This window comes from Suncus etruscus, chromosome 10 (assembly GCF_024139225.1).
Source record: "Suncus etruscus isolate mSunEtr1 chromosome 10, mSunEtr1.pri.cur, whole genome shotgun sequence".
NCBI lineage: Eukaryota > Metazoa > Chordata > Mammalia > Eulipotyphla > Soricidae > Suncus > Suncus etruscus.
This window is the reverse complement of record NC_064857.1, coordinates 24,197,262-24,341,440: the sequence shown is the minus strand read 5'-3', so window position 1 is coordinate 24,341,440 and position 144,179 is coordinate 24,197,262. Positions and strand designations below refer to the sequence as shown.

General features: G+C 35.1%; 1 protein-coding gene, 1 non-coding gene and 1 pseudogene across 2 annotated transcripts; 1 reads left to right on the top strand and 2 right to left on the bottom strand.

Moving 5' to 3' along the window:
* Positions 1 to 22,472: 22,472 nt before the first annotated feature.
* Positions 22,473 to 22,557, bottom strand: LOC126021357 (uncharacterized; annotated as a pseudogene).
* Positions 22,558 to 63,240: 40,683 nt separating this feature from the next.
* TRPA1 (transient receptor potential cation channel subfamily A member 1) lies at positions 63,241 to 118,450 on the bottom strand. The gene is made up of 27 exons (XM_049782432.1): positions 118,340 to 118,450; positions 111,785 to 111,944; positions 109,913 to 110,088; positions 104,498 to 104,605; positions 100,738 to 100,846; positions 100,438 to 100,583; positions 99,628 to 99,764; positions 97,237 to 97,285; positions 94,690 to 94,789; positions 93,807 to 93,907; positions 91,622 to 91,791; positions 91,375 to 91,539; positions 89,511 to 89,625; positions 87,385 to 87,551; positions 85,935 to 86,028; positions 85,331 to 85,390; positions 84,791 to 84,889; positions 80,797 to 80,867; positions 79,497 to 79,659; positions 78,528 to 78,617; positions 76,480 to 76,649; positions 74,020 to 74,149; positions 72,464 to 72,646; positions 68,137 to 68,205; positions 66,034 to 66,147; positions 64,540 to 64,637; positions 63,241 to 63,460 (listed from the first exon to the last, which is right to left on the bottom strand). The coding sequence occupies exons 1-27, from the start codon at positions 118,448 to 118,450 to the stop codon at positions 63,241 to 63,243; spliced, it is 3,375 nt and encodes a 1,124-aa protein (XP_049638389.1).
* On the top strand, positions 77,450 to 77,640 carry LOC126021333 (U2 spliceosomal RNA). The gene has a single exon (XR_007499879.1). It is a non-coding gene; the product is annotated as a U2 spliceosomal RNA (small nuclear RNA).
* Positions 118,451 to 144,179: the final 25,729 nt, after the last annotated feature.

Here is a 144,179-nt window from a genome sequence, read left to right as displayed (position 1 = left end):
TATCCCTACATACCTTCATCCCACCACCATTTATAGAGATATTTGCCAGTATATCAAGTGGCCATTGGCACAAACCCATCCCAGGCTTTTCCCTCTTGGTTGAATAGCCTCAGTAGTGTACATCTAGATCTATATATCTTTCTGTTTTTTTTTTTCCTCACTCTGTTGTGGATTAAAGTCTGCACTCACAACTCCCTCCAAAAGTTGAAGGATATTTGATCCTTCAGTATTTATCCATTATTGGCTCTGTTTACCCGAGGGAAAATTAAGTTCAGGGCCTTAAAACAGTGAGAACATTAATACGCGGATGCATACTCTGATCTCTGACAGATGTGGGTCTTTGGAAACAACAGAAGGGAGCTACGTCATTCACTTGGGAAGCTGCTTTTTGCAAACTGACAGATCCTGCAGGTGCCTGGGCAGTGTGGCATGAACAGCCCACAATGCTGAGAAAAATGTCTGGTGCAGCGGCTATTCCCAAAACGTTATGTTTTTTTCACACACGTACCCCAGCCAGCTGGCAGAAGACTGAACAGTGTAGCAAAGAGTGTTTCTAAGAGGTATTGATTTGAAGAATATTTTGTTGGGCTTTATAAACTTTATCTGCTGTTTTATATAAAACTAAAACTCTTATTTGTATATTATGAAATTATTTGATTTTTTTGGAGTATCTAAGCAGTTAGGCTAAAGTATTAGGGAAAGTGAATTTTTTTGTATCATAGATAAGTTATGAGTACATGTTCATGTATGATCTGTTAATATATGGTGTATAAAAAATGCTATATAGGTTGGTAAAAGTCACTTATTTTATTTGTTTTTCCACTATTGCCATTTTAAGAGCCTCTTAACCACAAGCTAATTTCTTTGTGAACAAATTTCTATTACCTGTGTGGGCCCAGCTACCTGTACACATTCTAGAGGACTGGTTATCAGAGGTCTTGCTCATCAGGTTGATCCCTAGACCTAGACTGACTCCTGTTATACAGTGGTTACTTGCAATTCCATAAAGATATATTCCTATCCTGGGGAAGTATCCCAAGCACACAGTGTGTGTGCTTCTATCCCACTTATTCCAAAAAGGAGGAATAACTCTATACAGCAGATTTTACTCAGAGACTTGGGCTAATTTAGGGAAATTTAATTTTCTATATGTGAGATTGTATTGGTCTAAATGCCATCAACATATTAGCTCATTCAGGATAGATCCATTGCTCTCTAGAGTTCTATCTCCTTTATAAGAATGAGAACCTGGGGTGAAAATACTGACTCTACCATATCCTGGTTAACCTTGGTTACGTAGCCTTTTTCTAAACAGTTGTGAGGAATAAATGAGTAAATAACTGTGAAATAGTTAGATCGATGTCTTGTATACTATATAACTAGACTGTACCAATGACTATTTCATTGCTGGATTCTCCAGTAGTCTCTATCCTTCTATTCACACTCAGGGAATGAGGTACATTCCAAAGGAAATCTAAAAACTTTCCTTTCCTGCAGTGACTCAGAATACAGCACAATCCTGGGTGTGGGGGTTTTCTGGGGTCTCCTCTGCTGCCCTTCCAGGCTAGCCTTCATGCCCATACGCCACCCACACTGTCCTTCTCTCCTCCCCTCTTCTGGCTCTCAGTCTACACACTTGCATCTTCACTCATACTTCTCTTTGTACCAGTCACTTGCCTCTATTCTGGGTGAGTAGAATGTTAAATGGTAAAAGATACCTTTTAGAATTTTATTTGGCAGTATCCCCACAGGTATTATGGAGCCACTAATGCTGCATTTGTTGGTGCCAGAGAGGTTGTGCAGCACTGGAAATGGAATCAAGCCATATATTTGTCACACTTGCATGACCCAGTAACATATAATTAGGGTGACTGTGCTTATTACATGTGCTCAGGCAATTTTAATTTAAGGGATTTGAGTCAAGTTTTTCATCTTTCACAGATCTTTCACAGGAACTCAAGAATTCCCTCTTTTGAAGGGAAAATTTTTCAGTATATGGTTCTGGTCTTGGTGCATGGCACAGAACACCGAAATAGAACTTTGTTTATAAAATTCACATTCCAGTGAAGGAGCTAGACATTATGCAAATAAAGTTTTAATTGAGTGTTAGATTTTTTGGTGCACACAGTGCTTTTATTTTTTTTGGGGGGGAGAGACAAATCACTATGTTGTGCCACAATTATTTTCTTAAAAATATATTTGGTCTTTATGGGCTTTCTGAGATAAATAGTCAAGGTCAGGACTGCCTTAGTAGCTTCAAAGCTCTTTTTTTTTTTCTTTCTTTTTTTGAGGGTCATATCCAGCAGCACTCAGGGATTACTCCTGGCTCTGTGCTCGGATATCACTCCTGGCAGGCTAGGGAGACAATATTGTATTCCGGGATTCAAACCACAGTCTGTCCTGGATTGGGTGAATGCAAGGCAAATGCCTTACCACTGTGCATCTCTCTGGCCCCTCAAAACTCCTTTTAATGAGAGTTGTCACCTGGCAAGTTATTTACAGAAAAATATGTGTGGGGCATGGCATTTGGCAGTAGTAAGTTGAGTGAGAGCCTACAGGAGACTGCACTATTCTTATTAGAATGGGATGGAATTTTATAGGCAGTGGAAATCAAAGGACCAGCCGAAGGACAGTTAACTACCAGGATTATATAACCCCAGGCTTTGGAGTTAGACGGGTTGATTTCAATGTTTAATCTTATCAGCACCAGTATATTAACCCACTGTTGTTTAAATTAATTAATAAGGCCCTTTGGATGGAGCTGGATGGTGGTGGATGGTGATGGAGGCCTTTTCCCCTCCAGCTCAGGACCACGTGGCTTCAGACCTCCTCCAGCCAGTGAGTACATGGGTTCAGGAGAGCGGCAGGTATAAAACTTACATACAATCAGGCTTCCAGAGAGACGACATCTTTATTTGCCCTGGCCAACATGTGTGGCCTATAATAACCATTTACGCATGCTATTCTCAGCTTGCCCTGCGCCTAGCCTCTTCCAGCCATTTCTCCTCCTGCTTGTTACTTCTCCATCCAGGCAAATTCCCCTTTGGCCCCTCAGGCCAAACCTTTTTATAACCTCCCCAAGACCCCTCCCAGAAATGGGAGGGTCTTTCTTGTTGGTAAGCTTACACAAAGAATAGGGGTAGGGTTACAACCCACAAATTATGTAACCTCCGGAGAGATAGCATGGAGGTAAGGTGTTTGCCTTTCATGCAGAAGGTCATCGTCGAATCCCGGCATCCCATATGGTCCCCTGTGCCTGCCAGGAGCAATTTCTGAGCATGGAGCCAGGAGTAACCCCTGAGCACTGCCGGGTGTGACCTAAAAAAACCACAAAAAAAATTATGTAGCCTCTCTGCACCTCAATTTTCTAATTTTTATAATAGAGTGACTATAAGCATTTAGGTCATCATAAAGCTTTGTATGATTAAATGATATTATGCATGTAAAATTTGGCTTGCTGCAAAGTAAACTGAGGTAATGCTTTAAGTTGAAAATAACTACTGCTTCAAGATTCAAAGTACCCTCCATAGATCTCAAATTGAGTTTGATTTTTTTTTTAATAGATAAAGACTATTGGCAGGTGGGACATACCAGAGGTGTGAAAGGATCAATCTGTGCTCAGGGAAGCATCTGTCCATTGGGGACCAAATCTGTGAAACACATTCAAGGCAAGCACATTAACTCCTGATGATCTCTCTGTTCACATTAACTCCTGATGATCTCTCTGTTCCCAAGAAGGAATACTGTGATATAATACTTGGAGGAATTACCAGATAGGAGTTCTTTGACTCCTTTTGGCTCTTCTCTGCATGGCAACAGCATAATTGGTAAATCTTCGTTGTAACACTTTACAGTAACACTCACCATGATGTCACAGCCAGATAGAAGTTCTTTTCAGATCCAGACTACCTTTGGTATTTTCCCTTTTACCAAATGTATCCAGAGACTTTCATATCCAGCTCACCCATGCTAGGTACAAAATTCCATTCTGCCCATATAAGATCTTTCCTGCCTATTGCACCAAAATTAATATTTCAGAGTCCAATGTAAAATGTAAAAATGATTTTATTACTGAAATAAACTTGAAGACCCTCAATTTAATTAGAGAAAGCAATTCCTAGACTTTATGTGTTACCAATAATAAGTCAAAATACAGTTCACAAATGATTTGTTATTTATTTATTTATTTATTTATTTATTTATTTATTTATTTATTTATTTATTTATTTATTTATTGGTTTTTGGGCCACACCTGTTTGATGCTCAGGAGTTACTCCTGGCTATGCGCTCAGAAATCGCCCCTGGCTTGGGGGGACCATATGGGATGCCGGGAGATCGAACCACGGTCCTACGCTATTGCTTGCAAGGCAGACACCTTACCTCTAGCGCCACCTTCCCTGCCCCGATTTGTTATTTATTAAGTTTTATAAAATTGTTATTCACCGACCACTTCTAGATTGAGGAAAATCAAAATAAATCTTCAATATTAAACAGAACAACATTCTGGGCTTTGAGTGAAATAAATACTCAACTCTGGTCCATTTTCTTGCCCCTAAAATATTAATTCAATTAATTTATTTTACAATATTTGTTTAATACTGCCAACTTATGTAGTAGTCAAAAAAAAGTCATAGGTGCTGAACAAGCAACAATTATTGATTCTCGGTAAGTACTTATGCAGTGCCAAGATCTAGTCTAGGCACTTAGCATGTTAATATATTTCATTTTCATAGCAACCTAAGCATTTACTATATTACTGAGCCACTTAAAAGATAAAAAGATAAATAGAAAAACTTGGATGTGATCTCAGTCCTCCAAATTGGAGAAGTTTTGTCCTTAATTGTTTACATATAGTACCTCCCCAAAGGCAGAGAAGACTGGGTACCCTGGGTAAATAGTTTAGTTAGAAAATAAAATCAGTGATAATCTTGTAGGGTGGTTAGACTAACAGAGATATATTTAAGAGACTTTTAGGAGACACAGTTAATTAAATTTGATAATTCATTAGATGTTGCATGGAATCTAGGTATGTAGACCTTTGGGGTGAGTACTGGTAATTGAAGTCATTTGCCTACAATGAAGAGAGCAAATACTCTATTGAATATGACACAGAAACATGCAGCATTGAAAAGAATGCAGCATGTTAACATCATCATATAAACATTGTGGCAGGATGAAATAGCTAGAATTCTGAACACAGATGAGGAAGTGATTCAGCTGAAAAGATTCAAAAAAATCAGCTGCAATTTGAAACTTAAACTTTTTCTGATACAGAGGAAAGAAAGAGTATTGTAGGCATAGGGAACAAATGTGCAATTGGTGAGGTCATTGGAAATCAGAGTTCCAGGACAAACCCCAGGGCCAATCAATTCACTTAAGTGAATGTGCCTTTAGATATAGAAACTGCCCCAAGGCAACAAAATGTAATGGGGAAAGCTGACATCAGACAAAGATTTTACGTTTCCAGAGGCTATCCTTTTCAGTTTTTAAAAGCCAGTAAAGCTATTGTTCAATTTCCCTCCAAGTCATTGTCTCTCATAGCCCTCAACCTACCCTCCCTGCTCAGGCTGCTGAGGACATGTCAAGGTAAAAGCAGGTTATTATGGTCACCTTTTACAGTTACACCTTTTACATTCTAGAGCTCATTCCCGCTGCAGCCCTGTCCTTTTTTTCCTTAACTTTGCTTTATTTATGTTTTTAAATAATGTAGCAAGTAAACTGTCTATTAGTATCTTAACATTTATCACTCTGATTGATTTTATTTAATTGTCTCCTTTCCTTAACATTATGTAAAGTTTTATAGGACACAATCACCTCTTGTACTGAATAGGATCTTTCAATTAAATAAAGAAGAACCGCCCCCCCCCCCAAATCTAATAAGACACAGACAAATACCAAGATTAACACAACTAGTTCTGTAATCATTCAGTGTTAAGTATTGGTTCATAGACATATATTTTGCTATAGAAATGAGTACTTTGGTAGAGATCATTTCATTGAAGAATCTAACATATTTGATGAGAAAGTGGATATAAACTGGACTTTGAAGGATGGTTATGGTCAGGTAGGTGAGTTCCCAGGGGACTGAACAAAACAAATTCACAGATCACCCGCATGAGTTGAGTCTGGAGGTATAGAAGTATAGAAGTTTTCAACTACATAGTAAAGTGTATACAAATCCAGACTTGAAGAAAATGTCAAAGTGAGTTACGGCCACCCTGGAAAACTTAGGAATCTGGACTAGAGTTAAGAAAAGATGTGATACTTCAAATTATTTTAAGAGATGACAACCAGATTCTATATTTCATATAATTTATCCTTTCCAACAAAAATTAGAAGTAGATTTCCTTCATTTGTTTATAATGGCCAGACCACAAATAAAATAGGTCAATACTTTTACAGCTCTTTACTTAGAAAGGGAAGCTGGTGTAAATTATTGTTGGATAGGAGCAAAGTAAATAAATAATAAAGTTTTGCTCTTGGTGATCTGAAGTCTGCAGATAAAAGTGGATTGCTTATTCTTACCCCAACCTCTCCATGTTGATTGAGATATACTGGCACAGTGAAATAAAAAAAAAAGAATTTATTCAAATAACAGACTACTCATGCTAGAGCAGATAAATTTTTATCATATTATTAGTTTTTTCTGATAATTTTCACTCTCTCAAATCCTTATTTTTCCAAGATCAAATTTCTTTGATTTTCCTGTTTTAAGAAAATCAAAAATTCACAGCATTTAGTTCTATGAATAAAATACCACACTGAGTTAACAGATGTCATAACAACATATAATTGGAATCAGATTGAAAAATCTAACAAGTTCAAGAGAAACTCAATATTGACACCACAGAAAGTCATAATTTTTTTTAGCTACGAAATAGGGAGGGGATGAAATTTAGGAAGCCTACATCTCATTGTCTCTTTGGAAGTCCTTGTGATTGTTGCTAATTTGAGGTACCCAGAGGTTGTCATTGATTAATTAGTAAATGATTGAGTTTCAAGGTATTGCAGTATAATTTTCTGCCAAAATCACCTAATTTATAGTTCCTTGAAAATCTTGATATTAATAATAATGTGTATTTGGATATCTGCCCTTTGTTCCTTCTCTATCTGGTTGCCTTAGAGCAGTTTTAACTTCAAATCAAAAAATTGTGTGTATGTGAGAGCAAGCTCCTAGTTTTATTTTTTAAATATTTGAATTAAAACACTTGAGTGCTAAAAACTTGAGTGCTAAGAGGAAGATTAAATGAAGTGTTCAATTTAAGATGCTTTCCTGTAGATTATAATCCATAACTTTTTTTCATGTAAAGAACTACTTTTTCTTTCTTTTGTGCCACGCATGGCATGCTCGAGATTTATTCATGAATCTGCTCTCAGAAATTATTCCTGTCCATGCTCAGGGAACCATATATAATTCTGAGGATCAAACATGGGTTGACCACTTGGTAGGCAAACTCCCAATTCACTATACTATCATTCAGTCCCCAAGATCAGTTATGTTCTGCTTCCAGACAAATTGTTTTTATTTTTTTTTTAGAAAATTCACTTTTTTATAAAAGAATAGCCAATATTAAAGTATCCTATTATTTATTGGGAGAGACTTTCATATCTAGCTAGAGAGAATGTCTGAGAAAAATGTTTATTTAAAGTGGTGTCAGAGAGATAGTACAGTGGGTAGTGGCTTGCCTTGCAAGCAGTTTACACAGGTTTTAATCCGGGTATCCCATGTTGACCCCTGAATACAGCCATGTGTATTTGCTGAGTGTAGAACCAGACATAACTAACCTCTGAGCATTTACCATTGTGTTCCCAAAATAAAAGCAAAATATGTTAATCTCATTTTTTTCTAAATATGTTGACATATTTCGATGCAACAGCATTTTATCACTGGAAATAAAAGAAAAAATTTTCCCGAGAATGGTTAAGAATTTAAGAAGGTGTATTCGCTTGTATTCCCAATAAGTAGCATTTTTTGGAAGGGGATGAATTTGCAAAATTAGGTAGAGCTAATGTGCACAAAAGCACCCTCTAGTGACTTGAATGAGTGACTGCATGCAGTAAAAAATAGAAAATTTAGAACTGACTTCTAAGCTCAACTCTTCTAACAACCTCAAAATTATCACCCAGTGCAAGGGAAAAATAATAGTCAATGATTAGTTATAAGAATGCTTACAGGTAAGGATAAATTTAATACTATGTAATTGAAATCAAATATGTTGACTGTAATCTTACTCAGATCTACTTTCAGTAAATGTTTAGGGTTTAATAATTTTTTTTTTACTTTATTTAAATTTAAAGAAAATACATCATATATTTGATATAGTTGACAATAATACATTTGTTTTTAAATAAGTGAACTCAAACTTACTGAAATAATAGAAAAAATAAATAGGAAGAATAAAAGTTTTTATAAAAATAATGAACTAAAAAGTAGCAAGCACATTTGTAAAAAATGATTGCATCTCCAAAAGAGTCATTAAGAGAGAGAAGATGCTGCATATGATCTAGAAATAAATTTTCAAAGAGTACATGTCGACAAGTGTAGTACACTAAGGACAAGATTTTATTTTATCAACTATCATCCAGCCTGTTTTCACGTGCTCAGAGAAATATTATATTTATACTCAGAATTCAAACTCTTTTTTGTTGGTACATTTGTGCCATAGAGGTACATTGTAATTGTTTGATTATTTCACTATTGTTGGAAATATTTTGCTGATAACTTTGAATCCAGAAGCAAAATATTTTCAACAATGAAACGATCAAATGAGTGTACCTCTGCTGAGGTATATACCAACAAAAATTTAAAATATAATATGTATGATATTTAATTTATAAATTAAATTTAATGATATAGAAGAATGCTTCCAATAAACTTCAATGCAATATTTTAAAACTCTGGTAATTACATCTTTAATTTAATATTCTTAGAAAAAATTAATTTATGTACCTAAAAATAATACTGAAGCCACAAGGTACTTTAACTCATCACTATTTGTACTTTGGAAATATGCTTTTATGTCCTTTTCTATTTATTCTCCCATCCTTTAAAATTTTTGTTATTCTTTATGACTTTATTATTGTTCTTAATCACTGTATTCATATTCTAATATTTCTCTGTGAAAATTCGTAACTCCTCTAAGTAGGGATAATTTCATCACCATATATTTTGGTCCACCTTGACTTAATTTGGTACATGGAATACTAGCAAATATATCTGGAGTAAAGACTCGAGCAGAACTTTTGTAGTTGGGTTTGCACTCTTGTTCCTCTGTCATTTCCACGAGAAGGCCACCCTAGTCTAGCCTGCTGGTCCTCGAGGAAATTGAAATGTGCAAATATGAACCAACTTGGCCCCTGATATCCAATGTGTTTTTGCCTGTGGCTGAGATATCTGGTAATTGTTTTATAGCATTTTTGCAGCAATAGTGATCCAATGTACTCTTATTATAAAAAAAAGGTTAAATGGATAATTTAAAATAGAGTCAGTATAGCTATGGCATAAAAAAGTTAACATGAAACAGATTGTTTTCAGTATAAGACAAGTGCAGTGATGAGAAAAGATGTTTCTCCCTCTTTTACTCATTTTCTGAGATAGGGAGCTCATAATACTTTAAAATCCTTAACCTAAAGATATGGAGATTATCAAGACCCTGGGTTAATTCAACTTCCAAACTTTCCTGGGATTTTTTCTTTTAAACCCTTAGAAAGGACATTAATTGATAACAAATTATTTGTAAAATAAACCATTGTAAAATAAATTCTTTGTGAAATAAATCCTAAGTAAGTATCTAGTTCTATTCTTCTTTTTTCTGTCGTCTCTTCTCTTTGCCATCCCACTGTAATTTTCTTTATAACATCAATGAAACATCATCTAATGGTAGCGATTCTAGGGAGCAATTTCCAAAGATACTTCTTAGGAATACTATTTCCTTACATTTTATTTTCATTCAGAGGTGCTCATGATACACCTTCTAGCTATGGAGTCATTAAGGTACTTATAAACAATGTTTGATTAAACTAATCTGAATGCAACAGATCCAATCACTTACCTCCAGTCTTATGCCTAAATGCAGGCAGTTGCTTTAGAGATAGAAGACTCAGAACTTAGGCCATCCATCTAGTGTAGGTTTTGAGGGCCTACTTCTTTCAGACAGCAGAGATTTAGAGCTGGCCATGACTTTTAGAAATACTGAGTAATCATCTGTGTATTCTCATGTCCTCAAATTGATAGTTGGACACTTGATACCCAGATGAAAACATAAATCCTCAGATAGCACAGAGAAGATTGATGAATAACTGAAGAAAATGGTAAACATGTCTTGGGCCTTGGAGAAGGCTGACACTGACAGAGAAAATGTGAGTGTGAGATCAGATAGTTAAAACCACCAATCAGTCACTTATTTACATATATTGCTTTATTGGTCATCTCACAAACCTTCTTGAAAGGTACATAAAACCTGATTCATCAGTTCCACAAACTTATTTACACTCTCATTTACATGTAGTCTATATAAGCTCTGTGTGGAGAGGTGATAAATTGGATGCAGATTTTTGTTGTTGTTTCACTCCTATTGTTGCTGTTACCAAAGATTACATCAAAGGAACTTATATGATCTAAAAAAATAAAGAGCTTCAACACTGAAGGCATCTGATGGTCAGTCTGCTAATCTTACATGCCCAGTACAAGAAACCAAGTTAGATATATTGCAATACAATATTGTAATACATTATTGGCATTGCTTTTTCTCCTCCCAAATTGCTTCAAAGATGTAGATAAGAAAAAAAATCCTAATCCCTCAACCTTGGTTCTTTTCTTCTATGCTGAGTAGGGAATGAGAAAAAAATGTTAGTGAACATGAAGTTAAGTTTAAAACAATTTTAATTCACTTTAAATAACTAAATAAATAATAAACTTCATTTTTATTAACTAAATAAAGAATATTATTTTATTTATATTATTGATAAAAATAAATAATTCACTTTAAATAACTTAATAAAGGAGATGGGGATGGCTTCATGATTAGGGGTATACCTACCTTGTAGGCATGAGGCTGTACATGGCCTTAGTACTGCTCTGGGACTCAAATCACTACAATGAAGTATGTGATCTGTGGTGTATGGAGCCACAAATGTGCAAGTCGTGTATCTATTCTGATTCCTATAAATATTTCAATAAATTGAATTTTCTTAAAAAGGAAGACTCAGGTCCATACATTAGGAACAATTTAAAACTAATTAGAATGGAGAGTTTGATAGAGCATAGTTAAAACCCAAGACCTTTTAATATGTAAACCCCTTTCCAGTTTTAATTTTGTGTACTTCAATAAGTACAAATTAATTAGGCCAAAGAGATATTACTGTTAGTAAAAGGAATAGGGCACTTGCATTGTACACAGCCCACCTGGGTTCCATTCGTGGCACCCTATATGGTCCCCTGGAGCCCAAATAGGAGTATCATTCCTGAGTCAGAGCTGGTAGTAAGCCCTGAGTAGTGGTAGGACCCCACCTACCCCCAAACAAAACAAAACGAAAAATACATATTGAGTTCAGATGAAATATACTTTATTTTAGATTAGTAGGAAAAGGGGCCTGGGAAGAAAGTGATACCGCACATGCTCTGTCACCTTCAGAAGTCTTCTCTTTGTTTTTGATACTCCTCTTGGGTTTATTATGTCTGTTGATTGTCCCAATTTTTCTGTGATGGAGATTAAGAATCCTTGAAACCTGGTATGAAGTTCTTATCACTTGGGTCTTCACCTATGGGCTGTATTAATTACTTCCAAACAACAACATCATAACCAAAACCATCTTGAAATCAAAGAAACATGTTCTTCATACCTTTTACTTTAACCTGTTCAAAACTTTAACTTAGTAAATATAGCTCAGTGGCAGGAGAGATAGCACAGAGAATAGGGCGCTTGCTTTGCATGCAACTGATCTGGATTTAATCCTCAACACCTCACATAGTCTCCCGAACCCTCCAGGAGTGATTCTTGAGTGCAGAGCCAGGAGTAAATCCTGGACATCACTAAATTATGACTGAAAAGAAAAAACAGCAAAATATAATTATTGCTCACTGTTAGGCCCAAAGCAGTAGAAACTGGTGAAGAACTGATAAACAGTTCCCCAGCACTTCTGCAACCACCATTTAGCAGGAGCAATCTGGCAGGGGCAGTAGTGGTATTCTATTACCCCCCTCCTCAGCACCTCAACCCAAGGCTAGCTATACTATCACCACCCTCTCATCCAGTTACAAGGGACAGGCATCTGGTAACAGACTTCTTCACCCTTAAAAGGACAATTGCCGCTTGTTGGCCAAGGACCATAAGAGTCTCTGGTTCATTATAACACACCCTTACTGTTTCTCCATTGCCCAAGTTTAAAATCACCATTATTTACTGCAATTATTACAATAAGAAAACCATTTTTAATATCTAAATTTAAATATTGAAATTTTGTAATATTTATCATTGTTCACTCTTCATCAGGTGCCTTATCATTTTAGACATACAAGTATATTAAGTTTTATCATATCAAAGCTTCATCATTTTCCCAAGTCAGAGGTTCTCTATTTGATGGATGAGACTTTGACCTCCTTCGACCAAGGTCAAAGTTTTTATACTTCCTCTATGACTAATGCCTCTTGAGACAAGCTAGAGACAATAGTGGTTATTTTCTGTCCAGAAACCCAAGACTACTCCAATTTTTATCTGTTTTTTTTTTTCCTCTCTCAGAGAAGATAGGAGAGGATTCTAGAACTACTACAGGAATTTACAACAGTGGCCTCTGGATATTTTGTTGCCAACTCTATGTAAACTATATTTTTAAAACATAGTAAATTGAATTTCCATCTATATGGTTAAGATATATCACTTTTCACTGGACTTTTCTTCCTACTTCTACAACATAGAACCACTTTGATGAAGCCCTTTCTTTACATAGCACCCCATGCCTCTTCCTGAGTTCTTGCCAGGATTTCACTATTCTGTTCGGACTCCACTTCAGGTAACACTCAGATAGTTATTAGAACCGCTAAATTGAAATTTTATGAATTAATCAATTTTATAAAGTAAAAAGTCAAATATCTGTATGTTTGTATGCTTTAACCCTTATACCTCCCTTATACCAAACTGAAAGAGAGTGGACTGGAATGTTTATGCTGTGTGAAGGCAACCACCATATGCTTTATTTTTAGAACTGTCTTCAAAGATTTTATGTTTCAATATACTCAACAAAATCTTTTCCACTACTGATTTTCCTATTTTTCCTTAGGCAGACAAGAGTTTTTTTACTAAAATTCAGCAACCACTAAAAAACAGTGTCTATTTATTGAGTGCATATAAACAGGCATTTTCAATTAAATGTCAAGTATAAGCAAACAAAATAGCATTGTGTTTTAAGTATTGCTAATCCCTGACAAACTAATTAAAAAATATTAATGTATTTGCTCATTTGAAGAAACGTAGAAAAACTGTTTAAAAATTACTTTTATTTGTTTCAGTTGTCCTAATAATTATGCAACTGATACTTTAGCTGAGAGAAAATATATTTGATCCTTTCAAGGGAAAACAGTTTTCCGAAATCAGTGGTTCTCTAAACGATGTTCAGCTTCATATTCTTTTTTTTTTTCTTTCGGTTTTTGGGTCACACCCAGCAGTGCTCAGGGGTTACTCCTGGCTCTATACTCAGAAATCGCTTCTTGCAGGCTCGGGGACCATATGGGATGCCAGGATTGAACCCCCGTCCATCTGCATGCAAGGCAAATGCCCTGCCTCCATGCTATCTCTCAGCCCCTCAGCTTAATATTCTAAGGTAACTTGTATGGTGCTCATTTCTCTCTTACTTGCAGCACACAGAAAATCCTTATTTCTCATTGTTCAGGCCACACATCCTTTAAACCTACATCTGCATACCAAAGATTGCCAACAAAATAACTCAAGGTGCAAATTTTTACACATTTTTGAAATCAGAGTTTATCAAAATTATTCTGCATCTTTTTCTGCTTCCCAAGAGTCTTTGCTTTGTGGATTTCATGGATAAGAGACAGAACTCTGCAGAACAGTAGAACTTATCATACATCTTGGTTTCTTTAGTATCTACCATTGTCCAGCAATGATTCACTTTAGAAACTCTATGTCTCAAAGGACCAGACACAAAAAACTTTGTTGAAGAGAGTGGATACAGATCATCCATTTGCTTTTGCCAGAGAACAAAAAAAATAGACAAATAGCTTAGGCTAATACACTGTGTAAAACTAAATATAGAATACTTTTGTTAAAATCAGATTAGACTAATTCTATATGAAGTGCTTTAATGAAAAATGTTTAATGGTTGAAATAGTATAACTCTGGAGTTAAAGTGCAGGTGCAAGTACGATATTCTATACTCCCTCGAGAGCAAACTAGTACATACTGTGAAATAGCAATTAAAGTTTATAGTTGCCTGAGTTAACTCAATGTCTTTTTCATGGGAAATTTTCATTCTCTTATGAAATAATCATTTGGGGTTAAAATATGTGCCGAATTATGTGGGCATTCCAAGTTATTAAAAAATGGATTTCTTTTACAAGGGAACTGCGAGCATTCTTTGCTGTTTTTATGAGGTCATCGACATGACTCTTAAATGGGGCTGGAGGCCAACTCTGATTCTCACATCAGTCCATTAATTCACACAGCTGTCTCTGAACACTACAAGAATAATATATACTGCAGACAGAGGGCCACAGAGGGGGCGGGGTGAGATTTCAAGGTTGTATTTCAGTCGCGAGATCCTGCTGACATCATAAACTATGAGAAGACAGCTTAAGCTGTTTGGGGAACAGCAGTAGCCCCCCTGATGGAAATATGCTTGGTTTAATTGATTCTTTTTCGTTGCAGAATATACAGAGTGGGGACACCCAGTCGTTTTTATTCCAAGCAAAGTTAGAACATGAAAGGCAGGCACTGCAGGAATGCATTAGCAGGGAAACCCAAGCAGCAAACTGAAGTGTGGGGATGGATTTGATTGTGTTAATGATATATGAGCAGCCACAGTGACATATGAAGTGCACTGGTTAAATTTACAGCTCAATGATTTTGTTTTATAGGCGATTGTGAACTCACCGCCTCTATGAAGAGTTTTACCAAATGAGATGTGACAAGGATGATATGATTGTAGTGTGGGTAAGGGGTGGGGAGAACCAGATTCTCTGTCCCAGGCCCTCTCTCTGCTTCTGTTTGTAGTAAACTTCGAAGAAAAAGAACTGAAGAATAAGTCAGCTAACAGGTTTTCCTACTTGGTGAGAAAGAAGTCTTACTACTATTTTATCACATAATATTTAGAACAAGAGTCAAATCAGAGAATAGATAGAGAGGTGAACAATAACAAATCCTTGACATTGGAATATGGAACCTAAAACCAAACAGTAGGTAGAGGTGAAGGATTGGAGAAAAGGCCAGAATTGAAATAATCTATGGATCATTGTGGAGGGTCTGGGATATTTTGGATATAAATACATTTTGGATATATATATATATATATATGTATATATACTTTTGTATATAAATACTGTAAACTTTAACACTATTGTTACTTTATAAACTATAATAATATAGAACAACTCAATCTGCTATCAGTCCACAATTGGAAAGGTTTGATATTAAACTGAATTGGGGAGCAATTTATGCAAATCCATTATATGAATCAAGGAAATACCTGATGCTTCCTATAAAATGCATATTATTAAAAAAACCCATCAATATGTAATTGCATGTTCTTTAAATTCCAACCTTACTTAGTGGTCATGGGAAAATAAGCTAAACTTCTCTAAGAATAATTTCATTTTACAAATAAATCTGGCAAGATTTTATGTCTTGAACCAGGGGAAGATTTATGCAATGTAACATTTTCTGCGTGTTCCTTAGTGACTCTCCATTAAAACATTGACACCTGTGTACATGTGGATATGGAAGATTTAGTTGCCCTTATCTCGTTTGTATACAAATGTCTTTTTGTACTTGTGAATTGAAGCTTTGCATGAAAAACAGATGTGTCCTTAAAGAGTGTGAGGCTGTTAAGGCATGAGAAAGAGTGGGGAAAAATTCAAATTCCACAAAGGGATCAGGGCCGAATCTCCTAAGCATACAACTTTTTCTTTTGTTCCCCTCCTAAATTTCATGACTCTCTGGAGGAAAAAAATTCTATGAACTTTTAGAATCTCAAGGTAGATATAAATTAAAAATATTAAATGTAATTGTTTTACAGTAATCAAGAATCATATTAAAAGAGCATAAACGAGTTGGCTTATAAACAATAAGCATTTATTTCTCATATTTGTAGAGACTGGGTAAGCTGATGCTATTATTTCAACAGATTCTATATCCACAGGGAACTTCCTCATACATAGCTTTCTTTCTTTGTCTTCCCTTGTGGAAAAGGCCAGAAAAATACTCTGGTGTCTCTTAAACATAAGCACTAATTGCATTCTAAAGACCTTGCCTTCTTCCAAGCACCTGGCTTATCAAACTATCAATTGAAAGGTTAGGTTTTCAATGTTTAAATCTCTGAAGAGACCAACTCATTCTATAATCTACACACAAACTTTCTCAAATCATGTGCTTCTTAGTCAACAACTTGAAAGTCTAAGTCTATAAGTTTATCTAAATATGTAAATATCTTCTACATCAGGTATTAGGTTTGATGTACAATTCAATTCATCCTGAGGTAATCTTTCTAAGTCTATAAGTTTATCTAAATATGTAAATATCTTCTATATCAGGTATTAGGTTTGATGTACAATTCAATTCATCCTGAGGTAATCTTTTCTCCAGTGCTGAACCTAAAAAACCATTCCTTTTGTTTCACGTTTACGTCACACTCAGCGATGCTTAAGGCTTATTCTTTCTTGGCTCTGCACTCAGGAATCACACCTGGTGGTACTTAGGAGACCAGATGGGAAGTAAGGTACTGAACCTTACTGCTGCATGTAAGAGAAGCTTCTTACTATCTCTCCAGCCTCAAACCTAAAAAATCAACACTGAACATATTATATGCTTCCAAAAAATTAAATAAGCATAATGATGCCGGTGACTTACGTTGAGTGGAGGAGTGAGATGGCAACCTCAAGAGCTACAACTTTCTGTCCATTCTGCAAACAGCTGGGGAAACCTGGACTGGTAAGAATATGTGAACTTTGATTTCTGCAGGAAACCTAGGCCTTTGGTTGTCGCTTTCCCACTCAGAAAATAATTTCAGAAGGTCTCAAGCACTGAGTAATATAATTTATTTCGAAGTTGAGAGAAAGGAGAGAGACAGAGACAGAGAGATAGAGACAGACAGAGACAGAGAGACACAGACAGAGACAGAAACACAAAGAGAGACAGAGAGAGAGTAATGTGCTCAATGGAAAGCTCCATTACATATCCCAGCATGAAAATACAAATCTCAAGAGGCAAGACTTGGGCAAGTGTGCTCAGGCAACACATGCTCATAGGCTGGCAATACATATATGTGCATGTGTCCTCTGTTCCAAGTTAACTTTTATAGTGTTTTCTCCAAGTTGCCCCAAATGGAGTTTTAGTTACCTTACTAGGTACAAGGTACATATACATTGGGGTATTGCTAAAAGCAGAATTAAGAGCAGTTGATAGACTTTGACATTTTTTTTTCTTAGTCTTTGTTTCTACTGGAGTTTCTCTTAGAGAGAGTTCATTCTTCTCCTGGTATGTTGTGAAGCCAGTTGAAGGTTTTATCAGACCTTAGCTCCTGTGTCTTGCAGCCTTATAGTTAGTTGGTTCCATTATTCCCCAATACTTTTACCATGGCGACAGAGGCCCTTCCTTTAGCTGCCCACCAGTGTCCTGCTTCAATATGGTAAGATACTCTCTTTCCCCAAAGGAAAATAGCAAAGAAGAAAGAAGTCCTTAGCAAGACCAAAATATTACTTTTCAAGAATAAACTTCTTGTGCTGGGGAGAGTGATGAAAGAGCTAGAGTGTATGCTTGCTAGCTCAAGTAGTTGGACTCCAAATTTGACCCTCAGAACCACATTTATGCCTAACTCCATTCCAAAGACACATAGTCCTGGCAGCTAATAGGTGCCTTGTAAGCCATCCTGAGCTAAGAAGAAAGGGTAGAATTCAGACTCAAGTGGAAATAAGATAAATTATAAGTATATAAGAACAGTGAATATTTGATAAATATTGTTTGTCTTATGGGGCATATAAACTTTTCTAATATAGAAATTAAATCTGGTTGGGCCAGAGAGGTAGCACAGCGGTAGGGCTTTTGCCTTGCACATGGCCAACCCATGATGGATGGTGGTTCAATTTCCGGAATTCCATATGGTCCCCTGAGCATGCTGGAAGTGATTTCTGAGAGCATTACCAAGAAAAATACCTGAGCACTGCCAGTGTGACCCAAACAAACAAAAAACAAAAATTATATATGGTAATAGTTGACTTGATACTTAAAATTATTTTGTGAGTAGAGAGGGAGGTAAGAAACCTTTCCTGAATCTTCTTGGTTCTAACTGACTTAAGTTAAAAATAATATACATGCCAAAATGCCATATAGTTTGAAAGTATATTCTGCCTCTAAAAGGGAGTTTTATTATTCACAAAATACTAGAACATAAACTTAATCTAACCAAGTTCTTTGCCACACATAATAAAGATGATCTTTCCTCCATTGTCCAATAAGATATTCCTATTTACCCCTAAGACTTTATCAGAATGACCTAAATCATCCATATTCCTATACAATTGGAGGGACACCTTGTATTCCAAAAGAATCTACTATTTACACTAATTTTCTTTTCTACCTTTTCCAAATTCTTGCTAGGATTTCTATTAATCATTCGTTTTGGAGAAGTAGGCTACCTTTTTTTAGTGAACACATCAAAACCCTGCCAGTCTCTGATCATTATGTTACTAAAGATACCTCTACATTTTAAGTTTTGGCATAGCAGCATCCCTACTGATCAGTGCCAATTCCTCTTTTTATTTGATTCATGTTGTGATAATAAAATAGCAAAGACTGAGTAGTACATATAAATGGTCAACATTTCTATCAGTTTTGAAGATTTTGATTTAATAAATTAAAATGATTTTCAATAATGTCTACTAGATGATAGAGTAAAAGACAGATCTTATAGATTAAAAGACTATCATTCGACAAAATTATCATTTGACAAAATTAGGCCATTTTATTTAAGAAGTAAATGAATATATTAGATTAGAAAGCAGAAACGAAGATTAAATTTAGCTCAGGCAAAAAAATCTAAATGTTCAGAAAGTTGAGTAAGGCCAAAATGGTCTTATTAGTTTTTGAGGAATTAAAAATTATCTAGAATTAAAGCTGGCATGTTGTAATTAAACTCTCAATGTTTCTGTGTCAAAAAATATTATGTTACAGTTCTAATCAGCAATATGATGAAACTAGGGGTGAAATCTCTAGGAGATAATTAGGTTTACATAAATTCATAGAGAGATACGGGTACTTACATGCAGAGGATGAAACTCTAGTGCTTCCTCTTTTTCTCTGCCATCAAATGATGTCACAAAATAGAAGAAAGCTATCTAAAAATCAAGACGATGGATTGCATGGAGAACAAAATTAGTGACACCTTGATCTTGAATTTCCCAGGCTTCTAACTCTGAGACTAAATGTTTGCTTTCAGCCTCTCAGATTATAAATTTTTGTTTGTTTATTTGATTGGAGGTCATATCCAACAGGGCTTTCTGCTGGCTCTGCTCTCAAGGATTACTGCTGGTGGAGCTCAGGGTATCAAATAGGATCCTAGGGACCAAATCCAGGTCTGCTGTACATAAAGTAAATGCCCTCCCTGGTTTACTATTTCTCCAACCCTTTAATTTGTAATATTTTTACAAAGCAACCCAAGCCCACAAGACAGCTGCTATATTATGCATTTTATTAATTTGTTCCATGAATGAAATTTTTTTGGCTAGGAACTGATTTTTCTTTTTTTGTATTACTTTTTTTTTTTTTTTTTTTTGGTTTTTGGGCCACACCCAGTAACGCTCAGGGGTTACTCCTGGCTATGTGCTCAGAAGTTGCTCCTGGCTTGGGGGACCATATGGGACACCGGGGGATCGAACCACGGTCCATCCAAGGCTAGCGCAGGCAAGGCAGGCACCTTACCTTTAGCGCCACCGCCCGGCCCCGTATTACTTATTTTTTTAAATGTACAGATTACAGGAATCAATGTTAGGGAAAAATAGAGGGAAGAGTTGCCAAGTAATCTAGTTCAATACAAACATTTTTTTTTTCAATTGTTATTTTAAATCTTGCCTACTAGAAGTTTGTAGCCTGTCAGATAAATGATGGAAATGTCTAAGGAGCAGAGAAAGTAACATTTGAAAAAGGAACACAGGTTAGGCAACATTTGTTCAACTCTGCTCATGCCTGGTTAGATGGCAGCTTCTCTTAGAAACGCCCTACTTGTTAAGGATAAGGGTAGGGAGCTTTGGGAGGTGGGTGCCAGGAGAAGCAGCCATTCTCACCTACATCCTCATAGGGAAGAGAAACAAAGAAAGTTAAAGGACAACTAGCAAGCTAGCACCAGCAATAGGAGGCAGACCACAGAGAAGAGATAAATGGCCATCAAGAATAGCAGGCATCCAGGAACCGGACCAGTGGGAAACAATGGACAGAACTATTGAGTCAGGAGTGACCTTTGAAGGACAGATCAGAATAGCACAGAACCCAAAAGTCTTTTCTTCAAGTTACTAAATAAATTATTAACACTTCAGAAACATCTGGATTTTGTATGCCAGTTTTGCATACAATAACTCAAAGACACTCAAGAGTTAGCAAGTTTCATGTTAACATTTGGGATTTTAGTTTAATCGCAACTAAGTCTTCCAATTTAACAACTTTAGGTCATTGTTGGTATTATATAGTTCCAACTGTGCCAATAACTTGTAAGAGTAAAACTGAATGTCAGGATGCCAAGATGGACAAGTTATCAGACAAATTCCTTTAAAGAGAGAAATATTTGAAAGTTATGAATATTTAGTCAATACTTTTTCATTTTCACCTATTAAATAAATGGAATATTCTCCTTGGTGCATAAGATTTGCATATATAGAAAATGCTATTTTTTAAAGAATATGTGATGATGACTCTAGAATGATTAAAATCCTGTTTTGTCCCTTGGAATATATATTCTTGTTATCAAATAAAAAACCTGACCTAAGAAAGGGGACACTACATATTGAACAAAGTCATTGCAAATAGTTTTATTTCCCCTAAATCAAATAAAGTAAATCATGTTAAATCTAACTTAGAATGCTTTTTATATAAACATTAGAGTAAAGCTCTTTTGAGATTATTATTTCCCAATAGCACATCATTCTTTTTAAGATTTGATCATAGTTTTCAGGATACATCCCTCTGACTTTTTCTTAGGAAAGCAGGTATTTCTTAGGTAATTTAATTTTAAGTACTTTATTATGATATTCATTGTTATATTTATAATTATTAATGATTTTACTAATGCTCAGGATCACCCAGAAACTATTCTTCAACCATGGAGGGTAAATTCTGCTGATCTGTTGTCAGGCATCAAGCTTTTCTTCCTTTCCCTACAGAGGTTCCCAGTTCCCTTTGTTATTTACTTTTTTTTTATGTGTTATCTCGTTGTTTACTGAGCCCTATGAGCAATGCTGTGTAGTTTAGCTAAAACTCTGAATTATTAATTTAGACAGAACTCAGTTCAGATATTCACTTTTCTATTTAAATATTCACTGGGAATGATTGTTTCTTCGTGGATAACATGACATTTCTTTCTGTATAACATGGTAGGTAGGCATACTATGCATCTTATTTAATCATTGGAGAAGTTAAAATGAGACTATGTATAGTACCTGCACATAGTATGATTTAGATACTATTAATTCCTTTCATTACTTCACACTGAATTCACTTCTTCTATTTTCCTTTCTTTAGTGGCATAGGAAGCTAGTAGGTGAATTTAAATTTTGGGAAGTATGCAGTTCTCCTAAGATGCTGTAAAGCATTATCAGATCAGGTGGTCTGATTGATCATGTGTGCCCTTGTCAACAATATATTGCCACTCTGGGCCTTACTAAAGATTTAAAATATTATTTTCTCCTAAATATGACATTCATTTGTCCAAACAGAGTAAATGGTACCAAATATTCTTCTTAAATTTTTTTTTAAATTTCCACATCCAGTGAGTATTCAGGACTTACTACTAGCTCTACCCTCAAGGATCACTCCTGGTGGTACTTCAGGGGCCATATGATGTACCACGGATCAAATCCCAAGTAAGCCATATGTAAAACAATGCTTCATCCATTGTACTATCTCTTTGGCTCCTGATAGTAAATATTCTTGACAACATTGCTTTTGACTTTCTGATGAATGAAAATAATCATTTTGCTTGTTAATTGTATTTCTTATTTCTAATTGTAAATTAGACTTCTTTAAAATAATTTTAGTATCCTTTATTAGTATTATAAAAATAATTTTAGTATTCTTTTATTCAAAGATATTTCTACACTTGATCTTAGCCAAAAGGCCGAGAAGCGATCAAAGATATTTCTAAAGGAAAAGTTTATTTTCTGATGAAAAAGGTAAAATAATATTTAGATGTTTTAACAATGGAATCTTGAAATGATACTATTATTCAGGAGATTATATATATAAGCTAATATTGATTGATGGATTTAAATCAACATAAAGTATTTATGAATTCAATGAGTCTGTTTCCTATTTTGTTTAATACAATATAAATAGGTGCCAGAGTGGTGGCACAGAGTGGTAAGACATCTGCCTTGCCAGCACTAGCCTAGGACCAACTGGGGTTCAATCCCCTGGCATCCCATATGGTCTTCCAAGCCAGGAGTGATTTCTGAGCACATAGCAGGGAGTAACCCCAGAGCATCACCACCGGGTGTGGCCAAAAAACAAAACAAAACAAAAAAAATAGAAATAAAGAGAGATATAGAAAAAAATCTAAGAGTCTGAGAATATATTCAACATAAATAATTACACACCAGCTCTTAGTCTCAGGTCATTGTTCAATGTATTTTTATTAGTTATTTTCTTCATTGTTACATTTCTTAATGTAATGCATTGTTAGCAGAAAGTCCTAAATATCTAGACAAAGTAATATATTTTAGGAATTTTCTTTTTAATAATTGACATATAGAACTTACGAGTAAAAAATTTTCCTATGAAGACTGAGCAATAGCACAGTGGTATGGCTTTTGCTTTGCATGTGGCTGGCCAGAGTGTGACCCTGGTTTGATCTCCAACATCCCACATGGTCCCTCAAGCTTGCCAAGAACAATTTCTGAGCACAGAGCCAGAAGTAACCCCTGAGTGCCACAGGGTGTGGACCACCTCCCAAAATATGACCCCCATGATTTAAGACCTCATTTAAAAACATGCATATGCATGTTCATACTAGTGCAGATATGTACATATTTACACAAACCATTACAAGTAGGATTTTAGTTTTTTAACTCTTTGCAAAAAATATTTTAAACATGAGAGCAACAAATAAAGTTCAAAAAATTTATCAAAGAATTTTTGCATACATAAACAGTATAAGTAAATTAAATCAAAATTATCAAAAATAACATGAAAGTAGGTATGGACTATTAAACTGATTAGACATAAATTATGAGGCAATGAAAATATTATAATAGATATCTTAGTTTTTAATACAGTTATTTCAAGTAAATATTTTATAAATCAAAGCCAGTAATGTTTTGGAAAATGTATCAGAGCAATTATTAACATTCCAAATAATTTAAGGTATTCTCTTCTTTTTTTTTCTACTTAAACTTCCTGATTACAAATATGATTGTGATTAGGTTTCAGTTATGTAAAGAACACCCTCCTTCACCAGAGCAACATTCATACCACCAATGTCCCAAATCTCCCTCCATTCCACCACAGCCCCACCTGTACTCTAGACAGGCTTTCCATTTCCCTCATTCATTCACATGATTAAGGTAGTTCTCAGTGTAGTTCACCACTCTTTGTGGTGAGCTTCATGAAGTGAGCTGGAAGTTCCAGCCCTCCTCTCATTGTCTCTAAGGATTGTTGCAAAAATGACTTTTATTTTTCTTAAAAACCCATAGATGAGTGAGACCATTCTGTGTGTGTCTCTCTCTCTCCCTCTGACTTATTTCACTCAGCATGATAGATTCCATGTACATCCATGTATAGGAAAATTTTATGACTTAATCTCTCCTGACGGCTGCATAATATTCCATTCTGTATATGTACTGCAGTTTCATAGCCATTCATCTGTTGAAGGGCATCTTGGTTGTTTCCAGAGCCTGGCTTTTGTGAATAGTGCTGCAATAAAAATAGGTTTGAGGAAGGGGTTTTTGTGTTGTATTTTTGTGTTCCTAGGGTATATCCCTAGGAGTGGAATAGCTGGGTCAAATGGGAGCTCAATTTCCATTTTTTGGAGGAATCTCTATATCGCTTTCCATAGAGGTTGGAATAGACAGCATTCCCACCAGCAGTGGTTAAGAGTTCCTTTCTCTCCACATCCCCACAAGCACTGATTGTTCTCATTCTTTGTGATGTATGTCTGAGAACTCAAGTCTATTCCACTGATCTGAGGGTCTGTCTTTATTCCAATACCATGCTGTTTTGATAACTATTGCTTTGTAGTACAGTTTAAAGTTGGGGGAAGTAATGCCTCCCATTTTCCTTTTCCCTAGGAGTGCTTTAGCTATTAGAGGGTGTTTATTGTTCGAATGAACTTCACAAGTGTTTGATCCACTTCTTTGAAGAATGTCATGGGTATCTTTAGAGGGAACACATTAAATCTGTACAATGCTTAGGGGAGAATTGCCATTTTAATGATGTTAATCCCGCCAATCCATGAGCAAGGCATGTGTTTTCATTTCCGTATGTCCTCTCTTATTTCTTGGAGTAGGGCTTTATAGTTTTCTTTGTATAGGTCCTTCACGTCTTTGGTCAAGTTGACTTCAAGATATTTGAGTTTGTGTGGCACTAATGTGAATGGGATTGCCTTCTTGACATCCATCTCTTCCCTATCATTATTGGTGTATAAAAAGGCCATTGATTTCTGTGTGTTAATTTTGTAGCCTGCCACCTTGCTATATGAGTCTATTGTTTCTAGAAGCTTTTTGGTAGAGTCTTTAGGGTTTTCTGAGTAGAGTATCATGTCATCTGCAAACAGCAAGAGCTTGGTTTCTTCCTTTCCTGTTTGGATTCCCTTGATATCTTTTTCTTGCCTGATCACTAAAGCAAGCAATTCCAGTAGTATGTTGAAGAGGAGTGGTGAGATTGGACAGCCTTGTCTTGTACCAGGATTTAGAGGAAAGGCTTTTAGTTTTTCTCCATTGAGGATAATATTTTCCATTGGCTTGTGGTAGATGACTTTAACTAGATTGAGAAAGGTTCCTTTCATTCACATCTTGCTGAGAGTTTTTATCAAAATGGGTGTTGGACCTTATCAAATGCTTTATAAACTGCGTCTATTGATATGATCGTGTGATTTTTATTTTACTTGTTTTTGATGTTGTGTATGATGTTGATAGACTTATGGATGTTAAACCATCCTTGCATTCCTGGGATGAAACCTACTTGGTCGTAGTGTATGATCTTCTTGATAATGATTGGATCCTATTTGCCAGGATTTTGTTGAAGATCTTTGCATCTGCATTCATCAGGGATATTGGTCTGTAATTTTCTTTTCTGGCAAAATCTCTGTCTGGTTTTGGTATCAAGGTGATGTTGGCTTCATAAAAGCTGTTTGAAAGTGTACCCATTTTTTTCAATTTCATGGAAGAGCCTGGCTAGGATTAGTAGTAGCTCCTCTTGAAAGGTTCAAAAGAATTCATTATTAAATCCATCTGGGCCTGGTCTTTTATTTTTGGGCAGATGTTTGATTACAGTTTCAATTTCCTCAATAGTGATGGGGGTGTCTATATATGCTACATCCTCCTTACTTAACATTGGAAGGTTATAAGTGTCCAAGAATTTATCCATTTCTTCTAGGTTCACATGTTTAGTAGCATAAAGTTTCTCAAAGTTGTTTCTGATTAACCTTTGGATCTCTGCAATATATGTCGTGATCTCCCCCTTTTCATTTCTAATACAGGTTATCAGGTTTCTCTCTTTGTGTGTTTTGTCAATGGTCTATCCATCTTGTTTACTTTTTCAAAGAACCAACTTTTTCTTTCATTGATCTTTCGGATTGTTTTTTGGGTTTTCACTTCATTGATTTCTGCTCTCAGCTTTGTTATTTTCTTCTGTCTCCCTGTTTTTGGGTCCTTTTGTTAAGCACTTTCTAATTCTATGACTGCGTCATTAAGCTATTCAGGTAGGTCCCTTCTTCTTTCCTGATGTGTGCTTGCAAAGCTATAAATTTTCTTCTCAGAACTGCTTTTGCTGTGTCCCATAGATTCTGGCAGTTTGTGTCTTCATTATCATTTGTTTCCAGAAAAGTTTTGATTTCCTCTTTGATTTCATCTCGGAAATCAGTAGAAGGCTGATTCAGTAGAAGGCTGTTCAGTAGAAGGCTGTTTATTTTCCAATTGTTAAAGTTTTCTTCTGTGTGCCTTTGTAGTTCACATCTAATTTCACTGGCTGTTCAGTAGAAGGCTGTTTAGTAGAAGGCTGTTTATTTTCCAATTGTTAAAGTTTTCTTCTGTGTGCCTTTGTAGTTCACATCTAATTTCAGAGCTTTGTGGTCAGCAAAGGTAGCCTGCAAGGTTTCTATCCTCTTGATTTTGTAAAGGTATGTTTTATGTAGTCTATTCTGGAGAATAACCAATGTACACTGGAGAATAATGTGTATCCAGGTTTTGTGGAGTGGAGTGTCCTATATATATCTACTAGTCCTCTTCCTTCCATTACTCTTTTCAGGGCTGGTAGTTTTCAGACTGGTTGACCTATCAAGTGTTGACAGGGCCGTGTTGAGGTCTCCCATAATTATTGTGTTATTATTGATGTCTTCTTTCAGATTAGTCAGTAATTGTATTAGATAATTTGCTGGTCTCTCTTTGGGTGCATATATGTTTAATAGTCTGATTTCTTCCTGTTGCACATATCCCTTGATTAGTATATAGTGTCTATCCTTACAACTTTTCTGAGTATAAATTTGATGTCATCAGATATTAATATGGCCACCCCAGCTTTTTTAAGGGTGTTGTTTGATTGGATGATTTTCCTCTAGCCTTTGATTTTGAGTCTATGTATGTTCTGATTATTCAGGTGTGTTTCTTGTTTCAGAAGAAGGTTGGATTCATCTTTTTGACCCATTTTGCCACTCTGTGTCTTTTAGTTGGTGAATTTAGTCCATTGACATTGAGGGAGATGATTGTCATAGGATTTAATGTCATCTTTGCAGATAATTTTGCTGTGTTTGTTGGTCTCTCTTGTCTTAGAGTAGACTTGTCAGTTTTTCCTTTAAGGCTGTTTTTTTATCTGTGAAGTTTCTGAGCTGTTGTTTATCCATGAAGCTATGTATTCTTTCTTCAAACCTGAACATGAGTCGGTCTGGGTGCAGTATTCTCGGTGAGGCATTCATTTCATTCAGTCTTGTCATGATATCCCACCACTGTCTTCTGTCCTTGAGAGTTTCTTGTGACATGTCTGCTGTAAGTCTTAGGGATGCTCCTTTGAATGTAATTTCCTTTTAGAATCTTGCTGCTTTCAGTATTCTATTTCTATCTGTTTGATTTGTCATCGTAATGAGGATGTGTCTTGGGGTGTTTTTCTTTGGGTCTCTTTTAGCTGGTACTCTTTGGGCATGCAGGATTTGATTGCATGTAGTCTTTAACTTTGGGAGTATCTCTTTTATGATGTCTTTGACAGTTGATTTTTCCTGGAGATCTCCTACTTGGGCCTCTTGGACTCCAATAATTCTTATGCTGTTTCTGTTGAGTTTTCAAAGACTTCTATTTTCATCTGTTCACATTCCTTGAGTACTTTTTCCATTGCCTGATTGTTTGTCTTAAGGTTCTTTTCCAATTTCTTCTGCTGTGTTGAGGTTTTCTGCATCTCATCTTCCAGCACGCCAATTCTGTCCTCAGTTGCTGTTACCCTGCTGGCCAGGCCATCCACTGAGGTTTTCAGTTGAGCTACTGTGTTTTTCAGATCTGTTATTTCAGTTTGGAGTTTTTTGATTTCTGTCTTTGTGTTCTGTTCAGATCGATCTATGCTTTCTTTGAGTTCTACAAATATCTTCCATATTTCTATTCTAAACTCCTTATCTGATAAGTTAATCAGATGGTTGGAATTTTTTTAGGTCATCCAAACGATCATCTTCATTCTCTTTGCATGGTGTTTGCATGCAAGGTTTCCCTATTGTCATGCTTGTAGTGTGATGTTTTTCTGAGTGTTGTGTTGGGGTTCATTGGTTAGAAAGAGTGTGTGGCTGCAAAGCAAAGCAGAGTGGCCATGCTCTTCTGGAGCTTCTGGGAGAGCTATTTTTCTGGGCCCTTTATGGGCCACTCCCAAGAGGTTCAGGAGACAGGACAGTGGAAAAACATGCACAGGCAACACTTACAGTTTCTCACAGTCAGGAACCACTGGACGGGCATAGATATTTCCAGCCTGACATCATAAACAGGGGACTTGCCTTTGTGCAGAATACTGCGAATAGCTGGTTTTCATGGTCGGACACAATTAAGGTATTCTCTTTTTAAGAAATTATATTTGAGGTTAGAGAGTTGGTAAATCGTGTTGAATACTTGCTCTATAGACAGTAAAATTGGGTTCTATTCTCATACCATCTATGATTCCTTGAACCACTTCAGGAATCATTCCTGAGTGAAAAGGGCCTGAGTGCCTCTGTGTGGTCCAAAATAAAACAAACAGGAAGAACAACAAAAAAATAAAATCAAGAATAAGACATTTAATTAATTAATATTAATTTTATTTATAACAGAATAAAAGATTTTGTGAATACTGTAATAAAAGTAAAACTAAATTACTTTTTATAAATTTATTACTTTTTAAACTATTTAAATAAAATTATCACACTAAAAAAAGCAAGTAACACTTGGAGAAAATATGAAAATGTAATTAAGAGAAAAAAAAGAATTCGTATATGAGATTCATCCTTTGAAAGTACCACAATCAAATGATTTGGTCAAAGCTTTGATGTCATGATCAAACAACACATTAACTAAAACTCAACTACAAACATGCTTGTAATCATAGTGCTTAAATAAAGATATAAAATAAATATATAAAAAATAAATATAAATAATAGAATTATATAATAATAATATAACATAACATAATATAATACAATACAATAATATAATATATTATAAATAATATAATATAAAATATAATATAATATATTTACAAAATAAATAAATAAATAAATGAAATATGTTGCCTTCTCTAGTAATAAGGAAACTTAAAAATTTGTTACATATTTCAATGAGTTCTCCTTTTGGTAAGTGTGAAACCAAAAGACTAAATCAAGGAAGTAAGTGGTAAGAGATATTATAGAAATTAATGGAGTAAGATCACTAGTATTTTAAAGCACTACCTCCCTGGAATTGAAGAGAGAGTACAGTAAGGCTCTTGCTTACTCAACTCACAGCACTGCCTATGGTATCCTGAGCACCACCAGGAACCACCTCTGAGGACAAAGCTAAGTGCAAGCCCTGAGCACAGTTGAGGTGAGGCCCCCAAAACAAAATAAAGTACTACTTTTCTGAACTTGCTGAGAATTTTAAACTTTAGAAGTTTTAAATGTTTAGGAAGCAATTTAAAAGTGTAGTTTGCTCCTGGGGAGTTGTTTTGCTTCTATAGATAGATAGATGATAGATAGATAGATGATAGATAGATAGATAGATAAATAGATAGATAGATAGATAGATAGATAGATAGATAGATAGATAGATAGATAGATGAGGCAAATTGCTAACTTCTTCAGAAAATGGTGGATACATTTTTCTCTAGTCGTAAAGACAGTATTCGTTGCTTATTTCCCCACTCAGCTTCATTGGATTCTTCACATACTCTGGGTATGGGGCTTGGTTTACAACAATCTGCTAGTTTTTGCTCTGGACCATCAATAGTGAGGAAGCTCTGAGACAACAGCAGGGAAGAAAAGTTAACCAAAAACCCAACAACCACTGAGAAAGAGTTGTAATTGCAGGTACAAGAATTAATCTGGAGGCATCACTGGGCTAACAAAATATGTCCCATAATAATTCTTCTCATTTATTCTCTTCATTTAAAATTTATATTTTATTAAGATATTGTTGCTTTACAGGCATGTCCATGTTAATGTACTTTAGGGATGCAATGTCACCATATCATGACATCACCAAAATGCTAATGTCTCTCTACCACAGTACCTCATAATTTTGTGGGTGTATGTGTGCTCATATAACCATTTTCAGGGCCTACTCATGACTCTGAACATGAAAATTACTTAGGGAACCATATAGGATGCTGGAAATTGAACCCAGATAGGCTACATCCAAGGCATCTTAGCAAGTACCCTACTTGCTACCCTATTGCTCTAGCCCCAGCATCTCATTTCTGGGAAAAGATGAGGGTATGCTTATGTAACTACTTCCTTCTGACCAGTAGCAATGAGAAAGATTGGTTAGAGGCAGAGTACTTATAATGAACTAGTTTTAGATAAGTTTTAAGATTGCCAGATTATAGATACTGCTAGAGCCCAGACTCAAAGGATGAAACCAAAAAACTGGAATAAAGTTTAATACTTAAACCTGTCTGCCAACAAGACCTCCACACTGACCAGCCAGGGTCATCTTCCAAAATAAATGAACCCCACTTAAGGTCATGAGAAGATTATATAGGGAAGAGATATAGAAAGGTTCCAGCTTTTTGATAATCGTTGAGATGATTGCCTATTTTCAAGGGGTATCTTTTTTACTGCTTCCTTATGTCCTTCCCTGATAGGTTACCTAATATGGCCAGGTATCTTGGGGCAAACTAATGGGCATAAGCTTGTGGAGACCTAGCATATGGGACACCTTGGGATGAACCGTGGTCCATCCTAGGCTAGCGTGGGCAAGGCAGATTCCTTACCCCTTGCACCACCACTCTGGCCCCCCAAACAATGAGTTCTTGAGATATAATAAAACCAAGTGACAGAATTCAAAGGAGTTATACTGTATCAGAGATATCAAGGAAGACCATTAACTAACCCCTGGCAATAACTTTAGTAACAGGACTCTTAACTGGGTGAAAAGCCACACAAAGAACATGTTGGGAAATTCTAGAAAGGTCAATTTAAAACAAAGGAGCAGTGCACGTGTGTTGCATGGTTAGAAGATACCTGAGCACATGTGACCCACAACTCCGGCCTCTTGAGATGTGTACTTTCAGCTTTTATGCTGGACAGTGTATAGGCCCCTTCCCCCTTTGGAGAAGCCTATCCTCTCTCTCATGCACTCTCTTGAATTATCCTTCCCTTTCCCTCTTTATATTTTCCTTTTCCCATTATCCTTTCCGGCCCTTTCTTCAGTAACTCCTGATTATATCTCTATTTTTTACTGGCTGTTTGTCTCCTCCTGAAATACTTTTCTGTGAGGGAAGGTGATAAAGACCAGAGGAAGGTCTAAGAGTGACTTTGCTTTTTTTTTTTTTGCCAGAAGGTAGGCCCACAGCCCTAGATCTCCACAGCTGTTCCCAGAGTGGCCACAACTGGAGAGAGAGAAGCAGCAGATTCCCTTCACAAGGCTACACTGCCTAGCAAGGACCTCAACCTGCATCACTAAGATTGTGAGAAACCAATTGAAACAACTCTACTCAGGAGAACTCAGAAGGCTCTTAAGAAGAAAGACCATTCTAACTCTAAGAAATATGGGACTGCTAATATTTCTGATTTTATTTTATTTTATTCTGATTTTATTTCCCATAAAGACCCAGAACTAGTACCATATGGTAATTTTATCTTTAAGTTTTGAATGAACCTTCATTCTGTTATCTATAGTGACAAAAAACCCACTATGTAAAAGACCAACTCATGAACATTTCCTCTTTTGCCCTCTCTTCTCTTTTCTCCTTATTTTTTCTCCTCTCCCCTTCTCTTCTCCTTTCTTCTCTTCTCTCATTACCTTCCTCTTCTCTCCTTTCCCCTTCCCTGTGCTCTTCCTCTCTTTCCTTTCTTTTTCTTTTCTTTTCAAATAATTCTCCTTGGTAAATTTAGATAATGAGGGGCGGCAATCTTGCTAAAGCTTAGCAGGACGTTATTATAACATTAAAGCTATACACTAAAGACATGATAATTGTTTATTAGCCTATAGCCACGGCTATGTAAATATCAGCCTTTGTTCTTAAAAGTACATATTAACTCACAATGGCCAATGTATCTGGAGCTGGGAGAAAGCAGAGATGGTGATAAATAAAAAACCCATATAGCTCTACTAGACCATAATTAAAACACACACAAATAATAATATAAATAAATACAAACTAAGCTAAACAAACAGAAAATACTTTATTTCTGGAACAGTCACTGTATCCAAGCAGTGAGACAAACTCATTCTCTGAAAGTAGATGGATTGAGATAAAATGGTTCCACATGTTTTCCAGAAACAAATCTTTTGTTCAATTGTTTTGGGGCCACCCCATTCCGTCCTCAGGGGGCATTCATGCCTGTCTGTGCTCTGTGGACCATATGGAATGCCTGGATTGAACGTAGGTGGATAGCAGGCAAAGAAAATTCCCAACCCCTACCTGCTGTACTATGACCTTGGCCCCATCATCATATCTCTACAATGAGGTGATACTGCATCATGGGTTGGAGCTTGATTTGCATTTCCTTGGTGAAAGTTGGTAAGCTTCATTTTTCACTTACCATTTTGGCAACTTACATAACTTGTCAGAAAATATTTGTTAAAGATTGTAGCTACTGGCTTCTGGTGCCTTGATCCTGGAAGCCAGCTCTTCCCAGGTATGGGGTTAGGGGACACCCCATGCAGGAGGCATTCCCCCTAGCTTGGGGGTTCTGGCAGGCTTGGCAGGTCTCCAGCCATTCCTCTATTTCCCACCGGACTCTAGGACTAGCCTGAGTGCCACCTCGGGTGGCCTGCTGTGGGTTCCAGGTTGACTCTATTAGGAGTCTCCAGGCTTCCCCCCTTCCTACTCTAGGGGGGAGAAGCAGAGGGAGGGGCTGGGCAGATAGCTGGCTTTCGGTGCCTTGATCCTGGAGGCCAGCTCTTCCCAGGTATGGAGTTAGGGGACACCCCATGCCGGAGGCATTCTCCCTAGCTAGGGGGGTGCTGGGAGGCTTGGCAGGCCTCCAGCAGTTCCCCTATTTTCCCCTACTCCAGGTCTTTCCTGGTTGCCAGCCCAGGTGGACTCTATCATGGTCCTCAGGCTTTCCCCCTTTCTCTCCCGACACTAGGGGGTGGACACATGTGGTGGATGGCAGGCCGATGCAGCACTGGAGTATGCCAGGACATTATGTCGTGACATTCACTGGTATTATTTTTTTCTCATTGGTCTCCATTTTAAAAACCGCACAGGTACCATATATATTTAAAATAAAAATGGGAGGATGGACTCTCAGGTTGGGAAGAGACCAGTTAGGGTGGGGGTACCATATATTTTCAAAATAAAAATGAGAGGATGACTCTCAGGCTGGGAAGGAGCCAGTACTCTTTACCTACTTGTTTACTCTCAGCGGCCTCTTGGCCTCTTCCTTCTTTCATTGTGTAACTGTGGTTGCTGCCATACTAGGTATCCTATTAGTTCCCATAAACGGTGATAATTGAGTGCACTGTCTTAAGTTAGATTGTTTATTTTCCCTACTTTTTATAGTTTCTCCTCTTTGTGAACTGTTCAATAAGGTATTTTGGTGAAAGAGTCCCTCTCTATCTTTCCTTCCCTTTGTTATGTGTTAAATAAGGAAGTTTGTAGAAGTTTGCATTTAATGTTTATATAAGAACCAAGTCAATTGGATTGTTGGACTTGTTCTAACATCCCCATAGGCACCAATCTCGCCATGTGATACTGTTAGTCTTTTGCATAGGCACATTAAAATGGGAAATTATATATAAACATGTTCTTATCTTATAGATTTGAGAACACACAAATTTTCTTAAACGGTGACAATTGTGTCCACTTTCTTAAGTTAGATTGTTTATTTTCTCCACTTTTTATCTTTTTTTCTCTTTGTGAACTGTTCAATAAGGAATTTTGGTGAAAGAGTCCCTCAGTTCAATGCTTATGTTTGAACCAGGTCACAGGGATTGTTGGACTTGCTCTTGTGGTCCCCTTATATGCTGATAATGTCAGGTGGCATTATTCCTTGTTTGCATGGGCACATTAAAATGGAAAATACTGTACATACAAATAAGTTCTTATCTAATAGAGATAGGAACACACAAATCTTGTGGTGCAATGGAACCTTACACCCTGAACATTGACATGATGACCTGGCACAGGCCTCAGAGGTTTGGGCATTTTCCAGTCACCCCTGAACCAGGGAAACCATCTATGAAACATCCAAAATTGCATATGACATCACCTGGAAGCAATCTTCTACCAGGGAAGACCCTACTGCTGCTCTGACATTGAGTTACTCAAGAGTCTTCTCTTAACACTGAGAAGATTTAAACAACAACAATGACCTGTGTACTGGACAGGGCTTTCTGAATTGTCCTTTAATTGTGAGTTTAAATTAGATGCCACTCTGCACCATCCTGACTTCAATGTTGGATATACAGATTCCAGGACCTTCAATACAGAAACATGAGACCAACAACAGAGACTGTGAAAAATATAACTGTATGGGCACTACAGACAATGACCAGGATTGGACAAACTAGTTTGCCTGGAGCCTAGAAATGGTCTATGTCAGGAAACTTCAGGAGTAGGGTCTCCTTGTACTTAGACCAAAGTTTTTCCTTTCCATAACCCCCATACTTTGGTGGGCCCATGCAAACGATAATTGCCATGCTAACATTGTTTTTACAGTGCTCCTTTGACTCTAAACCTTTAACAAACCACTAGTAAAAATATCTGGAACTGCAAAAAAATGGTTTACATTAGTGTTAACATATATGCTTTTAGTTACACTAGCATTCTGGGGGATAAAGGAGGGAGATAAGGGATATGTGCTTGGGAACAGGGATGAAGGGAGGACAACATTGGTGGTGGAAAGGCCCTCATTTATTGTCACTGTGTACCTAAAATATCACTGTAAAAATAAAAGAAAAAGATTGTAGCTACTTTAAAATCATAGTGTAGGGCTGGAATGATAGCACAGCAGATAAGATTATTATCTTGCAAATGGCTGGATCTGATTTGATCAATAGCAGCCATTAAGCCTTGAGCCTTGAGCCTGCCAATAGTCAAACCTGAGCATTGCTGTGTGTGGCCCAAAATCCAACCATCAAAACACCAGTTTTGAGATTTTATTGTAATCAAATCACACCAATTCCTTTCATATTTTAGAAATTAACCCCTTATTGGATATAGGACGAATTACTTTCTCCCATACTGTAGGTGTTTCAGTCAGTCTACTATTTCAAAGCTGTTCAGCAACTTTTACATTTGGTGAGGTCCTCTTTTTTGCTTTGAATGCCAATAACTTTGGTTTATATCTATCATCGCCAAGATTAATATAATGATTTTTTTCTAAAATTTTTTTGGTTTTCTTTAGTTCTAGGAGTTTTATAGTTTTAAATCATACTTAAGTCTTAAATTTGTTTCTGGTAGGACTTTGTGCATGATGTATGCAAAGTTGCAACTTAAATCTTTCATTTGTGGGAATCTATTTTTTTTCTGACATTATTTAATTGTTTCTATTTTTATTTTTGTTCCTATTTGTTTCTATTTTGTATTTTTGCACCTTTATTAAAAAACAACTGTGTTACTCTGTATATGCTTATTTTAAGGTTCTATTCTATTCCATAGTTCTCTTTAATTGATGTAACTTGAAATCAGAAGCATGTTGCCTTCAGTTCTGTCTTTTCCAAACATAGATATTACTATTTCTTTCCAGGGGAGACTGTGAATGCAGTCCCTATTTGTATTACTTTGTGATTTCATGTGGACTAAGAATTATTCTTTTATCCTTTTAAAAATAGTCACTTTATTTTTCAAAAAATAAAAAACCCACCTAGAAATTGAGCTTCTATATGACCCAGTAATAATGTGAAAATATACTAAAACCAAAAAACAATGTATCAAAAGTGTCTGCACTCCTATTTTCATTACAAAAACTTTAATAATAGCCTGAATCTGGTAACAAACCTAGTGTCCAAGAACAGATGATAGAATAAAGAGACTGTGGTATATGTATACAATGGAATACTATGAAGCCACAAGAAAAAAATGACCCTGACATTTGCTTATATGGATGAATATGAAGAGTATTATGCTGAGCAAAAGGAGTCAGAAAGATAGAGATAGACATAAAAAGATCACATTCATGTATGTTATATAAAATAGTATGGTAAAAGACAAATACAATACAATAGAGATGAAAGTCAAGAAGACTAGTTCATGGTAAAAAGTGTCCCTACACACAGAGTGTGGTGTGTAGTTAGGGCAGAAAAGACATCATGAAGACAATAATAGTTAGGAATGATTGCTCTGGATAAGAACTGGTTGCTGAAAGGATGTAAAGTCATGTGCATCATGCCCCTTCAGTAATCATATTGAAAAACCACAGTGTTTAAAAGGGAAAAATGAGAGAGAGAGAGAGATAAAGACAGACAGATAGAAACAGAGAGAAAATATTCTTCAATAGAGGCAGGAAGTGGGGAGAACAGAAGTTGAGTGGGAAGCAAACTGGGAGCATTGGTGGCAGGAAATGTGCATAGGTTAAGGGATGGGTGTTGGACATTCTTTGACTTAAATCCATCATAAACAACTTTGTATCTGCATCTCATGGTAATTTAATTAAAAGTTTTTAAATAACACTTGAGATTTTAATAGTAATTGCATTTAATTTGTAGATTATTACATTGCAAAACAGATCACTTTAGCAATATAATGCCTTTCAGTTCATGATGATATTTTTATATTTGCTTATATCTTTACTTATTTTATCAATGTCAGTTCAAAATTCTTTCACGGACTTAGCAAAATTTACTTGCAAGTTTTTATTCTATTACAAATGGAATAGCTTTTCTTAGTTTATCCTTCAAACAATACTCTGTATGTAGAAATTTCTATATGTTTAAAGTGTAACTGGTATACTTCCAAATCAAATCAAATGGGTTTAATTTGATAGACAAAACAAGTTAGTTTTGTTTAGTATAAATTTATTATGACAATGTTTTATAGGACTTTAGGACTTTTTATAAGATCATATCCTTATATAAGGCACACATTGGAAATTGTACTTCTATCTTTTTTATTTGATCCTTTTATTTATTTTTCTTGTTTAATTGCTCTGGCTACAAATGTAGGTCACTTTATAACACTTGTAAACTTAATGATAATAAAATTTATGAGACTGGCAATATATCAGGTGTTGACTGTGGAGAAGTCTGAAAGGATGGGTAGATTCAAAGGTCAGTATAAACACATATGGAGTGAGTGTAATTCAATATGAATAGAATTTCACAATAAAAATGAAATTCATTGTATATTTGACCCATAGATATGATATAGAAAAAATACATTCCAGAAAAATTTAATAACTACTATATAATATTTTAGATGAATATTCTGTGTTATTCTGACTCTGAACAGAATGTGTTTTTCTTAGGTATTTGTCTAATAAAATAGGTATTTGTTCATCTAACTAAAATAAAGTATCATATTTTAAGGTTTAATTGGAGCAAACTACCTTTGGGTTGATAACTAAAGTTTAGTTTGAAATTTCAATGCAGATCATATGGATGAATATAGAAAATATATGTAGTTTATCACAATTCTCTTGCAAAATTAACTCAGATTCTTGAGGTTGAGGCGTATTTGCCTCCATATTTTTGAAGGTTTTTTTTTATTTTTGAGTTAGCATCATTATCATTTATTTGAAAGATTTTTTTGATAGTCTCAAAGAAAACTTTCCACCACAGCCTCTCTCCTATTTGTATCACTACAACAGCTCACATCTGCTATTGAAGACTTGCCCAGTCCTCTAAGCAATAGCAGACCAACAGGGAGACCTCCCCTTCAGTCTAACTTCTCTCATTTAAATTGTGTTTATCTTCAACCAATGCCCCTTTTACAAACCTACACTAAAGCTACTCCAAATACACTCCAAATTGTACCCTTCTCTACTCCTATATCTGTCTCCTGGTTGTTACTATTATATTGATATTGAAGCAAATGGTAGCCTACATGTGAGAAATAGTTCCAAGAGTCTGAAAGAGCAGAACTCCACCTGGTATGATTCTCTTATAATTGTGTGATTCTAACACAGCTAGGAAGAGTAGATGAGCGATACTGGACCTAGATGGAAATGCATGTATCTGTTCTGAAGTTTGGAGTGAAAATGAATTTATTGTGACTCTTTTGTGTTTGATTTTAGAAGAAAGAGAACACATAAGGAGATGTTCTGATTCAAGGGAGCAGCAGTGAACTAGTACCATGTTAGTAGCATATTATAGAGCCAGAGTAGAGGTGCAGCAGTAGAGCATTTGCCTTGCACGTGGCTGACCTAGGATGGACCGTGGTTCAATCCCCTAGCATCCCATATGGTCCCCCAATCCAGGAGCTGAGTGCTGCTGAGTGTGACCCCAAAACCAAAACAAAACAAAACAAAACAAAACAAATCAGAAAGATAAGATTCTCTCCATACTGGGCACAAATACTTGGTCTATTAAAATTACAAGTGCCACCACAAATGTACACAGCACTCACTGCAATAGAACTAATAGACTGTTAGAATCGTTTTGATACTCAGTATGTGGCCTTTCTTGATTGATTTTTGGTATGCTCATTTTTAAAGCATTACTGAACCAAAAGACTGAAGCCACATCACATTTTATATCTTCATCAAGAATTTGGTGCTCCTGAGTATTGGCTCTGTTTTCTTAGTAACATCAATTATGTTTAGCATTTCCATTTAAGATTTTTTATATTTTAACTCAATTCTAAGTTTATCATGAGCAGAGCTTTTGATAAAATAATTTTAAATATTAAACAAACCCTTTACATTTTAGTAGCATAATCTAGTATGTTCCCCTCTGCGTCATATGACTTGTTTTTAAAAACAAATATTAGAGCCATAGATAAATATAAGGAAAAGAAGCAGTTGTGAGTGAGTGAAATTGGGGGCAGATGAAAACTCCAGAGCTCTGGTGAAATGTATCTGATTGCTCTGTGTACCAACTTTCAATCTTCCAACTTCCTCTCTTTTCTACCCTTTTACTCCCCCACCTGCAAGGTCAGTTACTCCAAGGAGCAATTTATAACTTACAGTTCATATTGTGGTTGCAGTTCCAGGACTGACATGAAATTAAATCAGTCTTGAGTGCTGTAGGATACAAAAGCTACCTTCCGAGTTTACTGAGCCCTCCGCGACTCCTAATAAATCTTGAAAGGTAGCATTCCCCCAGTCTCTCTAAGTTTCTCTCCTCACAAAAAGGACCTTGAATGAAAAACAATGAAGTCTTCTTTGAGGCTATATTTCATAGTGCAGGGAGAAAGATGTATGGAAAGTCACATTCTTAATCAACCTTTTCCAACTCTGGGCCAACCACTTTGTTAGACAATGTTAAAGGAGCCCTTAACATACACTCCTACTTTTCAAGTTGCTGGGGACACATGTTTCCATGACATGAAAACATTCCCCCAAAGTTAACTCTACCCGTGAAGAGTACAGAATTTCAATTATAGAACACATATTAATTATGATATTTTAAAAGATCTGTGAGGTTATTATATTTATATGTCTTTTATATGTCTTTGATCTAAGTTGTGTCACCTCGACTATCTGAGGACATAGAAAACTTATAGCCAAAGGCGTTCAGGGTGATGAAGAAGACATCTTAATCAGATTCTCCAGTATTTTACAGTAGATGATTTGGCAAAGGTGGATCAAAGCATTCAGTTAGTTAAAAACCTTAGAGAAAAATAAACTGAAGTTCTTGGAGGAAGAGAAAAAATTTCTGCTTTCAGCCTGCTTTGGAATTCAAATCGCAAAGTCAGCTCTACCCTGGATTACCTCCTTTCAGCCAAAACTGCCTGTGGATTTCAGTTTCCTTTCCTGACAGCCCACACACTAATTCCTTACTGCATATCTCTGTGTGAGTACATGCATTGCAAATGTACACACATTTACATGGAAATACATATTTAGAAGTACATATATACTTAAAAGTTTTACATGTTTAGACACACACAGATATATATTTAGAATTAAAAATGTTTTGCTGAAGAAACCTGGCCTAATATATCTCCCTTTTAAAAATATGAAATAAAAACTGAAAATAAAACAAGTTGCCTTTGGCCACACAGCTAATGGGCAGCAGAACCATCATCCAACCTGAACTAGAGTCTGTGTCGTCCCCCCCCCCCAGTCTGTGACCAACATCCACATGAGGGGCAGGTGAAGAGTTGGTGTATTTAATCCTGTCACCGGTTCATTGGAAAACTTTTCACCATAGCCCATGTGAGGGAGAATGATTTGCTCAGGATGAATGTGGCCACCAGTGCTTTATTTCTCTTAACCTAAACAGTGTCTCATGCACACTTCATTGATCATGCCTCTAAGCTGAAAGGTCGCCTTCATGCTGGTCAGCAAATATTATGTTTCTCAAGCAGCCCCATGCTGTCAACCACATTTCCTGATCTACTCTGATTAGATATATAAACAGCTGCAGTAAAACAGAGTCCTAGCTTTGTTGTTAAAAATATAAGATAAGGCTTCCATAAAGATTCATCAACAAAAATTCTGTTTAAGCTAGGCCTGTGCTTTCAGTGTTCACAGATTTCTTTTTTTCTTTTCTTTTTTTTTTTAATGTTGGAAGAAGGGTCAGTGGGTAAAATCTATGATTTATAATCAGAGTTTAATAGCGGCTAGTACTTTGGCTAAGAGACACCTTAGGGAGAAGAAATGGTTGCAGTAATTGAGCACGGGTCACCAAGCCATCTTGCAGTAAACACCTAGCACGAATCATATTACTGAAAGTTACTTAGTCATTTGTATCTGCTAGAAAGTGTTCTAAGTCTTTCCCAGCTCAGAACAGAGAGTAAGTGGGTTGATACTGCAGGGTGCAAAAACTCATAAAGCAAGAATAAAGGTCTCCCTGGAAATACACGTGAATTAGGTTAAAGAAAGGAAGCAATCAAAACCAAACATTTTACACATTTAAGCCATCAGACCCGCTTCAGAGATATCTTGTACCAAAAATGTGCAAGGCAGGGAAATTTCACTGATTTTTTTTATTATAGATGTGTGTGTAGTTGGTATGTATTTCAAAACATTCTTTGAAGTTATGAGTCATTAATAGATTGGATTATCTAAAGAAATTTTCCAGATCTAAGTTCCTTGAATGAGAACATGTGTCTTTGCTTCAGATAATTTTTGGTATCTGTTTTTGAGAAGACTATAAGGATGAATGCTATAGGATATAAAAGTTAAATGTTTTAATTAGGAAAAAGGAAAATATGGTGAGAGTAAATAGAGAAGACAGAAAATTTTCTTGATAGGAAAATACATGAAATTAACATTCTAGATGAAATTTTAATGGACTTTCATATTAATATGCAACTTATTTTGCTCCCATTAGATTATTACTGTCTACTTTAGTAATCTCTTGCAATTTTCTTAAAGTAACCCATATAAATTCTATTCAGTACTGAAAATAATTGTTAATATTGTTTGAGCATTTACTAGACAGCTATGAAATTTTTGTGTTTCACACAAGATAGGGACAAAAATTCTGTCAACAGGGGCCGGAGAGATAGCATGGAGGTAAGGCTTTTTCCCTTGTATGCATAAGGATGGTGGTTCAAATCCCGGTATCCTATATAGTCCCCCTGCCAGGGGCAATTTCTGAGCATAGAGCCAGGAGTAGACCTAGAGCGCTGTCGGGTGTGACCCAAAAATAAAAAAAAAAAAATTCTGTCAACAGGCAAAGAACTTGCTGTCTTATAGCCTCTTAATCTTGACCTCACACATTATACATTATGATACCTAAATTTAAACTTTCTTTAACTTAAAGTATTTTGGGGGGCTGGATTAATAGTACAGTGGGTAGGGAGCTTGCACAAGCCAATAGAGATTTGCTGCCCAATATCCCAGAGCCTCTCCAGGAGTGATCCCTGAATACAGTCAGGAGTAAACTCTGAGCACTGCTGGGTGCAGCCTCAAACCAAATAAAAGTAAAGGTATTTCCTCAAATTCCAACGAGTAAAGTGCATTTTTTTCTCTTTTCACAGTAGAAGTATTGAATGTTGTGAAAATGTGACTAAGTGGCTGAAGTAAATCTAACAGTAAATGCAAGAGCTAAATGCACACATAGAATAATGTGCAGGGTTTTTGTGAGTTGTACTCAAATTATCTGTGCTTCTATAGTAAAAAATATCTTTTCTTTAGCATGAAACACTCAATATAAGACACTCAAAAGAAGAGATGAAGTGGTCTGAGGCTGCTATGACAACCTCTCCAAAACTTTCAGAGCATGAGCATAAGAGAACCAGCATTTTTTTCCTTTAGATTTGAATAGTCACACAAGCAAATGAGTCCCGTATTTTAGATCATCTGGGGAGAAACGCTCAATTGTGTCTCAAAGCACAGCTACAGAGATACTTGGTCATCTGCATTTCAAAAGGAGCAGAAATGAATGGACTCAGAAATGCAGGGTCCAGAACTGTTCCTGTCATTTTCTCAAGTCCTCTTTGTTTTGGGATCACATTTAACTTCCGAAGTTTCAGTGGCTTTGTAGGATAGTGTCCCAGGCAGTCTCTAAGGAGAGGAGCTTTAGCTAACTCTGAACATTGACTCAGAACTAAGGCACAGTGCAAGCAGTGAAATAAGTCAGAGGGAAAGAGATAGACATAGAATAGTCTCACTCATCTCTGGGTTTTAAGAAACATAAAAGACATTATTGTGATAATGCCCAAAGACAATAGAGATGAGGCTGGAAGGACTGGCTTATGATATGAAGCTCACCACAAAGAGTGGTGATTATAGTTAGAGAAATAATTACACTAACAACTAACATGACAATATTAATGAGTGAGAGACATAGAATACAGACGGGGGTGGGGGAGGAGTAAGTTGGGGGTATTGGGGGTGGGAGTGTTGCACTGGTTAAGGAGGGGGTGTTCTTGTTATGACTGAAACCCAACTACAAACATGTTTGTATTCATGCTGTTAAATAAAAATATTATTAAAAATAATATATAATACACCCATTTTGGAGAAAAGTAAATTTTTTCCACAAACGACAAAAAGTAAACCTCAAATAAAATCTATGAAGGGAATTTTAGAGAAGTTTTTTTACCTTCAGTTTAAACTGACTTGCTTGACACAATACTATTGCTCTAAGCCAAAGGCAGTAGAGAGTCTGGGCTGCCACAGTTTTTCATCTTTGGGATGAAAGTTCTGCTCTGTATGTTATTTTAAAAGTTCCCACACCATAGCCCGCCACATTTTCTAAGGAAAGGAATTTTGTATTATAAATATTACATTCAAAGACTTTTCTGTAAAGTAAGATATTTTCTTAATTTTGTCTTAATTCCTAAGTACACAATGTGGAGATAAACAGATCTAGCTTTTTTGCTATTTAAAGCTCTGAAGTATTTATATATAAATCCAGGAGCACTGTAAGCCTTGATGCAGGGTAGTACAGATCAGGTTACTCTGCCTTAAAGTGTGTTCTTTGCTCATAATTTCCTCTTTATTCAAGGTAAAAAAGAATCTTGCTGCCATAGAGTAGAATCAATTATAAGCCTTTTGAACCCACATGAGCTATAAGAAATTACAAGAATCACCTCTGTTTTTTAAACAAGCTGAAGGGACTTTAACCTTTACAGGGTTTAGTTCTGCCCATTTTCTCATAGTGTTTATGCTCCCTCGCTCTATTTAGATATTTCTTTCCAAATCCTTCAATTGCAGCTGTGCAAGTTGTTATTTCTGTTCACTATATCATCGCTTTCTTCTATGTCACACTAAAAATGCTACCTATTGCCAAATCCATTCTCCTCCTTTGTCTTTGTCTGTTGATGAGTTAGTCATATTTGAAATATACAAGATGATTTACATTAAAATTTTAAATTAATAGGACAATTATCATCACCCCTACTTTATAAATAACATTCATTTCCCTCCTACCAGTTTAGTTAATTTGAAAGAAATGGCCATGTCCCCACCTGAAAAGTGAACAATTTGGCTAATGCCTTTAACATCGTTAGCAAAATGACCCAACCTCAAACCCACAAGCCCATTGCTTACCGACTCTCTGAGAGTTCCTTTGTGCCTCTACTTCTGACTGGAATGACTCTCAAAACACAATTGTGATTGGTGCTTGTGTCTGTATCTCCAGACTCAGTAATCAAGAAACACATTTTTGGCTGCTGATTAATCTTATATTTTCAGATGCAATGCTGACTAATCTTCCTATTTTCAGATTTAAAGTTGAGTGAATTTAGAGAAGGATAAAGTGGGGAGGCAGTTGAAAAATTAGCAATAGACCCTTAATGAGAAATTTATCTCGCGTAACAGGATATTCATGTAGGAGGCTAAAGCACATCTTGAGAACATCTTGAAATCTTATGACTAACTCCAACAATGCATTCATGTTTAGTGACCAAAGAGATACACAACCTATTAAGAAAGTCATGGTTATCTGTAACCCTTTTCAGTTAATGTGTCTGTTCTGATAAAAGCTTAAATTCTTGTAGGGTTTAAAAGAGTTTTAAAAAGAGTTTTATGCTTACATATTTATGTAGAATCATAGATATTGTTCCTGCATGTAATTTTTGTGCATCTTAGAGTAGTAATATTTGGAGTAAAATTTTTCATTGTGAGAAATATTCTGTACATTTTAGAATTATTAGCATCTCACTAATGAAATGCAGCTAGCATTCCCTTCATCACATTATGCCAACCAAAATGCCCCATTTCCAATACTCTGAGTATATTATGTCTTACTGCTTTAAACCTGTACTTTACAACTATACAAGTCAGATTAGGGAACAAACTTCATCTCCACCAAGAAAATAAACATGAATATTTTTTTTGGGGGGGGGTCACACCCAGTAGAGCTCAGGAACTATTCCTGGCTCTATACTCAGAAATTGCCCCTGGCAGGCTTGGGGGACTATATGGAATGCCAGGATTGAACCACCGTCCTTCTACATGCAAGGCAAATGCCCTACTGCTGTGCTATCTCTTTAGCCCCAATATAAGTATTTTTAATGAACCACCTGCAGGCCCTGTCACTGTCATTTTGTAAAATAATCCTTTTTTTTTTTACCAGATACAAAAAATTATCTAGATAAAGGCGATTCTTGCTACCTGTAAGTCAATATTTCTAAGCTAAGGGTTAGTTTTGAATTTTATTTTTATGTGCAAAAATTTAAGTACTCCCAAAACACCAAATAACCTTTGCAAATCATAACAAAGAATAGATTTCTACTCGCATTTTTTGATGGGAGTAGTGCCATAATTTATAATATTATCAAATTTCAGGAATATAGTTTACAATTTTTGTGGGTGTAGTAGAATCTACTATATCCACCACCAAAATCCTACTACCAGTTCATCACCTAAAGATCCCTCGATATATTCATCCTTCCAACCCCTTTTCACCCTGGGAGCCACTATAATATTTATTATTACTAGGAATCATTTTTGTTGGACTTTTGCCTATAGGTTTGTTTTCTTTATTTCATCCTAAATAATTTGGATACTACCCAAAAGTTGGACATTCTTCAATTGGGAACACTACCCAAATAAAATGGCAAATAGAATCAAATAAATTAAAGAAAAAAAAACAACAGAAATATAAAGCAATTTTTATAAAGCAAAAAAAAAAAAAAGAGGACAGAATGGCAGGTGGTAAGTCTCTATATCAGTAATCACCCTAAATAGAAATGATCTGAACTCATCAATGAAGAGCATAGATGTGAATAGATAAATAATAAAGCAGGAGCTTTCATAGTGTGTGTACAAGATTGATCTCAACTCAAAGACAAATAAAAGCTCAGATTGAATGGCTAGAATAAGTTTTCCTATTTAGTGATGCAGAAAAGAGGGAAGGAAGTGTTTTACACATCCTTATAAAATATATTTCAGCCAAAGAATGTAACAAATGACAAAGATGTGTATTAGATATTCAGTACTTAAAGGCTCATTATTATACCATACAAAAGATGAATTTGGGTCATTAATGACAAAATGATCAAAACTTTCTTCAGGTGATTATTTATTAACAATGGAAATAAAAGATTATTCTCCAATTACTTAACTAATATGTATTCATATATTACCCATTTTTAGTTAAATGTCTATATTAGGAAAAGGGGATACTGAGCCACATAGGTGGTATGCAGGGCTTACCCTTGTCTCTATTCTCATAGACCCTTCCTAGCAAAGCTCAGTGTTGACAATGCCAAGAATGGATTGCCCCAGGCAAGGCTAGCAAATAGCCCCTGTACTATCTCTTCAGCCCTAAAAGTCCATTTTTAACAGATATCAGAGTGGCAGTTTCTTTTTGTTAGGATACTAGAAAATTATATATTCATTATTTTGGAAAAAATTCCAACATCATATATATATAAATTATAAAACAATAAATAACCATCTATGTGTATACTTTTATATTATTTTTTCTTTTATAATATCTTTATTTTATCACCATGATACCATGATTACAAACATGACTGTAGTTAGGTTTCAGTCAGTTTCTGCCCTCCTTTTAGGATCATTAGATTGGGACGCATTGATCCAGCCTTTCACCAAGAGCCTATGCTTGTCTTTGAGTCTAATGAGACTCTTGTATTACACAGTGTTGAACTATCCTGCTTTGTTCTTTATTCACTCTGTTTCCTCTTCATTGATTTGTTCAGACTGTTCCTATTTTTGGTGACTGTCTGTCCAGAAACTTTTCATTTTTGAATATTTTATATTTATGTTGTTTCTTATTTATTTCTTTCTTTCTTTATTTCTAGATATATTTTCCTTTGGCTAATTGTCCTCATTGGGGATATTCTACTTTAAAAAATTTTTTTCCCAACCTCTCCCCCTATATTTAAATTTTGGGTGGGGTTCAGGCCACACCATTTGATGCTCAGGGGTTACTCCTGGATAAGCACTCAGAATTTGCCCCTGGCTTGGGGGAACCATATGGGATGATGGGGGATTGAACCGCGGTCCTTCCTTGGCTAGCACTTGCAAGGCAGACACCTTACCTCTAGTGCCACCTCACCAGCTCCTACTTTTTAAATTTTTAATAAAAATTTAAATAATATTTTTATTTAAGCACCATGATTACAAGAGGAAAATTTTTGACTCTGTTCACAGATTGCTCTAACTTCAGCCCAATTTTGTCTTTTTCTCATACATATATGGTATGTGTTAATAGGAAATACATTCTGGTTTCTTGCATTTCCATTAGTCACTTTAACCCAGGGCTTAGTTTTGATGAGATCCATCACTGTCCACTCTTTGCTCTAGGTGTTTGGAGGAAATAACCAGAAAACCCTGCAGAACTCAGCCTTTATAAAGACATTGAAAAGTGAGAATAAAATAAAGAATAATGTGAAGAGATCTAGATAGAATAGTTCACTTAAAATATTGATGTAAGTGAAACAATAGTATAAGGAAAAGAGTTAAATAATTGAATAAATACTTATAATATTTTAGTTTATAAAATAAAATATAAAAAGAAATATGTCATATTAGCCATAGCACTAGGAGGCACTAGTAAAAGTCTAACAATACTATATAGGTTTTTCATCTTTCAAAGATTTTAATTGTGTCAGTTATTAGTTGACTGAATGTTTATTTGAACAGCAGTGGAAAAGATCTCTCACTTGGTAAAAGTAGAATGAACAGTGAATGAAATGGTCCTTTTTATAATCAGTGCATTTATTGCTAGTATCTGCTGTCCTCATTGTTCTGAATTAGGGCTTCTTTTCATTGCCAATCTTAGCTTTCTTACTCTGACACAAGAGAGATCTGCTGTTCTCTCAGACTATTTTCTATCAATTACCTCCCAGCCTAAGTTTATAGAAGAAGACTGAGCAGGGGCTTTGAGCTTAAATGATAAATACTTGATAAATAAATGTTCCTGTGAATTGTTAAAAAAATATTGTGCCTTTTTTATGTGTTGAATTACCAAATAAGAAGAAAGTTCATTGAGAATAGAAACCACATCTACTTTGGGGTTAGCTCCTCTGTCAACCATGGTTAGAACATCCAGAATATGCTGTTCCTGCAAGTACTTAATTGTCTATGGAAGAAGCAGACAATGTGAAGTTAAAGGAAATTCCCTCAGGGACCCAATTTCTTCAATCTTTGATACTTCTTCAACTCAGAAAAGTGTGGGATATACTTTTTCTATACTTTTTTCTTTGAGGAGAAAACAAGCTTGACTCCATAATTTTAAATAACAAGTGTATTTTTGCATAAGCCCTTGAGTAATGCTGGGGTTAGAAGAAATTATAAGGCAGATTGACTAAACCAAATTCCCTGATTCAAGTTTTTCTAATTTTATTAAAATAGAACTGACATAAAATGCTGTGCGGGGATACCATGCACAGCATGTTGATTTGATACATTTTCTTTCATTTTTTTTTGTTTGTTTTTTCGGGCAACACCCGTTTGATGCTCAGGGGTTATTCCTGGCTAGGCGCTCAGAAATTGCCCCTGGCTTGGGGGGACCATATGGGACGCCGGGGGATCGAACCGTGGTCCTTTCCTTGGCTAGCGCTTGCAAGGCAGACACCTTGCCTCTAGCGCCACCTTGCCGGCCCCTTGATACATTTTCAAGTAGTGGAATACCACCATTAAATCTACTACTTTTATCAGTCACATTTTTTCTTTTGTGTGCATGTGGATATTTATGATTTACAGGAACCAGAACGGTGGCACAAGCGGTAAAACATTTGCCTTGTGCGCCCTAGCCTACGAGGGACCGCGGTTAGATTTCCCAGCATCCCATATTGTCCCCCAAGTTAGACAAGTCAGAGTGCAGAGCCAAGAGTGGTCCTTAAGCGTCACTGGGTGTGCCAACCCCCCCAAAAAAAAGAATACACTCTTAGCAGCATTCAGTCTATGATATAATGTTATCAGTGATATAATCACTAAAGTGTGCCTCCTTTATTTATAAATAAATGCCCCCTCTTCATAAGCCTGACTTCTCAATGATAAACCTCAAGTCATGACCCGGCTTTAGATTATTGACAGAGTCTTGAAGATAACTAATGAAATCAACATTACTGATGGCATTTTTGTTTGGGACATATGACCTCAGGTCTATAACTTGAATATCAGCTAAGGAAGATAGTCATATGTCCATCTGTTGCACTTTATAGCAGTTGTTAAATAAATCTTTTTAGCAAAAGAGTAGCCAAGGAAATAATTTTATTTGTATTTATATATATATATATATGTAGATATATATGCACGTATTTTAAAGTAATATCTGTTGATTAGAATGATGTGTGCTTATTAGATAATAATTATCACAGTAGTGAAATGGCCTTTAGAAATAAATTGTGCTTGCCTTAGTTAAAATAAAATCTGTTCAATCATTATGAGAACCCCTTAAGTTCAATTATAGTATAGGAAATTGGATGCTACCTAGTACTTGTGATAAGTCTATATAAAATAATTTTTAGATAGAATCTTCATCATCATTACCACCATTCAATTCCCTGTAGAACAAAATAATTTAAAGAAACATTCAGATAATGCATTGAAAAATGTCAAAATGTCTGCATGAGGCAGACCCAACTTTAAATTTCAATACTGCAATATTGTTTCTCAAGTACTGCCAGGTCAACCCTGAGCAGAGTCAGGAATAGGCCCTAAGTACCTTGTCCTGTTGCTCAAAACAATTTAAAAAAAAGAAATCTGCAAGCTTTAAAAGACTAGTGAAAATCCCTTTAGCCCTCAGATCATCAATAATCTTAAATTTATTTAGTAGTCAGTACCTTTTTTGTAGAATCATAGATATAGAGTGACCATGGTGAAAAAAAAAACAGATGTACTTTCTTCTCCCAAATGGAGTCACAAACTGCCCTGCCCTTTTGTATGTAGGACTGATGGCACCTCTTTTCTTCTGCATCAAGACAGAACCCAACTTGGAACCCAACTAAACCTTTTAAAGCTGCTGCTTCAGTGGTTTCAAGGGAGCCTGGTCTTTATCCCACCTGTCTGAGGATGTAGGCACTAATTTTCTCATGCAGAACATTGTGTGTATGTTTGTGTGTGTGCATGTTTATGTGTGCTTCTTTTTTTCACTTGAAGAAATTGCCCAGGAGAAAATACACCTTCTCCCCCCAAATAGGGAATGCTTCCTTCAGCCCCATACTTCATCTTGAAGCAAAATAATTTCTTTCATTTATATCTTTGATTGGGGAACTGGAAAAATATTGATGAAGCTCTGTATGGCCAGAAGGCCAATAAACTTTGGTTTTCCTATCCTATTACCATAACTAATGGCCTGTGTGATCTCAGGCTACTAAACTTCTCTGAAACATCTTTCTTCAACTGAAAATAAAGTTGGCTCATGTGATTGACTACTAAGTTCTTTTTGAATTGTGAAGTTCCAAAATATAAAATTTTACTTCCTAGAGATTTAAAATGATAATAATATAATTAATATAATATTATATGATATGATATAATACAATATAATATTTTCCATATGAGTAAATATGTTTTAATGAATATTATTAGAGATTAGAAAATAAATAGAGGGATCAGTAAGATAGTTCATAAGCATATGCATGCAGCCAAACTGGACTCTAACCCTGTCATCCCATATGTTTCCCGAAGTACTACCAGGAATGAACCCTGAATACAGAATCAGGAGTAGCATCTGCACATTACCAGATGCAGCCCTAAAAACCATAAAAACTAAACACCACATAGGAAAAAATAAATACAATGCCCGTCAAATTTCTATTTGCATTTTTCAGAATATATATAATATTAAGTCTATAGATATAATTCATTTTATAGAATTAATATAAGATCAAAAAATAAGAACATAAATCACTCCATATAGTTTAAGCAATCTTAAGGGCAAAAAGCAAAAAAAAAAAAATAAGAACAAAAGTCTCAATTTCAAATTATATTGGTAAAACTAAAGTCATCCCAAAACTGTACTGTTAGAATAATAAAACATATACTGATTAGTAAAAATAAGAGTCCAGAATTTAATCCTTATATATATGGCTGATAACTTAAGATAGAGGAGCAAAGAGCTGATGTACAGTGTCCAATGACAAACAAATAGTTTGTTGTATATATAAGTATATATGTATATAAACTACATATGCTTATAGTCAAAGGCTATTATGTAGCTATAAAAATAATATAATCTTGCAGTTTGTTGCAATATCTATGAAACTGCAGAGTATTACTTTAAACGAAGTCAGAGAAATAAGGAGGACAAATACTGGATGGTCTCACTTATCTGTGGTATACAGAAAAACAAAGCAAAAGAATAGATATCAAATCATTACAAATGGTTGGCCTTTGATCACAAGACTGAGATTAACCAGAAAGTTTGGGGCTGGGGGGTAGTGAGGAGTAGGGATAATAAGCAGATTAGAGATGACAGGGAGAATAATATAGGGTTCTGGGCACTATGGTGATGGTGACTATTTCATGTAACAGTTTTATACATGAAATCCATACATGTTAATAGTATTGTAATCACAATTCTGACCAACAATCAAAATTAAAAATTATATATAAATATTCTATATGTGTTTAAGAGATGTAAATGAAAATTATTTAAATCATTAGCCTGAGAATTGATGACAATGGCAAACAAATAAAAGAATGACTTGGGCCCCTAAAAGCATATCATCATAGGGAGAATGGGCATTGTATGGAGGGGAAACTGAGACAATGGGAGGGAAAACTTGATACTTTGATGGTATGTGTAATGATGCAACTTTTTAGGCAAGAATCCCTGAAATTAGCAATATTGTAGATCATAGTGTCTAAAATAAAACATTTAAGTGTATTTACATAAAGACATAGAAATATGAATTATCACAACACTAGCAAGCATCATGCTAGAGATAGATTTGGTATAATGTTAAAAATCTGATAAATGTATAATAATTCTAAGAGATAAGATGATGATTCTTTTTGGATTAATTGGATTATAGCTAAAAAAAAATCCAGCAGGCAATAGAAAATTAAGTCAGTTATGTTGCTATTGTTGTTATATGTGTAGACAGTCTAATCATTTCTATAATGATAGAATTTATAACATGCAAGCACTATTTCTTGATAACTGCTGTCATTCTCTGCCCTCTAGTGTTAATCAAACACATTTAAGATCTAATATTTTTACTATTTTTTTCCCAATCCCAATATACTTAGAATAAATTGGAGTATGCAAACCATCTCTATTGAACATCTAGCTCTGTGTAGTGACATCTGAGTTCTGAAAAGACCTGGTTGTGTTTCCTGCACACTCAGGCTGTTTTTCAGCTTCTTTTGTTATTCCCTGGATCTCTGTCATTGGTACTAGCCATCTTTTCCTGAAATTTTTTAGAGTCCATAATCTGGGTAATTTAGCTGCCAGAAAGTATGTAGACTAAAGGGAAAATCTATTATTTACAAATAAACTTAGAAAATGACAAGGAAAACATTCATCATTGCATATTTATTGTTTACCTAAATATTTCACTTTAATAAAACTCCAAATCAAGAGAAATTTCAAATTTTATGTGAAATACTTAAGTTTCAGCAGGTCTGAAAGATATTTTCAAAACCAATTAAAACATTTATGTAAACAGTGAATTTTATTTTGTATTTGCCTTGTAATTATATTAATGATAGCACTTAAAATATATATAAAGTATATCTATAATAATTAAACATGTATACATCTATTTATCGACCTTTACTTCAGATGAATCCATATATTTTGTTTATGTCTCCACTTATTTATATAAAATTCTGATTGTCATTGTCTTTGTAAATTTGTTAAACATCAATCTAAAATATTCAACAAAATACTAAACATGCTATTTAGAAATCAAATACAAATAAATGAGTAATAATTTATATCATATTTATTTATGAAAGACCACATTCAAGGATTCTAATTTGAGCTTAGTTTGAGTAATTTGTGCAACACTTAACACTATTGAAATGGAGCTAAAACAAGTCTGAAATCACAGTTAACAAGAGATAAAAACTATTGATGTGTTCTTGGATCTTCAAAGGTAAGTTGCCAAAGGTCAAATTAACTTCTGGATGTAGTGATAGGAAAAAGGAATTCAGTCAGTATTTTGTAAAGATGTGTCCAAATCACTAGTGGAAAAAATGTATATCAGCACAGATAAATCCTGCTCTGGTCACTTTGTCCAATCTTTCTTTAATTCCCTTTTCAGTTTCCTGTTTAAACTTATTTCTTCTTTGCATCCAAACTCTCTTTAATGGAATTGTAGTTTTTCTTTGGGCTTTTGATACACTTGAGAATCTATTTTAACTATAACTTCTTAAAAGACTAATATTTTTATTTTGTTTTCCTTTATTTTTTTATAAAATTTTTATTTAACACCATCATTACAAGCATGATTATCGTTGGGTTTCAGTCATAAACAGAACAACCCTCTTCACCAGTGCAACCTTCCCACCACCAATGCCCCCTACTCCTCCACCCCTGCCTGTATTCAGGACAGACATTCTACCTCTCTCACTCATTAAGATTGTTATGATAGTTGTTAGTGCAGTTATTGCCCTAATTGCACTTGTCACTCTTTGTGGTGAGTTTCATATTGTGAGCCAGTCCTTCCAGCCCTCATCTCTATTGTCTCTGAGGATTATTAAAATAATGTCCCCAATTTGTCTTAAACCCCATAAATGAGTGAGAATATTCTCTCTGTGTGTCTATCTTCCTCTAACTTGCTTCGCTCAGCATAATAGATTCCATGTACATCTATCTATAGGAAAATTTCATGACTTTATCTCTCCTGATGGATGCATAATATTTCATTGTGTATATGTACCACAGTTTCTTTAGCCATTCATCAGTTGAAGGGCATCTTGGTTGTTTTCAGAGTCTGGCTATTGTAAATAGCGCTGCAATGAATATAGGTGTGAGGAAGGGATTTTTGAATTGTATTTTTGTGTTCCTAGGGTATATCCCTAGAAGTGGTATAGCTGGATCATATGGGAGCTCAATTTCCCGTTTTATTTTATTTTTTTTTTTTGAGGAATCTTCATACTGTTTTCCTTAAAGGCTGGACTAGATGGCATTCCCACCAGCAGTGAATGAGAGTTCCTTTCTTTCCACATTCCTGCCAACACTGATTGTTCTTGTTCTTTGTGATGTGAATCAATCTCTCTGGTGTGAAATGGTACCTAATAGTTGTTTTGCATCTCCCTGATGATTAGTGATGTGGAGCATTTTTCAAATGTCTTTTTGTCATTTGTATTTCTTCTTTTAGAAAGTGTCTGTTCATTTCTTCTCCCCATTTTATGATGGGGTTAGATTTTTTTTCTTGTTAAGTTCTGTCAGTAACTTGTCTATTTTCAATATTAGCCCTTTATCTGATGGGAATTGGGTGAATAGTTTCTTCCATTCTGTGGGTGGCTTTTGTAACACTCCAGGATATTGAGACTAAAGGCATCTTCAAGGAGGAAACAGCACTCTCCAAACAAGTAGAAGCAGAGGTAAACAAAGAAGAATTTATTAAGCTGCAAAGCTTCTGCACCTCAAAGGAAATAGTGCCTAGGATACAAAAGGAATTTTTTGAACACTAATGTTAATATTAGGTTTTATTTTTGCGGGGGGGGGGAGGGTAACACACTGGACAGTGCTCAGGTCTTACTCTGTGCTTCGGATCACTCCTGGTGGTGCTCTGGGAACTATAAACAATGAGGGAGGTGAACTTGAATTGCAGTATGGAAGGCAAGCACTCTACTCATTGTGCTATCTCTCCTGAACATTAACAATATTTTTTATGAAAATTTTTATGAATGAAGAACCTAGACCACCAAAAATAATGATTGAAATCTAGTGACAAAATATATGTTTTGAAGTAAACAAGATGCACACTTTTGGGAAAATTTTAATCATAAGAATATACAAAATAGTGGTTGAAGAGACAGCACAGTGGTAGGGCATTTTCCTTGAATGTGGCCGACCCAGCAGGGACCTGGTTCAATTGCCGGCATCCCATATGTTCCCCCAGCCTGCCAGGGGTGATTTCTGTGTGCAGTCAGAAGTAAACCCTGAGTGCTGCTGGGTGTTTCTCAGAAACCAATCAATAAATAAAGTTTAAAAACATATATAAAAACTAGAGGTGGGGATAAAAAGGAACATAAAGAATAACAAAAATATTAAAATAACATATTAAAAAAGAAACACCCTTAACAAGTTCCCTAGGACTAATTCTCATACTCTGAATGTGGATGATGGTCAGGCCTGCTTAATTGTAGTGTTTGTTTTGTTTCCAGGGATTATACATTATATGGAGCTGAGAATCCTAAATGTCAATTCACAAGGACCCAACTTGGCATGTGAGGTGGTTGTAGGATCTCATCACTGTTAATAATAATTCCTACAACGTGAAACTCAAATACTGAATCATCTCCATATTAAAATATAATTTTACAAGGCTAGAATGGTAGTACAACATGAAAGGCTCTTTCATTGCACGGGGCTGACTGAGGTTCAATCACCGCATCCCACAATGTTCCACTAGCCTTTCAGGTGTGATCTCTGAGCATAATGCTAGGTGTAAGCCCTGAGCATGATAATATGTGGCCCCAAAATAAAACAAAGCAAAACAGACAAACCCATCAAAACCAACCAACCAACCAAAGAAACAAAAAAACATGGTTTAGACAAATAGGTCTATGCACTTACAAGTAAGATTTCATCTACTTCAATTTGTACTTTGGAAAATTCAAGTTTTTTTCTACTGAGAAAATTGGAAAGGACTAGTTTTCCTATCACACCACCCATTAATTTTTGATTTCACTAGGAAGAGCTGTGTCTGTTTTTCTCCTTGGTGTAACTTCAATACCCAATACAGGTATAGAACAGAGTAGACACTCATAAATCTGTAGTTAAATGAATATGGAATAGATGAATATATCCCAAACATGTGTTATCCTTTTCTCCAGGCTATCCTTGACACAGATAGGTCAAATTTTATTCCCATTAACTACATAGGTGAGAAAACAGAAATCTAAAAAAGTACTTCACTGAGGATTTGCTTTTTTCCTAATGGTTTGAAATGCCTATCAGCCCAGCATTTCCCAAAATGTGTCTCCTAGATGGTAAATTCCAAACTATGTTAATATTTATCATGTGGCAAAGAAATCTATTGAAAAATGTGTCAAAAGTAGTAAAGTTTTTTTTAAGTGGATTGGTTTATTCATCATAGGATAGGTTATATCAGTCTTGATTAAGCTAATATGCAGTGTGAACCTGGATAAAGTGTTTGCAGTTTCCTATAATTGACCATAATACCCTAAACAATATATTTGGGGGTAAAGTCAGTGCAAACTGAATGCTTGAACCATGAGAGGTCCTCTGCAGACTGTTAAACTATGTATGAATCACTAACTGATCTTGTTAAAATATAGATTTTGCTTCAGTCGAGTCTAAGATGAGGTCTTAAATTCTGTGATTCTAATGAGTTCTCAGGGGATACTTTACCATACCTTAACTAGAAATATCCTAGATCATACTGGAATCAAGAAGAAAAAGTTGGCATCGAAGCTAAAGAGCACCGAAATGAAAGCACTGAAGCTTAGCTTACTCACCATCAGTTTCAACTGTTAAAACCATTTAAAATATGATGCTTGGAAGGTGTTTGGTAAAGTGTGTTAAAGTAGTTTTAACAGAGAATGACTATTTTTGTAAAACAGTAAATGGCAAGTTAATTGAAAGAAAAAAAAGACACAGGAATTGTTCAATAGCTACTTTAGCTTTGGATAAAAGCAACTTCATTTTGTTATTAGGCTCCCGAAAATGAGGAAGAATGTCAGGCCAACCATTCATTTCAATTAATTTATTTTCTCCCTCCACCTCATCAACTCAAATTCTATGGGCTAGAAATTTGTAAAAGCTCTTTTATTCATTACAGATGGAATAGAAAGATCAGAAATTGAATGGAAGAAAAGTAAACTGATTTTTTTTTAAAAAATAGAGCTTAGCCAGGTGCCAGGTGAGGAAGTTACACTTCAAATATATCAATCAGCTTTTATAAAGCCTTCATAATCCCCTCAGTCTCATAAAGACTGTTTCTGATCGAGTTTATATTCTATTTGGGAACTTTTCTTTGGCACCTGCGAGATGCACACAGCTGCTATCTCCACTACCTGCCCTGGCCTATAGTCTCTTCTCTCCCGGCAACTGTGTTTTAATGACCTTTGTGGGTCCTGAGGTTAATAAATATAGAGCTGGGATTAGGCTAATGGAGGTGTGATAAGATTCTCCGGCAACATTTCTGACAATAATTCATTTATATCATTTATGGCTTGACACCGTTTGTTAACTTGTTTGAAACAAAAAGGTTTGTAACACAATGCCTTCCTGGTAGATCAAAACCTTATCAGGGCAAGGCAATAGTTTTATTTACTTTTGTATTTTTCCTTTGGAACTTTTCTGTGTATTTTGTCAATGTTTATATTTTTAGATTGATCTGTGCTCATCTTTTTTAGTTTAGACTCCCAAGCAATAACTTTTTAAACACAAATGAAATAAACTTGTCTTTTATGGGTATTTGATTTTTTTTTGTTTACTTTATTTTATTTAGTTCCTTTCTTATAATTGCCTTTTTTTTTTTTTAAGTTTTTGGCCACCCTTGATAGTGCTCAGGGGTTACTTTTGGCTCTGTGCTCAGAAATCACAATTGTGGGGCCATATGGGGTGCAGTCCCAGGTTGGCCATGTGCAAGGCAAATGCCCTATTAGTGCAAGGCAAATGCCCTACCACTTAGCTATCACTTCGGCCTCTATTCTTTCCCTTTTTAATTTTCCTTTTTTGGTTGTTAGGCCACATCCGGTGATGCTCAGGGGTTACTCCTGGCTGTGCTCTCAGAAATTGTTCCTGACTTGGGGGGCCATATGGGATGCATGGAAATTGAACCGCGGTCCATCCTAAGTCAGTCACAAGCAAGGCATGTGCCTTATCTCTGAGCAACCACTCAGGCCCCTAGAAGATTCTATTTTAAATATAAAATATGACAAACTGTAGACTTGAGTGAAATTGTTTCTGATAGGCTTTCCTTTTTAAAGGGTATAGACATTACTCATTTTCTTTAAATTGTGGCTGGTTTTTATTTATTTATTTTAAATTTAATTAAAGCATTTTTTGTTTGTTTGTTTTATTTGGGATGGGCACACCCAGTGATGCTCAGGGCTTACTTCTTACTCCTGCTGTCTGCTCAGATATTTGTCCTGGTTGGCTCAAGGGGCCATATGTAGTAAGTACCTGGGATCAAACCCACGTCAGACATTAATCTTTTTGCTGTACTATCTTCTCAGCCCCAACTGTAGTTAACTTTTGTGTGTGTGTGTGTGTGTGTGTGTGTGTGTGAGTTTTGTTTTGTTTTGAGGCCATGTCCAGTCATACTTAGGGATTTTTCCTGGCACTGTTCTCATTCCTGACTGTACTCAGGAGACAATAAGTGTTGCCAGGGATCTAACCTGAGTTGTTGCATGCAAGGCAAATGACTTAAACACTGTTCTATTGCTCTGGCCTAATAAAATAATTTTTAATAATTTTATTTGAATAGAGTTGACTCATTTATCATATAAATAATTTCTTTACTAAACTCAATCCTCCATGTGAAATTCAAATATTTTCCTCTTTATTCTGTATGCATTGGTTCAGTTGTCACCATTCAATAGTGAAGATAACATATAGTCAACAGCATTGGTTTCATCTTTTTATGTAGTCAGAAAAATTTCGCAAATGAGTTAGCTGTTTTTCTCATGAACATCTGTGTTCATGTGCTACAGCATTTCTCAACTTTTGGAGAGTTTGCCAATGAATGAAAATCCACAGGTTTCTAATGTATCAATGTTTACATGTGGATATGTATGTCTATTAAAAATAAGTTTTAGAAAAAAATAAGTTTTAGAATGTCATAACAAAATTATTTGCATTCAAGCAGACTTTAGGAAACATCTTTTTCCTCATCCCTGTGAATTTTTTCTCTTTTTTTTTTTCTAGGAACAATTTCAGAGGTGTCAGTACTTTTTATTATGGAGAAAAAGGAAGAAGATTTTTCTCCCTAGCTCTGAGTCTCTCTAAACACACACACAAACACACACACACACACGTACACGTACAGTATTAGAAGAAATGAGTTAGTCTTTTGCTAACTTGTCTTTAAAATGTGGTGCAGATAAGTGGAATCTTGTCACAACAGTGACTTGAAAAGCTGCTGTCCGGAGTCAACTTTTTAGAATAGAACAGAAAGGTTAAGCTGAAATTGTATTTTAGCTTGTATTGCCTTGCATACTCTCCTTCGAAAGTAATGTTTGCTGCTGAGTGATGAAGAAATCACACTCGTTTTAGATCAGTGATACATGCCCAATTTCAAAGCATCTAACACTTGTGTAAATAAAACTTTGAATTAAACTGCTATTTTCACATTTTATTTGTGTTACTTAAAATATACTGCTTGCTTTTATCCTGTTGCTTCAGCATTGGTATCCAATGCTACAGCCTGTCAGAAACAATTGCACTCAAATATATAGCTTGTCATACATAGATCACATTTAAAATGTGATCTTCTAGGGCTGAAGATCTAGTACAGGGATACTTGATTCAGTCCCTAAAATGAAGTGTTTTCTGAGCACAGGTGTTTTATGAGTCCTAAAGAATCACTGGCAAATACAGTTCGAAATATAAAAAGCACTCACAAAATGCAACAGAAAATTAAAGAGAAATAAAACTAAAAGGCAAATCTAGGGAAATTATATAAATTGGACACTTGGAAAATTTAGCCATAATTATTTAATCAGTTACCTGTTTAATCTTGCTGCTGTATTCTTATTTATTTAAATTAGAGAATGTAATAAATATTAAATTGATAAAATATGAAGATAATGAGTTTAACTTTGTTGGTGATCTATAATAAAATTTCTTGCTATACGTGAAAAAATAGGGAGAGGAAATTAACATATTTCCTCAAAAAGACACAGATACTGTATAAGCATATGAAAAACTGGGCTTTAATTATCTGGGAATTATCTGTTAATCAAGTGTAAATCAATATGAGGTAACAAAGTGAGATAATACCTCACACTATTAAAATGGCCTATGTTAAAAATAAATAAATAAATAAAGCTTATTTATTTATTTACAAATAAAATTTGTAGGGTGTGGTGAAAAGGAGCTTTCATTCGTTTTTGGTGGGCCTGCTACATAGGTCAGCCTCAGTGACAAACAGTTTGGAGAGGTCTCAAAAATAAATAGAACTTCCATATGAGTAAGCACTTCTGCTACTTGGCATCAATTCCAAGAATAAACAAAATGTATTAAAAAGATATATTGCATACCAATGTTTATCATAGCACTATTCTCTATAATAGAAACTAGCTAGAAAAAACACAAATACTTAGCAGTTGAGTAAATAAAGTAATAATAAACGTGCACAATGGGATACTATTCAGCTATTGGGACAGATGAAGTCTGGAAGTTTTTCAAAACTTGTAGTGAACTGTAGGCTACCATGTTAAGTAGAGGAAAAAGGATAAGTGCTGGATGATCTCATCCACATGTGGCATATGGAGAAACAAAGCTAGGGCATGGATAGTGTCCAATAAAAACAAACATTTGGACTTTGACAACAGAACTGAGGTTATCAAGTAGAAGATTAGAGGAGATAGAGGAAGTAGCAGTCTATAAATGATGTAAGAAATTGTTAAAGGAAAAAACAAGAAATTGTTGAAGGATTTGTTTTTTTGGTGATGTTAGAAGTCCAGTAACTTTGTACCCCAAAATACCTAATATTAACACTATCATAAACTATGTTACCACAATAAAAAGAAAAGATATTCTTGAAAAGGAAAGCAATTTTTGCTGACCTAGGATAGACCGAGGTTTGATCTCCCGGCTTCCCATAGGATCTTCCAAGCCAGCAGTGATTTCTGAGTGCATAGCCAGGAGTAAACCCTCAGACCTCAGCGTCACCGGGTGTGCCCCCAAAAAACAGTAAATCATTTTTTGTAGTCAACAATGGTTTTATGGTTTTAGAAAGAATAATCGCTTAAATCTCGTTTCCTTTAAACAAATGAACAAACCAGTCTTTAGACCTATGTTTGATACCTAGTACTACATATGGTCCACTGAGCATTATCCAGAATGATTCAGAAGCCCAGTCATGCATAAGCCCTGAACACCACTTAAGTACAGTTCAAAAAACAAACCAACAAAACAAATAAAAATAAAATAAATCTTTAAAATTTATTTTAAATAGATTTTTAAAAATACTTATTTTATAAATACCTCTATATAAAATATATAGTCTATATATTTATCTTATACATTATTTTATATAACTATAAAATTCATCTTCTTTAATTAAAATAAATCTATGGCTTAAACATAATTAGCAGTTAGAGATCCCCCGATATATTTTAAATTTTCAATCTTTCATTGAAAGTTGTATTTTCACCATCTTTTTTCATTTGTTTTGGTATTGGGTCATACCTGGTGGTGCTCAGTACCTATTCCTTGCTCTATGCTCAGGGGTCAATCTTGGCAGTACTCAAGAAACTATAAGTGTTGTTTGCCAGAGATTTATTGAACCTGGATTAGTTACATGCCAGGTATACACTTTACCCATTCTATTATCTCAATGTTCCAGTTTGTCATTATCTTTAATAAATCAGCATCATTTGAAATCACATATATGATTAATAAGATAATTCTTTATATTCTATTTATTATAACTTATTCATATATATTTTGAGGACAGTACCTAGCAATCTTCAGGGACTACTCCCAAATCTGATGGTCTTCATGGTACTCAGTCCCTGGTGTGGTGTGGTTCTAGAAACTAAGGCTGGACACTTGTAAACAAAGCATGCCCTCCAGAGTTAGTTATCTCTCTGGCCCTGTCTGACTATCCTTAGTAATATTAAAAGAGCAGTTTGCTTATTTGAGGTTTTGCAAGGATAAATTTCCTAATGAATGATTTTAAATGATATCTCCTAGAGGTTCAAATAAACATGAGAATGATTATGAAAAGGGAAATTAAAAAAAAAAGAGAGAGAAGCATCTTGAAAAGCTAGATGAGAGACAGATCATTAGTACATTAGATAGGGAACTTTCCCTTACACCCCAAGCACTCCATAGGGTCCTCCAAGCACGACTGGACTTCAAAACCAGAAATAAGACCTATGTATTACCAGCTGTGACCCAAAACATAACAAAAAGCTAAATAATTGTTTTGTACTGGCTAGCAAAATTTTAAAAGACCTATGTGATAGAGATAGTTCTGCAAATATCAACAAGCCAAATGCAAAAAGGATCACACAATAATCACTGGGATGGATTTATAGGTTTTTTAATTTATTATGATCATTGGCAAAAAAAAATACATAAGTAATATGCTATTTATAGTAAATTTATAAACAATAGTAAATTCATAAATAAGGTCTATTAAATTGGGCCTCGATTCAAAGAGTCACCACTTGTGTTGGGAACAGGAAGTGGGAGGAGGGACACTTTTTTTTATGGTCAGAACAGAGTACACAGCGTTCCACCCACAGGCTTTTCCTCACACTACTGCTAACAAATTGTGAAACCTAAGCTAATGCTTCATTGCCTAATGCATCATATATGACATAAATATTAAGGATGAATCTAGAATTGATATTTGTACTTTAGCTTACAGTTACATTTATCACTCCTTATCAGTAAAAGTGTATTCTAGCAAATTAGTTTCTATCAGGTAAATAATGAGAGGTAAAGTCCAACAAGCATATAGGCAGTGTTTTTTGTTTTTTAATTCATAGTAACTGGCAGAAAATATGAATGGAGTCAGTTTTCTTTTAGAGAGGATTCAAATCATTTACATGCAGCTGAATCAGCATTAGATATTTGGGTTGTTTTCTTACTCTTTTCAAATGGGAATTTCGACCTACTAAGTCATGCTAACTCCCATTAGGTTAGCCGATCAGTTAAGGCACCTCATGCTTCGGCAGTTGCGTTTTCTCCTTTACCGCTTTCAATACTGAACACCACTTGCTAGTTCTTTGTTCCAATTGTTCCTTTTTAAACCTGTCTTGAAAAGAATTATGGTTATCATCATCCTCTGCCTCTGAAATGATTTCCATCTTCTGAATGATGAGCTTTATAAGATCATGCTGCTTTTCCATCAGAGATGTAAGATCTTTCAGCCTAGCAAGACATAAAGTATTTATTAAATTATTTTTAGTGAGCCATTTAGCATTTCCAAGAGCAAAAAGATCTAGGTACTAGGCGAACTGAGCTCAGGTTCACCAGGCTAAAATCCTCCTAAGTAAGACATATTTTTAAAGATCAAGTAATTCCCCTATGGATTTACTATTAATTGATGACAAATTTTCTTGTTTTAAACATTACAATACAATTCCCAGAAAGATAAGTAGTCTCTCTGGATCATATTTATAGATTCAATAGTTGAGTAGTTCAGAAAAGCATAATAAGTAGTTGAGGGGGCCGGAGCGGTGGTGCAAGCAGTAAGGCTAGCCTAGGACAGACCGCGGTTAGATCCCCCATATGGTCCCCTAAGCCAGAAGCGATTTCTGAGCACATAACCTGGAGTGGCCCCTGAGCATCACCGAGTGTGGCTCAAAACCAAAATGAAAAAAAAAGTTGTTGAAGAATTTAAATGCTGACAATTACCCTAAAGTCCCCATGCATAACTATTGTACCTTATATGGCTTCTCCAAGGATTCCTTAGAAACCTACAAACCTTTTATGCATTCTTAAGGCTTGTGAGGAGCACAATGTAAGATACTGACTAGCAAACTGATTGATGAATACAAGTAATAGTTTAGGGCCTGAGAGATAGCACAGCGGTATGGGGTTTGCCTTGCACACAGCCAACCCAGGATGGACCCTGGTTCGAATCCCACTATACCATATGGTTCTTTGAGCCTATCAGGAGTGACTTCTGAGTGCTTAGGGTGTGAACCAAAAACAAACAAAAAATAGTAATAGTTTATCTCCAAAATCTCATAATTTACAACATATCATAATTAAATTAAAACTTAATAAGTAATATCAATGAACACAATATGATAGTAAACTATATAATTTATACGTCTTAGAACTAGCACTATAGCTCAAGGGCTGATGTACATACTTTGCCTCCCAGAGTTCTGTATATGTTCCCAGGATATGCATGGTAGCCTAAGCACTGATTGAAGTGACTCCCCAAAAAATAAAAGTCTAAACTTTATTAAATATAGATAAATAAATGAAAGAGTACCTACCGGTATTTTTGCTTCAATATTTCTGTTTCTAAAGATGTGTCAACATTTGGTATTTCTTGTCTTGTTTCAGGGGCACAAAAGAAAAAGTGAAATAAACACTGTAGGATAAAAGATGAATAGTTACTCAAGTTGAACTTAACATAGAATTATACATAAATATATCATATTAAAGCTGTCTAGCAAGACAAAATAACATCGATATACTAAGACAATGGCTTTCAACTTCTGACCCATGGACCAGTGCCAGTCCATTAGTGTAAAAAGGTTGAAAACTTCTGTTCTAATATGTATCCTGACCTCAAAGAGGTCAGTCTGTGAGAGAAATAAAACATAAAAAGTTATAAAAAAGATACATAATATAATAAAGTACAAATTGTATAATTAACATAGGAGACACTGTAAACTGATGCTGATGTACCTAGTTTGATCCCCAGAACATCAACAGAAGTTAGTCCTGATCACAAAGCCAGGTGTAAGTTCTTTTATAATTTTGTAAATTTTTTTGAAATTTTAGCCACATCTGGTGATTCTAAGGGGTTAGTTACTCCTGGTGATGCTAAGGGGTTAGTTACTCCTGGCTCTGACTTAGGAATTATTCCTTGCAGTGCTTGGAGGACCTTATTGGATGCTAGTGATTTAATTCAGGTTGGCTACATGTAAGGCAAGTGTCCTACCCACTGTACTATGCTCAGGCTCAGGAGTAAATTCTTAGTACTGCTAGATGTGATCATTCTCTCCCAACAAAATACATACATACATACATACATACATACATACATACATATGTACATACATAAACAAAACAAAAAACCTTACTAATTTGAAGCAGTATATTAGTTAAAAAGGTTTAATATTTTATATATTTCTAGTGAAAATGTTTCACTATAATGGTGGGACCCACATCTATTACTAAGTCTTGTTAATTCTCTAAAATTAATTGGGATCATTCTCTATTATGATTTAATTTACATTGAAAGAATAGTCTAAAATGCTAATTTAAGTATCTTTTAACTTTTTTCTTTTTTAAACCACTGGTGAACTATTAAAAGCTTATGAGTGGGTGGTAAATTTTAGAGTAGATTCAGTGGTCACTTTAACAGATTATCCAAATTACATGAGATTGATTGAATGTGAGGGAAGAGGAAAAAGGAGAGGTTTCAAGGATGACCTCTTGCACAGCCAGTGAATGATGCTGAAATTATTTGAAATAAAATGTGGAGAAAAATAGTTTCCACTCTTCCTAAAGGGGAAACTAGGAAGAAGAAAGTATCTTTCTCCCTACTGCTTATTCTTTTCGTTCAATGAGTTAATTATATGCTTTGTAGACATACACAATTATCTCTAACTTAAATTATTAATTTAATTATTAAATTAATCATTAAAATCGTATTAAATTAAATTATCTCATACTTAAAGTCTATGAAAGATGTAATACAATGATTAAAGCTGAACAGTATCACATTATGTATGTTGAAATGTGTTGCATACACTTACAAAGAGCCCTCTGCCGTATCTGGATCTGTTGGGGTACACAATGGTGGATTTCTGATCTACCTTGCGTAGGAACCAGAGTGGCAGCTTCTTCTCTAAGTTGGTATGAAGTTCCACCTAAAGTGTATTTTAGATTTATTGATTAGCACTTGTAATATTCATTTTACTCAACCAAAGTAATCATAAGTCCAATAAACTAAACTGACTCAAGTTCATGCAGAAAACTTCCTTAGTTCATATTCTTGGGTTTTATCAAACTACAGAGTGCACTTCACTGGGAAATGTGGATGAAATGAATGGTTACTTAGCACAATAAAAAAAAGGAGTACTGCTTCCATGGAGGAAGACAATGCCAAACAGTGAAAGAACAGAACTAATATGTCTATGTGTTTTTGATAAATTTTCATGCTGTGAGGCCATATATGAAATGGTTTATCTATAGCTTCTGTAGTTAGAAATATAATTTGTCTCATTAAATATTTTTACCTTGGGGGCCGGAGAGATAGCATGGAGGTGGGGCGTTTGCCTTTCATGCAGAAGGACATTGGTTCAAATCCCAGCATCCCATATGGTCCCCCGTGCCTGCCAGGAGCAGTTTCTGAGCATAGAGCAAGGAGTAACTCCTGAGCGATGCTGGGTGTGACCCAAAGACAAACAAACAAAAAAACAAAAAACAAAAAAAAAATTCTGCCACGAGGGAGTCCTAGGTTCATTTCCCGGCCATTAAAAAAAAAAAAAAAAAAAAGAAGAAGAAGAAGAAGAAAAAATATATTTTTACCTTGAGTTTCTTAGTGTTGTAAAAAAAAAAAAACCTTGGAAAAATAGAATAACTTTCTAGTGTATTTTAATTAAATTTTCTCTTCCATTACCAGGATCAATTATTTTTATTCTTTAATGTGGTGCTTGGGATGCCAAAGGTCAAATCCAGGTTAACGGTATGAAAGGCAAGCCCTTTCTCTGCTGTACTATCTTTCTGGACTTTTATTTTTACTTATTAAAGAAAAAATATCCCATTCATTTTATTCTTCTTAGTTCTCACACTAGATTGTACAAAAATTTGAGAATTCTGTAGACTTAAACAGTTTAAAGAAATAGATCTGAATGTACAGCTGAATGAATAAATAAGTTGTGACTAAAAGTTAAGAGTGAAAAGACGGTTATATATTAACATGGCTGAGGTTTCTAATTATATATTAAGTTTATCATAGGATATCTCTTGTTTGTTTTGGGGGGCACACCCAGTTACACTCAGGGCTTACTCCTGGCTATGCACTCAGAAATAGCTCCTGGCTTGGGGGACCATCTGGGAAGCTGAGGGATTGAACCTTGGTCCTTCCTAGGCTAGTGCGGCAAGGCAGATGCCTTACTGCTTGTGCCACTGCTTTGGCCCCTCATAGGATATTTTTGATGGATCAAATACTCCCATTCAAATTTGAAATTTAAAAATAGGTTTAAAAAAAGAATGTAGAAATAGCTTTGCATTATATAATAGGAAACAAACAGTACCTGATTTTGTTCCCTACACCACATTTGGTCCCCTGAATGCTGCCAGGAGTGAATTCTGATCACAGAGCCAGGAATAAGTCCTGAGCACTGGCATATGTGGTTCAAAAACCAAAAATAGAAACAATAACAACAAAGAAAACCTACCATAGATCTTTAAATTTAGCTATTTTTGCATCGAATTGTGTAGAAAAAAATAGAATAAATATCCCAAAGAATAAATTTCATGAATGTATTCAGCTATTCAGTATAACGCATACTGTGAGGAATTTGTAATTTTATCCCCAGGCTAGTGTAAATTCCTTCCAGAAATTTGATTGTGACACAAAATCCCAGACCTATGATGATCCAACAAGTGCACTGGATAACCATATATTGCCATAAAAAGATAATTAGAAAATTCTTCTATTTTTCTTCCGACTATCTACAGACAAGTTTTTCATTATTTTTGATTCTCTGACTATAGCAGATAAACTGAAGAATAGACGCACAGACATCGAAGGGGTTATCGCAGTAAAATAGTCTCAAAAATCAGAGATTCTCCTCTGTGAATGATTATGATGCTGCTAATATCAATCAGCTTCCAATAAATAGAATCATTACCTGCATGGCAATCCTCTTCAACAAAGCATGCTTCTGGACTTCAGCAATGTCACCAACTGCCAAACCAATCTGAAGTTTAACAACACATTATTAAATTAAACTACTCAAATGGTTCTCTCAAAAAAAAAATACTTGAGCACTTCCTCTGACTCCAATAGGGGAGTGGGCATGTGATTTACTAGTTGTGACCTCTGAATACCTTGCTAATATACTGTATAGAAAGCTGCAAAATCATGGGGCAGAGCAGTGGCTCAGGCAATAGGGTGTTTGCCTTGCACGCGGCAGATTCAGGACAGACCTGGGTCGATCCCCGATGTTCCATATGTTCCCCAATCCAGGAGCGATTTCTGAGAGCCTAATTTCTGTGTTTAACCAGGTGTGGTCCCAAAACCAAAACTAAAACAAAACAAAAAAAAAAGCTGCAAACTTTTTTTTCTTTTACACCTGCACCTTTGTAACAATGATGGCTACAATGTGGGTCTAGTAATTTTAAAGGTGGATCAAAGGATTTAAAAAAATCCTTTTTAACTGAAAGTACATTAAGTTCTGGACAGAACAGTGGGCTGTTCCATCATACAAAAGCGGGGTAGTCAATCATGACATGTTGCAAACTTTGAAAATTTTATGTCTGTGGTAAATGGGAGTCATTTGACAATATGGAAAAGTTAAAACCCTCAAGTTAAAAAACTTCTGGAATGAAGAAATTTTTTCTTTTTGTATGGTTGGCAAGATAATGGTTGCTTTGAGGTGAGTGAAGCTCTGAGAAACAGATCTAAATGGGATCAGTTTTAGTCCTGCTCTTTCATTCCCCGACTCTGGCTGAGTCCACCTTTTTAATGCCACAACAGAAAGTTAAAGCTTGTCTGTGTTCTTAAGGACCACAAAGCCCAGAAATCTCCATCGGAAAAAGGCTCTATTTTGGAAAGCACTGCATGACTAGTGCAGAACACTTATACGTCATCAAAATAGCTGATGAATGAATGAATTAATGAATGAACAATGAGAAATTACATTCGGCCATGCAAACACTGAGAGCCACATAGAATAAGCAGTTTTTCTTTGACCAGAGAATATTTATTTATTTATTTATTTTTGGTTTTAGGTCACACCCAGCGGCACTTAGGGGTCACTCTTGATTCTGTACTCAGAAAACGCTCCTGGAAAGCATGGGGTACCATATGAGATGTTGGGATTCAAACCATCATCTTTCCTGGATTGGCTGCATGCAAGGCAAATGCTCTACCACTGTGCTATTTCTCAGCCCCAAGAGTGTTTTTTTATATTTAAATTTCATTATTTTGCCCACATATGGTGATGCACAGGGGTTACTCCTGACTCTGCACTTAAGAATCAGTCCTGGAGGTGCTAGATTACCACACAGGATGCCAGAGTTAGAACCCGGGTTTACTGTGTGCAAGGAAAGCTCCTTACACATGGTACAATCATTCTGGCCATAGTACTTGATTTTTATTCTACCAACCTTGAGCTGAACATTTTTATCTTGCTTATATCATCAGTATCAGCATCAAGTGCTACCTGCTGCTTCAGACATTTCATATAACTACTGATGATTCTGATGCTCAAATTGTTACTGACAAAATTAATGAGTGACTAACAATTGTGAGAAAACTTAATGAGTGCTTATGATATGTTAAGTAGAGTTTAAAGTGCTATAGTACCTGAGTTCATGCAGCAAACTAGGAAGTAAGTTTTCTTTTTCTTTTTTTGGATTTGTGCATTCAAAATTATGATAATGTAGGAAGGAACAAGCAGTTCAGATCATGGTCATAGTGGTGAGGATAGTTAAGAACCTGAGTCAAAAAGGGATGACGTTCAAGTTGAATTAACTTGGTAGATTATTAGTTCACGCTCGCCATGAAATGGAATGCTTGTAAAGAATACACAGGGTATATACAGCGTGTCTGTGTATATCCTGCCAATACTGGGAAGCTGGGTAAGGACTGGATAAGATCAAGGTCTTAAAAACCTTTTGATTTTCCCTAAAAACTTTATATTAGGCATAAGCCTTTGAAGATTCTTTTATTTTTTTATTTTTTTATTTTTTGTTTTGTTTTTTCAGGCCACACCCATTTGATGCTCAGGAGTTTCTCCTGGCTAAGCGCTCAAAAAATTGCCCCTGGCTTGGGGGGACCATATGGGACGCCAGGGCATCAAACCACGGCCCTTCTTTGGCTAGCGTTTGCAAGGCAGATATCTTACTTCTAGAGCCACCTCGCCGGCCCCTGAAGATTCTTATATATTTAGTCACTGTGGCAGACACTCAGTTTTTCATTAGTAGGACATTATTTTGATGAGTTTTTTTTTTCCAGGAAGGAATAGACTTCTCATCTCTCTAGAGATGAAAACGATATTGTATATATAAATGAATAAAGAACTATGAGGATACAGCCAACTAGAAGTTTAAGATAAGAAATTTTCTTGATTTATGGGAAGGATTTAGGAAAAGGGAGGGAACAGATCTAGAATAGCTTCCAATGATCTGAAGGGATGACTAAGAGAGGTTGCTAAAAAACAGTGGCACTTAGGGATAGACAACATTGCAAAACTTGGCACAGCAGATATAGTATTTGCCTTAAGTGAAACTGACTTGGGGTCCATCCTCAGCACCAAATCTAATATCCACTGCAGCACCAGGAATGAACTATGAGTACACAGTCAAGATTAAGCCCCAAGCACATCCAGATGTATCCCTCAATAATGAAAGAAATAGGAGCATGAGTGGTAGTAGTGAGGTATGAACTCACTACAGAACTATTATTCTGGCCATAGTATTTGATTTTTACCAGGGTTTAATCCCTGGTATCCATGTGGTTCCCCGAGTCTTCCAGGAACAATTTCTGAGCCTAAGAGCTAGGTATAATGTCACCATTGTGGCCCCTAAACAAAAACAAAACGAACAACAAAAAAATAGAAAATGATCCAAAACAAAACCAAAATAACCTTCTAAGTCTTAAGTGATCCTAAGTGTGAGATCATTTTGTGGGCTGGTGGAAGTCACACCAGCAGTGCTTAGGGGAATCATACGGGATATCAGGAATCGAACCCAGGTCAGTTTTGTACAAGGCAAGCTCCCTAACCAACGTAACTGTATTATCATGCCAGCCCTGTCAATCTGAATTATAATTATTTGGGGGGAGTTATTTTTGTTTTGGTTTTTGAGTCACACTCGGTGGTGCTCAGAGATTACTTCTGGCTCTGCTCTCAGAAGTCACTCCAAGTTAAACTTGGGGAACCATATGGGTTGCCAGGGTTCATACCAGGGTCTGTCCTATGTCGGCTGCATGCAAGGCAAATGCCTATAACTTTGCTATCGCTATAACTGTGGCCAGAGTGATATTATTCTTAATGTATTATTCTTAATGTCATCCTTTATTTTTCTAAGTCACTAAAATAAAGCTTAAAATTTGCCTCAAGTTAATTGAATAAAAATTAAGTATTATTGAAAATTAAGTATTATCCATAGACACATATATGTATGTTTTTATTAACCCCAGAAATGATCCCTAATACGTAGTTTCTGGTGCACAGCTTTAGCAAATTTGTGCATATTTTTAAGGCACAGGGACTAGAACGATAATACCAGGAGTAAGGCACTTATCAACTCGTCATGCTGTAGCTGGCACCAATTCAATCTCCAGCATAGAAGTACCACCAAGAGTGACTCCTGAGAGAACATTTTGTACTGCCGGTATTCTCCTCATACCACCCAGTCCACCCCTCCACAAATCTCAAAATATACAATGTAATCATACAATCGTAAGTTAATAAGAAAACATTTTTATCACTTTCATGACATTATACTATGTATTTGTTTGTTTAGAATTTAACTTCCTTTAGAATTTAACTTCAGGAATTGGGCACTGCTTGTTTTCTTTCACCACTGTTTCCTAGTACTTGTATCAATTTCTAGTGCAATGGATTCTTTTTGTTTGTTAGTTTGTTTTTGTTTGTTTTTTTCAGTCACACACAGTGACGCTCAGGGGTTACTCCTGACTATATGCTCAGATATAACTCCTGGCTTGGGGCATCATATGGGATGCCAGGGGATTGAACCACGGACCATACTAGACTAGCGTGCACAAGGCAGATGCCATACAGATTATGCCACCCCTCCAGCCCCATAGTTTAATGGATTCTTAATAAGCATTAGCTAAGTGAATGCACTCTTGTGTTTCCCTTACGGTGTGCCTTGTACACGCTAGGAGTAATATTGAATGGGTGGATATCTTAGAAGTGTCTTTTATTTCCTTCATGGAGGGAAATGAAGAAGTTAAGAATAATTCCCTTAAAAATCCAAATTACTTACAAGTAAATTCATGAGGACAATTGGGACAAACATTGTAAAGACGATAAGTTGTGTAAAGGACAGAACTGGATATACTAATTCATTTCTCAAATATGGCTCTAGAAAAGAATCACGATAACTGATATCTCCGAGCATCATGCTAAAGGTTTGGAGTATAGAAAGCAGGGGAGAGCTGAATGCATCCTGAAAAAGAAAGTAAGACACAAATAAAATGAAAAATAGATACAAGCAATACATATATATTCTCAAAAGTCAAATTACAAATAATATATTATTTTGAAATATATAGAACTAGGGGGCAGGGAGATGGCATTCATGTTCCAATTACAGCACTCAAGATGTCACCAGAATAGTCGTAGGGGTCTCGTGGCAACATGGAACACAAGCAACTCTGCATACCCTAGTCCCTACATTAAATCTGCTGACTAGTTTAATATATTACTATGAATCATTGGCCTCTAGGTACCCTGAGTGCTGATGGGGAGCATGCCTAACTTAAACTTATAGTATGGCTACTTCTATAGTGATAAGAAATACAAATAAAGTTTTGGCAGGGTCATAAAAATCTTTTATGCACATATAACAAACCATCATCAAAGTTTAACCTATTAACTTTTGGAAAAATATAGACATTTATTAAGAAATGGCATTATTATTAAATGTAGGAATTTTTAACAATAAAAATAATTTGATTATCACTGTAACAAATAAAAATAAATTTGGGACTGTAGTGATAGTACAGCAGGTAGGGTACTTGTGTTGCATAAGGCCAATGTGGACTGGATCCCTAGCACCAAATATAGTCACCTGGGCTTTGCCAGAAGTGAGTGCTGTGTGCGGAACCAGGAATAAGCCCTGAACACTACCAGGTATGGCATAAGAAAGAAGAAAGAAAAAAAGAAAGAAGAAAGAAAAGAAAGAGAGAGAAAGAAAGAGAAGAAAAGAGAAAGAAAGAAGAAAATAGATGAAAGAAAGAAAAGGAAAGAAAGAAGAAAGAAAGAAAGAAAGAAAGAAAGAAAGAAAGAAAGAAAGAAAGAAAGAAAGAAAGAAAGAAAGAAAGAAAGAAAGAAAGAAAGAAAGAAAGAAAGAAAGAAAGAAAGAAAGAAAGAGAGGGAGGGAGGGAGGGAGGGAGAAAGAAAGAAAGAAAGAAAGAAAGAAAGAAAGAAAGAAAGAAAGAAAGAAAGAAAGAAAGAAAGAAAGAGAGAGAGAGAGAGAGAGAGAGAGAAAGAAAGAAAGAAAGAAAGAAAGAAAGAAATAAAGAAAGAAAGAAGAAAGGAAGAAGAAAGGAAGGAAAGGAAGGAAGAAGAAAGGGAAGAAGGAAAGAAAGAAGATAAATAAAAAAGAAAGGAAAAAGGAAGGAAGGAAAGGGAGGAAGAAGAAAGGTAAGGAAGGAAGAAGAAAGGAAAATAGGAAGAAAGGGAGGGAGGGAGAGAGGGAGGGAAGGGGGAAAAAGAAATCTTTTAACATTGCTATTTTAATAACATTTAGATTTACATATAAATATATTTTCTCAATATTCAAAGCAATGAAATCATCTACTGAAGCAACAGACTCACCTGTAAATTTAGGAGCACATAAAAGCTGAGTCCAAAAGCCAAAAGAAGGAAGACAAATACGACTGTAGACCTCAGCAAAGTTTTCATAATTACTTCCAACATGACAATAAAAATTCCACAATTTTCAAACCTAGGAAAGTTTTTAAAATGGAAATAATTATTTACCATTCTCATTAAGTTGCACTCACTCAATTTGCAATTTGTCAGACAGTAGGTATTCTTGATTCCACAGATGACATCATGAGGACTTTCAACAAGAAAATTATTTTACAAAAAAAAATTTAACAACAGTCATGTCTTGGTTTTTCAAATTGTTTCGTTTCTTTCTGCTTGACCATGTCCAACTTCAATTGTTTTGCTTCTTTACTATTGACTCATATCAAGTTAGAAGTAAAAACTGAGTCTCCCAACATTAATGATAATATTCCCTAATGGATGCTAAAGTGTTGGAGAGATGAGTTATGCGATTCACTTTATGGAAGCTAATTCAATGAAATTGTGTCCCCCAAAGGCTCCTATTTGGGATCATAAGGCTATAATTTACATTCATCAATCTCACAGCCTCCCGAGACATTTTTCTTTGCTCCTCCCATAACTTATATTGTAAAAGGTTTGGGTATTTAACTTCATTGGCTACTAACATTACTTCATCTGGATACTACATTTTCTTTGGAAAGCCAGATTCTTAAAGGTTAGAAACACAGCTATCAACGATTTTGAACTCTATTACATGTTTATTTGATAAACTATTTAAATGTTGCATTCATCTTTTAATATTGAAACTTCAGAGGTTTCAAAACTAACTTCCTTAGCTAGTTCAGTAACTAGCATTGCACAGCTGTAGGGCATTTGCCTTGCCTGCAGCAAACCTAGGATGGACCTCGGTTCGATCCCCTGGCATCCCAGATAGTCCCCCAAGCCAGGAGCGATTTCTGAGTGCAGAGCCAGAAGTAACCCCTGAATGTCACCAGGTGTGGCCCCCAAACAAAACAAAACATAAAACAAACAAACAAAAAGCAATTATGATGAAACCAAAGTAATGCAGAGTTTGTATCTGCCAAATAGTTTAGAAAAGTCGAGTCTACTGTTCTTCCCTTCCTGCCATTTCCTTGCTTGGTACTGGGCTCAATCCTATAGACTTTATTCTAGCACAACACTGACGACATAAAGTCGAAAAAGTAAGGTCCTTGGAGTCAAAAAGACTTTGGAAATTGTAACAACTTGACTGTATTCTTGGACAATTACTTCATGAAAGAACTCATTCTTTGCTTTAAAGACTATTAGCACAAACATCTGCATCTCTTTTGTTTTAACGATAATGTAAAATAACATTTGTCTCAATGTGAGCAACTATGAAAAGGATTTTAGTGTCCTCTTTCTCCATGCAGATTTGAGATATTTTGACTTATTTTTCTCTCTAATGCTATACTTTCTCTACCTATCACTTCATTTGATTGTTCTAAAGGATTGCTAAATAACACTGGGTAGAATAAGAATATTTAATACATTGTTTTGCCATTTAATTCCCATCTTTAATCTAGATTTGTCTGAATTTAGATTTGTCGAGTTTTAAATCTGGGTCATTTTTACCACCCAAAAGCAACTTGGCAATATATGGAGAAATCTTTGGTTACCATATCTGGCAAAAGTCAAGGATGTTGCTCAAATTTTACAATGCACAGTAGAGTACACAAAAGTCAATAGTAATCCTGATCTGTATCTTAAACCTCTCATTTCTCTCCCTTTACTTTTATGGGATATAAAATACTTCTTCATTGGGCCAAAGATATAAGTCTGAGCAAATGCTTTGCATGTGTGAGGGTCTAATTAGATTCTGGTATGGTACCACAAGGTTCTTTGAGCACTGGGTGGAGCAACCCTAAGCATAGAAATGGAAGTAGTCTCTAGGGACTCTCAGTGTGACCCAAAACTCCCTTTCCACATCCACAAAAAAGAATTTTCACAGCCTAAATCAGTTGGAAAAGTTATAAACCTATAAAAGTTTTGTACTTAGAGTATTTGTTTATTTTTAAAACACATACAGCAAGCCTTAGCTTAGTTCTGACCCTGCACTCAGAAGAATCACTCCCAGAAAGGCCTAGAAGACCAAATGGGGTGATGGGATCAAATCTAGGTCAGCTGTGTACAATACAAATAAATGCCCAACCCACTATACTATCAGTCAGGTCCCTAGGTTTTTTGTTTTTTGTTTTGTTTTGTTTTGTTTTGGGGCCACACCTGGTGACGCTCAGGGGTTACCCCCTGCTCTGTGCTCAGAAATCGCTCCTGGTTTGGGGGACCATATGGGAAGCCGGAGGATCAAATGTGGTCCATACTAGGCTAGCGCAGGCAACGCAGATGCCTTATAATATATCTTGCGCCACCACTTCGGCCTCCCTATTAGTTCTTATTCACATTAAAATGCATAAATGATACAGAAGTCACTGACGCTGGCTTTACCTTTGAAGATACAACAAGAAGTTCATCCAATATAAGTATATAGCAATTGCTCCACACTGCCACTGCATATATGCTGGTATACCAATAAACAAGGGAGACACAAAAATGATGCTTGTTGTGTAGATGACCCATTCAAGTGCATTATTGATATCTGAAAAGTAGATTTTTTTCTGAAATGAAAATATTACTATATTAGAATCTGAGAGCTGATATTTTTGTCTAATATTATATGTATGTTACCAGTGACATTTTTTTCTGACACTGCAATTGAAAAAGTAAAGAAAAATTTCCTGCCATCCTGGACTAAACCAAGAGCCAAGACTATGAATGGGTTTTCCTTTGACCTGGAAGTCTGGAAGTCTAATGATGAAGGAAAATCCACATATTTCTGAGATATTCCTGTGAAATTTGTCCCATATTAAATAATGTCTTGAGAGTTGCAAAATGGTTAAAGTTGATCAAAAACATCTTTATAAAAGTTCAGTTTTCACTCCTTTAAAACTTAATAATGAATGACTTGACCAGGAATCTTATATAAACAGCTAATCAGAATACTTAACATAATTTTAATTAACATAAAATTATCCTATTTGTAGATATAGTTAAGCAATAATGCTAGAGAAATAAAAATGTTAAGGGAATCATAAAATGTATTTACAGCATTTTAAGTTTAACCATCTAGGAAAATATGTATATTATTACATTTTTAGATAAATATAATCTATACTGTTCAAAAAGCAATTGTAATTTCTTTCTGCTCTCAAAAAGGACATACAATCTTGAGCTCCCAAGATAAAATTAAATAAAGTTACTTCTAAGTGTATTTGTGATCTGTGTCAAGAACTAGTTATCATAATCATTTTAATTCATCTGCTATTTTAGATTGGGTGGCTTAAATATCGACTTACTTGTAGGGTATTTAAATATCAATAAAATGTGGATACTTTATCTTACACAGAAATTATAATTAATTGCTTCTCGGCCTTTTGGCTAAGATCAAGTGTAGTATCTGTTCTTATCAGTTTAATATCTGATATGTCCTCTATCCGAGGACAATATATTAAATGGACTTTTGGAGCTGGGAGTCAGAAGAGGAGCTTGCTTCTTCCGCTCCTCGCATTGACCTGGTATTGTAGTATCTCTGGGAACGGTGCACCCACTCTTGGGGGATTTAAGTCAAGGTAATGAAGAAAGAAAAAAATTATAATTAGAGTTCAATTTAGCTATGAAATTACCATCAATAAAAATAATGAGAGGAGAGATGAAATAACAGTCCTTATTAAATCATTCATATTATAATGGGGTAATACATTTCTGCAGAATAGAAATGATTAATTAGAAGTAAATAGTTATATATATATTTTGCCTATATTATATATATATTTTTTAATATGTCAAAGAAAGGAAAAACATTGTTATCAATATTTTTTGGGGGGGTCACACCCAGCAATACTCAAGGGTTATTCCTGGCTCCACGCTCAGAAATCACTGCTGGCATGCACAGGGGACCATGTGGGATGCCAGGATTTGAACCTATGACCTTCTGCATGACAGGCAAAACGCCTTACCTCTATGTTATTTTTCTGGCCCCCATGTTACCAATATTTTTGAATGTTAAGTAAAAATGTTAAGTAAAATTTCCAATTATTTTATAAATTGAAATGGTATTCAAAAAATATAACACTAATATTAAGAAATAAAATCAGAAAGATTAGTTTGAAATGGAATTCAGGCCAAGTAAGGTGTTTACAAGCATTTACATTCAGATATTATGAGAAAACCCCAAAATATCATTCATAGCTTTATTTCTTGCCAAACAGAGCTTGTGGATTTAAAAGGATAAAAAACATTTCTCCTTTAAATATAGAACATTATCAACATTCAGTAGTGTTAATGAAAGAAATTTTATTTATTTTCATGAGATTTATACACTCTAACCTATACATTTCAAAAGCTATGTAATTTCATCTTTACATTTTAATAGTTTTTAGTATTTATAGGTCTATTAAAATATATCAACTATAGAAGTTTAAAAATGCATATTTTACCTGTTGAATAATTTGTACCACTTCTTTGCAAAATCCAAATATACTTGATAGAAAAACTAAAATCATACAAACTTTTATAGGATATGAGTTCTGAAATAAAAAGTATGACAGGCAATTATAAGAGTATTAAAATAGCATTTTATCTAATATTTTTCACTATTAAATATTTGTTTTTACTTTGCCTCATTTCTATATATTATCCATACCTGATTTTAAAAATAAATAATGCCAATATAATAACTATATACTAATTTCATTTGTCATTAAGTTTTAAAACCTGCAGACTCTTAGAAATATGAAAATCTAAACCTAAGTAAATTTTACTATGGTAAAATCATATCACATTGATATTATCATTTGAAAAGTCTCATGTGCAAATTACATTTTAAACTTTCTAAATTGTGTCACAAATAACTACAAAATACTATATAATTATCACCATTATCTCGACCAAGTGTGGAAAATTTATTTTTCACAAACCATATTTGGATATTTATAACTATAAACAGGCAGTATAAGGTCAGACAATATAAGAAGACAGGTCAGATGGGCAACTGTAGAAGCATATATTTTACCAGACTCACAAGTTTCTCTTGGTCCTTACATGCTAGATATTTATCATACCTGACCCTATAACTTTTTCATGACCCTAAATGAAGACTCTGAGCATTCTAACTATCACTGTACACTCTTACCACTAACCTTATCACTAGCTCTATTGTAAGGTAGTCCTCCAAGAAATCTACCATAATATACATGTCACTTCTTTATAAAATACAAACTTATTTAGCTGCTTCTTTATTTCAATTCCTTCTCATCCTATAAATGGTTTTCTAGAAATTCTTATTATTTATGCATTCTATAAGCGAGAATAAAATCTTAATTTTAAGATTACTCACAAGATCAGTGTTACTATAAAAATGTTAACCCATTTTTAAAATGTTAAATATGAATATAAATTTGAAATACCTTGGTGTCTAATATTTCCGAATGATCACTAGTTTCATTAATGATTCCAGTTGAGTTGAAAGCCATACCAGGCTTTATATTGACAACCAGAAAGGTCATAGGTAATAGGCCAAGACAATAAAACCCTAAGTTCATAATATGGGCTCTAAATCCATAAGCCAACCTGTAAAACGTAAAAAAACAATAATTAAGTAGCTTTAAATAAAAGCACTTACTTAAGGTACCTATGGAAACAGAATTATACCCCCTTGAGTTATGAAATATAGCATTTTAACTTCTTATAATTTTCACCATTAAATATTTATTTTTACTTTACCTCATTTTTATAGCTTATTCACATTTGATTTTAATATAACTAATGGCAATATAATGACTATATATTAATTGCATTTGTCATTAAGAATTTTATAACTTGGGCCGGTGAGGTGGCGCTAGAGGTAAGGTGCCTGCCTTGCAAGCACTAGCCAAGAAAGGACTACGGTTCGATCCCCCGGCATCCCATATGGTCCCCCCAAGCCAGGGGCGATTTCTGAGAGCTTAGCCATGAGTAACCCCTGAGCATCAAATGGGTGTGGCCCAAAAAAACACAAAAAAAGAATTTTAAAACTTACAGGCTTATAGAAATATGAATCTATAAACTATGTACTAAATTTTTGCTATGGTAAGTCAGCAAACAGGCTAAATTTTAGAACATTGTTTAAATGTTATGTTTTTTGATTTTTAGAAAAGGAGTTCCAACTTCCAAACAAATCATGACTAAAAAATTTTTTATCAGTTTTTGTAAGAACAGAGTTAAGCTTTCATGTTCTCCAAATTCAGTGCTACCCAAACACCGTTACATTTCATTTTTAACTAAACAGTAATGCTTCTCATAATTCATATAATGAATCACATCCATTATAGATTTCATTTAATGTGAGAGATTTTAAAAGCTGACAATTTTCTATATAGACATTGTCTATATAGATATTTACCTCCAACAAATTTTATTTTCAAAAACAAAATAATAAAATGATAAAACTTGGAAAAGCAAAATGGTACTAAAGAAACTATTTAGGTGATGGAGCAGTAGCTCAGCTGTAGGGCATTTGCCTTGCACGTGGCTGACCCAGGACCACAGTTTAATCGGACCTCAGTTTGATCCCTGGCGTCTCATATGGTCCCCGAAGCCTGGAGTGATTTCTGAGCCAGATTTACCCCTGAGTGTCACCGGATGTGGCCCCACCCTCCCAAAATAAAGGAACTATTTAAACGACTTTTATGGAGGTATCATTAAAAAGAAATATAATTTTACACCTACCATTTCATAAGTAAATATTCTTTGCACACTGGATGATTGAGAAGCTCTATGCGGTTATGCTGTACCATAGCCTAAAAAGTAAGAAACAAATAAAGAAAATACAGTCATTAAAATTTTAAAAGTAAACTAAGTTTTGTAACAATTTTGATTATTAAAGTAACATAAATTATCAAGAATATCTATGAGAATATAAGACAATATATTATATTTATTTTGGGCCACATGAGTAAGGGTTTACTCATGACTCTGAGGTTAGGGGTCACTTCTGGCAGAGTTTGAGGAATCATATATGCTGCTGGGGATCACGGTAAGAACCTTACTCAATGTACTATTTTTCTGACCCGTGATAAAACATAAAATACAAGTGAGAGTTAACTATTGATTAAAAGTGTGAACACTTGATTCAGTTTGCTTTAAAGGCACTAGCTGAATTCTGGTCTCATACAAAGGTTTATGTGGAAAGGACATAAAGGCAAATATGCAAGAGCTAGTTTCACTCTCTATCTCTCTCTATATCTTTCTCATAGTCGCACTCATTCAAAACAAGAGTTTTGCTCTTGAGTATATTCTGGCCCCCAACCTTTGTTATTCCCTTGAAGAAATCCCAACTTTTTTTCTATAAATATTAACCTGAAGGAGATCTTTAGGAATGAGATTTTCCAAATAAATAGATCCATTATATTTATTTCTAATATAACTCAGGCAAATTTTTTCCATATTATTAGGCTTTAATTGGACATTCCTGATGTTATTCACACATTCACTTGAGCCAGCTTCATGTGTATTTTGTTTTATTTTAGGGACATACCCAGTAGTCTGCAGGGATTACTCCTGGCTCTGCTTTCAGGGGTCACTCCTTGCAGTTCTTGGAGGACCAGATGAGATGCTGTGTATTGAACCTGAGTTGGCCATATGCATGGCAAATGCCCTATCTACTGACTATTGTTCTGGTCCTATTGACGATTATTATAGTGGTTATTTTTTTTGTAGAATCCACCAACATTTTATTTACTATTTTTCTGGAGGTGAAGACAAACTGTAACAGAAATTAAATCAATACTTTTTAAAAGAATCCACACTCAATGTCATGGAGAGAACTCAGAGATTAGGGTGCTTACCTTTCATGCAATAGGCCACAGTTCAATGCCTACCAGACTCACATAACTTCCCATGTAGTACTGATGGCCAACCAAATGTCTGGATCTGAGCATTTACCCTTCTGAATGGTTTGACTTGAAAATCATTGGGAGTAGCTCATAGGTACCCTGAACATTACTTAGGAGTCTTTTATTTTATATTTTTATTTTTATATTATATCATATAAATATATAAATTATTATTATAAACATGCTATTATATTATATTTTTATACAAATAATAATTAATAAACCTAGACTTCTATACAAAAATTTCTTCAAGGTAAAACTGAACAGTAATTCCTTTTAAGTCACTTGGTTACTGAGTTTGAACTATAAAAACAACTACAAAATACCATATACTACAACAGAGCTAAAATGCTGTACATTGAGCTAATTGTTAAAGCTAGCTTCTGTGATAAGACTAAAATCCACACTAAGGGAGCCAGAATGATAATACAAAGTGGTAGTAGAGTGCTTGCTTTGTATCTGTCAGGCCTGGTTTCAATCCCCTAAAGTGAATTATGTTCCCTTAGTTTTCCCAGTAGCACAGAGAGAGGAGAAAAGTCTGAGTTCCACAGGGTGTGATAAAAAGAAATAATTAAAATAAAGTCCACCTGGCTGCCTACTTAACATTCCAAGTGTTTAGTAAGCCTTCTAGATTTAAGTCCTGATCTATAACCAAATACCTCTATATATAAAAATGATTTTAATTTCTTTGAATGAAAATTTCTAACAGGTCAAGACCAATGTTGTCCTGAACTTTCTGTGATAAAGGAAATGTCCTGTACCTGTGTTATTCATTACAAAGTCAAGAGATATGTGGGTGACTGAGCATTTGACTTATGGCAATATAGTAAAGTAGCTTTTTAAAACTTTGTTTAATTTTAATTTAAATAGATCTAGAACCTTGCCCACAATGTACAAATCCTTAATTGTGTGTATATTTCTGCTGATTGTTTTTGCATGCACACAAAGTTTTATTTGATGGGATCTTTATAATCCTGGGCTGCTATCTAACATGACAAACACAATTTATTTAAGCTATTAGTTTCTTTCTTTTTAGATACATATTAATATTACCCAGTTTTTCTGCAGTTATTCAAATTTGAGTATAATTGTGATAGATTATTTGCACTGGATCATCTGTTAAAACATAAATGCACTCTTGTTTGTTTAGGTGCCATATCCAGTGTTTAGGGCTTACTCCTTGTACTAGATGCACAAATGCTCGTGATGGGACTTGGGGAATATATTCCAGGTTAGCCATATGACAGACTCATTATACTACCACTTCATTCCCTTTTAAAGCATTCTTTGGAATAAAAGCTCATGTGAAATTTGGGCACATACTGTCAATGCAAAACTGCTTTCAAATTGGGTTCAAGAACGTTTAGGACTTCTTAAGGGTCATATTTAGCCTAGTTGTTGACTGGAGTCTATCTATAAATTGCCACTTACTGAGTTTCTGGTGACTAATATGACAGGAGATTCTTAAATAGCTATGTTTATATGTAGGGATGAAAGTGAATAGCCAGTACTGATTTTCAGCATGTGTTGAGTATAGATTATTGACATCTATATTGAGGCAGACTAATTATTATTAATACCAAATAAGGCTAATGATTATAATTACTATTATTAAGACTATTGTGAACAAGAGTGTGGAACGTTGAACACAATCAAATTAGAAATTTGTGGAACAATTTTACTCTTCCTTCCTCCCTCCCTCCCTCCCTCCCTCCCTCCCTCCCTCCCTCCCTCCCTCCCTCCCTCCCTCCCTCCCTTCATCCCTCCCTCCCTCCCTCCCTCTCTCCCTCTATTATACTCAGTGGTGATCAGAGATTACCCCCCTTGGTACTGTGTGCTTCATGAATACTCCTTGTGATGATTACAAGATCATGCAATACTAGAGATCAAACTGGGCATGTAAAGTATATACTCCATATCCTAGGTTCATACATTTTTCTTTATTAAAATAAAAAATATTTACAGTATTCATTAAATATTTGTTAAGTATTATTGAGTACATTACATATGTATTAAATATATTACTTATTAAAAATTGAGAATCTTTACAGTAGCCACAATTTGGAAAAAACATGTTCCTGAGAATAGATGATTTGATAAATATACCATGGTTATATACAGAAAGGAACACTTCTTGATTGTTAAAAGATAAATTTGCTGATATATGGATGGGTCTGATATGTAGCATGAAAATTAAAATAAGACGTAGAAGGATAAACACAGAACGATGTCACTCATAAGTCTGGTTGAAAGAAACATAATAGAATAACTAGCACCCAAAGGCAAAGGAAGCCAAGAGCAGGAGAACTAGTCTTTAATGGGAATCTTGCACTAGGGGGGTTGGCAGGGGAATAAGTGATCGAAGTACCAGTTCTACAATGATAAAGCAAAGTGGTCACTGTTCCAGTGCTAGGTGCTGAAAAGAGGTAATATCTCATGTATGATACCAGTAACAGTAGGTTAAATCACAGTGACCAATAGGGGAAATAAGGAGAAAAAATAAAAATAGTGCCTGCCAGAGGCAGGGTAGGGGGTTGGTAGGGTAACTGAGGACATTGTTGGAAGTAAGTGGACAGAGTGAAGGAACTGCTGTTGGAACACTGTTTGCCTGAAACTCAATCGTGAATACATTTATAACTGTAATTCATAGTGATTCAATTAAAAAAGCATTTAAAATAAAATAAGCTTGAGTCACATAACGTAGATATATAACTTTAAACCTGAAATTGTTTCACAACTTTTTCTACAACTTTTATGGAGACATGATTTTGGAACTATTGCCAAAAACCATGGAGAAATTAATCAAGTAATGAAGTTTCTAGACTTACATTGAGGGTTGTGAGAGGCTCATATGTAACATTCTCTAGAGATGATTCCTTTTTTGTGAATTCTAATGGACACTGCAGATATGTGAAGTTATATTCAATCTGAAGAAAATATAATTTAAAAGATTTACTAAGAGAGACCCCAGAGGTAGTACTTGATGAATCAAATACACAAGAGATAATATTGATGAAAGTTAAATGATCCTAATAAAGTTAAGACATCTCATCTAGCAAAAATAAAATTAGCTCCTGTATATGTATCGTAAGTACATAAATTTTTCAGCAGACTTTTATTTGATTGCTTTATACTATCATGGAAAAAGATACATTATTAAATATTAGTTAGCTGTTTTAGAGAAAAAAAACAAAAACAAACCTAAACAGTGCTATTATAAAAAATTAAAATGTTATAGAATGTTAGGTTCTAAAGGTAAGACTGTCTTGTCACTAGATAATACATTAATAGAACAAATAAAGACAGTAATTACTATCTGTAGGAATTACAAAAATTATCTTCAAATTATTATAATGAAATAAGCTTACATAGTAGTCTTTGCAGGATTTGTCTTCTGTGGATGGCGTCATACATACATCTAAAAGTACCTATAAAAAAGAAAAAATACTGATATTTAGTAGGAGGCTACAAATGTTGAAAATCATCACAGTTAAAAGATTTATTAAGTAAGAAACTACCATTAGTGATTTCTTCTCTAGATGTGATTGTTTGAGTTAAAACAAAATATACTTTGTTATGGCCATAGCAATAGCACAGCAGGTAGGATGCTTGCTTTGCACATAGCGATCCACGTTTAATTTCTGGATTCCCATTTGGTCCCTCAACCCCACCAGGAGTGATTTCTGAATGTAAATACAGGAGTAACCTCTGTAGATCTCAGAGTGTGTGACCCCCAAACCAAAGAAAAAGCTGTTATTTAACATATTTTCTATATTGCACATACCAACTAAAAATATTTTAAAATAATTCTTGTTAAATACTTGTTGCTAATTGTCCTTATAGTTATGAATAAATACAAATTTAGTTTTAAATATTGAAATAAAATTATTAGGGTGCTGTTATCACAATAAATCCTCATATTTAACTTATATCAAGTATATACCAAAAGGGATTTTTATCTTGAGTACTTACTTTCATGCATTCTGGGAGGTATTCTACCATTTCTGTTACTGGGCATCTGTTGTATGGAGAATTATGACTAAAGACCTGTAGACACTGCTCCCACCTGCAAAATAGCAATAATACAAAAATAATAGCAACCATGAATTTTATTCCCACTTAATTGCACAACAACAAAGTAATCAGTTAAAACTCAAAGCAATCAGTTAAAACTTGGGATTGTATCTTTATGAGAAATAAATTTATTTTCCTTGATACCAATATGTGAACCAACAATCAATTCACTTATTAGGTCCTTATTCAAAATTAGAAATATAGGGAAATTCTCAAATAACTATTGTGATTACTGTTCTTTCTTTTGTTCTGAATTGATATGCCTTGAACATGAAATGTTTTATCTGTGTCCATTTCTGAGACATATGGGGCCTTTGTTCATATTTATCTGTTATATGGAACAGTTAATGCCCCACATGTCCCACAATGAGGGAAAACCACATCAAACTTCATCAATAAAACTCTTTAAAGAGTTTAGCTTTAAAAGACCACAATCTGCATTAGATACATAGAGTAGAGGTTAATGTGTTAAAGGTAATTTGGGTTTGATCCCTGGCTTTAAATATGCTCCGCCAAGCCTGGAGTGATTTCTGACAGCTTAGCCAGACCCAAAAAACCAAAAACAAACAAACATACAAAGAAAGAAAGAAAGAAAGAAAGAAAGAAAGAAAGAAAGAAAGAAAGAAAGAAAGAAAGAAAGAAAGAAAGAAAGGAAGGAAGGAAGGAAGGAAGGAAGGAAGGAAGGAAGGAAGGAAGGAAGGAAGGAAGAAAGAAAGAAAGAAAGAAAGAAAGAAAGAAAGAAAGAAAGAAAGAAAGAAAGAAAGAAAGAAAGAAAGAAAGAAAGAAAGAAAGAAAGAAAGAAAGAAAGAAAGAAAGAAAGAAAGAAGAAAGAAAGAAGAGAGAGAGAAAGAAAGAAAGAAGAAAGAAAGAAGAGAGAGAGAAAGAAGAGAAAGAAGAAAGAAAGAAAGAAGAAGAAAGAAAGAAAGAAAGAAAGAAAGAAAGAAAGAAAGAAAGAAAGAAACAAAGAAAGAAACAAAGAAAGAAAGAAAGAAAAGGAAGGAAGGAAGGAAGGAGGAGGGAAGGTAGGAAGGAAGGAGGAAGGAAGGTAGGAGGGAAGAAAAGAGAAAAAAGAAATTACTGAATTCAGTGAGTTTCACACAAGTGCTACAAATGAGTTCTATGGACCTGTGATTTAGAAATAGAAATTGAACATGAGAATGGATAGAATATGTAGTACAGAATATGTATTGCCATCCAAATAATTCATTAAAAATATTGTGTAAGCAACTGGTATTTAAACATGTTAATTTGAAGGTGAAATGTACTTATCTTCTTTTGTTTCCTATAGTTGTACATGATTCTTGATGCCAAAAGCCATCAAAAGATAGTAAACAAGAAAATAGCATACCTTCTGCTTTTGATGGTTGTTAAAACCACGTCCTTTCTCTTATTATGAATCGCAACATGCAAGAAGGAGGCCTGTTGCTTGTTCAGGATTATATCAGCCTCATAGCTCAGGAGAAGTAGAACAGCTTTGGCATGGCCTGCCCTAGCAGCAAAGTGCAGTGCAGTGTTCTTTCAGAGAAAAAAACAGGGAAAATACAGTGACAATAGTTATTTGCTGTTGGCTATTTTACAGCATTGTTTCATTGTTAAACTTCTTAAAAACTAATCAACAAAACTACATATTAAAATATGCAAAATTTAAAACTGCTATTCAGAATTGAGCTTCAAACATGGAAAATGTATGTATGAGATGTTGTGTGTGTGTGGTGTGTGTATGTGTATGTGTGTGTGTTTGTGTGTTTGTGTGTGTGTGTGTGTGTGTGTGTGTGTCTGTGAAATTCCAAGTAGCTTGGCTTCCCTTTGTAGCTAGAAAACAAAGAACAAGATTTCAGCTTTCACTGATAGAACTTTACAAGAAAACACATTATTTTCAATTGAAAGAAATTTCACAAGAAAACAAATGGCTAAAAAGCACATAAAATTTACCTCATTGCAAATAAAAACAACAATGAAGTATCATCTCACACTACAGATACTAGCATATATCAAAAAGAACAAGAACAACCAGTGCTGGTGTGGATGTGAGGAGAAAGGGACTCTCATTCTCTGATGATGGGAATGTCAACTGGTTTTGCCTTGCTGGAAAACTAAATGAACAATTTAGTAAACAATCCTAAAATATCTAGTAATTGAATTTCTATTTTATCTAATAAGTCCAATTGGTCTAATTTAGCACTTGGGCCCCCAAATAAAAGAGAAAATAGATGATGAAAACAAAGAATATAAAAATGAAAATATGGTAATTGCCACCTGAGGAAACTAAGGCTAAGAGCAGGTTAGGGACACCTCTGATGGAAAGAATTATTCAACTAGGAAGAGGGAGTAGAGAAAGATGCTAATGCTTTCCATATAAAACCCTATCAACAGTAGTACTGTAAACCACAAGGCAAAAAATATACATATAAAAATGCACCCAGTAGAGGCAGATTGATGTGTGGAAGGCAAACAGAGTGAGGACAAATGATGGAGGTGAGTGGATGCTGGTGAAGGCACAGGTGTTGATGCAATGTATGTCTGAAACTCAATTATGACTTTGTAATTTCATGGGAACTAATTTTTTTTACAAACAGGTATTAGCTTTAAGGTTAAGGATATTGGAATGAATACCAAAAAATACTTCTGCAGACATTTGCTTCCTAGTAATGAATATAAAAGAAAATACTTTTAGGGATACTTGCAATTGAATAGAGCAAAATTACAGATTGGGGGCTTTCATATTTTTATTTTTATTAAAAGATGATTTATAAGGATAGAATTTTTTTTTTTTTTTTTTATTTATTATTATTTTTTTTTTTTTTTTTGGTTTTTGGGCCACACCCGGCAGTGCTCAGGGGTTACTCCTGGCTGTCTGCTCAGAAATAGCTCCTGGCAGGCACGGGGGACCATATGGGACACCGGGATTCGAACCAACCACCTTTTGGTCCTGGATCGGCTGCTTGCAAGGCAAACGCCGCTGTGCTATCTCTCCGGGCCCAAGGATAGAATTTTTAAGTTTTGTGAAGTACAGGCTTTAGAAACTCAATGGCAATTGCTATATGGTCATAATTTCATAAAAGAATATACATTTCATCATTTTCTCTCCAAAAAGAACACTATCAGCAGAATTAAGATTTTACTATCAAACATAGTTATATTTTATAGAACCTTATCCCAAACCTTTTCATTTTTTGCAGTTCACTAGTGAATGGTGAAATTTTTATCATGTGTGTCACCAGATGAGCTGTATATGGACTGGTCTCTGTGAAATTAAAGTGTTCTCTTACAAACTATGTGTTGGAGTGTATTATCCTATTTGTGTTCTATTCCACATACTATTTTCTTCCATTTTTGATATATATATATTTTAATAAATCATAAAAGACTAGGAATGGGGCAAGAAAAGAAAAAGGGTGGCGAAGAAGCTATTCATGCAATTTTGGCACATTTTACTATGTTGAGAGGGAGAAGGTATAAAAACATAGTACATACCCCTTCTTCATCTATCCGATCTGTACACTTCAAATTTGTGTCAAGAATGACCTTCATGGTCTGAGTGTAGCCTCCCAAGGATGCATGATGTAAAGCAGTCCAGCCATTGTGGTCACTGATAAAGAGATAAGAAAAAATGTTCATATTCTCTTTCCACACATGTGGGAGGAGACGGCCACATGGTTCACTCACCTTTTTTTGCGTCTAGTCACAAGATGACGAATATCTGAGTTTTAGCATGTATTTATCAGATACATTATATATACTTATTATTAGATTATATTTATTAGATACTCATTTTATTATATGCTTATCACAAATAAGAAAACTTCAAGCCTAATTATCTTCAGTGCTATGATTTACATAAATCAGCAGGTTAACATATAAATATCTATAAACATGTTATAAAACCTTAGGATCATGAAACTACAACACATATGTCATATATTATTAAAGGCTCTAATTTACATACTGTTAAAAACTTAAGAATTCTTTCACTGAACATTTGTATGGAAATATCTCATGATATAAATTAATATCAGACTTTCTGATATTTGTTTCTATTTGAAGAAGTAATAATTATAGCAATATTATTATTATTGTTATTGAACCCAGCTATAAGACAATTGAGTTGAGTTCCCCTTATTCTTACAGAAGTTCAATCTTAAATGATCCTGCCACTTACACTGATAGAGACTTGATTACTTTGGAAAATGTTCTTTCTCTCAAACACTCAATATGTGAATAAAATTATGCCCCTTTATTTTTTAAAATTAAATTAAGAGAAAGGAATGAGAGAGACTGTTTCAATTTAATTTCAGTGGCTGCCAGCAACTTTTCTTGGACAATAAAATCACTTCACTACTTTAGTTATGATGTAATTAAGCCACAACTCTCTGGCCTCTGTCTAATCAGAACCCCCCCCCCACCTTGCTGGTTTGTTGCCTACTTGCCCTTGAAAGGAGAAAGGGACTTAGTAAAGTCATTCATTTTATAGCATCATGGCTTCTTTATTGGAATTGGTACTTTGATAAATAGGTTTTGTATGTTGCCTAAAGAGCTTCACTACCATATTACTATAAATGGAAAGATTGTTCAATAGACTTCTATATTTTTTTCTAACATTTTCTTTCATAGTCACAAAGGTTTTATTTAATATGATTTTTTAATCTTCTGGTCTCCCAAGTCATACTCTTGATACCTGTAGAAAACTTCCATTTATATCTAGAATGACTATACAGGCCAGACAGGTCACTAGTTATTTGTGTATGATGTTATTCAGATCCAGTGATGCTAGATATGAATGGGCAGAGTCTTACACTGTCCTTGGAGCTATCGTCCAAGTCTAATGATGCAACCATATATGTTGCTTATATATTTTAATTTGATTTTGTTTATTCTATGGGATTTGGTCACAATACAATTCAGAACTTTTAGTACATTCCATGTAGCCTAAAAGAAATAATTTTATGTCCATCATACAATAGGCTGAATGAAAAGCACTCTGAAACTGTAGGCGTACATGAGCACAGCTTTTGTAACTGCCTAAACAGATAATGAAAGCATGATAAAGTAAATTTTGAATTGCATTAAAAGATTCCAGTGACTATCTGGCATGGAGCCATTTACTTTATTTTGTGACTTTAAATGTCTCAAGTTACATAAACCTATATACTTTCATTCATCAGTTGAGAATACTAATGATTTAGCCTTAACTAGTTGCAAAGATGCAATACATTCTAAGAATTGTTAAGATAAATAAAAGAATACATTGTGAGAGAAATTTAAACATCATACTTTAAAGTAAACAGACCGAGTCGTTAATCCAGAAGAACAACAAACCATTCCAATCCTATGTACTCACCTGAGAAACAAGGCACCTTTTTTCAGAAGAAGTTGAACTACTTTATCATGCCCATTTTTGGCAGCTAGATGGAGAGGAGTCATTCCATGCAGGTCACCTTCATTCAAAAGTCTGGTATCACTAATATCTTGCAGGAGCCTCTGACAGGTATTAATACGTCCATAGCTTAAAAAAAATAGTTTCCAGATTTCAAATTAAATAGAAATAGAAGGAAGACATTTTCAGATCTTACACAACTAAACCTTACCTGGCTGCAAAATGCAGAGGTGATTTCCTATCTTTGCTTTTGGAATAAATGGACACATTATAGCAAAGTAGATTGTTTACAGAGCAAGGTATACCCTGTCTGCAAGCATAATGCAGAGGAGTGCAACCTTCAAAATCTTCATCCATTACCAGCTCCTTAATATGTTGCATCTAAGAAAAATTAACATTTAATTATAACTCTGTTAGCATGGTTTTACAGGGTGCTTCAAAAAAAAAAAACTCTGTAGAATAGCGTTTTTCCACAAGGTTTAATATAAATTGAAAGTAAAATAATAAATAACCTAAAGTATAAGTATAAAATAATGTTGTATAATGGCCTAGTCCCTATTTCTCTACAATATACATTACACTATATATATTGGTTTTGGGGCCACACCCTAAGACATTCTGGGGCTACTCCTGGCTATACACTCAGAAATTGCTTCTGGCTTGGGGGACTATTTGGGATGCCGGGGGATCGAACTGTGGTCTGTCCTAGGTCTGCTGCATGCAAGGCAAACACCCTACTGCTACGCCACTGCTCTGGCCTCACATTACAATATTTTTTAGGAGAAATTCTGCAAGCAGAAAAAGTACTGAATATTTTCACCCAGTCTTTTACATATTTATCAGAGACAAGTATTTTACTCTCCTCTTTTTTTCTCAAATGACTTAAAGGCTGATAAGATGAAATGCTAAAATTGGATTCAGTTTATGTTTTATATGTATCTTATCCCACTGATATTATGTTAATATGTACCTAAAATATTATTGTCAACAATATGTAAGCCACTATAATCAAAATAAAAATTATATTTAAAAAATGGAAAAATTTAAATCTAACAATACAAGCATTTTTAGTTTTAAATAATCAAATACATATACATTTTGTTCTTTATGACATATTCTGATAATAGTAAAATTTACTATAGAATATACATTGTACTTCAAATATACCTCTTATTCAATAAAAACCATTAAGTATAAATATGGAAAGGATGTATTCCAAACTTTAACAAGCATTTTAAGTAACATTTTTTTTCTTTATTTCCTTTTTTTAATTTGAGATGCACCTCACAGTACTGTGATGTTATTACTATTTTTGCACTCAGAAATGAGTTCTTGGGAGCTTAGAGGCTAATATGGAAAGTGCTATATTGATTTGGGGGGGAGGGTTTGGGTCACACCTGGCACCACTCGGGTTACTCCTGGCACTACACTCAGAAGTCACTCCCAACAGGCTTGTGGGACCATATGGGATGCCGGGATTTGAACCACTGTCCTTCAGTGTCTAAGGCCCTACTGATGTGCTATCACTCCAATGGAAAGTGCTATATTGAATCCAAGAAGGCTGCATCAAGGCAAGTACCTTACCCACAATACTATCTTTTTGGCCCAAGTAGCATTTTCTGAATTATCAAGTTACTCATGTTCTTGGCTTTTACTATGATATGCAATTATAGTCAAGGAGAGATGAAGTCATGAATGTACATGGATGTACATGGAAACTATTATGCTGAGTGAAATAAGTCAGAGGGACAGAAATAGACATAGACTAGTCTCAATTTTCTATGGGATTTAATAAGAATAAAAGACATTATTATAATAATACTCAGAGACAGTAGAGATGAGGGCTGGAAGAATGGGTTCACAATATGAAGCTTACCACAAAGAGTGGTGAGTGCAGTTAGAGAAATAACTACTCAAACAACCATCATGACAATGTTACTGAGTGAGAGAAGTATAATGTCTATTTCTAAACAGGCAGGAGAGAGGGGATGAGGGATATGGGGGCATTAGTGGTGGGAATGTTGCTCTGGTGCAGGGAGGTGTTCTTTTTATGACTGAAACCTAAATACAGACATGTTTGTAGTCATGATGATTAAATAAAGATATTATTTAAAACATAGTAAAGAAAAGATAACTTATAGATAAGAATATAAAGCTATTTGTTCATTTGAAAAGCTCAGCCCATAAAATTTATTGCTATCATGATTGTAACATGGCCATAAAGCTGAAAATAAAAAATATATACCAATAATATTTACATTCTAGATTCAGCCTCTATTATGGTAAAAGTATAATTACCAAAATTAATTTACTCATTGGAAGCCAATCAATTTATAGATTTTCATCCATGTATGTATCTATTCTATATATAAAAGGGAGATCTATGTATATGTTACCTGCATAAATTCAGGCTCCAAATTTTTTAATCCATGTGATTGCTGTACAGTCAAATGCAAAAAGTTACGTCCAAGATTGTCTTTTATATCCACTTGAGCACCTGAAACATAAAAATAAATAAAATGACATTTATTATTAAAATATGGCTTATAGGATCTTCTTTTTTAATTAAGCATTAACTACTGACATGGGCTAAAGAGATTCAATATAGTTTAGTTAACTATCATTTATACCTGTTCAAATATGTGTACCCAACACTATGCTCACCATTCAAGAATTAGACTCATTCAACATAATCTGTTGAATCCTTTTCATTAGGATGGTCATTTTATTTAAAAAAGAAATTAACTAAAAATTGTTACCTAAACTCTATCAATCTGCAACATAAACTTTATGTAGATAAGAAAATGAAAAAAATTAAAAATGAATTTAACTTATAGTATGTGTTTGTAAAGAGATGCATCCAGGTGTGCGTTTTGTTATGCTAATATGTAAAATTTACCTTTAAAGAATAGCATACAAATATGTGGATATTTAGAGTAAGAAAGAAAACAACAGTATCACTGTCCTCTTTGTTATAATAATGCCAGTTTAGCATCTAAAGTAGAAATAATCAGAAAACTTTTATCTCATAGGATTGATTTATTGAGAGAATATATAATAAATATATTCATAATTATAATTTATTACAGTTTCTTTAATCTTACCTACTATAGTTTGAAAATTATCTAGGTATTGCTCATTTACTGGGAAAATTAATCTAGATATGAAAAATATTCTATTTATCTTCGTACACACGACAAATGGTCCAATAAGTAATTAGTGTTTTAGCAACCAAATTGAGTTCCTGTTAAAAAAGTTTAACTAAAACTTTCTTGGTACCTTTAGAGAGTAGCAAATTGACAATATTCCAAGACGCAGAAGCAGTTGCTAACAAAAGTGGAGAACGTCCTTCACAATCAGTGGCATTTATATCTGCTCCCTAAAATAAAACAAGTCATTTAATGCAGAGTTTACAAACTTTATCAATTGATATTGTGAATTATAAATTGTGGGAAGTTATTGAACTAATATGTTCAAAAATAAGTCTAGCACTAAAATATAACTATAAAATAACTTGAAATTTTCCTGTAATTCATATAACATCCCAAGTCAAAACATTCTTTTGTCATTTCAATAGCAAAATATTATCTTCATAATCAGTGTAGATAGCTCAAAGAACAAAGAAGCCATGAGTTTTATCCCTAGCCTTACTGATCCTGAAGCACTGGTAGAAATAGTCCTGCTAGCCACCAAACACCACTACATGTGGCCTTAGTGGACCCCAACAACTCTAGGCTGCACAGAGCCACAACACTAGACCCAAGCACTGATCCATCCAGATCAGACAGCAGCTCAGGTGCAACTGGGATTATTTTCCAAGCTCTCTGAACACTGCTTGGGAGGCTACCACACAAATTGCCCTGGCATGTTACTTTTTCATCATTGCTATTGTTGTTGTTTAAGTCATACCCGGTAGTGCTCAAGGTTTACTCCTGGCTCTACGCTCAGAAATCGCTCCTGGCAGGCACGGGGGACCATATGGGATGCTGGGATTCGAACCACTGTCCTTCTGCACGCAAGGTAAACTGCTTACCTCCACGCTATCTCTCAGACCCCCACACATGTTACTGTTTTGACTGACAACAATAAATATACCTTAGACCAAACGTTTTCAACTTCTTGTCTAAACGCTATTTTTCTGTATAAATTTTCTACCAGTTCTTAAAGTTAGCACCAGTTAACACAGGGTATGCCTGGATCATGTGGTTGTACAATTATAAATTTAAAAAAAATAAACTTTATTTCTGTCCTAGTGGTTCACAAAAATTTCTTCAATTTTCACAAGTCAACATATGTAAAATGTTAAAAACCATTAGTGTAATAATGATATAATAATAAAATAATATCCTAGTTTCTACCTTTATAATAGTTAATTTCCCTCTATAAGAAAAATCAATATTCATTAAAATTACCTTTGTATTTATTATATATATATAAATTAAACAGCATTCAAATGGAATTGTTGCCTTTTTCACAATATCTACTTTACTTGAGAGCATTATGCTCAATGGGAGAGCATATTTATGAGGCTCTATCTCCAGAGTTAGATTCAAGCACAGAAAATCACTAACTTTGAAACAGAAATTTAAAATAACTTTATTGAAATCATTAAAATGCTGAAATTTAGTCAAGTGTTTAAGAGAAATTAAATGTAAATGTTACATACTATGTGTTAATGAGTACCTAAATATTCACATAGACCTCATATCATCATGGAAATAAATTGCGATATTAATAATAAGAAAAATAATGATTTTTAAATCTTAGAGGAAGAATGAAATCTTTTGGATAGGCAATGCCATTAAGTAAAATTCAGATGGGTTATTTTGTTTCTTTAGGACCCTGTGATTACAGTTGACCCTGGAAGCTATATCCAATTTTGAAAGTCTGAAGTAGTCAGTGAGGTCTAGCCTTCATTCTCTTTCCAAGTGAACAGACAGCTACATTTGCAGAAAATCTTGCAGGAAAAGACTACAGTATATAATAATAATAATTTACAGAGTTCTTTGATGTAAATAGTCAAATTTTAAATATCTTATTGACATCAAAAATAAATACTACAATTTGAACTACATTTATTGCTATATATATTATAAGGATAGTACATCAATTTATTTATACATCTAAATAGGGAAACAACTCATAAGCCACTCTGTAGAATACAAAAGATATCTAGACTATGGAGAGGTAGTTCAGAGGATATGACCCTTACATTGTACACAGCTGACCTGACTTTCATCCCTGTCATTTGGGTCAGCAGATCTCTATCAGGAGTAATTACTGAGCACTACAAAAATGTGTCCTCACTCCAAAATAAAAAAAAAAAATACATGAAAGATTTCTAGACACTCCAGTGGAGGGCACTGGTGCTAAAATGTTTTATGCAAAAGTTTACCATTAATAGTATCATAAGTCATGGTTGCCTAAAATAAAACTTAAACAAATATTTCAACCTTTGATGATATTCCTTATTCCTCAATTCTTCACTGAAAGCTGGCACTGAACAACTGGAAATGAGACTTAAAGTGAAAGGGAAGGTAACAGGAGCTGTCAGTTCAGCCTCCACCTCAAAGGCCTAGGGTTGAAGAAGGAAGGAAACTGCAAGTCTCCTCAGGCAGATTCACAGAAGACCTTCCTTTAAAATGGACCCACTAGATCCCCCACCCTCACAAAAAGAGTTGATATCAAAATTCTCATTTGTAAGTAATCCCTTTGTGCAAATATTTTAACTTGTCAGCAAGCAATTAAGTTTTGATTAATTTTAAAAAATACATATAATTCATTTTCCACTCAAATAGTAATAAAAATTGTCTATGAGATAGTTACCACTGAAATTAAATATTCTGCTAGTTCATGGTGATCAAATAAGGAGGCTCTGCAATAAAAAATTAGAAACATATTAAAGGGCTATACATATGTTTAAATAATGTAAGCAACCATTTTTAAAAAGTCAATGTAAATGATAATTTAATTACATTATAAATGCTAAAGAATTAGAAACCTTAGAAAATATATAATTTCTATTAGAATTTTTTTTTTGTTTTTTTGGGCCACACTCAGTGGTATTCAGGGGTTACTTCTGGTTCTGCACTCAGAAAATGTTCCTGGCAGGTTCAAGGGATCATATGGGAGCCAGGGGTAGAACCCAGCTTAGCCAGATGAAAGGCAAATGCCCTACCTGCCATGTTATCACTCCAGACCCTCTATTAGTATATTTTAAAAATGGGAAAATATCAAATACATCACAAAGTTTCTTCCTCATATTTTAGAAAATCCATTTTATCCATGTAAAATTAATATAAAGATGTTCTGATATGAGCAGTAATATCTTCCTTACAAGTTTACAAAAGAAAAAGAAAATGATTTTAATTACTATAATCATGGCAAATAATTCTAGTTTTATGCAATATGTGTCTTAAATTATCAACAAGGCTTAGAATGGCCTTTCTCTGGCAAAAGTAATCTAGAATGTATTAGCTCTCTTAAGGTCTTTCAAAGAAAAAAAAATGGGGTGGGAGAAGTGAAGTAATTTCTATTTCACAATCTATCATAAAAACAATCTAATTAAGATGCAAATGAAAGATTTTATAGCTACATTAAAGTTGTGAGATATCAAATGTTAATGTCAATGATTGAAAAACTTGTATCTAATTGTAAATCTTATTTCTTATTCTATATTAGATTATTCTATGCTTATTCTATTTTGAATAAAATTATATCAACTATATATCTGTTTGTAAAAAAAACTTGGAATCAGTTTGCTAGTTTTCACTACGTCCACATGATATTGCATTATATTGAAATTATATTAAATACATTTATCAATCTTATGACATAAATACCAACATCAAGACCCCATTTAATTTGTTCTTATTTCTCCCAAATCTACATGGTATACTTCAGGCCAGCAACATTAGCATTGTTAGAAATATATTAGAAACACAAATCACAGGAGATCTGTATATGAAGGTTTAGAAATGTTAAATGATTTGCCAAGAACTACATAGCCAGATAGGGTTAGGAAGCCAGTCTCCTCACTCTAAATCTGTTCTTTCAGCCAGGACAGAGTACTGAGGTCTTCACACAATTTTTAAGTTCTACTGTAAGGACCAAAATGTCCCTGAAAGTTCAGGATAAGTTCCAAACATCACTGGTTATATTTTTTAATTCAGGGTGTGTGTGTGTGTGTGTGTGTGTGTGTGTGTGTGTGTGTGTGTGTGTGTGTGTGTGTGTGTGTGTGTGTGTGTGTGAAGTGCAGGCCCGATCATAGTTTTTCTATACTTTTTAGGAGTGAAATATATCTTCCTAGAGCAGATGTGCACAAGTAGATAAGCAGGTTCACAATACTCGAAACTGTGTTTACATTGCAAAGCTATTTTGTATTGTTTTCAGAAGAGTCTCAGCAGTTAGTCATTTTTAGAAGGAGGTCCCTGTCTCAGGACTTGGCTGATCAATGTTATGGAGCTTGTTCTCATAAAACTAGGAAACAGCTAAACAGTAGTCTGATGACAAGATGGCTGTCCTTGTGCTAAGCCATTGCAATGGACACTTTCCTACTTTCATGCTGGGTTGTGTACTGCGTCTCTCTCTACTCATTACACTATCTCATTCTTATTTTCTTCCTCCCCTTTCTCAGTATCTCCAAATAAAACTTGTTTTTTAACATAAAAACAAACAAATAAACTGCCTGTTTCCTGTTTTTGAAGTCTAGTAAGATTATAGACTCATATAATTTTTTCCTTAAGTGCATTTATGTTAAATATACATTGACACATTTATCTTGTTTGTAATGCATTTCACATAATTATAACTTATGAATATATGTACCTGTATTGTGAAGATGGACAGAAAGGGGAACATATTAGGGAAAATGCAACACCCAAATGCACCTACCCCATTTTATATTGTCACTAAAATAGGAGGAAAGATAAACATGTGGAATTGTTAGAAAGGGCTTGGCAACCACACATGAAAAGCTGAGCAAAACATAGTTAATCCTATGCCTGCATCCACTAGAATTGATCCAGTAGATAGATAGATAGATAGATAGATAGATAGATAGATAGATAGAGAGAGAGAGAGAGAGAGAGAGAGAGAGAGAGATCTAATTCTAAACTAATCCATCTAACAATCAACTTTTCCTTAACAGGAGCATGAGATTATTTTGCTATGTGAAAATTAGAAATGTGTAGACATAATAGTAAGGAGGACACTTGCCTGTGAAGAAGCGTCTCCTGATTTCCATCGACTGCATTAACAATATCACTGCTGCCGGTGTAGGAAGAGATCATCAACTTCACAATCTCAGTGGCTCCCTGGGTGGCAGCAAAATGAAGGGCCGTGCACTTGCCATTCTGAAAAGTGTTTTGATAGAAGAATCAATGTGCATGTCCCAATTTCAGGATATACCTAAATCCAACTTTGAGCTTTATTTTCTCCAGGGCCCACAAAATCAAAGAACATAGATTTTTAAATAATGAATTTCATTTAAATTTAAACGATGGAAGCCGAAGGATAACACAGTGGCAGGGTGTTTGCCTTGTATGCGGCCGACCTGGGACAGACCAGGGTTCAATACCTGGCATCTCATATGTTCCCTGAAGACTGCCAGGAATGATATCTGAATGCAGAACTAGGAGTGATCCCCGACCATTGCCAGATGTGAACCAAAAAACAAGCAAACAAAATTTAAACGATGAATTTCTTTATTAAAAAGGCATCAGTATTAAAATCTTAGCTAGCAATTTTGCCTCCTTAAGTCTGCCAGTTCTTGACCATATTTATCGTACTTCTGCTCCCTCAGCAGCAGCATTATCTTCACTGTCTCTGTACTTGGGATTATAATTGTACATAACCCTCAAAATTATTTATGTATAACTAAATTAGATATTATTTTATTCAAATTTTTCTTAAACAGTTGGAAAAAACTCAATTTCCATCCATTTAATTATACAAGAGCTATACAGTATTTTTTGGAGAAAAAATACTCTAACAATGCTAAATTTGGCATAGTCTAAGGGCAATTACCTCCATCATGTCCAGCTTTGCCCCATTGTCCAGACACATTTTAATCATTTCTAAATCACCACCTTGAACAGCCATGTGCAGAGGACTGGACTTCCCATTATTTACAAAATTAATATGATCTTGTCTTTCATAGCCATGTTCTTCACCTTTCAAGGAGAATAAATTCAATAAATGATTACTTTAATCACTTGTAGACTTACTTAAAAATCTCATTTATAGACTCTATTAAATATTTGCCAAATGAATAGAAATTACTAGGAAAAAAATTTTAATATAGAATACAGGGATTCCTCTACTCACCATACTTTAATATTATTTCCATGCATCTTTTGGCACCTGAAAATGCAGCCTGGTGAACAGGATAACATCCCCACTTATTTGATATGCAAGGCTTAGCCCCTTTGTTTAACTAAAGGGAAAGAAAGCATTTTAAAAAGTCAAATGACACAAGCTAAACAAAAAATTGGATTTAATATGATTTTATACGCTTCTGCTTGGCCATTTTACTAGTCTTCATTTGTGTAAAATATGTAGCAAATATGTCTTCTTTTGATTATTAGAGCAATTAAATTATAGATGTCTTTGGTCAATTTTCATTGGAGTACTGTTTTCATTATATATTTGTCAGGAAGTTTTATGGATAAATATATGCTCATTTTGAACAATAAATGAATATAGCCATATGCGTTGTCAATTGGACCATTGATGTGCTAACTCAAACTAATACTGTGCACTCATTTTCACTGGAAAGACCAATGTGGTTCTTTGCATATTCCCTTTAAACCATTTCAACAACTTAATGTTCTAGCAAAAAATTTTGGCTTATCTTATTTTGGAGCATACCTAGCTGCTCTCAGTGTTTACTCTGGCTCTGGGCTCAGCCATCACTCCTGGCAGGGTTTGTGGAACCAAATGTATATGGGGCTTAAACCTAGGTTGGTTGCATGCAAGACAAGAGCCCACCTGCTGTGCTGTGCAATGCTCTGGCAACCCACTGGCCCTTTATAGATCTTAATCTATATTGCTTGTTTTGTATGTAAAAATGCTCTACATTTTTGAAACTTAAGGCAAGGGGCCTAAGAGATAGAAAAGCAGTAAGTCCTTTGCTTTGCATGTGGCCCAGGATAGACCAGGGTCTGAATCCTGGCATCCGTTATAGTCCCCCGAGCTTGCCAGGAGTAATTTCTGAGCACCGAGTATAAGTAACCCCTGAGCACAACTGGGCGTAGTCAAAAAAACAAACAAACAAACAAAAATACAAGAAAAAGAAAAGAAAGAAAAAAAAACAAAGTAAATAAAAAGAAAAAATCAAGAAAAAGAAATTTAAGGCATATTACATTGGTTTCATAATATAATTCTGAATGATTTAATATTTTTAGTGGTATGAAAACATTGTCTGGTGACTTATTTTATGTCTTTCAAAGTCTTATTTTGAAGTCTAAAAAACTTGGAACTTGTAAAATCTATAGAAACACTTAATATCAGCTAGTACCAATTTTAGTAAAACTTTTTAGTTTCTTTTTTGTTTGCTTGTTTATTTGTTTGTTTGTTTTGGACCACACTTGGATATGCTAAGACTTAATTCCTAGTTCTATGATTCCTGACAATGCCCAGAGGTCTATATGTGATGCAGGTCAAATCTTGATCAGCTCTATGCACTGACTCTTTAACTGCCCCTTATTTTATTGTTTCTTACAGAATTTTACATTTTTCATTAATTTTAATAACTTTCAGGTAATTGAAATCAAAATTTTAGAAGGGCATACTGATTGTTTTATTTTAAAATTTTCTATTATATACAGAAAAATTTCTGTGTTATTTCTATTTATAGTCATTTTTATGCTTAATATTTTTACTTCTAGGCAACTTCCAATTTTATGTCTACATTTTTTTCTTTTTCCAAAGAAAATACACAATCTATCAAATATCTAAAATTATTTTTTGTTTTCAACTTTATATTTTTTTCAAATTTTAGTGTGGTTTATCTGAGGTTCTTCTAAATTTTTAACTTCAGTAATATTTATTTTTATTTTCTTTTATGTCCAATAACAATAACCAAGAAGAATACATGTTGTGGGGCTCTATAATGCATCAGATAGGGCACTTGCCTTGCATACAGTTAATCCTGATTGGGTCCAAGAATGTTATAAGGTTCCCAACTCTACCATGAATAATTCCTGAGTACAGAGACAGAAATAACTCCTTAGTATCCATGGCTGTGACCCCAAAACCAGACCAAAAAAAGGAATACATGTTTTTTCTCCAATACACCAGATAAATATATAAGATGCAATTTAACATTTTAAATAGTAGGCAGATAATTTGTTATATTTTTATTTTTTAATAATTTCTTTTTTTAAACACAGTCATTACAAACATAATTGTAGTTGGGTTTCAGTCACAACAAGAATAGTTTTTTAATTTGTTAGTTTTCTGACTCTGAGACAGTAGAGAGGCAAATAAAAAGATAAAAATGTACAACTAACATAATAGCATATAAATTATTTTGAGGGGTTTTTTGGGTCACACCCAGAAGCTCAGGGGTTACTCCTGGTTCTATGTTCAGAAATCGCTCCTGGCAGGCTCAGTGGACCATATAGTATGACGCGATTCAAACCACCGTCCTTCTGCATGCAAGCCAAATGCTTTACCTTCATGCTACCTTTCCAGCCCCAAATGACTATGTTTTTTAAAGGAAGCTATTTACTGATTTTCTTATGCTACATTTGGAAGGGTGAAAAAAGAATTAGTCACCTCAAAATATCTTTTTAGAACTAGATACCTAGAAGGGGAATATTTTTTTTTTTACCAATCTTCCCCCAATAGAAAAATATCACCAGTAGAAAGATTGATTCTACTTTAAGGTTGGCTAATGACTTAGTCATGATATCATATAGGGCTCAGTTTTTGAAAACCCAATAAATCAATTTCCTTTTGTCTTTGGAACATAAATGGCTATATTCACTTTCCTTTTATTTTGTGGTCACAATTTATCTTTTATTGACTAATAGTTGTCTATCTTTTGATCATATAAAAGCTCAGAAATAAAAGGATGATCCAAGGCTAAGAACAAGGTTCATTGGAGTAGAACACATGCCTTACATGTACTGAGACCCAACTTCAATTTTCAGTACTCCATTATAACCAGAGTACTGCTGCATGTAGCCACTATATCAGGGTGGCCCTCAGAACCCCTAGCACTGACAGGTCTGTGCACTCAACCATCAGATTCACACCAAAGAGGATCAAAAGTCCCCAGGAGTAGCGCTTTAGGCACCCCAAATTGAGAGGTCCCTTTAATAATTACTGTTACACAAGCTATTATATTTTGTTTTCCAGCCTGAACAGTTTTAACTTAATTTTTTCCTGAACTTTCTTTCTTTTCATTTTAACCTTTAATCGTGTTTCTTTAATATTAGTTTCTTGTGTGTGTGTGTGTGTGTATGTGTGTGTGTATGTGTATCTCCCCCCCCCCCCCCATGGAGTGAGGCCACACAGAATGATGCTCAGGGCTTACTCCTGACTCTGCAATAGGAATTACTTTTTTTTTTTTAATTTGGTTTTTGGATAACACCTGGCGTACTCAGGGATTACTCTTGGCTCTATGCTCAGAAATCGCTCCTGGAAGGCTCAGGGGACCATATGGGATGCTGAATTTGAACCATCATCCTTCTGCATGCTAGGCAAACACCCTACCTCCATGCCATCTCTCTGGCCCCCAGGAATTACTCTTAATGTTGTTCAGGAAAGCATATGGGATGCCAAGGATCAACCACAAGTTAGCCACATAAGGCAAACTTCTTATCTGTTGTACAAACGTTCTAGCGCATTAGTGTTTTTTCTTAATGTTTTATGTCCAGCTAGTCTTAGATCATTTCTGGCAATCTCTATTCATTTAAAATTAAAGTGGTTTGAATATACCAACAAAATATCAAGCTAATTTTATGACATTTTCTATATCGTAAATTTTTGCTAATAAGAAATGTACTGTAATAACACAATGATAATTACAATCCATGTCCTATCAATGAAATTATAAAAAAATAAATAAAATACAAACCAGAATCTGTAGTGCCTCACTATTATCTTTTGAACATGCAATGAGTACAGCTGTATTTCCATTTTCTCCTTCCAAATTAAGATTCGTACTGCTGTGTTGTGTCAGAACCTATACACATGAGAAATAATAATCAAATAATCAAAAAATTAAGCTGCAGGCTTCAAAATAGGCATTAGTCTGCCAAAAGGACAACTATGCCATTCTTGCATTACAGCTACCATGCCCTTATGCTTCTATTTTCATTATTTTCCCTCAAGAATTTAGCACAAAACCTTGCAGAGAATATTTTGACCCATAAAATCGAAAGTAGAATAAGGATTTTAAATACTAGCTAGCATAGTTCAGTTGAATCTTTATCATTTGTAGTAAGTGACTTATGTTAAGTAAAATCTTCAAGAAGATCAATTTGTAGGGCAACTGGGATGATAGATTAAAAAGAGAGAAGGGAGGGAATAAGGACATAGTTTCTTTCCCCCTTTGCCATTCTTCTAGTTTGTTTGCAAGAACTCCATAAAATATAAACTCAAACACTGCCCTCTTTAGAAAACAAAAGAGTTTTATATAACACTGATGTACTTTAATTCTATGGTTCCCCAAATCATTTGATATATTGTTCCTTTTTCAGAAAAAAAATTTACAGAACTTTTGGAGAAATCTGTCTTCTTTAAGTGAACAAATTGGAAGTTCCCTCATCCCCAAATTTCAACCAACTCTACTAATACTCTCCTACATGATTCAAGAGCCTGCCAAGGGGGTTGCCACTCACTTTAGGAAAGACTGGTTAAACAGAATATTTTTTATTATTTAAGAATTAGTTTTTCAGATGAAATGGCTAAGCAATTGTTTCCAATGTAATTTAATTAAAAACCAGTTTACTACTCCCCGAGTAATTTCCATCTGATGACTTGCCAAGCATTGATATATCTTTAAACAGTTCTTACTTTAAATTCAATCTAAAAAATGCAATCTCACATACTATTCTCAAAAAAGAAATCTTTGAATATCCATAGAGGTTAATTTTTCTCATATTATTCTTTGGGCAATATTTTGTATCTCCACAATTGGTCTTCATCACAATTCCTCGATTATTCCTTCCCCAAGACTTTGGAATTCTATTATTGTTGAAATATTTAATATGTCTCTTATTATTTTAAATAAGGAAAGTTTGGGAAAGCACCCAAAGATGAGGGCTAAATGCCAGAAGTATCAGCCAAGTGATTACAATTGCAAATTCTAGTTAGTTCCTCTGTGACCTCAAGGTAAGGGGGCAGATTCATTGGTTGAGTTGAATTACCAAAGGCCTATGAGTTTTCATTTACTTATTGGAATATACTCCAAGGGTCCCTCTACAAAAAATGGACAAGACATTTGAATCCCCATGTTTCTTTTAACATTATCCACAATAGTCAAAATCTGGAAAAATAAGTATTTAAGAGGAAATGACTGGATATAGACACTGTGTATATATGCGTATATATATATATATGTAGTGTATATACACAAAGGATTATTACTTGGCCATGAGAAGAGATAAATTCATGAAGATTCACTGGAGGCATCTACACATAATGCTTTACCACCTTTGAACACCATCTCCTCCTCCAGTTAAATTTGAACACTTTCTTCCAACCTTCCTGTTCATATATCTCAGCCCTTTCAAGTGACATATTTTCTACTGAATACAAGTTTTTATTTCTTTGTTTCCATTGTCTTGAGGTAGTCATCATTCCACAACTAGACTTCTTTATATCTTAATATGAGAGAGAGCTTTCTGTGTCTGTCTCTCCCTCTATCACTCAGCATGACACTCTTTAGATACCTTCATGTAGCAGAAAATTTCATGAATTTGAGGAGTAAGGTGTAGCTTGAGAGGGCATGGAACCTCAGTGTCTTTTCCCCATACCTTATCCTCCCCATCATTTATGTGGCTGATTCTGAGTTATATTATCTCTGGGTAGCCTTCCATACAGTTCTTAGAGGAATATGCATTACTGATAATCAAACTCAGGGCTCAAAATTGGGGCTTCCACGCAGCAGCATGTATTTCACCCTTTAAGATATTTCTTAGTCACTGAGTTAAATTCTTTGACAAAAATCAGCAGTATGATGAGTGAATATAAAACTCCTGAGTTTTGTAAGCCATTTTAGAAAATAAGCAAACCCATAAAAGGCATTCTGGGCCCTTCTACTTGCTAGCTAGTTGCTCAGAAATCTGAACAGGATATCTAAAAATCTGAGATGAATTCAGGGATTCATCTCCTCTCAGTCTCTGGCTATTGGTCAGAAACTCGGGGTGAAGCCTGTTTTCTGTGGTGAGAAGAATTTGAGGAGATTTATTTCTTTACAGAGAAATTATTTCTGTTAAAGCATTTATTTATTTGAATTATGAGATATTTGCTAAATACAGGACTGAAGGGCACAAACAAAAACCCTACAATTAAGCTGTAATATGTCTATAATTAAAATGTCTCAAGAGAATTTATTAAGCAAATTATTTTTTAAATAATTTTGTAACTTCTCTTTCAGAAAACATATAGCCTCTCACTCAAGCTCCTTCAAAATAGAATATACCTAGAGGAGAGAGTACTTTTGACTAGAGGACCTTCAATTCATCACTAAACTGAATGTTCTCAAGTGTCAATACTTTAAGATGTAAAGTAACCCACCAAAATCAATAAGACAAAATATTTTCTATTTGAATAATATATATATATATATATATGTTTTCTATATAGAATCATAGATTTATAGGCCAGGATTTAGCAGATGCTATTATTACACTGCCACAGGCATTTCAAGAAGCTGTGGCAAACTTTATGTGGCAAGGGTTCCCAGAGAGAGTAACTAAGTCAAATTTAGTCATGACTGAGCAAGTCTGGAAGGTCTTCAGATGAAGCATCTAGAGATCTCATTGATGAGAATCTGGGAAGTGTAAGTAGGGTCAAACCACTAGATACTTGGAGGTGAAGCCCTAAGGATTAAAGTGTTTAGACTTACTGAGGCACGTAGCTTCTTCGGAAGTTCCTGGTAGATGTGCCCAGGTTCTCTGGCATGACATGGAGTTGATTTTTTTTTTTTTGTATTTTTCAACATTTTAAATGTTGCAGAGAACGATGACAGTCACAGATGGAGAAGCTGTGTGTGTGTGTGTGTATGTGTGTGTGTGTGTGTGTGTGTGTGTTAAATCAACACAAGGAGAATAGGCAAGGTAAGATCAGTCATCTGATATGTAGAAGGAATAAGATTGGCCTAACTGGGGCTGGAGAGATAGCACACAAGTAAGAAGGTGGTTCAAATCCCAGCATCCCATATGACCCCCCATTCCTGCCAGGAGTGATTTCTGAGTGCAGAACCAGGACTAACCCCTGAGCGCTGCTGGGTGTGACCCAAAAACAAACAAATAAAAACAACCAAACAAACAAAAAGAGTGGCCTAAATCAGCTTCCTCTCATTTCTTTCAGTGTTTTTGAAACATAATAAAGTAATACCCACCATCAAAGGGCTAAGACTTCTGCATGTCTCTGAAATCCTTCTTTTGGAGACCCCTTCCATACTCTAAGAGCTTCCTTGATATTTTTTCTATTTCTCTCATTTTTCTAATAATTCTTTCCTTAATGTGGCCATTTGGTCACCATTCCTTTGCTTTTAGTATTGGCTGTTTGAGGACAAGACCTGAGCATCAGTGCCCACTACAACATGTGTATAGGTCTCCTAGAAATGGAGTTTGCAGGGCCGGTGAGGTGGCACTACAGGTAAGGTGTCTGCCTTGCAAGCGCTAGCCAAGGAAAGAACGCGGTTCGATCCCCTGGCATCCCATATGGTCCCCCCAAGCCAGGGGCGATTTCTGAGCTCTTAGCCAGGAGTAACCCCTGAGCACCAAATGGGTGTGATTAAAAAAAAAAAGAAAAAGAAAAAGAAAAAAAAAAAGAAATGGAGCTTGCAAAAGCACTTCGGGAGAATTGCTGCCTCCCAGCACATAGAGAAAATCTAAAAACGTTTTCTCTTGTTTTCACCTCTGGTGAATCACTGGGATTTGAAATATTTTTAGAGAAGTCTTTAATGGTAAGATTAAAGTGAGACAGTCTGACATCTCTTAGAACAGCATTTCTCAACTGAGGACCAGATGGTCTTCTTTGGACACACACCAAAAAAAATTCCAAGGAAGACATAAAAAATTGCATGGATGATAGAGGGGTCACAGAAAGAGAGTGGGAATTGTCCAGTAAGAAGAGAACCCTAAGTACTAAGCAAAGTTTGAATAGAATCAGATGGTAAAGGCTGTGAAACATTGTCTTCAAACACTATTTTTCTACGTAGTCAATATTCAATGATTATGTTCAAAATCTTTGTAATATGTAATATAATTTATATATCATATATGGTCTAGATAATTTCTCTTTTTTATTTCAATGTGATGTCTATTTTTCTGTTTGTATGACTCTCGAGAGTCTGATTCCTAATTACAATAACCCTTTCAACCATTACCTGTCTTGAATTCTCGGATGAAGCTTTTACAGCCAAGATTAATCAAGCTAATGGGCATTTCTTTCTGAAAGAGACCAGAAGAATCTCAAGAGACCATTGTGGGAAATATGTGGGATGGTGGCCTCTGTAGTCACTAGGGGACCAATTCAGATTATATAAAAGTAATTATTTCCTTGTGAATAATGCAAACATATAAGCATTGTGTTTTCAATGGCTTTGCTGCCTGGGACTTTTCCTAGGTGCTACAACCTAAATCCTCTCCTCCTTCAGTTAGAATTTTTACTTACATACTCATTCATTCAACAGCCACCATTTCCCAGAAGTGTTATGGTTTGAAAACATCTAAATTACTACATCTTCCTTTCCTTCAAAGACAGTCAAGCAGGCAGAGAGAGTGAAAAGCATTAGACATTTTATTACATTACTAAGAATTAGGAAAGAGCTCTATATGAAACAATAAGAAAACAGAAAGAGGGTTCCCATATTAGCCTTCATGGCTGACTTAAATGAGAAGAAAACTCAGGAGCTGAGGTAAAGATGTATAGAGTAATAGTATAGGAAAATATCAAAGATATCTCTGAAATCTCTTTTGGGGAATTATAGACAGAGCACTTTTTGGTTTGATATGATAAACTGAATGAGTACAACAAAATTCATACACTGAAAATGTTAGAAGAAAAAAGCTGAGCACTTATCCAAAGGAAACTGACAGATTACCACCTTAAACAGAAATAAGTTTTCATCATCACTGATTATTAGGGTAATGCAAATCACATCACTAGTTGGCAAGAAGGAAAGCCAATGTTTTAACTTTTTTTTTTTTTTTTTGGTCTTGAAAACTTTGGCTGATCATTTATTTGGTCAGGAAGAAACAGTGAGATATGGATCTCTGACCTTACAGCAAAGATCAGAACTGAACAACTCTCTTACCTTAACCACTTCATTGTGTAAGCTCTGGACAGAAATGTGGAGAGGTGCCATCATGCTGCTATTTCGAAGGTTAGGGTTGGCCCCTTTGGTAAGAAGAAACTTAACACTTCCAGCCTGATTTTTGCCTGCAGCCCAGTGCAGAGGGGTATTTCCAAAATTGTCCATCATATTAACCACTAGAAACAGACACCCAAATATGTGTTAGGGGTTGGAGTGATAGTATAAATACCAAGAGTTTTGTCTAAAAAGTTGCCAACCCAAATTCAAATCCTGACAGAGTACAGGTCCAGAAGCACTGCAGAGAACAACCATTGAGCACAGAGCAGGAATAGCCCCCAAGCTATTCCACCAACTGGTGCTTAACCTCTCTGTCTCTGTCTCTGTCTCTCTGTCTCTCTCTCTTTCTCTGTGTCTCTCTCACTCTGCCTCAAGCACATATAAAAGTGTATACTAGGTTTTAGTTGGATTTTTTAATAACTATTTTATGCCTATCCATTTCAAAGTTCAATGCCAAGTGCTCCTTTCCTTTATGAAAAATGAAAATATAGATCTAGTTCTCAAACATCTAATAGACACTTGTAAAAGATGAAAAGAAGTTTAACATGGACTTTGTCAAGTGACTGGTCTGACTCTAGAGCATCTATCAGAAGATGAAACTTCAATGGCATAAGTTTTTGTTCATGGTATAAATTGTTATTGAATACTGAGATTAAATAAAATCAATAATTATTTAGCAGGTACTGTATGGAATTCCATGTAATGATTATTAAAATATATTTCCAATACCCCAGCAAGAACTATAATCTTTTTCTGATGTTTAAGGAACATGAATCTAGACTTACTCCATTGTGTGTTTTTGTGTGTGTTTGTGTGTGAGTGCATGTGAACTGACTTTATTTGACTTTATTTTTGCAAATGACTTTTAATGCATCTCTCACAATAATGTCTCTCTTAACTCATAGTCATATAATGTTCATCAGTTTTCTATAAATGCTTCTTATGTCTTCCTTTTGTTGGCTTTCATATAAATATTCTCAGCTTTTTCTGTTAGCAAATTTATGAACTTTTAAATAATATTCATGCATTTCTATAGTCTTAACTACTGCTCATACAATATTCTATTTTTTGTTTTCTTTTTTATTTCTAGTTTTCTACTGGATTATTTTCATCTGGATGTAACTTGAGTCTTTTATATTTGGAAAAGCACAAATTAGACTCATGACAATCATACATCTTCAAATTGAATAGTCCCTGCTTTCTTATATAACTTTATTTCTGGATAATTATACTATTTGCCTTACCTCTTAATTAAATATTCCAAAAGAGCTTTTGAATTTTTTTCTCTCATTTCTAACCTCAAAGGCCTGATGGGCTTCTATCTTCTATTTATTACTAAAATAGTATTTTAAAAGCAGACTTGACTTCCAATACACTTCCCAATATTATCAGTTAAATCACAAATATAATTTGATATTACTCTTTAAATCTCTGTGGCTTTCACACTCTATTTTTCTATATTGGATTTCTCAAATAAAGCTGTGCGTACAAAGCTGAGATTGGAGAAGAGTGCTGAGTTTATTCAAAAAGAATATAATAACTGATGTGAAAATGTATTATTAATTTTTATAAAAATTCAAATAAAATTTCTATTTCTATATGAAGTTCCAGGTATCTTTACTACCTTTAGAATATTTCATTGGGAAAATATGAGAAGTACAATGGGAAAACTCATAAGCCTATCTCAGATATCCAGACTCTAATCTGAAACCAATCTTTCCTTTGGTTTGGAGTAAATTTGAACTACTTTTCCAATGAATATAATGAGATAATCCAATATATATTTTTGCTCTTCTTGTTGCAACATACACTTACATTCACAAGATGAGTCATTGATGATCATTTCCATCAGTTGAATTTGACCTGCTTCTGCAGCATAATGCAAAGGGGGAGCATCTGCATCTTCATATTTGCTACATTTTCTTCGTTTCTTCATAAAGTTTTGTAATGCACATGCACTTCCTTCAAAGACCATCTATAAATGTGTGGGGAAAAAAAGTTACCACAAACAAACACAAGTCAAGTGACACAAAGCAGCATAATTTAATAGTCAAAAGGTTGCTGTTATGGGAGCCAGAGAAATAGTCCAGTAGATAGAAAGTTTGCCTTGTACACAGCAGGCTCAAGTTCAATCCCCATCACCTCATGTGGCCACCTAAGCCCATAGTAATCCATAGAATTACACCAGGAATGAATCCTCTGTATGTGATAAATCAATTTTTAATAGAGAAGCAAGAAATATGAAGTGGAGCAAGAAGAATCTGCTCAATAAATGATGTTTGTGAAAAAACTAGTTAGTCAATAACATGCAAAAAGGTTAACTCATACATCTAATGCTGTGCACAAAAGTCAAATCAAAATGGATTAAAGACCTGAACCATAAGATAAATTGAGGAACACCTATGTATAAATCTTCATGACACTGTATCTAAAGGCATCCTCAAGGATGAAACACCACTGGCAAAGCAAATGGAAACAAAGATAAACAAATGGGACTAGATTAAACTGAGATGCTTCTGTACTTCAAAGGAAACAGTTACTAGGATAAAAAGAGTACCCACAGAGTGGGAGAAACTACTCATCCAATATGCACCTGGTAAGGGCTTAATATCTAAATTATATAGGAAATTGATAAAGCTTAACAAGGAAGAAAATCTAACCAAATCCATAAAAGGGGAGAAGAAATAAACAGACATTTCCTCAAAGAAGAAATACAGATGGCCAAATGATACATGAAAAAAAAATGCTCCACATCATTAATCATCAGGGAGATGCAAATCAAAAACAACAATGAGGTATAAACTCACACCACAGACACTGGCACACATCACAAAGAACAGGAACAATAAGTGCTGGTATAGATGCAGGGAGAAAGGGACTCTAATTTACTGCTGGTGGGAATGTTGACCGTTCTAATCATTTGGGAAAACAATATGGATATTCCTCAAAAAAATAGAAATTGAGCTTCCATATGACCCAGCAATAGAAATCTAAGGGATATGTCCAAGAACAAAAAACACAATGTAAAAAAGACCTCTACATGCCCTACTACTCCGGCCCCTACAGTTATACATTCTTGACCTATCAAGAAATGTGTTTATTTGGCTAAATGTTTTTAACATGTTTTTAGCACTTAAATTTTATATATTCTCCATGAAGTCATGAAATTTTCTTATGCATGGATGGATATGGAGAATATTGTGCAGAGTGAAATGAGTCAGAGGGAAAGAAATAGACATAGAAATCATACTCATTTGTGGGATATAAAAGAAAAGATTACATGCTAATAACATCCAAAGGTAATAGAGACAAGGGCCAGGAAGACCAGTCCATAGAACCACAAATAGAGAAAGAATACAGTTATGGCAGAGAATAATAGCACTGTGCAATTAAAGGCACTACTATATTGCCCATTCTACAATGCCAAAAAGAAGAATTTTATTGATTATAAGTTTATTTGTTGATTGGCTGGTTAGACAAACCTAGTTCTTGCTCTTGAAATAAAGTTCTGCATACAGATGTTCAAAAATATAGCTGAATTTTCAATGACTACAGTTCAACCTGTATAAATTCCTTATATATAACAAAACTAACTTCAGTACAAATGTTGACTAAGTTCTTAAAATGATTTCATAGTGTTCTGGGAGTCAACCATGTCACAGAATAATTATTATATGCTCACCAAATAAAATTCTTGAATTTCACAGTAGTATTAGAGATTTATTTGGATTCAGAACTCTATTTACGAGACGTCACAGAACTACCAGTCTGCAGTGGCTAACTTCATTTTCATGTCACTGTTCTTTGCAGCTTTGTGAGAGAAGTATTCCAGCACCATATTCCCATCTATTCTCACCCTCACTCAGCTTTTATTATTTCTTTTCCAAAATAGTCACTTTCAGACCAAACTGTCAGTTTCTTATTTATTTGTGCTCACAAACCACTGGAACTCAGTAGTGTAGATTAATGACAGAGCGACAATCACCACCCTATCCATTCTCTTTCTAAAATGGAAGCACTGCCAAAGCTCTTCAAGGCCTCTCCTTCAAACATATGGGCCAGTAACCGTACACCAAACCCCACTGGCTTCCTCATTCAGTTCCCATAGTCCTCTCTATAGCAGGCCAGGCCTTGAATGTTGCTAAGCTCTGGACTCCTACTTCCTGAGAGTGGAAACAATGCCAGCTCTGCTGTGAGTGTTGTTCTGGTGTTTCTGCCTGGGGTTGATGGCTTTCAAGGATATCTGTGTCCATTTGATAGAACCAAGGACTTCAGAATACCCAATGTAGCTAAAGCAGGGGGCCTGAGGAGAGTTACGTCCTAGCAGAGGGAGATGAGAGGGAGAGTTCACTCTTGGAGCAAGTTTTTGGAGCTGCTGATGTAACTGGAAGAAAATCATCATCAAACATGTGATAGGTTCTTTATTTTCTTAACATGTACAGAAATAAAAATTCTTTTTTTTTTTTTTTGGTTTTTGGGCCACACCCGGCGGTGCTCAGGGGTTAATCCTGGCTGTCTGCTCAGAAATCGCTTCTGGCAGGGACGGTGGAACATATGGGACACCGGGATTCGAACCAACCACCTTAGGTCCTGGATCGGCTGCTTGCAAGGCAAACACCGCTGTGCTATCTCTCCGGGCCCAGAAATAAAATTCTTAATGTATTTTCTAATCCATGTTTCTATGACATCTTTTTCTGAGATATCATATAAAGTATGTCAAAAATAAATAGTATATGATCTTATCTATATGTAGGATTTTGGGCCACACCTGGATGCACTAAGGGGCTATTCTGGCTCTGCCCTCAGAAATTGCTCCTGGGGTTGGAACGGTAGCATAGTAATAGGGTGTTTTCCTTGCATGCAGTTGACCTAGGACTGACCTCGGTTCAATCCCCCTGTCCTCTCATATGGCCCCCCAAAGCCACGGGCGATTTCTAAGCACATAACCAGGAGTAACCCCTGAGCATCCCTGGGTGTGGCCCCCCCAAAATTATTAAAAAATGTAAATTGCTCCTGACTCTGGGGACCATATGGGATGTTGGGATCAAACTCGGATTCATCCTGAGTCAGTCGCATGCAAGACAAATGCCCTACTGCTGTGCTACCACTCAAGCCCCTATGTAGTTTTTTTAAATGACAAAATCATAAAAGGAGTGCAATAGTGATTGACAAGAGGAATATGGCACAGAAAAATATTGGTGAAAGAGTACTAATTTCCACTTGTAAAGTTGATAGCAGAAGGCCTCTCACTATGTACTTTAAATATAACTGTGAAGGACTCTTACTTCACATTGGTCTCAATAAAAATTAGAAAAATAAAAGAAAAGAATGTAAAAGAATGTAAAAACAGTTGATAGCAGAAGAAGCTAAGAAGAGGAGTTGACTCAGATGGAGCTTTGTTGTTTTTTGGGGGGGGAGGGGAGAGGATTTGGACCACATCTAGTGGCATTCAGGGGTTACTTCTGGTTCTTTGCTCAGAAGTTGCTCCTAACAAGTTCAATGGATCATATGGGATGCCGAGAGTCTAACCTGGGTCTTTCCCAGGTTGTCTGCATGCAAGGCAGATGCCCTACCACTGTGTTATCTCTCGGGTTTGGGGCAGGAGCTTTGGAACTGGTGATGTGAGTGGAAGATTCAGAAATTATCACCACACCTGTGATGGTTTTTATTTTCCTATAATTTCCAGAAATAAGAGACTTTTAGTATGTTTTCTGATCCACATTTATGGGATTATATTTCTGGGATTACATTTAAATATTAAATTTTTAATTTGAAAAAGATAAGACAGGTAAAAATGTCACAAGATATGTAAAATGTATGCATACTAAAAGATATCAAATACATTAATTTTAACTGCTTTATTTAAATACATTAAGCTATTTGGTACACAAAAGCAGAAAATGAAGGTGCGAGAGTATGACAAATGAAAAGCCAAATGCTAATGCATTAACATTCTTTTAAAGTTACTGGAAAAGTTTAAAGGCATCAGAGAATTTTTCTCTACATTTCTCATTTTTTCCCATGATTTTGCTACTAATCCTGAGGATATGTCTGTATGTGTGTAAACTTGTGTGTTTGTGTGTACATTTCAATCAGGAAATTTTTAGAGCCCAGAGTTCTGCAGTTATATATTTGTTGGGTGCAATGAAACCTCACCCCTGAATTCTACAGAAATTTTCTAGAATTACTACAGCTAACATTTTATATATTTATTACTGAAATATTAACATATGAATCCCTTCATCTCTCAGTTCTGCAGTGGTTTCTAAAGGCCTTGCATCGAAGATAGTACTAGTTAAGTTACTAAAACTAAATAAAATGTATGATGTGTGATGAAAAATAAAAAATTACTGTAGAAATCATTCACTAAATCTCTAGCAAACATAAAATAGGTCAAGATTTAAAAATTGTTCTATTATTAAAAAAGTCCATCAGGTAGGGCATGCATGTTGTTGCATGCAGAAGATTGGTGGTTTGAATCCCGTCTTCCCATATGTTCCCCCGAGCCTGCCAGGAGTGATTTCTGAGTATAGAGCCAGGAGTAACCCCTGAGCGCTGCCGGGTGTGACCCAAAAACAAAAACAAAAATAAATAAATAAAAAAAAATAAGTCTATCTATCAGAGTTCTTTGGGTTTAGTCAAATGACCATCATTAACACACCAGTATTGAAGAAAATAAAAATCTGGGGGTTCAACCTGGCTGTGCAGTCTTGGACTAGGATGGTCTGCTTTGTTGGTTTGTGTGACAAATTACACAAGCCTGGCTGACACAAGTGACTAGTAACTATTCATTCAGAAAACCTTCTAAGGGAATATATGGTCATTTCTACCAAATACAAATCTGCATACTTCTTGCTCCAGGTAGGACTTTAAGGTTCAGAAATACCCACTAACCTACCAAAAGACAAACACAGGTGAAGCTGGAGCTCACAAACACTACACTCACAGATAACTGTGGTGTAAATAGTAAAACCAAATGCCAACGAACACAGCCTGAGTCCCATCCGAAACTGGACAGGTTAAATAAGTAATTATCCACTGCTATACAGGAATATCACAAAGATGCTCAAGAGACTGCGATAAAACACTAGGTGCTGATTTGAAAAACCTTCTAAAACATACTCTGAGGTTAAAACTCAGTGTAAAGCTCAGGGCATCACGCATTTGTAAATAAAATAATAGATGAACATGGGTGTGTTTGTACAAGCCTTTTGTGTGGAGAAATACACAAAGAATTTTTCATCTGGAGCCACTGCAAAAGGGATCTGTGGCGGAAGTTTGGAAAAATGATTTAAAACAGATTTGTGACACTTAAAAGAGACACCACCCTTCTGCTGCCAATCTAGTATTGAATTCAGTGAAGCTTGTTCCACTGGAAAAGAGCATCTGGCCCCGACTGCGCCATCAGGCGGTAGCTGTAGGTAGTGCTGCCTTTTGTCACAGTCACTGAAACTGCTTAAGATACAGAATTACTATTACTGTGAACGATTTGGAACTCACTTTGGCCACAATAAAAATCTAAAAAAAAAAAAAAAAAAAAAAAAACTAAAATAGATACAGACTGGCTCTATGAAATCTCAGAATCCTTAGACCAGACTACCACCTAACCATCCCCAAAGTTCTGCATCTCTCATGCAGTATAAAATTACCATTCCAGCAACTACCTGTAATAGACAATTTGCATGGGGCAGATTTCTATCCACTAGATTCTACTAGGCAAGCATCTTTCCTTGGGCAAGAGCTATAGCATAGCTGGTAGGGCATTTGCCTTGCACGTAGTTGACCTGACTTGGATCCCCAGTGTCTCATATGGTCCCCAGAGCCTGCCTGGAGGGATTTCTGAGCTCAAGAGACAGGAGTAACCCCTGAGCTTAGCCGAGTGTGGCTCAGAAATTGAAAATCAAACAAGCAAAAAAATCTTTCAAGAACAAAAATACCTCCTCTGTGGTACCCATCCATCATTAAACTGTTATTATTAACAGAAGTTAGAATGATTAACTTCTAAATAAAATAGACAGAAAGGTCCAAAGGAGCTCCATCTGCTGCCCAATAGCTTTGATTTTAGGCATTTGAATGATTCTGCCAAATGCCAAAGGCACTTGTTAGGATGAATCTGCCCCTGCTGCAGGACAGAGGGACAAAACACAGCATGATACAGGAACCACCTGGTGGCTCCACAAATCCTGAAATCTTACACATATTCCTGTAAGCCAGCACTCCTCCCTGTGCTAGGCTTTCTGTCCTCCCTTCCCGGGCTGCCTGCCTTCCAGGAAATTCTGGGACTCAGAAGGGAAAAGTGAAAGAATCCCATTCCCTACCAGATTTTGGAGTCTGTCCCTCCATCTAGCCAGCTCCAGCGCTCCCCCATACCTTAAGGGCGTCCTTGGAGTCCTCCATGTCGTCCTCCACGCCCTGGTACTCCACGTTCTGGGGCTCCTTTTTGTCCCCGGGGCGTAGCATCTTCTTCAGGCTGCGTCTCATTGACCCCACCCCAGACGCCACCTGTCGCAGCTGCTCCCCGCGGGTGTAGATACCTGGGAGGAGAGAGCAGAGAGAGGGGAGCTGGGGAGCTGGGGCTGGAGGTTGCAAAGTCTGACTAGTCGGCGCTGCTCTCAGCCCAGCCTTCTGGTTCCTTGTACCCCTGCAAGTCTGCAGAGCCTGGAGCTAGCTCATTTTCAGCGGGTCCAGAGAGAACTTCTAGAAAGACGGTCTGTCCTGGAGATACTTGTAGGGCTGTATGCAGAAGGGGCAGGACCAGACCTCGTGTCCACGGGGGGCGGGATGGGGCCCTGTTCTCTGCCCCATGCTGAGGACCCCTTTATATGGCTTTTATTCTAGGACTGGAGCCCCCTGGAGCCCAGTTAGATGTGACTTGCATCCAACCTGTATAGAATCTTTAATTTATTTTTAATTTTAAATATTTTAAATTAAAATTAAATAATTAAAATTAAATATTTAATTTATTTTAAGTAATTTCATTGTGATCAAAGTGAATTACAAATCTTGCGCAGCAATATTTAAGGTCCACAGTGGCAAGGAGTCAGGGCCATTCCTACCACCAAGGATGTCCTCCCTCCACCCGTTTTCTTCTAAAAACACCAGAGGCTGGTCTTCAGACTCTGATTAGAAAGGAGGAAAGGGGAAGAAGGGGGAGGAGAGATTAAACCACAACAAACTATACAAAAAGGGGACCTGTCACACTAGAAGTCCAGGAGACTAAGGGTGGAAGTATGGAATAAATGCAGAGAACAGGGGTGGATGGAGCTCAACACTGATTGTGGGGAATTGCCCTAATTCATTCACTATGAACTTAAATATAACTGGGAAAGGCTTGTAATTCACATTCATCTCAATAAAAATGTAAAAAAAAAATAGAGGAAAACAAAAAGATTGGAGCTACGTTTTCCTTATCTAGTTCAATTTTTAAAAGCCTCTTTGATTTGGAAATTCGGTTTTTAGGAGGCATCATGCATTTGTAAATAAAGTCTCCTGCCAGAAGCAGCTAGATCAAGTTCTTTCAGCCCAATTGCCAATGAATACAAGCACTAATCAATCCATCCTGGTTTGAAGTTTCAACGACCTATTAAATGAGGACTAGGTTGAAATGAAATTCTACTGTCAACTTGTTTACGTTGGCTTTGTTTGGAAAGCTTATCTTCATGGGCCAGCACTGCGTTTATTGATCAACAGCGCAGGAGTTAATTTCTGGAGCAGAAGGTGTCACTTTGGATTGGAAAAGCTAATTTATTTTCACCAGTCTCAAAGCCAGTGCCATTGAATCCCAAAGGCAATATTAGACAGAAAAAACTCTTCCTTCCAAAACTGAGGACACTTTGCCCAAGAAGAGTTTAGCATTGTCTGTTTTCCTTTGAATCATTTCTGTGCAATTGCCATTTTTGCTTGTTCATTTCTTAATCCCAAGGACATAGAAGGTAATAGATAAGTAGCTCAGAGAAAAGGTTTCTGAATTTGCCTGACTTGGGACATGGACTTAATTCTAAGAGGAGAAAAGTGGTGATAATACTGAGAACTATAGAAAGGCACCCTAAATTTTCCTGTAGATAACACCTATTTCTCTGAATTCTTCCCTTCACTGGTAGTGAAAGTACCAACAGTTTTCAGTCTCTGCATGTGCTATGCTAAAAGACTGGTGAAGAACATAGCAACTGGCCTGTGCCACCACTGTTTTGCCATCAGAGACTGTGTTCAGTCAAAAACTGTGTTCAAGACAAAGATCCACTGCTTAACTTCTCAGAATTTTGCTGAAGTGAGTAATGTGTTTGGGAAAAAAAGAAAGAAAAAAAAATAAGGAGATGTGGAAAAAGAGTCATTTTGAGTCATTGCTGTTCACAAGGCATTTGATATGTTTTGGACCACCTTTTTGCAAAGGAAAAGTCTCTTAGGAAAATTAAGACTTCTTTTTCTTGTTGATTGCTTAGATTAATTGCTTTTCTTCTAACATTTAGCTGAAAAGTTTCACTAATAACAACAGCAATAAGTAAACAGAGTCTGAAAGGGGTCATTTTAGCAAGATGCCAAAGGAAAGGTCACAATCACAAGCACAAGGTTGGCAGTGTTAACCTTAAAAGAGAAATCTGGGGCTCAGGGAATTTTAGCAGTACAGAAGGTACTGAAGAAGGGTCAAAGAAAATTACAGTTCCTCTTTTGTAATATTCCCTGACTTCAGCTTTCTTCAAAAGATATCTGTAAGATGATAGATATTTTAGGTATTCTAGTTTCAGAACCCATTTCCATTTCTCTCTCTCTTTCTCTCTCTCACCACCCATTTTCATTCTCACAATTACATAATTATTTATATTTTTCTTCTTCTATCTTAAAACTGAAGATAAACATTGCTGATATTACAGATCTGATTTTTCTCCCCACTCTATGCTTATGAAAACAAGATTGAAATATTATTTAAAATTCCCTCCTATTTTCATAAATTGGTAAATTCTTCTACTATTGTTTTCTTGGTGGATTGAATAGATTATTTCTCTTAAATTTATCACAATATATTTTGTATAGTTATTTTAAGAAAAAATTAATTTTGATACAATAAGTTTCTCTTTCCTTTTTCTTCTTTATTCATGATTACATCAAGTAACACATTTCTATCTATATTATAATTATTTATAGTTTTCAAAATTTACCATAGTCAGAGCTCCTCATTTCTCCTTGTGGATGTTAGTCACTATTTGATAATCTTGCCTTTCAATCTGAAAAACTTCCTTTGAAACATATAAAGCAGGTCAGCCTGAAAAAAATACATAATATTTTGGTGTGTGATAAACTTTCTGACAGTTTTTATCTTGGCTATTTGAATGCTTTTTACAGCCCCTATTTTCTAATAGAAAGTAGACAAAATAAACCATTGTAGTTCCTCACTTAAATTTAAGAATTCTGTTAACATTTAAAGTTAATGGTTGTTTTGTATTGTGTTCCTAGCAGAGAAGGAGTGAATGAGATTTCTTTCTCTTCCCATCCCAGCCAGCATTGATTGTTATTGTTCTTTGTGATGTGTGCCAGTCTCTGTGGTGTGAGATGGTAGCTCATTGTTGTTTTGACTTGCATCTCCCTGATGATTAGTGATGTGAAGCATTTTTTCATGTGCCTTTGGTCATTTGTATTTCTTCTTTGAGAAATTGTAATGCCTTCATCACACCTATATTCATTGCAGCACTATTTACAATAGAATCTGGAAACAACCCAGATGCCCAACAACATATGAGTGGCTAAAGAAACTGTGATACATATGGAATACTATGCAAAGAAATGGAATATGATGGAATACTATGCAGCTGTCAGAAGAGATGAAGTCATGAAATTTTCTTAAACATGGATGGACATGGAATCTATTATGCTGAGTGAAATAAGTCAGAGGGAGAGAGATAGACACAGAACAGTCTCACTCATCTATGAGATTTAAGAAAAATAAAAGACATTATTGTAATAATGCTCAGAGACAGGGATCGGAGAGATAGCATGGAGGTAGGGCATTTGCCTTGCATGCAGCAGTATGGTGGTTCGAATCCCGACATCCCAGGAGCCTGCCAGGAGCAATTTCTGAGGGTAGAGCCAGGAGGAACCCCTGAGCGCTGCCGGGTGTGACCCAAAAACAAAACAAAAAAGAATTCTCAGAGACAATAGAGATTAGTGCCGGAAGGACCGGCTCACAATATAAAGCTCATTACAAATATTGATAATACAGTTAGAGAAATACTTACACTAACAACTAGCATGACAATGTTAATGAGTGAGAGAAGTAGAAGGCCTGTCTCAAATACAGGCAGGGGGTGGGGGTGAAGGAGAGGGGGTGCATTGGTGATGGGAATGTTGCACTGGTGAAGGGGGGTGTTCTTTTTATTATTGAAACCCAACTACAATATGTTTGTAATCATGGTGCTTAAATAAAGATATCATAAAATAATATAATAAAATAAAATTCAATCTTCTGTTTTAAAACATGCTAATTGTTGTTTATGCTAAGGCATTTATAACAATAAGATCAGCATGCTTGCATTACTTTCCTTTCTAATTATGTGCCCCATCCATATTAATATATTCAGTATTTGAGTTTAATATTTTTTAAATATTGAAGCCAGAATTGGTCCTACTTGACCCAAATTGTGTATGTTAGAAATAGGATTGGAGCCAGAGAGGTGGCACTAGAGGTAAGGTGTCTGCCTTGCAAGTGCTAACCAAGGAAGGACCTTGGTTTGATCCTCTGGCATCCCATATTGTTCCCCCAAGCCAGGAAGCCAGGGGCAATATCTAAGCACTTAGCCAGGTGTTACCCCTAAGCATCAAACAGGTGTGGCCCGAAAAACCAAAAAAAAAAAAAAAAAAGAAATGGGATTAAGGAAAGAGGTTAAAGAATGCAGGGTAAGGAAATACCTTGAAGTACATTGGAAAAAGAAAGATGGATTAATTCAGGCTGAGAATCTATGTCCAGTTAGATGTATAATATTTTTATTTTATTATTTTTCCTTTTTTATCACTGATGCATGTATAAACTTTTATATACATTTCAGTTTGAGTTTCCTAGTCATAATATTTTCATTCATTTTCCTTGCATCTTAACTCACTCTAATATTTATTTTTACCTATTTTTCAACTGTATTGTGGGTAATTTCCTTAATTAGTTCCTGGTACCACATGTGATGATGCGAATCAAATTAGTCCTTTAATGCATTAAATTATTTTCTATAATGTCCACCTGTCAATGTTTTTAATGTTTTGGGCCACACTCATTGATGTTCAGGGGTTTACTCCTGGATATGCGCTCAGAAATTGCTCCTGGCATGGGGTCCATGTGGGATGCTGGGGAATCAAACTTCGGTTCGTTCTATGTTAGCACATGCAAAGTAAATGCTGTACCACTTGTGCCACACTCCATCCTCTGTTTTTTAATTTTAAAAGATTATAGGGAGAAAGTAATCTGGTTGTCTTTACACATTTTTCTTATCACTTTAACTTTTTCAATTTTAGTCTAAAAGGCAGCTCTAATAATCTGGTTATCCTCATTTTTACCTTTGTATTTATGTTAATAATCTTAAACATTGAATAATCCTTGACTTTCACTTTTGGCTTTGATATCTGTATTCACTTGCCTTTTCTCTTCCACAATATTTTTGGGATTTTGTGGGAGATGTTGATGCTCTGCAGGAAGGTTGTACAGTGTTCCTTAGTTTGCCTGATGTCCTATCTCAAGTGTTGCTTTTGATTCTAGGATCCCATTGAACTCGCTGCTTTAGCTGATGGACAATACTAATGGTGCTGCTTAAGATAATCAGAAATGGGGAAAGTGTCCACTAGTTTCCCCAGTTGATAATACTTGTGCTAAGTGTATGAAGAAAACCTCTATGTTTCTTTTTCCATTCCATTAAACACCATTCCAAGGTGTTTAAACCTTGATTACAAATGTGATTGTAGATAGGTTTCAGTCTGTTTTACTTGGGTTTTCTGTATTTATGTTGCTATGGATTTGGACCTGTCTGTCTCTAATCATACCAAAAGTCTTCTATATTTATAAACTTGGTTAGTACAAGTTTGTTTATTAACTTGGGAGGAATTAATATGATCATTTTGGCTGTTGGTTAACACCCAGCAGTGTTCAGGGCTTACTCCTGGCAGGCTTGAGAGATCATAAGTATTTAGAGATATTGAACCTGACTTGGACACTATAAGCCAATGCCTTACCCACTATTGTTGTTTCCTGAGCTTAATATTCTTTTAAAAAATTCTTTGCCATTTTGAGTATGGTATTTAGCTTGCATGCTGACCACCCAAATTCAATTCCTGGTACCCCATATGATCCCTTGTTTCCCACTACGTTAATTCCTGAACACAGAACCATGAGAAAGCTTTGAGCACAGAACCACAAGTAAAACTCAAGCACAGCTGGGTATATGGCCCAAACACCCACATAAAATCAAGAACATTTATTATTAGGTCTTCAGATAATACGGAAAGTAGATGTGTTCAAACAACTTTTTTTTATCACCAAATCATTTTATCTTTTTTTCTTCTATCCAGTTAAAAGATTCTACAGTTTCTGCCATTTTATACAAAACGGGAAAAAACCGTATAGTATTTCTTGAAATATTTGTTCTTTGTTGTTAGTGTGAATCATTAGCTTTGCATATCAAGAGGTCATAATGTTAACATTACTTTAAAAATGTTACCTAAACTATAATAAAATCATTTTTTTTAATTTGTTTTGGGAGCCATACTCAATTGTGCTCATGACTTGCTTCTAGTTCTGTGCTCAGGGATCGTTCCTGGTACCACGGGTACTGCAGATCAAATCTACTAAATCATTATGAGAGACACAGTTACAAGGTTGTTCATATTTGAGTTTCAGTCAAACAGTATCCAATACTCATCCCTTCTTCACCAGTGCACATTTTCTGCCACCAATATCTCTCGTTTCCCTCCCTGTACCTCCCACACTGCCCTCCACCCTGTAAAGCAGACATTTTTCTGAGAGACTGTTTCCCATTTAAAAAAAAACAATAGTAACAAAAACTGTGTTTTGCAATCTTGTTACTGAAGGGTGTATCACTTAACCTCCTTTTCTCAGCACCCAATTCTTGTCCAGAGTGATAATTTCCAACTATCATTGTCATAATGGTGTTTTCTCTTCCCTAACTTCTCCCCTTCTTTGCAGCAAGCTTTCTACTGTGGACCAGTCTTTCTAACCCTTATCACTATTGTCTTTGGGTATTATTACCTTGCTATCTTTATTTTTATATATCTCACATTTGAGTTAAATCATTCTATGTCTATGTCTATTCTTCTCTCCAGGTCATCCATATATAAGCAAATTTCATGACTTTCTAACAGTTGTTGCATAGTATTTCATTGTGTAGATGTACCAAAGTTTCTTTATCTTCTCAACTGTACATAGACACTTGAGATTTTACCAGATACTAGCTATTGTGAATAGTGTTGTGATAAAGATAGGAGTACAGATGTCTCTCTTGCATTGTGTGTGTGTGCGCGTGTGTGTGTGTGTGTGTGTGTGTGTGTGTGTGTGTGTGTGTGTGTGTTTGGTCCATAAGTTATTCTCACAAAAGTGGTATTACTGGGCCATACAGGAGCTCAATTTCTAGTTTTTGAAGAATGTCCATATTATTTTACAAGCTAGGTTGAACTCTTTGACATTCCCACCAGCAGTAAATGAGAGTTGTCTTTGTCTCCTTGCCAGCACTGGTTGTTTTTATACGTTTTGGTGTTTGCTTATCTATGTGGTGTGAGATGATAATTTATTGTTGTTTTGATTTGCATCTCCCTGATTATTAATGATATGGAACATCAATAAAATACTTTTTTGGGGTTACACTCAGCAGCACTCAGGGGTTACTCCTGAAAAGAACGGGGGACCATATGGTGTGCCGGGATTTGAAACACCATTCTGGATTGGCTGCGTACAAGGCAAATGCCCTACCACTGTGCTATCTTTCTGGCCCTAAAAATACTATTTTTTGTTTTGGTTTTTGGGGCCAGACTCGGTGACACTCAGGGGTTACTCCTGGCTATGCGCTCAGAAATTGTTCCTGGCTTGGGAGATCATATGGGTCACTGAGGGATTGAACGACACTGTCCTTCCAGGTTAGTGCATGCATGGCAAATGTCCTACAGCTTGCGCCACGGTTCCAGCCCCAACCCTAACATACTTTTTATTTAAAATTTATTGGGCCAGGTAGAAAGAGTTGAGAGGTTAATATTTTTGAGAGTTTAGTACTTAGCAGGCAATGTGTTAGTTGGTTGACAACTAAATACCAGTTGAAAAATTCTGCCACATATTTGACAATGAGGTGAAAAAACATACACAAGAACTACATTAAACATTTTCTTAAAAAAAAAAACAACAGGGCCCGGAGAGATAGCACAGCGGCGTTTGCCTTGCAAGCAGCCGATCCAGGACCAAAGGTGGCTGGTTTGAATCCCGGTGTCCCATATGGTCCCCCGTGCTTACCAGGAGCTATTTCTGAGCAGACAGCCAGGAGTAACCCCTGAGCACCGCCGGGTGTGGCCCAAAAACCAAAAAAAAAAAAAAAAACAACAACAGGAAATCAGAAGCTCAGTGAACTTTGCTATGGAAGAAACTAAAATAGTTTCTTCCCTTACTACTGCTCAGTAGATGAACTCCTATGCACATACTGACCAAGTCAACACCATTCCTTAGGTTCTTGGCAACCATTTTTAATAGAGATTATTTGAGCAATTAATCAGAATGCAAATCTGATAAGGTTATATAATAAATGAGACGTGAGAAACTAATTAAGTTGGCTTCTAGGCAAAGAAATCCTGCTCAGACTAAAACTGATGACATTTCAAATTTTAAGATGAAGTAAAAGACATGCATTTAATTTACTTGCAGTACATTCTCGAAGGGGAGCTTGGTGTGTTAGCCACATCTGGCAGCGCTCAAGACTTACTCCTGAGGACTTACTCAGGGATCATTCCTGGCAGGATTCAGAGAACAATATGTAGTTCTGGGGATTGACTCCGGGTTGTCCACTTGCAAGATAAATGCCCTGTCAGCTGTGCTATTTTTCTTGTTTAGAATTTTAATTTCTTTTTTTTTTTTTTTTTTTTTTTGGTTTTTGGGTCACACCCGGCAGTGCTCAGGGGTTACTCCTGGCTCCATGCTCAGAAATTGCTCCTGGCAGGCATGGGGGACCATATGGGACACCGGGATTCGAACCGATGACCTTCTGCATGAAAGGCAAACGCCTTACCTCCATGCTATCTCTCCGGCCCGAATTTTAATTTCTAATAACAAATATGAAGCAGCAAATTTTAAAATATTTGTAAATATTTGTTAGTGAGTGACAAACTCCTGATAGTAGCAATATTACTGAAACTCCCCGCATATTATAGAGTTTCTATGAGTGACTTTATATTCTATATAAGCAATTGCTACCCACATCAGTTTTTGACTGGACAGTAAAAGTGCAAAAAAAGCTCTTTTCTCTTTAGTCATCTCTGCGGTTTACTTAATAACATTGTTATAATCAAGCTTAATACAAGGATATTTTAAGTTATATTAACATATTTTATTGAATTTATCCTAACTAGTTAGCACAAGTGATTTCTGTTGTTATTTTACTGATTCCAGATTACATAAATGTGTCCCAATCCAGATAAAATAAAACTTCTAGGCTTCTAGATAACCATACAGTTCAATAATCATAGATCAACAACTCAAAAGTGAATTAGAAGCAAACTCGTTATGAAGATAGTCATTTCAGCCACATCACAATTAGAGCTAGAAAAATTTTAATGTTTCAATCATAAAATGAGTATTTTCAGCCCTTATAATTAAGGCCCAAGATAGTAGCTTATGTATGTATTTAGTATTACAACTATAGTAATTCTCATATCACAAAACTTGACTTCATACCTGAAAAAGTATACAGTGTACTTTAAAACATAAAAGTGACAACTTACTAAATAAAAATCAGACTTACCTTCATTCGAGGAATCAGCAACCTATGCACAGGTATAGTTATCCAAGGAGAACAGTTTCTGTGAACATAATCAATAGGTGTCACCTGCTTTTATAGTCCCTGGTAATTAAATAATAAAATGTTCATACTAAAAGTCAATATTATGACTTTTTATTAGACTACCTTATATAAGTAGTGACTGAGCACATGATTTTTATAATTTGAGGTTTGAAATTCTATTCCTGACTACGCAAAGGGAATCTACCTTATTTCATTATTACTTAAAACCTTATTTCATCTGCCATGGCCTATTTATAGTACAGTAGCACAAATAAAATGAGGCAAGAGTGTTAGCTTTAAGAAAATTAGATTCTGGAGTGATGAAAAGAAAAAGAAAAGAAAAGAAAATTAGTTTCTTTGAAAAACTATTGATTTATAAATAAATAATATTTATTATGGGATAGTTTATTTGTCCCCTAAATAAAATACAGACCACCAAGAAAAACTAAAAAACAAAAACATTTGCAACATTATTATTTACTTTCTTAAATCCATTATATGGCAGAACATTAGAAGGGGTAATTATCCAAGCTAAAATTATTTAAAATAAAAAATATGGCTAATCCTTATACCATAAATATGGTGCACCATAAATAGCCAAAAGTTTTAGAAGCTTGTTTTAGACATTCTGTACTTCTACAAAGACCTATATTAGTACTCACTTTTGTTATGATAAGAAATTAGAAATTAATTTACGTTTTTATTTTTGTAATGGTTAAAAAACAGCCTTTTGTTTTTCCTTTTGTGTTTTGCCTTCTGAAGGCAGAGAATCAACCATTTGGCAGTTTCTGACAACTTCATTCTCTAGGATTCTCTTTCAATATCTCAGCATCAAGAAGTGGCAGCTGACAGAGATGATGTTGAAAGATTTAGACAACCCATGACCAAGAAGTGACAGATTAAGAAGTGATACAATCACAAGTGAAAGAATCTGAAACCCAAAGCTCCAATTTGAAGGCTGCAAATAGATGTCAGTCTAAAACTGAGCCCAAAACACTTGCATGAAATCCTGACTGCATTTTTCAGTGCTGTAATGAGTGCAGGAAATTTGGAAAGACATGACAGTTTGGGCAGGTTTGCAAGATGTAAGTGCTCACAGAAAATGTCATCACACAATAACTGTGGGAGGCTAAACATTCAACCATATTGTCATAGAGCAAGTCTGTCTCATGAATCCACAAACACTGACCTTTGACACGAAGGCAGAAGAAAGTAGAGACTTTAATGACTCACATGCCTTGATGGATTCGATGATTCCGAGATATCAATAGACTGCCTTTATTTTTTATACACTGCCAACCCAGCCTCTGATCTCTCAGCCTAGCACACCATCATCATTATCTTTCAGTCTTCCTGTGTGCTCCATGGCTCGCTGATTCTAGTCAGTAAAACTACTTTACACACATTAGTATATATAGGCTATATATTTATCATAGTTTCTCTACATTAGTATTATTTTAGGATTTATGAGTTATTATTATAATTTGGAAGATGGTTTTGAGGGCCTAAGAAGTCTCAAAATATTTTCCAGGCAAATAATCAATGATTGTTTCTTCACTTTAAGTTACTTTATAAAAAGATTTCATAGGGACACTCCTCACTTCTTATAAAAGATTTCATAGCTAACTTTTTCCAGATGGATATTGAAATCTGTATTTTTCTTGCTCAATTACAGTTTGAATAAATTTAGATTTCAAAAGAGAGTAATGAACAAATTGCCTTGCAAAATCTTTAATGGCAGATTTGTTAAATCAATCATGTATAGATGAAAACAGACACTCTCAATCAGCCAAAAGTTTTCCAGAATGGTACATTGGAGACCTAATTTCTTAGCAAGTAGTGAATATGCCATCTCCATCTTTTAATATCCCATGTTGCCATATTTATTTGTATAGAAACACAGAAGAGGAAAAGGCATGTTCATAGTAGGCACATAGTAAAAATAATCTCAAATGAAATTAGGAAATGAAATACTTAGAGGAGAGAGGAGGCCCGTTGTTTTTCTAAGTTTTATGGGTCCTCAGGTTGGGTAATATCACGTGAGGAAAAGTTCTTTGAGGCACAAAATATGTCAGTCTCATTTGTTGAGCATTTAGGACTGCTAGTGTAACTGCTCCCCACTGTGTATAGCTTGTTGTAAAGATTGGGTATTGATTCTGTTGTCATTGACTTTGGGTTTGGTGTTTGAGTCTGATCATTTTTTATTTCCACTCAATGTTCATTTGACTCTTTGGTCCTGGTACTCTCCATTTTTTTCCCCTCAATTTATGAGGCAGAACAAAAGGATTCAAGTTATGTGGTTCTGTTAGGGGAAAAAAAAGAAAAAAAAAACAAAATTGGGAGGATTCCATTTAGAGGTTATAAATATCAGTTTAAAAGAAGAAAGGGAAAACAAAGAAAAACAAAACAAAACAAAACAAAATCAGCAACTACAAAAAAAAAAAAAAAAACACCCAGCTACTAAAGCCACCACCATCATAAAATAACCATGAGAATGAAAGAAAATAAAAACAATAAGATGAGCAATCTAAAGAAATTGTTTACAACTCTTGGTACTAAATAATAGAATGCCTTAGTTATTATTTTTGTTAAAATATAAAAAATAATAATTGATATTTCATATTACATATATAAATTTTAAAAAATAAATTAATTAATTAAAAGATATCAAAATTTATTATAAAAAGATAACAAATGTATTGGATAAAAAACTGTGGTGTGTTTTCTTGTTTTGAGGTCATATCCGGCAATTCTCAGGGGCTCCACCTGGCTCTGCACCTAGGAATCACTCCTCGTTGCTAGGTGAGCCACATGGGATTCTGAAGATTGAATGTGGATGGATCTAGTACAAAGCAAGCACCCTATCTGCTATCTTTCCCAGAAAATTGTGTTTTTGACAGATAAAAAAGGCCTTTCAAAAATGAAAATTAAAATTCTACTCTTCAATGAGTAATGTATAAATTCACTTATTAAATACATTTTATCATATAGTAATTGATACACATAAAGTTTAAAAGCTATGCTTTCTATACTATAAAAATTATGAGAAGCTCAAAAGCTGAAGTGGAGAATGACCTTTAGTAACTTAAATTTATTATTGCACAATGGGCTACTATAAAGAAACAAAATGAATTAGCCAATCTTTTACATTTTTCTGATTTGGTTTTATTTATCTGTGGATTCACAGGAGACTATTGCAATAAATACTTAATAAAATGAAAAAGAACTGTAGGCCAATACAGAAAACATAATGAAGTTCAATTGTCACTTGGATATAAGCAAACTAGTGTCCAAAGTATCATTTAGCTTCATAAGTTTCATAAACACACATGCTTCTAAAGGACACAATTTTAGAATAAGTGATCAAATAGTTTTGCCATTACATGGAATTTATAGTAATATCAACTTTGATTTTGGGGGGATTGGGGAATTTGGGCCACACCCTGTGATGCTTAGGCCATGTGATCAGAAATAGCTTCTTGCTTGGAGGACCATATGGGACACCTGGGGATCGAACCACTGTCCATCCTAGATCAGACATGTGCAAGGCAAATGCCTTACTGCTGTACCACCACTCCATCCCAATATCAATGTTTGAGTCTCAATAAGTGACCAGGCAAAATTGTAATTTTACGTTGGTAAGTTAATTTCTCTGAATTTCTGATCTATTATGCACAATATGTAAATAAAAAACAACTTTACTGGCATCGACTTGTTGGAAACTAATAAGACAATTCAAGAAAAATACTTATTAAACTCTAAAGTGCTATATAAGCATAATTTTCTGAGTTCTGTGAGTAGCCTTACAAAAATACTCATTTATTATGCTGATGATTTCAGTAATACATAATGCATTAGGATCACAATACAAGGCAAAATGCTTATGAACCTTTCAGATTGAGAAATATTAATTCTTGCATTCCTCTAAAGTCAAAGGGGCTTCATTGTGGTTCCTGAAACTAAGAGAAATCTTTGGGGAAGTGAGTATAAGATCATGTTTTCTAATAGTTGTTGTATTAAATGGAATAATAATTCTTTATGCAGCCACTTTAATCTAGAGTCACAAAGATATTTACTGTAATTACTGGACACTGTTCCCTATATTGATTACTAGCATTTGAGAATAAGTATGGGCGAGGTTTTGCATGTATTATTAAATTTCACTTCTTTACATGTGCTACCTCATTGAATAATCATGAACACTTATAAAGTCGCTATTAAACTTACAAACAAAGAAATTAAGGCACAGATTGGAAAGGTGTCATGGATTCTTGAAAATAGCTAAGGGACCCAAAGGATTCCAGCTCAGGCACCCATAGACTAGGGAATCTGAGACAACATATTTACGACAGAGTTTACTATTTACTGTGTTTGTGACAATGATATTTGTGTTAAGTGTGAGTGATGTTTCTCAAAAGTCATGCTTTCTTGAAAAACTTGATGAAAATATTTTGCTTACTGTAGCCTGGGACCTCCCCAGGCAAGACTAGTGTGAACAGAAGTACTAATTAGGGAAATTCCAGGCATAAAAAAGAAGCACCCAAGGGACTGAATGTGTTTTTGAGTGAGTGATAGTAAATAATGATGGAAGCCATGGGCCAGCCCAACTAGAAAAACACCCAAGATTTCTGAGTGTCACTTATGAGAACTTTCAGTCATTGTAATGCAAGGACAGGATAAAAGAAGGGAAAGGGCCACCACCATTGGGGCAGAGTGCAACAAGAGAAAGGAGGCAGAGATGTGACCTTGAACTGTTGACATCAGTCCCTGCCCTGGTGTTGCCACTGTGGAAGTACAATGAGCCAACACCACTGACATATCAGAACCTGCCATAAATTTTAGCTTCCTGGCTTAATCCCCACACCAAGAGGCTCTTCCAGATACATCACATCACATCACAGTGGAATCATTCATGAGTGGACCCATATAACATTGTATTAGACTTAGGGTTTAGATAGTGTAGGATTGAGTACCAAATAATAAAACTGCAATTGCATAACATAAACTGCCTGGTCACTGTGCCAGTCCTCTCCATCAATTCCATCTGGTCCTGGTCCTGACATAGGGTACCTTTCTAAATATGTATGATTTAAAAAGACTATGGGTTTTAAATCTATGGGTTTTAAGAAAAATTAAAGACACTATTGTAATAATGCCCAGAGATAAAGAGATGAAGACCAAAAGGACCAGCTCACAATATGAAGCTCACCACAAAGAGTGGTTAGTGCAGTTAGGGAAATAACTACATTAACAACTAGCATGACAATGTTAAAGAATGAGAGAAGTAGAATGTCTGTCTCAAATACAGGCAGGGGTGGGGAAGGAGAAAGAGAGTGCATTGGTGGTGGGAAGGTTGCACTGGTGAAGGGGGTGTTCTGTTTATGACAGAAACCCAATTACAGCCATGCTTGTAATCATGGTGTTTAAATAAAGCTTTTATTTAAAAAGTTAAAAATTTGTTTTCTCGGGGCCGGTGAGGTGGCACTGGAGGTAAAGTGCCTGCCTTGCAAGCGATAGCCAAGGAAGGACCGCGGTTCGATCCCCTGGCGTCCCATATGGTCCCCACAAGCCAGGGGCAATTTCTGAGCGCTTAGCCAGGAGTACCCCTGAGCATCAAATGGGTGTGGCCTGAAAAACAAAAAAAAAAAAATGTTTTCTTGTTCATTGTTGGATTTCCTGGGGCGGGGGGGGGGGGGGAGAAAGGCTATTATGGACAAAGTCAATAACACCTTTGATTGCTGAACTAAAATTAAAATAATCTCTATGACTGAACAATCTACTTTATATTTTCATCAGAAAACACTTAGATTTAGTAGTCTGATTGCATCCTGACTGCTCAAGAAATACTTTAGTCAAATTGCTTGCCCAAGAGGAAATTCTTCCAGATACTCAGGTATTCTTTGCATTTTAGTTAAAATTAAAAAAAATTACAGTCACACTCTTGTTCATTAAGGTACAAAATTAACTAACATAAATTTGAATAAATATCAGGTAAAGTATTTGTCATGCTCTCGGGGATATCCGAAACATAGGCTCAAAATTGAGAACCAAGGTATGCATAATTTCTTTTTTTAAAAACTATTTTATTTATTGATATTGAAAGCAACAAGAGGGGCCAGAGAGTTAGCATGGAGGTAGAGCATTTGCCTTTTATGCAGAAGGACAGTGGTTTTAATCCTGGCATCCCATATGGTCTCCCGAGCCTGCCAGGAGTGCTTTCTCAGCATAGCGCCAGGAGTAACCCTGAGCGCTTCCCGGTGTGACCCAAAAACAAAACCAAAAAACGAAAACAAAAACAAAAACAAAAAGAAAGCAACAAGAACCACCATAGTTTGATTTTCTAAGAGCATTTAAAGTTAACCTCAATGTATGAATCAAAAAGGTCATTAATATGAGGGGATGTAGAAATAGTACAGGAGTAGAGGAACTTGCATTACATGTGGCCAACTCTGGTTCTATTCTCAGTAGTTAGTTATATAGCTTGCAGAGTATTGGTTTAAAGACATTCTCCCTAAAGAGGAAAACAATAGAAAGTGCAGCTGATTTTAGTACTCTAAATTATTGCTATGATTTTGAACTTTGGAACTAGTACTGTTTCACTTTTCAAAAGACAATTTCCCAATTTCAGGAGATCGAAACTCTTTTAGCAGGATCCTAAAAGGAAGCAGAATTGACCTGAGTTATTACCTGTAGAAGCTGATTGGAATTTAAAAAAAATAATAATTTCTGTTTGTTTTTATTAGGCGGCCATACTGGAGCAATACTCAGGGGTTACTCCTGATCTGCACTCAGGGTGGGATTCTTAGCCTTTTTTATGACTAGTGTGAATAATTTTGGTCCGTGAAGTGAAAGGAAAAGGACAAGAAATAGTTTTACCTGCGTCCACCAGAAGCTGGAGTACTAGAGGGTTGTGAGCAGGAAATAAATATATTATAGCTAGTGCCAGGAACAGAAAGAAGATGGCAGAAATAAACACTGTGACTTCTCTCTTACTATCCTTCTATATTGTGTGGTGTCTTCTGGAAACAAAACATAGTCATTAGTAATTTGCAAGGAACCAAGAATTACCTCCTCAGGTAACTGGCTGTGGCAGAAGATGTAGAAGAAAAGAAAGTTTATACAGACCAACAAAATCTCCTGATTGTATCTGGAACAAAAATAGAAAAGAGCCAAGCATGAGATCACAGAAATGCCATCTGCACTACACGACAAATATACAATGCATTGACCTTTTTATTGTTGCTATTTATCTAGCCTTGCATTGGCTTTTTAAGTGATATAATTTTGAAAGAGCAGAAAGAATGTAGTATTGAAAAAAATGGTTTGGGCTAAGAGAAAATTCCAGAGACTATTCAAGAATCTTCGAAAGAAAGAGTTCCCATTATCTATTTATTCTCACCATCTTTCTGTGTCTTTCCAATTTCTTCCATTTCTTCCATACCCCACATTCCTTAGATAAACTTCCTTTAATGAGGGTCCCAGTCTTGTTCGTGTAAATAATCTATTCAATTCTTTCTTCTTGTTTGATGCCTGTGGTATCCACAGGTGACTTATATGAAGTGGGATGGAGAAAAAGCAACAACTCCAAGAAAAGAATCTGCAGCTTCCTTTGTACATACAACTGCCACTCGGGGAAATGGCTGGAAAGATCTAAAACTGTGGGCCTGACTCTGACAAGGAAAACCTTCAGTCCTAGATCTTTTACAGGTCTTTTGAGTCTATTGCCATCTCTCAAAGAAAAGAATTTTAGAGGGAGATGAGCAGTGAGATATTTGAGATACTGAGGACAAGAAGGGAGAGGATAAAAAGACAGAGTAATGAGTAAAGCACTCCAGAGTAAATGTGGGCTTCTCCAAAGGCAGAAAGAGCTGTAGACACAGCCCAATATCAAAGCAGGAAAGCACACATGTCAAGAGAGAGATCCAGGCCATATGTGCTCTGGTATTATGTACCCAGACAATAGTTGTGAGCAACTTCTTTGTTCCAAGTTGACATTTATAAAATTTCTTCCAACCTGCCCCACGTGGGTCTGTCTACCTAAAGTAGTTTCCAAGAAGAAGGATTGATCTTCTTTGATATTTTTTTCTTGGCTTTCATTTCTGCTGGTGCTTCTCTCTGAAGGGGGTTCTGTCTTTTCTGGGCCTGGAGCAGCACCAGATGCAACTATCAATGTTGAAGTAACTCTTCTATATAATTTCTCTTGATTTTATTATATCTCAAGAATTTATTGGCATGGGGTTCTACTTGCCTGCCTGCCTGCCTGCCTGTTTCATGCTCAGTAAATATCCATTGGTTTTCCATACCACATTTTCACAAGATGTTGGCTGTCTTTACCAACCATAGCTACAAAGGTACAATCAGTCATTGTCACATGCAACTTGACTTAATTTTTCTTCCCTCACAAATGCTAATCTTTATTATGATCAACTGATCAGGTGTTTATATGAGAGATGTTGCTTAGCCTATGGAACTCATCAAACAGAATTTGGCAATTTCACAGAAAGAATGGAAAGAAAATCAAATGGGCAAAAAACGATTTCTGTCCCAATAATAATGTGTATCTTATAATAACAATAATAAAAATATATTCCTATTAATAAATGATAACAAGCTAATTTTCTGAAAAGTCACTTCATTACTATTTTTCAGTAGTTTTGTTCAAACCACAAGTGTGTCTATTTACAGGAACAATTTAAAATATCAGGAAGTCTATGTTAGCAAATAAAACAAATATTTGTGCAGAAGATAAACTTACATGCAGTGTTTGTTTTGGAATGGTAGAGGTGATATCATCTCCTCTTCATTTGTTGATTTATTTTCTTTCTTTAGTGAATATTTACGCTGTCTTTTGGGGTTATTCAACATGTTTCACAGTTTTATTTTCTTTTGATTTTATTGAAATAACTTCATGAACTGATATACAAGTGTCATTTTTTGCATGACGGTATTAGACATGATTTTTTCTATTAGCTCTTTTATTGATTCTTTGTAGCATTACCACATTGAAGAATTTAAAATATTTGCATTATTGCTTTTTAAAATCAACTTACTCATCCAGACACAGTAAATTTGAACTAAATATATCTCTTGATTTATGAATCTTCATTTTCTAATATGTAGTATATTTTTATGTTTGTACATATATTATATATAAATTGATTTTATTTGCTTTTGGGTATTTTCTGATCTATTTTCATGCATTTATTTGACCCATATATGACAAATAATATGTTTGGAGAATTCAGTGAGGAAAAACTAGCATGAACACTCAGAATGGTACATACCAGACAACTACAGAACAACCCAGATAGATTTTATGTCTAACCTTTCTGATGTTCTTTCCATTCTTTCCGTGGAAATAAGCAAATTTTGTTGAATGTGTCCCAGAGGATACGCTCTAATAGGTCTGAACTGGTCATGGTAATGCTAAACCACTTTGCCAGTGATTCATCAGAATATGTATGCCTAGAGTTTAAGAAAGGAGAATTTGCCAGGATTCTGGGCTTCTGAGAATAACTTTTTTTTCTGTTAAAGAAAAGGAAAAAACAATATGATGAAAGACACTTTTCTTTGTATGTATATTTTCCTTCATGGTATAGTTACAGAAGGAATTATTTAATGCCTGGCTCAGTAAAAATTGTTTTGTGATATTGTGGCTAGGAATTCTTGTGAATAATAGGCGAGTGCCATATTAAGTCCAAATTGGAAATTATTTTTAAATTTTATTTTATTAAAACAATTGTGATCTTCAGAGTCCTTCATAGTTGAATTTCTGATATACGAGTCAGTGCCATTCCCACCACCAGTGTCAACCTCCTCTACAAATGTTATGAATTGAGAATCTTCATTACACAAACTGTCCACCTGGAAGATTAGTATACAAAAGAACATATATTCTTTGGAAATTCAGACAATAGATAAATGGGCAAGGGGCTTCTGGAGCTCTGATCAGTAAAGTAAGCTATGAGATAAAAAAAAACAACTATGTTAGTTTAATGTCACAGAAAAACAACAGGAGTTGGAACTGCTGATTATTCTTATTGGGCTGCAATGGATTTGGAGCAACAGTACAGCTGACAGACTGAGAGAAAAATTAAAATAAAGTGTCTTGTGTCAGGACCTTTAGTTAATTCTCCACTCGTTTTATGAACTTAGAATCATTGATTCTTTCATGTCCTCTTGTCACAGAATATATTGCTTTCTCGGCACTGAGTTTTATACTCTAATTTTCAGTAAAATAAAGGGAGAGAAAGGGAAGTGCTGTCACAGTATGAGGCAACGACATGAAACTGAAAGCTGACACAGAAAATGTAAACAGGATGTAAAATTCTGTACCTGTGACAATATCATGAAGCTATTAAATCAAACCTAGAGCAACTTTTTTCTCTGCATTTTAAATTTTTGGTGACACCAAGTGGTACTCACAGATTACTAATGGCTTTGAAGTCAGGGATGATTCCTGGTGGGCTCAGGAGATCATATGGAGTTCCAACATGCAAAGCAGGGTCTAGGGTCTATAAAATAAAGGCTCTACCAGCTATGCTATTGCTCTGGCCTGTTTTTCTATACTTTTAATAAAACATTAAATAATCTCTTTTTCTGACAGCTATAAGCATACCTTTTTATTAATAGCCTCTTTCCCTTTTAACTAAAATGCCAGTGATAATACAGAAAAGCTTTAGTTTTATTTTGAAAACAAACAGTCATCCCCCAAACATTTTATCATTTTTTACCCTCATATTAAAATGATGCTAGAGGAAACTGAAACATTAAGCATAAACTACTTACAAGATTTTATTTTTATTTTATTTAGGAAAATTCATTGCCTATTGTTTAAAGAAAATTACTGTTAACAAATTTCTTTCATGTCTTGCTCATATGCGGATGAACCACTTAGAGTGAGGATAGAACCATTACTTAGAGATTTTCCAATATATGACTTGGTTTTTGTTGTCATCAAATTTAATTGAAAAATTATTCTGGGGCCCGGAGAGATAGCACAGAGGTGTTTGCCTTGCAAGTAGCCAATCCAGGACCAAAGGTGGTTGGTTCGAATCCCGGTGTCCCATATGGTCCCCCGTGCCTGCCAGGAGCTATTTCTGAGCACACAGCCAGGAGTAACCCCTGAGCACTGCTGGGTGTGGCCCAAAAACAAAAACAAAAAAAAGAGAAAAAGAAAAATTATTCTGGAAAACATGAACTGTTTTTAGTAACTTAGGCCAACTGCTGCTCAACAATGATTCAGGGATCCTAACATCAAGATGCAATGAGTAAATATAGGTCATGGTAATATAAATTCCTCTTGTCATCATAAAAAAGAGTACCATTGGTTTAAACATCCTGTACTTAAGAAGCACTATAATTCCTTTATATAAATATCCAAACCACAGTGATAAACATGCACAGTGTGTTGTTATATGTGACTTGATTCCGCAAAAAGACAATTTTGTATAGAAAACTAAATTTTATTTCAGCTACTTGAATTACATCCAAGGCCCCCCCTTACTATTGGAAAGAATTAAATATAATTTTAATCTATTTTGTGAATTAAATAGTTTTACTTAGTAAATATAAAGAGGAACAGAGAGGATGAGTGAGAACATTAATTCTATAAAGAAATAATGCACTTGAAGTTGGTAGTTCAAGTCACTTCAGAATCAAATGCACAAGGTATTACCTTCAAATATTGATTTTTTAAAAGCTTTTTTTGTTTGTTTGGGGAACACCCAGCAGTGCTCTGGGATTAATTCTTCCTCTGCATTTAGGGATCATTTCTGGGAATATATATGATACTAGGAATTGAACCCAGGTTAGCCATGTGCAAGGCAAACACCCTAACCCCTGTACTATCATTCCAATCCCAAAATAAGCATGTTTTAAATAAAATACATCTGCACCTGATTATGTATGTTACTTATAATATATAATGTAGTAGGAATATTTAACAAAATTAGAAATATAAAAATAGAGGTCCATGGGAAAAAAAAACTTTTTAAAAATTAAGTTTGTCTTATTTGAGTCACCATGATTAACAATAATGTTAATACTGTATAACATAAAGGTCTATGGAAAATAAAAACTTTTTAAAAAATTAAGTTTTTCTTATTTGAGGCATGATTAATAATTAATGATGAACAATACTGTTAACGGGCTCTTGCATAAAGTAATCCAGAAATCTACCTTCCACCATTGTCCAAGGGTACCCATTCATTCATCCCTTCCTCCTCCCTACCTTAGTAAGCTTTACCAGTTATAAGTTTCTTTTACTTTTGAAATTTTGTTATTTATTGACTATGTTTCTTTATAAGACATCGAAGTGAGATCATTCTATATCTGACCCTCTTTTAAGTTCACCCATAATAATACTCTGCAGATCCATCTAAGAAACTTGATTACAGCGAATGGTTTCAACCTATTTAAAAAAAAAAGTTCTTTAAAAGCTCTCTAAAAATTAAGAATAGTACTTGTCTTTAACCCCATAATTCCACTTCAGAACCTACCTCTAAATACAAACACTTTAATCTGAGAGACTATATGCATGCATATGTTCTTCACAACATTATTTGTAAAAGCTAACAGCCTGAAAACAAGCCAAGTGCCCAACAACAGAAAAGTGGGTTTTTAAAACTGTGGTATATACAATAAATATTACCCAACTGTAAGAAAAGGTGAAATCATATAGTTTGTCATAACTTGTATGAATTAGGAGGAAGTCATACTAAGTGAGTCAGAAAAAAAGGACAATAAACCAAATACCAGATGATGTCACTTATTTACATAGTATAGGAAATAAAGCAAATGATTAGACAATTCCCTGTAGAAATAATGTAGAAATATGGTGGAGGAGAAGGGACAGTAGGATAGTGGTGTAGAGTTTTCACATCCTGGTGGTAGTAGACATGATATAGCAGTACCATGATTATAAAATACTAATGATACTATTGTTAAAAACTTGAAAAATGTTCATCTTTATTAAGAAGATTAAAATGATCTGAGGTCAGAGAAACAATAAATGAGTCTGTACCTGCCTTGCACACAGCTAAACTGAATTTGATCCCCAGAATCCTATATGGTACCTAAGCATCACCAGGAGTAATTCCTGAGTGCGGAGCAGAAGTAATTCCTAAGCTTTGCTTGTATATCTTTCCTCACACACACCTTCAAAAACTAAACACATAGAAAGAAAATACAACTGATCTAACAAGAAATAAAAATAAACTAGCTTTGGGGTGAGATTCTAATGTAGCAACTCAGATATTGAATTGAATATCTTTAACACACTTACTTCACTTTTTATTTATTTGTTTAGTTAGTTAGTTAGTTAGTTAGCTAGTTAGTTAGTTAGTTAGTCTGGGATCACATCCAGTCATTCTCAGTGTTACTCCTCAAACTGTATTCAGCAATCATTCCTGCCAGACAATACCGTAGATACAACCCCGGTGGGCTGAGTGCAAGGCAAATGCTTGACATCGCTTCTACCCCATGTTTTTAAAAAAGAAAACAAAAAGTATAAACTATGAAAGATTGCTCAAGATTTTCAAACTTCTTTTTCTGTCACCAATCATTCTAACAAGACTTTATTCATAATTGCATTATATATAGCAGTTAAATACAAAACTTCGACGCTTGAGTCAAGCATAGAATCTTTCAACGGGATCTAACTCAGAATAGCAACTCCTCTAGGACCTGACACAACTTCATAAAGAAAATTTTAAAGTCCATTACACTAGGAAAAAAAAGCCACCAAGGAAATTTATAACCCTTGATAATAGAGCTTTAGAGCATAGAGTTGATGTTACAAGCGAGTAAAACACAATGTGAAAACCTACTCCAGGAGATTGCTCTGGCATCACTGATCTTTCAGAATATTTGTTCCTGATGTATCTAATTTCTAATTCAATAATCATTTTATGATTTTATTTATCTCAGTGTTGTCAGTGATCTCAGTGATATTCTGTGTCCAACAAAATGGGAAAAATTAATCTTCTATTTTCCTGAATCAAATGTAAGGCAAAAGGTAAAATCTTTATTATATCTCTTATCATATGATTCTATGACTTAAAAACTTAAAAGCAATTTATAATGCACAAGAAATCTCATTATTATGATTTATTAATTTAACCAACTTCAGTTAGGCCAATTCTATGCCAAGTCCTTTTCTAGGTTACTAAATAACTAGTTACTAGCTACTTAGCGGTATACATTGAAGACATTGACTATTGATGATGTCTTTATTATCAATGACAAAATGATTATCGTAGTATTTAATTTACAGGAAGAAGAAAATTAAATTCTTTAGTTTCTGAGCACACAGATCAGAACAACTACAAGCAATTAACAGGGGTTTTAGTGATTCCTGAGTGCAAAGTCTGGAGAAACCCCTGAGATTTGCAGTGTTTGGCCTAAAACCCTAATCATCATAATAATATTTTTTAATATTAATTTTCCCTTTTTTATTTTCCTCCTTATCTGATGAACTATACCCAGCAGTGCCCAGAGCCACAACCAGATGATCTTCAGCAGGCATTAATATTTAGAAGAGCATATTTACTACTATGACAACATAATCAATGATGAGGCAGGATTTCGGAAAGTTGATAGAGTATACTCAAGTCTAAAGTAAATTTGAAGTTTAAATCTAAAGTTTAAAATAATCTTAAACCTATGAATAAATCACATCTAGCTTTTCCTAGTTCTGGACAGTGGTTAAGTTACTTAATTATTCTATTTACTAATTCTAAAAATAAATAATAGTATCTTTGTCACTGAGTGATTATGACATTATTCGACTGTTTTGGGTTTTGATTACATTAAATCTATAGATTAAATTGGTTATATTGGCATCTTGCTATCTATGCTTCCAGTTCATAAATATGGATGATGTTTCCATTTGTTTGTGTCTCCTTTGATTTATATTTCTTTAAATTTTCAAATATTTCATTTTATTTATACTTTAGGATTTTATTTATGGTGCTATTGACAGTGGTATATTTTTAATTTTTATACATTTATAATAAAAAGAAAAGCAATGATTTTATTATATTAATCTTGTAACTAAATTATTCTAATTGCATTTAATTCTAGGTGGATTTTTGGTTGATTATTTGGAATTTCTTATATATCTGAAAGTATTGTTATCTGTGATATATCTCATATCTGTATTGTTTTCTCCCTTCTTAAACTGATATATTTTATCTTCTTTTTTATTATAATACTTTCTCAATATGTATTGAATAAGAGTGAGGAGTAGATGCATTGTTGATTTACTCTTAGTTATAAGAAAAATATTTAATTTTTCACTGTTAAATACTGTGTAATTTGTTAAAGCTTTTTAGATTTTCAAGTTCAGAAAGTTTCTCTTTAATTTTGCTTTGCTTAGAGATTTTACCTTATAATACATGTGTATTGAATTTTTCCAAATGTCTTTTCTCCAAAATGTCAGATTAGTAGAGAGCTGGAGATGTAGTTGATGAACAGTTGATCATTGCCTTGGATGCTTAAGACTCTGGGGTTCATTTTCAACAATACCAAAGAAAGATGAGTATCCACATTTTATTTTCCTCTTTAATCTGTTGATGTGATTGATTACATTAATTTTTTATTATTTAACATTTTGAATTAATTTATTTTACTTTATGTATATCTAGAAAAGCATTGTTCAATGTGCAAATATTTGAAAATTTATAAAGGTCTTCTGTTATTTATTTTTAATTTAATTTTTATTTCTAAGATAATATTACTTGATAAAATATCAGCTCTTTTATTTTAAGCTTGTTTATGGCCTAAAATGTGGTCTATTTTGGTAAAGGGATATGAAAGTTTGAGAATATATATTATGATTTCATTTAGGGCAGAATTTTTAAGATTTAGAATTAGAACAAGTTGGTTGAAAACTATATATAATTATACTTATTCTACATTGATTTTCTGCCTGTTTGATATATCAATTTCTAAATGATGTGAGATTACCATGATTAATTTGTTCATTTCTTCCCATACAATCCAGCTATACCACTCCTAGGAATATACCCTAGGAACACAAAAATACAATACAAAAACCCCTTCCTTACACCTATATTCATTGCAGCACTATTTACCATAGCAAGACTCTGGAAACAACCAAGATGCCCTTCAACAGACGAATGGCTAAAGAAACTGTGGTACATATACACAATGGAATATTATGCAGC

What these genes read in the sequence shown, in the direction of transcription:
- TRPA1 (XM_049782432.1), bottom strand. Translation starts at nt 118,450, where the DNA reads ATGAGACGCAGCCTGAAGAAGATGCTACGCCCCGGGGACAAAAAGGAG. An exon ending in AGCCTCTCACAACCCTCAAT is followed by an intron (nt 80,868 to 84,790) that starts GTAAGTCTAGAA and finishes CTTACTTTTTAG; the next exon opens with GCTATGGTACAGCATAACCG. An exon ending in CGGAAATATTAGACACCAAG is followed by an intron (nt 78,618 to 79,496) that starts GTATTTCAAATT and finishes TTTTTATTTCAG; the next exon opens with AACTCATATCCTATAAAAGT.